At 39.3% G+C, this 144,179-nt stretch overlaps 2 long non-coding RNA genes across 4 annotated transcripts; both read left to right on the forward strand.

Annotated features, from left to right (window-relative positions):
* Positions 1-14,225: 14,225 nt before the first annotated feature.
* On the forward strand, positions 14,226-35,571 carry LOC128084278 (uncharacterized). The gene is made up of 4 exons (XR_008208426.1): positions 14,226-14,334; positions 21,380-21,469; positions 31,116-31,193; positions 35,515-35,571. It is a non-coding gene; the product is annotated as an uncharacterized LOC128084278 (long non-coding RNA).
* Positions 35,572-39,312: 3,741 nt separating this feature from the next.
* Positions 39,313-118,602, forward strand: LOC128084266 (uncharacterized). 3 transcript variants are annotated; one of them, XR_008208411.1, is made up of 12 exons: positions 39,313-39,374; positions 40,253-40,336; positions 40,656-40,730; positions 50,181-50,312; positions 51,339-51,462; positions 52,708-52,786; positions 53,869-54,015; positions 55,353-55,543; positions 58,791-58,849; positions 115,351-115,521; positions 118,113-118,258; positions 118,499-118,602. It is a non-coding gene; the product is annotated as an uncharacterized LOC128084266 (long non-coding RNA). The 3 variants fall into 3 exon arrangements; XR_008208413.1 differs by lacking the exon at positions 53,869-54,015; XR_008208412.1 differs by lacking the exons at positions 39,313-39,374; positions 40,253-40,336; positions 40,656-40,730; positions 50,181-50,312 and adding an exon at positions 50,853-51,029.
* Positions 118,603-144,179: the final 25,577 nt, after the last annotated feature.

Here is a 144,179-nt window from a genome sequence, read left to right on the forward strand (position 1 = left end):
CCTTTCTTCGTTCAGGCCAGCCATAATACACTGCAGGTCTGTTATTTCCAGAGTAGACTGCAGGAAAGTCCTTCAAGACTGATATTAATTGATTCAGATTGCAGGCTTCAAAATGAGTTCGGAGCAGGCTCTTTGATTTTGCTTCATGTTTTGCTTCATGTTCACAAAACTAGTGACTTTGTATTCATAATACCCTTCTGGAACACTGTTTTACCTTACAAGGCTGAAGAGAGTAGCAATGTTTTGGAGTTAGTGCTATTGATCCTAGGAGTTTCAGAGGGAATGCACAAACTTCCTGTGTAACTTGGGACAGCAGGTGCTTTGCATAGTAAACATTATCTGGTCCTGTGATTTTCTTGAAAGCAATCAGTGCAAAAAGTTGCAGCTGGAATCAAGGCCTTAAGTGCTGAAGTGTCCCCGTTTTTGGTAGGTAACAGATACTTACAGACTTTTACTTAGTCCTTTATGATAACTCTGCATGGTTTAGACCTGGAGGGACCCATGGGGTTGACTAGTATAAAGCCTGGCAACTTCACTATGGAGTAAAGACATGGAGTCAAAAATGTGATAGATGAAATATTGATTGCTTTGAAGTGTTTTGATAACAGATAATACAAATCTAGTAAATAGTGTGACTGCTACATTAAGGATAATTAAATTTCGTACTTACTTTCAACTTCCAGTGCTCTCTGATAAAAAAGAAGTTAGGGATGTGAAATAGTAACTTCTGGGTTTGTGCTGGGTCTGTATGTTTTCCCTGTATTCCAAAGCAGGATATTTGCAGGTTGTATGAACAGCTTCGACTTTCCCTTCTCTCTGGTTAGAGGTGTCCTTTCTTGTGTCAGTGATGATCTTAATGAGAAAAAACCCACTCATGTATATATTTTTTTTTCTCAAATGTGAAGCTTACAGAGTAACTTATGTTGAATATCCCCATGTTTTTTCTGTTCAACAAATTTAAAGCTTGCTGATGAAAAACGCTTATAAAATTGAGCTAAATTAGCGTACTATGAATTTGGGATGCTCAATTTAGCATTACTGTGGAAAATCCATTTGGGATAATAGACTTTGCCCAGGGGCTTTAGAACAGTCACAAGAAGAAAGAGAAAAAGGAAAAAAAAAAAGTGTTACTGAATTGCTTGTTAGAAAGTGGTGGCTTTGGGAAATGATTAATACTTCTTTCTACTTCTTGGCAAATATGGTGGTTCTTCTGGATGTTCTCAAGGATAACATGGAGAGATGCCTAGGAAGTCTGTGGAGGTCTGTATTCTGTCACGTTGTCCTTGTTTGTTTGGTTTTGATCTTGCATATCTTTACAAATGAGCAGGCCCACAAAATGGAGTAGTGTGAGAGCGTTTATTGCTAAGAGCTATTGTTTTCCAGTTCAGTTCTTGTTTTTACAGAGCACCGGAGTGTAGAAGAAGGGCAATATTAGCACTACCAGGTGAAGTTTAACAGTACGGAGCGTGAGGCTCTTCCCTAAGGAGTAATGTGGAGTTTTTTTGCTGTGACGTTTGTCTTATCACCATGTTACGTTGGAAACTCGTAGTAAAAGCATATTCTACTGATATCATAGTCACAGTAGCATGTATTAATGTTTGGCAGTAGAGGGTAAAATGCAGACACAAAAGGAAGTCTTTGCAATTACACATACTGTTGAAATGGCAAGGTAAAAGCTGAGGACCCAGAGATTTCAGCTTTTGCTTATCCTAGTGAAATTGAGCATGTGCAGGCATGTGACTGCTCTTCATTTCTACACAGCAGACTGGATAAAAGGGAAAGAGAAAGTGGTCAGTCAGGACAAATTTGTATGAGCAAACCTTGTGCTCATTTAGGCTACGAATTAGGAGACAGGTCCAATACTTGAAAGAGGAAAGAGATTATTAAATGAACTTTAGTTTGGCAAGGAAAATGTCTTAACTGGTTTCTAGATGAAAGCCTTCATAAATCTGTTGCATCTTGCTAGCTAGCTCTTTGCAGGAGAAAATGTCTTAGATTTTTGTATATCCATTAATTTCTCTATGAGGTTACACCTTCTACTCTGTGAATTTCTCTATGAGGTTACACCTTCTACTCTGTGGGGAACAGTACTCATTCTGAGTAGAGGAAAGGATGACATCAGTTTAATTGCCCAGAAAGTCTTGCTGTCACCAGGTTGAATGCTAGTTAAGCTGTTGCTTCCATTTTTTTTCCGTGCTGCTAGAGACTCTGCATCCTACTGAGGAAACAGGAACACTCTAGAGTCTACGTGAATCAGTATAGAAAATTGAAGATTGCTCATGGGATGGAGAAAAGTAGTAGTGTTGAACTCGGGGCAGTCTTCTCTCTGGACTGGGTTCTGGAGGTTTTTGTGTTGGAGGTGCTGTGTAAGAACTGGTTGGGGAATTCAAACTACTTTGCAAAGAACCTTTCTTTACTGGAATAAGCTGAAAAGAACTGGTTTGTCTTTGTTGAGTGGAAGGAGTTCAAAGATGTAAGCATTCCTAACTTAGTATAAAGTAATGTATGGAGAGAAATATGTTTAAAAAGTCACCTTTTAGTAATTACGCTGTCGTTCCTTAACGTTGTATGAATCTCTAAGGCCTATATGTGTGTTTCCTGCAAATGTGAGAGGTGTGATAGGATCTGAGAAGAGGTGTACATTCAGGCCGATGTCAGGCTAAACGTCTTGGTGATGGAATATTGATTTTCATGGGAGTGCTGCGTTTGCTACATTTCCATTTAGATTATGTGAAAAATGGACTTCTGTTTGGATGCAGGTGCCCTGAGAACAGAATCTGTTTTCTGAAGAAGTATAGAGAGCTATAAAATCAGTGAGAATGCATCGCTTTGGAGAATGTTTGAGGTATTGTTGTGTTTTGTGGTTTCAGGATCTTCAGGGTGAACAAGTTTCAAAAATTGACTGTCACTACGCTGTCTTGTTTTCAGGCTTACCTTGTTTCGAGAAACAATCTACAATCATAGAATGACCCGGGTTGAAAAGGACCACAGTGCTTATCTAGTTTCAACCCCCTGCTGTGTGCAGGGTCACCAACCAGCAGGCCAGGCTGCCCAGAGCCACATCCAGCCTGGCCTTGAATGCCTCCAGGGATGGGGCATCCACAGCCTCCTTGGGCAACCTGTTCCTGTGCCTCACCACTCTCTGAGTGAAAATCATCTTCCTACTATCTAATCTTTTCTATTACATTGTTATCTATTATCTATCATGTATCTAGCATAATGTTATAAACACCACTCTGGTGAATAATCAAGAGTAATGACCCAAATAATAGTGATATAGCCACTGTGAAATGGAATATTTGTTTTGGTTGGAGTTGTAGCCCTGTTACCGAGCTGCAGTGATGAGGGGCTGATGTCCAACCGATGCAGGTTTCTAGTACTCCAAGGAATGCTGCTTGTGTGGTGTGTATGTTTAAGTAGGCAGAAAGGAAGAGCTGTTCTTGAATGCAACCAGACTACCATACTGTGCAAATGATACTTGAATGTTCAGTGGTGTTTGGTGTCAGTCACTTAAGTGAATGTTCAGAAGACTGAGCAAGAGAAGGGCTGCTGGAGTCTAAGCAGTACCTGCTGTATTGGCAGGAAATGCAGTGAGCCTTGTTGCCTCTTGATGTAATGCTGGCTTTATGAAAAGCAAACAAGTAAGATTCTGTCCTCCCTCTCAAGCTCTGCCAAATGATGTTTCTTGTCATAATGTGAATGTCATGATATGGTGAGAAGTAGATCTCTGGAGCCAGTGTAGTTATAGAGCTGTTTTTATTGGTAATGTTAGCATTCAAAATCTTTGCGTAAAGCGGTCATTAAAGCTCATTTGAAAAATCTCAGAGGATTGCTTATGGCTTGAATACAGTGCAAAGAATTTAATTCTTAATTATATGCAGAGGGATATATGAAATAGAATTTGTAGTCACAATGCATTTCTTGATTGTGAATCCATAATATATTATTGTTTCTTCAGAGAGTTGAAATGATGCCATTTAGCTTAAGAGATGAAAGCACTCATTAAATCAGTGGTGCGGCACTGTGCTCTTAATTTGATGAGAAGAAGCTCTTGGAACAAGATTGTTGCTGTGCTGCTGCTTTGCTCTAAGCCTCCACTGCTGTCTACAGTGGTGATGCTTCAGAGGCAAGTTCCATAGTCTGACAAAGTGCAAAACATAACTCTGTAAGTCATATAGGACTCCAGTATTAATCCCTGGGTAATGTCTAATTTTGGCTGTCCTAAATGGTTACAGTTTTTTGTTTTCTTCATGTTCAAGATAAATACTAGATGGGCAACTTTTAGAGACCAGATTGTTGTATTCTTCTACGATGTTTGTTTGGATTTCTAAAATTACTGATTTGATTCTGTTTGCTCAAGGATGTGTATTTACACGTAAGCCATGTGCTTTTTGGCATGACTCTCCTTTAGATCTAGAGTAAAATTTCACTGTAGATATTTCAAAGAAAAAGTACATTTTCAGTAACGTGAAAGTCTGCGAGTTGTTTTTCTTTACCAGTATCACCTTCTTTTCAGAAATAATTTGTTTTTTACAATGCACCAATCACTTAGTGTAGATTTTTTTCAATTTTATTATTATTTAAAGCATTTATTTTTAAGAACTTACAACCTAACAGAGCATTTAGAGTAAATTGAGCAAAAGAATACTACTGAAAGAATTATAGGAAACAGCAAAAACCTATTCTCAGTCCTACTCTGATCTGCACAAGTTCTTTCTGTTGCTTTGCTTGGAGAGCTTCTCTTCAGTGCAGTTACCTGGTCTTTCTCAGGTGAGCCTGATAATTAAAATATAAGCCACTATTTCCCTTTGTCTAACCTAGAATAACTTGTTTAGTTACCTGGATTTCTGGGTAAGTTAGAAAAACACACAGCTGAATGATGTATCTGCTAGCCTTTAGCCAGGGGAAAACCATTCTGTGTGTTTTGGGGGTTATTTTAATGGAGAGGAGTTAGAGTTGAAATACTTAGTAAAGAGATACAGCTAACCTAAACCTTAAATTATCTGGAAAACTTGAGGCTGAACGTTCAGCTCTGTAATTATACCTCAAAATGACTAGCTGAGGCTGGACAAAGTGGTTTTCTTTGGCACTTTGCTTTATTCCTGGAGCTCCAAAGAGGAAATTAAACCTGCAGAAGCTGGAGGGTACTGTCAAAACAAGACAACTGAAACAAGAAACAAGCTGCTTTTTAATTTCCACGGATTTTTCCCAAATGCTTTCAGCTTACCATTGGTAAAATAACTGCAGCATTCTATATCATTTATTGCTGGTCTTAATTGAACTCCAAGGTGTTGCAAAGGGAAATAAAAGCGGAAGATGAAACTGAACATGAGTAAAATAACTAGCATCTGTGAGTGGATGTTGTTTAAGTACAAACACCAGGGGCAGGATAGTCTGAGAGTGGAGTGAAAAAGCCTTGCCATCAGCTGACTGGAAGTCCCATGTGGTTTTCCTTAGCAGTATCTAGACGCAGACACAGAAAATGAGGCAGTCGCATTGTCGTGGGTTATTATATCAAGCAGGCATGCACTGAAGGGAATACTTATCTGGCAGTGGTCCTAACTTGAAGTCGTAAATGCAGATTGACCCAGTGCTAGAGAGCGATTTGTTGGCTGTGAGTGGATCCCAACAGGGAGCCCAAGTGTTTGCAGGTCAACTGGATGTCAGAATAGTTCAGAGTTTGTTTCTAGTTTTTGGTTTATGGTGGGCGCTGCTGGCTGTCTAACAGCTGTTTAGATAAGATTGATGAGCAGGTAACAGATGCAGGTCCTGAAACAGGGTTTCTGTACTGTTCAAGCTCTTGAAGTCATTTGTATTGACTGCTGTACATGAAGACAAAAAACAAGGCCATCCAGAACTCCTGCTACCCTCTTTGCTGACACTATGGCAGATACACAATTCATAGCTTCCCAATTAAGGACAGCCTGAAGTAGTATGGATTTCTAAGTATTTGTTACCAAGTAGATTATTTGTACCATTTCCACTGTTCTTGTTCTTCTCAAAAGCCTCTTTCTCAAGTCAGTCTCAATATGGAAGTCACTTGAACTGGAGTGTGGACACCTTCCCTGCAATGTGTTTTGTAAGAGGTTTCAAGCACCCTTTCTCTTTTTTTTCCCTGAATGGATGAGTACCTGGAATGTGGTTTAGAGTATCACCCTTACTCATCTATAAGTCTGTGCTCAGACAGCACACGAAGGTGTTTAAAATGGAAACATGCTTTGCTTTGTAATACATTCATTGATGGGGTAGAACACTTTCCCTGCCGTTAGACTGGCCTGAATGACATCTTGAAGGAACACAAAAGTGAGGAACCGCAAATCCAGTTTTCTCAAGGGAAGATTGATAATCAAACTTCAATCTAGCTCACTGTTAGGGCAATCGTTGTGTGATGGTGGTGGCTGTGCTGATCTTGCTTGTGATCTATTAAGCCTGCCTGGGTATAAAGATCTGTAGTTTCATTTTTCAATGCAGAAACTGAACTATGGATAAGAGATGAAAGCGTAGTGTAGAGGTTTTCTGGTGTGACTTACCTACTGAATTTTTTTTAATTTCTTTTTTTTTTTTTAGTGTATTTTTCAGAACTGACATTTTAGTGTTTCAGTAAGTATTTGCACAGCCTGATTGAAGTTTGTTTGGTGCTGCTCCAGAAATATTTAAGAGTGAATAAGCAGGTTATGATTTGGAAGCCTGTGCAAGTATGGCTGAGAGATCCAGCCCTAGTATTTTCTCTCGAAAATGGAGAGAGAATGCATAATAAAAAGACTGGAGAGGGAGGGGACAAAAAAAAGTTTCTGCTTGGCTAAGTCCTTTGGACTTGTAATAAGATATTAATTATGCTTCTATAATTTGTTGTTTAAACATGTTTTGTCTCCCAGTTTAGTAAGGTTAGGAATCTCTTACAACTTAAACCCCTCTCTGAATAAACTGATTTATATTTATGAAAGTATTAAAACATAAAATAATGGCACATCGAGAACTATTATCTTGTTTACAAATACATAGTATTTTCCAAAACACTCGGGACCTTTAAGTAGGCAGTACATGAAGGGTGATGTGTCTTGTAAAATTTTAGGTAGAGACTTATAGGTAAGCCTCCATGACCATAACAATGTAATTTTTTATTATGGAACATAAACAGCATATAAACAAGTCAAAATGTAGAAATGCATCCTTCTGTTAACGGATAGGTGAAGTTCTAGGGGAAAAAAAAAGAGTAACTGATCATATATATATAAATAGAATGTTTTGTTTTCTAAGGAGACAAACTAGAAATAGTATTAAAAAATGGTTACAATTTTGCCTACAGAGAACTTCTAATAGTTGTACCTACAATACTTACAACATAGTTATGACTAAACTAAAAACGTAGCTTATAGGTTTGAACAAGAAAGGTCAGGAAGGATGAATGTGACTTCAGTGTTGCTTAGGTGTATGGAAGGAGGCATCTTGTTGGAGTGGGGTACTCCAGCGACTCATTAAACTTGGCAACTTGACTCCAGTGCACTGAATATTATCAGACTGCTGCTGTAATTCTCCTCATAGATGCTCTGCATGCATCTCTGTGTCTGAATGGCTATTGTGTCTAAGTTCTGAGGGAACACATAGAGAAAATTACTTAAGAGCTTCGTTTGCCCCACCATCATGAATCAAGTCATCTTCTGTGTATGCCAAACTAACAGAAGGTAAGTTGCATAGGATGTGAGCTTGGATTCTAAAACGCCTTCAAAATAGTTGAAAGGAGATGGTTTCTTACTGTAAGGAGAACAATAAATAATTTCTGAATGCAATTTTAAAGGTCAGTGATAAAAAGCTACTTACCCAAGGCAAAATATCACAGAAAGCAGTTTCAGTTCAGCATGAGAACATTCTCAGCAGAAGATAATTACATAATTTTTAACTTGCTCTGAACTCTAGCATGTCACGTTGGTGTGTTACTAGAATGTTTTGTTCTCTTTTAAGAAGCTGATCCTCCACAGCAGTTCTTTTCCTGTAGCATCCTATCTTTTTAAAGACGCTCTCTCGTCTAATTGTTTTTCAAACAGTCTCATAGGCAGCATGGCTCTGTGCCTTTGACCTTCCTGCTTTTGAAAGGAAGAGGAGAAAATAAAGACAGGGTAATGAAATCCAGAATTTGCCTTCTGAACAGCTTTCTTTAGGAGATAAGAAACTCAGGTCTAAAAATGAGGCTGCACAGGTACTTTCTCTGATACAGGCCGATATGGGATGCAGTGCCAGAATAACCATGATTTTTTTCCTGCTTTCATCTCTGTCATCCTAGTGTGAAACAAAGGAGATGACATATCCAGCTACAGCTGTTTTTATTTATCACTGTACCCTCAGCTGCACTCTAAAAATTCCCGTGTGGCAACAAAAAGGTACTAAAATGCATGGATGGGCCAAGGTAAACTGTATAAGTTTCATTTGGGCCAAGTGTCAGGTCCTGCATTTTGGTCACAACAACCCCAGGCAATCCTGCAGGCCTGGGGAGGAGTGGCTGGATGGCTGCCTGATGGAAAGGGACCTTGGTGTGCTGATGGACAGTGGGCTGAATGTGAGCCAGCAGTGTGCCCAGGTGGCCAAGAAGGCCAATGGCATCCCGGCTTGGATCAGGAATGGAGTGGTGAGCAGGACCAGGGAAGTCATCCTGCCCTGTACTCAGCACTGGTGAGGCCTCACCTCGAGTGCTGTGTTCAGTTTTGGGCACCTCAGTACAGAAAGGACATGGAGGTGCTGGAGCAGGTCCAGAGAAGAGCAACAGGGCTGGGGAAGGGCTTGGAGAATATGGCCTGTGAGGAGAGACTGAAGGAACCGGGGCTGTTTAGACTGGGGAAGAGGAGGCTGAGGGGAGACTTCATTACGCTCTTCCAGTACCTGAAAGGTGATTGCAGAGAGAGCAGAATTGGTCTCTTCTCACTGGTAACAAGAGGAGGGGAAATGGCCTCAAGTTGTGCCAGGGGAAGTTTAAGTTGGATATCAGGAAACATTTCATTACAGAAAAGGCTGTTAAGGCCTGGAATAGGCTCCCCAGGGAGGTGGTTAAAAACCATTTGGATGTGGTGCTCAGGGACATGATTTAGCAGAGGGTTGTTAGAGTTAGGATAGGATGGTTAGGTTGTAGTTGGATTCGATGATCTTTAAGGTATTTTCTATCCTGAACAGTTCTGTTATTCCTCTCTAATCTGCCTCAATGTGTATTATTTACTGGATGTGATTTTTTTTTTTTTTTTTGTATGAGTCCATATTTACTTCTGTGTGATTATCTGTCTGGGGAGTAAGTGTGTAGGGCAAGGCTTTTCCTCCTACTTTGCCTGTAAGGTGTTTGCATTACTTTGCTTATGCTGTTTATTCACCTTTAGATGCTGCCAAGGGAACAGGAAAAACATGTGTAGAGAAATACCTTCAGGCTATAATTAGATTTCAACTATACCAAATGTAAAAGGTGTAGCATAACTCAGCCAATATGGAAAATAGTTTAGAAAAACTTCAGCATGTGAAACCTGCACTACAAACCTGTCCAAATTCAGAAAAAGTGAAACCAGAGCATTAAAAATACTTCTCAGGTAATGAATTAACAAGGGCAAAACCAGGTAGTGCTGAAGGCTTGTTGAAAATAGATGTTTTTCTGCAAATGTTCAGCTTGCTTCAGTTGAAGAAGTGGTAATTGAGGGAGAAGATACCATTGTTCCTCATTTGGAGAGAATGAGACAGAGGGATAGCAATATTGTTATCTAAAGCTTTAAATGAGGCTTAGAGAGGGGTGGGACCGGGTTAAACCCTTTCTGTTGGCACAGGCCAGTTCTTTTCACCTGTGCTCCCAGGGCTGGCTGTGTCCCTTTACCAGGTGCTCAGTCATTGGTTCAGGCTGTAACTCAACAATTCCCATACAGAAATCAAGAAAAATTAAATCTTAATAGCCTCGAAACAAATGGAGAAAGGCAGTGGAGGGTAAAAGGAGATAATTTAAGAATTAACAAGTCAGAGTTATGGTAATGGCATGAATCTATTCAAGAGAAAAGTGAAACAGAAGTGTAGAAATTGCACTTACAGAGCTTCTGTAGCACAGAATGAAGGGCATAAGGAGAAAACGGAAGGCAGGATGGAAAACAGAACATGAGTGTTATCTGAGAATATACAGATATTCGTAGGGCTGAACATTTTGCGCATTGAACTGCCCTGTACAGAGTTCACAGGTGAGCTTCCACCCTTGACTCTGCCTCCTTGTTAAACAAGGAAAGCTCTCTCCAAGTGGCTGAGTCAGGGGGTTATGAAGATAACGTGACCATGTTATCTTTCAATTGCTGGATGATACTCGATTGGGCTTTTTTGTTCTTAATGGAGCAGTCTTCAGCTGGTTTTCATTTTCATTTTATTTTTAGTGTTTGTTTTTTTTTTTTCCCCTCAATGGTTTGTTAACCCTTGTTAGGCAACACAGCAATCATGGTAATTAAGTGACAACAGTGAGTATTACAGAATCTTAGAATGGCTTGGGTTGGAAGGCACCCCAAGGATCATCAGTTTCCAACCCTCCTGCCACAGGTAGGGCTGCCAACCTCCAGGTATGGTACTAGAGCAGGCTGCCCAGGGCCCCATCCAACCTGGTCTTGAACACACGTGTGGGCAGCCTGTTCTGGCACCTCACCACTCTCTCTGTAACGAACTTTCCTCTGACACCCAAGCTAAACCTGCTGTCCTTGCGCTTCAAACCATTCCCCTTTGTCCTGTCACTGTTTACCTACCAAAGTAAAAAGTTCAGCGTGTTTTAGTGTGCGGAGAGGATCTGTGCCCATTTCCAGTTTGGATGCTAGCAACTAGAAGTGCAGGGAAGAAGGCAGTAATTGTTCCATCTATTCTGTTTACTGAACAGTAAAGTGCCAGCATCTCTCTTTACCTCTGTTCCAGTCACGGGGCTCCTGCTGCCTTATTTCTGCTTGGATTTCCCTTTGATCTGCTTTCTTAGTAAAAGCATTGGTGAAGGTCCTTGTTCACGAGAGCAGCCTATAGACCTTGTGCTCCACTGACTTGCTTTGCTTGTTGCTGTAACACACAGGTGGCTCCAAAAGTGTTGGGTCCTGATTACTTTCATGAATGCTACACTAAAAGAATACAGTAACATTATTTGATGGGTTCTCAGCTTTGAAACACTGTTTTTCACCGTAGTCACAATGTTGCAAGTGAAAGCAGCTTGTGGTTCACTGTATTGATCTTTATTCCTTTGAATTAAGAGTTGGAAAGGAGTAAAAGTGTTAACTGAGTGGGAGTGTGCCTTTATTTGTTAAGAGAGGAGCACAGTAGGAAAAAGGAAAAAATAAAGGTGAGCAGGTCACCGCTGTGGATCCTGTGATCCTGAGGGTTTGTTCTTATGGGGTAGCTGAGGATGAGGTGGAAGTGTGCTGCCAGCTGTGGGGTTGGCAGTATCTTCTGTGCCGCACAGTGGTCCCTGGATGGTCCCTGCCACTTGGGCCAGGAGCTGTTGCCAGCTGAGAGTGTCCAGTGTGGTGTGTTGTGTACGTGCCATACTTTGCGTTGTGGTAGTGGAGGGTTGTGATTACTGGGAAGAGGAAATCAAGAGCACCACCATAGCTAGGCATTTTTGCCAGTGTTTGATAAGAGCCTGCATGCCATGCTCCTGAAAATCTGCATGGCTCTCTGGAATGCCATTTGACTTTCACATTGCTGTCACCACTGCTGAAACACAGCACCACCTCACTGCTGTGTTCACATCTGCTGTTTAGTCCCCAGAAATGTTCAGCAAATGTTGATGAATGTTAATGGATGCATTTTTTTCTGCGTGGAGGAATTCAGTTCCACACCTTTGCTTCGTGCACACTTCTGTGTCAGGTGCCATCCAGTCAGATTGCCTCTCTGCTGCCAGCTGTCACAGGGCAATGAAGTTCAATGGCATATTGTGGGGGGAGGTTCAATCTCTGCAGCTGTACCACCAATATTTGCTCCTGAAATCGTGGGCCAACTTAATGAAATTGGAACATTACTTTTGGAGCAACCCTCATATTTGAACCAAAAAACTTTCTGGGTACTTCAAGAAGCCTGTAAGGATACACAAGAAACCTCTGTGTTTGGCACATGCATAGCTGATGATGTTCAGCACAGTACCTTCAGTTAGAGATGCATGTATTTCTGTCACAGTGATGTATACAAATTCCTTAATGACTGAGCATGTCTTCTCTGCTTCATTATTTTCCTTCCATCTTTCCCTTGAATGCTTTCTTACGCATGGACACATCTATGTTTAGGCTAGTACTTATTCCCATTTTGGTAGCATCTTTAGAAAGGAATAAGTTTGGAAAGAAAGGGGGTAGAACAGTTGGGATGATGGTTTTTTAATGGTTGTCATCTGTGTATTTAAGAAGTAGCTAATGAGAAACTAAAAACATACCAGCATGAGACACTAAAAGCACAAAAACCAAAATTGATGTTGATAGCCTGAGCAGTAAAGATAGGAAAGGAGGAAAATACATTGTGTTTTTTTCTTTTTTCTAATATCTATTAACACAGTGGGTCTTTAAATGATTGTCTTTGTAGAGGGAGTGGGCTGAGCATCTGTGAATCACTTTCTACCAAGCACGGCAGGATTAAAATAATGGAGAATTTTGTAAGGACAGCATAGATACTATAGGGAGAACATCCTTAATTTAGGGTTCATTTTCATTGCACAGAAATGCAGCTTGTTACTGGGGAGGAAAAAGAGAATGCTACTAGCTAAATAAAAGGAATGAAGTGTGAAAAGTTTTGACATTGTGAGGCTGATCATTTCACATGGTAAACAGCATGTTTCTTTCTCATTTATATCAAATGAAGATAGCTGTCATCTGGAAACTGTAACAGTTTTGCGAGAGAGTAGAAGGATTAATTCTGTAGATCATACTCCTGTGCAAGTGGGAAGTGCCTTGAAGAAGGCTGAGTTGCTGAGAGTGTTGCAATTTAAAATAATTAAAAGATCACTGATGCAGTTACAGTTCTGCATCAAATTAACACCGTAAACTTTCTGTGCTGTTGGGTCAATTAGGATGAAGCAGACCTTCCTGCTAATCATCTTCAGAGATGTGTTTTTCTTAAGCTGGAAAATTATTTGGTAGTCTTGATTATTCACGTTATCACTGCCCTATGGGCTGCAGCGCGAGTGAGCTTTTGAATTCTTCTGTCCCTATCAGCACAAATCCAGCTTTTCTTGTCTTTCATCAAAATGCTCTTGATGTAAATTGTGATTTAAGATGAAAAGGCTGGAAGCCCTTGAAGTTTATTTATTTCATAAGATAAAGCTTATTACCCAGCTGCCATTCCACACAACTGGCATTTTAGTACCTATCACCTGTGCAAATTAAATCATATAATAGTTGAAAAATAGTGCAGGGAAGGCTGTAGCAGGTAGCTTGTTCTCCGCAGGCAGTGCTTATGGAGAGAAGGGTTGTTAAGTCTCTCAGGCTGGGTGTTACGGGATAGCTCAAGTCTAGCTGGTCAGTTTTATTTGGATGAGTTATCTTGAGTGCTTTTCACTGTCTTGCAATATATACTACCAATTATGTGCTACTTATGGATGGGAAACACTAGTTTGCCTTTCCGTAGTTGGAGAAGTAGGAGAGGACTCACACCATGGCACTTTAGGAGCTGATGGAAGGGAAGGGACCCTCAAAAAATAAAGCTGCTCCTCTTCCCTGCCGTAGCAGGAATAGATGAGAAGAATGAAATGAGAAATACATGGCTTCTGTGGAGGAAAGGTGGCCTGGGCCTTCAGTAGGTAGCTTCTTTGGAGCAGTGCCTAGATCGAGCCACATTGTGCATGTGTAAAAAGCTGTCAGGTGTCTTTGTGGTCAGCCTTGACAGTGTAAAGAGTTGAGGAGAACTACTGGATGTATCAGACTGAAACTTTTAAACAATAAGCATTTAAAAAACAACCAAACAACAAAACACCAACAAACTAGTAGTCCTATAGGAACTGAAGTAATTGCTTCTGTATTTCGCCTTTGTCATTCTTCAAAGCTGCAAAGTGGTACGAAATTGCAGCATTAGTGTTCCTAGTAAAGCTGAATGGAAACTGACTCAGTTTCTAAGGAGGGAAATCTACTGCAGTAATAGTGCTATAATGTAAGCACTTGGAATTACATCTGTGGAGTTTATACCTGAACCCAAACAAGCAGAATCCACTCTGTTCCCTTCAGTGTCCATATTGTAATATTTTTTTATGTTGATACTACTCTTATTTTTTTATAGGCTTGAGAGAATGCATGAACAAATTGAAGTGCTGTTGCAAGAGCTCCCTTGTGGGTGTGACAAAAGAGGTGTGGAATCCTTCCCTGGTGCAGAGTAAAGACTTTTATGGTAGGTGCTTAAAGCCCTTTTTTCCCCGTGCAGCTAGGACTGGTTACATGTGAGGACCAGGTGCCATATGGGGGTTTACGTCCGGCTCAAGTTATTGTTGAGCTTTATCACTCATCAGCAATATAACGACCATTTTTATCCCACAGAGTGCTTTTGCAAAATAAAGTTTTACTTTTAGGTCAAATTAATCACATCCAGAAACAAATGTAGACCTGAACTTGGTAATTACGTAGTATCAAGCAATGAATACCAGCTGTGAGAAGGGAAATGGGTTGGAATTCTTACTTTCTGTTAGTGGATATGAAGTATATTTTGCTTGAACCGATGACGTCAATATGTGAAAAATTGTTATGCAGAAAGAAAATATGCAGAATATCAGTTATTGTACATAACAAGAACATAATGAACTGCACATGCTTATTAGCAACTTGCAGTAAAATGTTAGCAGAGAGAAAGAAAGTGGAGATTGAAAGAAAGTGAAGAACATGTTCTTTATGGGAAGGAGAATGCCTCTTTAATCTTCATTCTGTTCAGCATCTAGCACTAACCTTTGAATGTGCCTTGAAGGCATGTCTGTTAAAGAGTGTCATTGCCTTATACTAGTAATCTTGATTTTTATTTTTATTTTTTCAGTAGACTGCAGTCGATAGTAGCAAGATGATCAAAAGATCTTTGAAATTCTCAGTCATTCTTGTATTTGAATTACTTTAAAACGTAGGTCAAGTAAAAGGGACTCCTTAGGCAGAGGATGTGGCAAGTGAGATCTTCTGGGAGAGAGCTGTAATCTGTACTTTGGTACGTGTCACTGTGGGAATGAGTGATCATGAGTTGAAATGAGCCAGGTGCACAAATGATTTGTTGAAATGTTTCTGGCCTTGTGATGGAGGGGGGTGGGTTGAATTCTGCCCACGGCTTAAGACTCACAGAAGCGCTTTCGCAAATGGCAGCGAGGAAAAATAAGCTCTAATCTCCATAGTTAGCAGAAAGAGGAACAAACATGAGGAAGAGTTGGCACATCCTCAGAAAGAATTGGTTTTCTTGTGCAAACTGGGCCAGAGGTGAAGATCCAGAGCGAGGAAGACAAGTAACTTCATCCCCAAAGGCCACCAGTGGGGACCCTCACTGCATATGACTCATGAGCCAAGGAGAGGGACTTTATGTAAATGAATTCCTGGAAAAATAATGAATATGTAGATGGATTCCAGGAAATCTATTGAATATTTATGAGCTTGGCTTACAAATATGTAATGCCTCTATTTCCTGGTATGCAGGGTAGGCAGAAGGATCCCCCCTTGCACCCGGTGTGTGCACTGCTGAAATAAAGGTACCTGCTCTTATAACTACTTTGTGGTTATGGATTCTGAATCTGTGAGTCTCTTCTTCTACTGTTTTTAGGTGTTACAACAGAGAATGATCACGATTGGGTAATGCTATTGGTTTATTTGCCTGGTGTTCCTAAGCAAAACACAAGCACAGTAAATAACTTCCTGCTGCTGGAATATTTTCAAGTAACAGTGAGTTGTTATCCTATTAGTTTCCTTAGTTTAAAAAGGAATAGTCATTCTTCATGAATTTATGAGCAGATTATTGCTCTTATGCACGTACGTTTCTTTGTCTGCAAGACAGAGCAATCAACAACACAACACACTAATAAACAATATTCCTTACAGAACTTCTCTAAACCTCACTGTGTGTGGTGGGCAGGGAAAATAAAAACAAAAACAAAGCAAAATTTATCTAAAGCCTCTAAGTCATCAGATCCTCATGTCTCGAAGAGGAGATGGTGTTATTTAGAAGTTTATCTGAGTATCTTTTTAAATAGGTTTTGTATCTGCTGATGCTTGTTGGACAGCTTTCTTTGTGTGAAGATTGTAATTGACGTGACCTTGTCTTTTGGGCACAGTTGTTTCTTGTAATATTATACTATGCTGAAGATGTGTATTATCTCCTGTGCAGATACTCAGACTGAAGGCAACATTAATACCTTCATTTTTAGCCACTGTAAATCAGAACATAATTTTCCAGCTGTTGAAAATGATCTTGAAGGAATTTGTTAGGAGAGCTCCAACGAGATAATGCTAACCTCTACAGCATAGCATAATGCTTCCAGAGGAGAAAACGTTGCAGTTCACCCCAAGGGTGACTGTGTTTCAGTGCAGTCCATTGTTTTTCGTTGTAGCATCTCATCTGTTATGCTTTGAATCTATACTGGAGACCTTTCAAATAATCAATCTCCACAGGCATGGCTTATTGCCATTTATAGCAATATGCCAAATGACAGGTGCTCTTTAGACATGGTCAAAAAAGAACACTTCCCATGTTTAGCAGAAAAATCAAAAGCTTTTATTAATTGTTTTGACTAATTTATTTGACTAATGTGACTAATGAGTAATTGTCTTAATGGGACTATTCTGAAACAGCAAAACAGCATTTCTGCAGCAATGGCAATGCTTGATCTTTTCCAGCACAAAGTGCTTGAACCACCTTGTGTTATCATCAGTGTAAGCTGGTAAACTCACAGTGTCCTGAAATGGTTTTAACTGCTTTGCCCTTGGAGTTTTGCTGTGTTGAAGATTTGATATTCATGCAAATTGAACCTTACTGAGTGTTTTGCAGATACCTGGTGTTGGCAGACTTTAGAGTTAACAGCAGCTTTAGTGAGTAGAATTCTTACGTCCTTAGAGAATGCATGAGGATGAGACATGGATGATCTTTAACCTTGAAAGGGGTAAACTGTTCTTTGAATGCAAAAAACACCTCAACACTTGTCTCAATTTATTCAGTCTTTTCTAAATCTCCCTGTGCAAAAATGTGTATGTGAAAGTAAACTTCATTTATTTTTATCTATTGTTCTGCATTGACACAAAGGGAATTAGTTCTAGAAGTTATGTAAGAGGAGTATACTTGTATCCTTGCACTGAAGTGAACATCTGTAAGAAACAAGGTGCTGTGTCAGTTGCTTTACTGAATGTGTTGGTTGAGCTAAACTAACTTCAACAAGAGACTTTAGACCAGAAGTTATACAAGCAAGACATATCCAACTTTTTGTGACCAAATGACTGCTGCAGTTTTTCAAAATACTCATTTTCTACTGTAACCTCTATTGTTGGATTTCATGTTTACACCTTGGGCAGAAGCTGCGAAGCTTGGACCACTGCTAAGTACGTGTTGTTAATCAACTTGTTGCATCAGTTGCTGATTCAGTTTTGAGCTGTCCTAAAAGTAGTTCAAGGTATGGCACGTTTTTTGGAGAATGTTAAAAGTAAACTGTAATATTCAGTTCTATTTAAACAGGAAAAGCACTCATAGTATCTCAAGAGAGACTGTTAATAGGGTTGGTAAGGCTGTTTCCTTACATTTTCAGGACAGATAAAGGGAATTGTATTTGTCTCACTCTGTCTCTTAAAACCATTCTTCTTCCACTCTAAGCATTTGTGGGAAAGCTTGTCTGAGCTGTTAAACTGCTCTTTAAAAGTACCAATGTATAAATTCAATATAAATGCTATGTATAATAGCTGATACAAACGTATAAGAACTGGCAGATATGAGTGAAGTTTTGAAACGTCTGCTTCCCAGATTTCTGAAGGAGTTCTTGCCAGTTGTCTTAGGTAGGGTTGACAAACTATGGACAGGGACCATGTTTCCTATTTCAGAAGGTTTTCCTTCTTTTTCTGAGTTTGACAGTGACTTTCATTTTGTATTTGGCTATGACAGTATCGACCCCTTAGAAACAGTACTAAAAGATTTACTTATGTATGTAGAATTTGGCGTGTAGTGAGAGGTATCTGGAATCAAAACTTTTCCAATGGCTTCCTGGCATGACAGTGTGCAAATACTGGAGATGAAGGCCTTTCCTTCAGAAGGGTTTTGTTTTCCTACGGTCTTTTTGTCTGTTGTGTTTGTATTTTCACACTGATTAAGGCAACATTGTAAACACAAAAGTAGCAGCAGTCACATTTGCGTAGCTTTACAGAACAAAAAATGAAAGCAAGCAACAGAAATGGGGAGTAAGCAGTAGGATGTAAACAGATAATAGAGGTCTGCAAGAAGAACATAGAAGCTACTGTGCTGTTGGCTGGCACTTGTAGGTGGAGCTGAGCTGACTTGTTGGAAATGGCTGCAATGGAGTTAAAGGGAGCAGAGTGCTTGCAGTATAGCCTTTGCTGCTCTCAGCAACCAGCAGTGCCAGGGAATGCAAAGCTGTTCTGACAAGCCTCATTGAAACACAGGTGCATCTTTTTATCTCTTGGGATGCATATGTTATCCCAGAGTCCTTTATTCTGCCTTGGATCAGCTGAGGACATTCTGATGAACTTTTGTTTGAAACTTGCATAAAACTCCATATTGTGGATGAGTTTAGTTCAATGAGATAATCTTTCAGTGTTTGTGTTGTTGTGGAAATCAGATTATTCTTAGGCTTATGCTGTATCTTGCAAGTTAACCTCTTCTATTACTTCACCTTTGTGACTAGAGTTAAAGAAGAACATTGGCTTCAATGTTAATAAGATTCCAATAGGATTGCAGGCTGAATTCAGCAGGTGGGGTGCCCTCATTTGTTGATGCAGAGCAGGGTTGAACCTTCTGCTCATTTCTGAGGTTTTACTTTTTCAATTCAAGCATACGTTTTTTTATAGAATGACTTAAAAGCGGTGCCACTAAATCTTTTACATATTTAGCTGACCAGCTTCCACTGTCATAAATCTAGATCTGCCCCTTGGGTTTATTGTGAGATGATTCCCTGCAGTTTTGCCATACCTGTTGTTAGAGGGTGAGTGAAGGGAAATTGTACCAAGGTTGTCCTGATGCCCTTAAGTTTTGAAACCCTGCACTAATCTGAAGCAGCCTGATGTATTCCTGATAGGTTGGATTTGAGGATTTAGATTTCAGTTTCAAACTGGGAATGAAAGATAGATAGTATCTCACAGTTTAAACTAGGAGAGAAAGATAAATTGTATCTCTCATCAAGTTAGTGTAGAGATGACAGTATCACAACCCTGTTTTCTCCGTGTATTTTCCTGCAAATAGCCTGCAGTTGCGATTTCCATATTGGTTGTTTCTTTTCTATTTGTTACTTGTTTGTTTCCTCTTTTAGTTTAGTTTCATTTTTAAAAGTTAATTCCAAAACACGTTCTGGCATTGGTTTCAACATGAGATTCGAAAGGAGTAATAATTCTGACTCCTGGCTACTTTGGCTACTTCCACTGACTTCATAGGATAAGCACAACTAGTATGATGGAATGTTTCCTGATCTGTAAAGTTATTTGTAGCCACATATGAGGCAAGGGTGAAAAAAGCCAACGAATACCAACCTTACTTCTACCTACTGATTTTGTGGGAACTGCCTCTAAATGAAATAGGAATTAGTAGGATTGTTGGAGTTAATATTTAGAAAGAAACACCAGATGTTTTGCTGTTCTAGGGCTAAATTTTGAAAGTGGGGAAATAGTTGTTTTTGTTTTGGAAATTATAAGAACTGTTTTTTGACTGGCGACAAAACTAACTTTTCTGTTGCTGAGGACAGTAGCTGAACTGAGAACTCAACATGTTCATAATAATCCTCTGGAGAAGACGATGTTGGAGGCCCAGAGTTTGCATGAAGTATAGAGAATATACTCATGTGCATAAGGAGAACAATTCTGTTTCCTGTAAGTGCAGACAGCTGGAAGTGTGGGTTTAATTCCCCTCATTTCCCCTTCGTTCAAATGCTGCTGTGCTCAAAGCTTCCTTGAACAAACCTGTAAATGATACCCTGAATAGTCATGCTCGTTCAACGTTAATTCCTATTAGCTAATCAAGGTGATGTGGGCAAATAGCCTGCTGAGAAAATATTCTGGATATCATGGGTGAATCTCAGTGGGACATTTGGCACTGTTCCTGTGCAACTGCAGCACAGGATTCAGAGGCTTATTTGAAGAGCTGACATTGATTCAGTGTGTGCTTATGTACATGAGGTTTGCTGTGTTGCTTTATATGATCTATTACTCTGTGTAATGACACTCGGTGTAGTGAGTGGAGTGCTGTATTATACATATGAGGCTTGCAAAAATGTGCTTGTAAAGAAACAGCTGATGTTTGATTCATAAGGCTGTGCATTTTAAAACAAATCTGGTGTTTAAATAGACCGTTTAATCACTGTCACGTATCACTAAAACAATCCTCTGTTTTGTGTGTTTGAACAGATGACCTCTAAAATAAGAATATTCCTAAGTGCAGAAAAAACAGGTATTGAGACCTCCATTAGCTGAAGTGAAATTTCTTACAAATATTCATACTGCTGCTCCAGCTGAAGCATGGCTGTAATTTTGAGCATCCTAGTCATGTTATTTTGAGGCAACTCCTTTTTTGTTGTCTAGAAAGAGATTTGTGTCTTTAAGATGGTAGAGTTGTTGAGCTCTAGCTATTACCAGGCAGTGCAAAATGGAGACAATCTGTTGCACATAATAAACATCCCTCCTTATTGTCTTACTATCTTATGCCACAGCATCTAACCCAGCCTCTGGATTGCACAAAAAAAACCAGTGGATACAGGAAAATGAGCAATCCATTAAGAGATATATTAGCATATACAGCGTTCATTCCCAGCCTTCTGAAATATTTTGTAGGGTATGGAAGAAACAGCTTTGGAAAAAAAAGGCATCCAAGTTACAGTAAGAAAGCATAAGAGATAACCATCTAGAAAATTGCCTCTTTTTCTACCGTGACGACTCTGTCAACACGATATCTCTAACCACAGAGAGATTAAAATACAAACTTCCCTGCATGGGAAAAAATACAAGTTTATAAAGTCTGTGTCTTAAGTAGTACATTTTTAGGAAGAGTCAAAAGTCAGATCTCTAAGTCGTGTTCACGTAATTCTCTGTAGAGATTTTTGAGTTCCTTTATATTCATGACAGGATTTTCAAGGACAGGTGTTACTTTATTCTTAACCTGGGTCTGTGTGGGATTACATATCGCGTCCACAGTGCTCCATGTCCCGTACAGAAAGCTGAGGTAAGGAGTGATATTCTTATTTCATTGCTATGATGTTATTCTTATCTTTTCACAGGGTCTTTAAGTACGATGGATCTTGAAAGCAATGTCAAGACTACTTGTGAGAAGGTTGCTGAGGCTTCGGGCTTTCATTCTCTGCCTTAGAGTGAGTAGCTTAACATCTTTATATTTGCCACAGAGTATGAATTAAGATGGAAAGAAATGTCATCTCTGAATACATTCATAGGTGTTCAATATTAGTGGCATTTGATTTGTTATTACCTAGAGATTTATTTGCAGATTCTAGTTACCTGGACAACAGGAATGGTCTTTGCAGAATGCGAAACTTGGAAGGCTGGCTGCCCTTCAGCACTCTGGTTTCATGCAGTAGAAAATGAAATACATACCCACTTGGAATATGCATTATTCCAGCCTTATAGGAGCGTTATATTGCACATTAAATCACCAAAGCTCTTTGCCTGTGTGATTCTTACAAGCTTAATCTTAAATTATGTGCATTCTGGTTACTGCTTCATAGCGGGATCAATTTCTAGGAGATCAATATTTTGCCTGTCTCAGAAGGCAGTTTAAAACCTTGCTTGTCCCATATTGTTTTTATTCTTTAATACAACATTTGTTGAAATGGCTTTTAATTCCTTTGACTTCAGTGGCAAGCAATCATAACAAGAGATTTGAATGGAAATGGCAGAATGAGAAGCTGCATTTCAGTGGCTTTTAGTAGTACTCTACAAAGGCGTCCAGCCACTGCTTCCTGTTTTGTAGTAAGATTGGTTCAGTATAAACTGATGTGGAGAAGTTTTGAAGGTGTGAATTGTATTTTTTCTTCTGATAAATGTGTACATTATTCATTTTGAATTTCAATCCAGCTGCCATTGAAGTCATTGATAATGCTGCCATCGATTCGTATAGTGCAGAAGTGGACTTATAGTGAGCTACTTAACGTGTCATTTATCTAAGCTGTCACAGCTTGAAAGGTGTAGGAAAAGACTGGTAGAGTGTCTGAAGGGTCTGTAAATGTAATCAAAGAGACCACATTTTGTGTGAGAAGCTGTTTCAGCTCGGTCTCTTTCATCTGTAGAAACCTGAGAGAATTTGTTTAGTAGATTCTGGCAACAAAAACACTTAGTCAACTGCAGTGTTTAGAATGACCCTGCAGAAAAAAAACAGACAGCTGAGTGATTTCACAGGTATGCAGATACATTTCAGGACTTCTAAGCTCTTCAAGTTCTGTCACAGAACTTCTGATGTAAAGTCTTGTTTGTAAACCATTTCTAACTTGGTATTTTTATCTGTGCACTAATGGACTCGTACCTTGGAAAAGATCTGAAAATATATGTTCCAGTATTTCAGATGTATTTTGGACGAGTGATGATGATGTAAAACAGTAGCTATGTTTTGTTACGCTGTGTTTTAATATGAAGATTAATATGAAGGTTCTTTTTACAGTGGTTCTGTTAAGGTTCTGTTCACAGTGTTCAGAATTGCAGAATTATATAACCTGATCTTGAATGAAAGAGCATAGTTTCAAGAGTTTCTCTCAGCTTCTAAAATGAAATATGGTTAAATGGTGTGCACAGAGAGATACCACTTCAACAAAGAAGGTTTTATGGAAAAGTTTCCCTATAAACTAACATTTCTTGAATATGGGGATTCTGAAAACTGGTTCTGGAGCAAGTACAACAGCAATAATCAAAACTTGGCCAGGGCCCATCATAACTCTTCGGTTCTGGTGAACATTAGTTGTGGAGGACTTAGCAGCATAGGCTGGCTCTGCTGCACATTTTCATGTCCTATGTGTAATAAATGAGTTGTCAGTGAATGCATCATCTGGGCTATTAGTCAGTGTCTTCAAGCTCTGCCATATCTTTTCTGTTACTGAGTGTATACGTTGAGCACAACTGCCTGTGCTGAGTCAAAACGCCTGTCATGTATTTGTAAAATAATGGATGAAATGTCCCTCTCTCCATTTTCTTTATTTATGTCTTGTCCTGAAATTTTAGCTGATGTTTCTTTTGGTTTCTTTCCGTTTATTCAGACATGGTGTTTCACTACCTTTGCTCTAGCTCCAGTTGTCAGATGGAGTACCTTTCTTATCGCTGCGTCGTCCACTGTGAATTTAAGAATCACATCAATTAAAATTCTAAGTTTTCCTTGGGTAAAAAGCATTTCTTAGGAAGACAGGTGCATGGAACATCTAAAATTCCAGAACATCTTCAGGTTCATTTGCAAAATGTGCAATCCAGTGTGGTTAGGACTTGATATAAGTACCTCTTTATGTCTGTAGTAGTAAGTACAGAACAGGACTTGCTTATTCTTTAGATCAGCATGGGGCGTCAGTGCTACAAGCTAAATTCCTGTATCCAAGTGAGCTGAAAAGGAGGGAGGGAAGATACTTTTCTCAAAAAACCAAATTTTCCATTTTCCACTTTCCCTGATGAAGGATAATTACAGTTTCAATGGGAAGACTGTTCTGAAAAATCCTGAGAATGTGTCTTACTGTGTTTGTGCTTTTTTCTTACGTGGAAGAATAGCCTGCGCTTCTGGAGACTGTTCTGAGTAAACCATGCTGGTGGGAAATTGGCTGATGTTAGAAATCGTTTTGAAAAGCAATGACTTAAAATCTAAAGTGCTTGTGAGACTACGTAGGGAAGTAATTCCCAGAAATTATCTTTTAGGAATAGTGGCTAAAAAATCATAAAAACGCAGGAGGATGTAAACCTAAATCTGACTAAAATGTAAGTGAGAATTGTAATATATAAAAAAATAATCCTTTTCAAGTTGAAAAGTTTCCATGCCTTGTACTGATTTATTTATGAATGTGGTAGTGGGTGAACAAGAGAGAACAGGGATCTCAAATTTAGACAGTGAGCTCAAAGAAAATTGACATTGATTCCTTAAAGCTTGGTATTCTGAAGGTTGTCTTTAAGGCGATGCTTTATCCAATTTCTCATCAGTGGGCAAAATAAATAACACACAGAAAAAATCCAACAGCACTTCCCCTACTGCTAAATCCCAAGAGGACACTGTTGTCATCTGTGTATTCTGGCCTTGTGTTCCTAATCCAGGTGCCTATGGGCAGAGAAGGTTATTTAATAAATTAAAAGGTTTTTTTTGTTTCATTTTTGTGTGTGTGATGTGGGCTTTTTTTTCTGTACAGATTTACTTCTGTGCTTACGTTCTTGCATAATGAGTAAGCCTATAAGAGATTCCTGACAAGTACAAATATTTAAAAAGTCAAGAAAAGAAAAGCTCTATTGCAGAGGTAAAGAGGAAGGATAATTATGGGAAGGTAGGGACCAACTCCTTCAGGATGATTTTCTCTCTAATATTGAACTGGGGAAATGCAACAGGAATGTAAGTAAATCATACTTTTTAGTTCATTGTTCATACTTTCTTACATCAATGTGTGTGTATATATGTGTATATTTGCACCTAGATGTGTGTCTATGTATGTATTTCCCTGACCCTGGTTATGTGATAATGCTGTGCAAAGTATTTTCTAACATACCAGAAAATGTACAGATGTAATATCTTAGTGGCTCTCATGGGCTGTTATTTAATCTGTTTTACCAAAATAATTATCAGTTATGTGACAGAAAAAATGCATCCTAAAACTAACATTTCCAGTTGCTAATCAGAATTGTAGCCTGTTTCAAAGCCTTTTGGTGTGATAACACCCAGTCTCTGCATCTGACCGTTAAGGATTCGGTTGTGTGCAAACAGGGAGGGGGAAGGTGCATGCCTCTGACTTAATGGGGTTTTGACCTTCAGAAAGAATAGGTAACGTTAGTCACTTGGTGCAGGAGAAAAAATATTAAAGAATGGAAGTGATTTATTGTTATGCAAAATATACGTTCATCACTACTTTATACACCTTGTTGTATTTTGTGCTGCTATCACAGCTTGATAAAAACAAGTACTATCAGCGTGTCTGTACAAACAAACACATTCCTCATGGCATTTTCCAGTGTAAGATGCTCTTCCACTTGTTGAGGCTTGCGTTATCTTCAGACTTTCTGACTTTAAGCCACCCCACTGTCGAGTGATTCAGAAGGAATCACTCAGCAGCTCCCACATGCAGGCAAATTCCCTTCAGTCTCTATAAAACCTCGTTTTTATTGCTGAGCCTGAAATATCCTGCTGGCCAGTTTGGATCAGCTGACCTGGCTGTGCCCCTCAGCTTCTTGCCCACCCCCCAACCTCTTTGCTGGTAAAGAGCTGTGAAACCCGGAAGCCCTGTTCGTAATCAGGCAGACAGTGATATTAGCAACTTAATCACACGTTCAAAATGCATATGAGTCACACAGACTCCTACTAGTACAAACTCCATTCCATCCAGAGCTAATGAACTATTAAAAGCTCTTATTCTTTTTCTTTCTGAAAGATTTCTTTTCTTGCAAAATTCATCCTCAAATAGGCTGAACAAAATAATACTCCAATAACAAATCCACCATAGGTTTTTTCATTAATTGTGCATGCTACTTCTTTGCCTTCTTTGCTAACTTTAAACGCTTGATATTGTTCTCAGCTGTCTACACCAAAACATGAAATTTGACTTAGATGTAATACAACTTAAGCAGTGTGATTGAGTGGCTCATATTATAGCATTTATTGTGCATCGCCTCACATCTGACAATTCTACATTTCATCTCCAGCCCTTTAATTCTTGCCTGTATTTTCATACAAACTCACACTATTCATAGAAAATGATGCATAAATGATGAAGACAGATGAAGTAACTTTATATTAAAATGTGAAAATATTTGCCCTGTTTAGGGCATCATTATTAAATTAACTAGGATATCGAAGTCTGCTTAAGTCTGCTGTGGCAGATTAATAGTGCACTGACTTCCTCTGAATTTTCATGCTAACTTCTTTTTTTGTCTATCTACCTGTACTTGTGCCCTTATGAGCCTGTATCAAAATAAATAAATTTTTGTATTGAGAATCATGCTTCAAAAAAAGTACTTGCATTTTGTAAATGCAGTGGTCCTATGCTGAACTGATGGAATGAAACGAAGATATGGAAATTTGGTTGAAGATGTGGCTGATTTTGTTTTGTTTGTTTTTTTTTTTGAGGAGGCCTTCTTTGGTAGGTGTCTGACACTGGAGAAACAGTGGCCCAATTTTTGCTATATCAGGCCAAGTCATGGGCTGGAACTGAAGGAGGACAGGACTCCTCCCAGCCTCCCTAGATGGCTGGGAACTGGTATAAGGTGTGGACTTTGTACTGGAATGTGGGACACATACACAGGATGTAGGGAAGTCCTCAGTGCATTTATTCAGATTGATTCTAGGTATGGATCTTTTATAAACAGTTCTTATTTTACAGTTTCTAGAGTGTTGCAATTCCAGGTTTGGTAAAGCTGAAGCTGGGAAAACAATTGAAGTATCAAGAATTTGCATTTCCCCATCTTTAAATGCCTTTATTCAGGATGATGTGTTACTATAGCCTTGCAGAACAACAGAGTAAAGGATTTCAGCTTTATCTTTGAAAGTTCTTCCTTCTGAAAACTGTTTTATACTTACAAGCTGTGCTCTACCTGTATAATAGCCTATTAATATTATTGAAAATTGGCTTTCTCCTGCAATTCTTCTTGGACTAAACCCAATTCCGTAGAAGTTTTGGTGGTATATTTTTATCATTGTATCTAATTTCTACTTGTGTTTAAAGTCTTAAGCCTGATTTTCCATACGTTGTTCATTTGCCTGAAAAGAAAAAACTCCATTTTGCTAACAATATTGATACTGTATTCCCTGAAAATTCAACTTATCATCTTCCTTTCCACCCCCCTCCCCTCCCCAGTGTTTGCTTGCTGTTGATAAATCATACAATCTCCTTCAGAAAAGACCTGTACATACAAGCTTACACTTCAGGATGAAACAAAAGCTAAAAGGTATTGAAGCATATGTTTAAAGCAAACTGAATTTCCTGACTCAGCAGGTTCCTAGACAGCAGTGTTCTTGTGTTGCTGGTCAGAGGTCACATCATTTATATACTGGTCCCCTGCCACGTTGAGTTACAAGGTTTGCTGATACAAACAGATGACTGTTAATGTTCACAGACTAAATTGGAGCTTTTGGTGTTTTTCATGCTCTAACCTTTTTGCTGCTGTATGTTTGATGCTCCATGGTAGCACGATTGCTTTACTTATTCTCCAGAGATTTATAGCATACTAACCTTAGGCACACATCAGAGAAGTTAATGACAGAGACTGATTTGTGTCTCAAGACTGTTTAGCAGATTAGAACTGCTTTTTTTTACCCTTCAGTTGCCTAGAAAAGGTGATGTGCAGCTGTGACATTTTGTATGAAGTGGGAGCATAAGCTTTCAGGACCAGAGATAATAAGTGGTCAGAGTCCCTTAAATCTTCTTTCTCATGCACTATTCTGATTTCTGTCTTGCTGGGTAAATTCACATCTGTGATACTGCAGGGTGTGTATCAAGCATTTTATGTAGTGTAGCAGGTACCTTTCACTTCCAGCCTTCCACAGGTAAAAGGCATCCCTCTTGAAAATTCAGTTGCAGGTATTATGGTGGGATGCATTTTTCTTTTATCGTGCCAAGAAAAATCATTTTTGTTATAAACTGTTTGAGCACCTAGAAACCTCTACGGAGGGCTTGTTAGCTTGTGTGCTTGGAGTGTGTGCTCCAAACAGACATAGAAGGAGAAATACTCTGTGTTCTTTATGCTTTATTTCGGGTGCAATTGCACTGAAATGTGCAAATCAGAATCAGAGAATCTTTTGTTAGAAGGGACATGTGGACTGCTCCAGCTCCCTTGTTGAAAGTGGGCTCTCTACAGTAGTTTACAGAGGAAAGCTTCCAGGCAGATTTTGACTGTCTCAAATGAGCTGTCTCTATGAGGTTTTTCCTCATGTTTAGGTGAAGCTTTCCTGTGTCTCAGTTTGTGCTCACTGTTCATTGTTCTGTCATTGGATACTGTTGAAAAGACCTTGGCCCCATTCACTTCATTCCTGCCCATTAGTTATTTGTAAGCATTTTTAAGATTCCCCACCCCCCACCAAATCTTCCCTTCTCCAATATTTGTCATTGGCTTTTCCAAAAAAAAATACAGAATCACAGAAAGGTTGGAATGGACCTCAAGGATGATGAATCTCCAACCCCCTGCCACGTGCAGGGCCACCAACCTCCACATTTCATAGCAGCCCAGGCTGCCCAGGGCCCCATCCAACCTGGCCTTGAACACCTCCAGGGATGGACGGGGCATCACAGCCTCTCTGGGCAGCTGTTCCAGCACCTCACCACTCTCTCTGTAAATGGCTTAAAGTTCTCACTTTGAATCAAGTTAAGGTGCAGGGAAAGTTAACTGCAAGCTAACTGCATAGTTATGCGACCATGTCTGTTGTTACTGTTTATTTTACTAAAGTTGGAAATTGATTAAGTTGGCATTCTCAGAAGCCATAGCAGCTCGAGCTCCTCATGAGTGGTCATTCAATGACATCTGAACATTGCTGCAACTTCTGGAGGGGGGAAAAAAAAAAGCAGAACTTTTTGAGGTCACAAGATGTTTTAAGAAAGAAAAGATTTGGAGCATGTGTTGTATTGGGCTTTTTTCAGACTGCCTGTAAACAAAAGTGGAGTGCAAGTCTGTTTAATTCATAGGACTGAAATTGCCTGTTAGCATTATTCAGAAGCAGCGCAGTCTGTTAGCAGGGAGCGTTCAGAGCACACATTTTTGTGTGTACATAAATATAAGTGGTTTCCTTCATATACTAGAAAATGGAACAGCAATTCTGACTATTATTTTGCAAATAAATTTGCTGGGAAGATGAATACAAACCAATTACAAGTATGCCATTCTTAAGTTGTTTCTTATTTGAAGGCTTTGCCATATCCCGGAATTGCTCGGAAAGTAATCAGTCGTAGAAATTGTCTTGTACAAATTTAGCTGCTAAGCTGATTTTCTGATTATTGTCCTTTCATGTTTTCATAAAGCTTTTGGATTAACTAATTCACAGATGAACATAGTTTTACCAACACTGTGGATGCGTTCTCGTAAACAGTTGTTAATCATTATAACGATTGTATATCATCATAATGTATGACCTCAGTCACGTCTGTTTTCTTGAAATACGTTATTACATTAATAATTAATGCTACTTTGCACTGTGTTTTAAGGAATTCCTTTTTGTTTGTGTAAGGCAAATAAAATATTTAAGGACTTACCGCAGTACCTTCCACCTGATGTTTTTGACTCTTGGAAGCAGATGGTGGAAAGTTGAAGATATTGTCTGTCATTCATTAGACACGTGGGAAATGGCATTTGAAGCAAAATGCTCTCCCTGTATCAGTGTCAGTACCTATGGAGCATGCTATGTGGTACATTGAAATGCCAGGTTTTGGGATAGAACAGCTCTGCAGGGCTGTTTGTGCATTTGTCTCATGTCTCGAATGAGTTCCGCATTCAACTCCAGTTTGATCAGCAGGCTGCAAACTCATTATCTTTGGCATCATATGGATGTGTATGCAAGTTTGCATATTGCCTTTAGGTTTTGGTCTTGCTTGGCAGGCTATTGGCAGGCTGTTTCTGATTGTATGATCTTGAGAAATCCTCTTATCTCCCCTCAACTTGTTAAATTTTTAATAGATACTGATACCTGTGTGCCTTACATAATGCATAAGTTGTATTTCCATTGGCAGGTATATTAAGGCTTCTGCATGAATGAGTTTAATTGGAAAGCAAAACAGCTATTTACTGTCCTGATCGAAATCCTCTGGTCTTCTGATAAAGCTGAAATACAATAGAATAATACAGAAATGAAAGCACAGAGCAGATTCATGCTTGAAACTAGAGTGCAAGATTCATGCTGTGTTGCCACATTTGTGTAAGCTTACAAGTCAGAAATGTATCTTGCATGTGAGCCTTTGCTTGAATCAGTGAGAATCAGTGGAGGTTTTTTCTGGGAATTTTCTCAGACCTACAAAGGAATTCCAGTTTTTTAGCCTGTTGAACGGAAATACTCGATTCCAAAAAACTCCTAAGTGTTTTGGAACAAAAATCTAAGATTTCTGTGAAATTTCTGCTAACGATATGTCTTGATTTGAGTTGGAGATGAATTCGTGGAGTTTGAGTCCCTTCGTTCTACAGAGCTTATGCTATTTAAATGGTTGTAACTAGAGTGAAAATTTTTGCTTCTCAAAACTGCATTCCTGATCACTATGTGAAGGTATTCCCTACAGATAAATGCAACTCTAGATTAGGTAGAATAGGAGCAGCTTGTTTCTGAAGATTTGTAGAAAGCATTTGCTGTTTGCTGATATATTCAGTTTTTAAGGCATGTTTTGTATGTTGATGATTCATAAGTTTCCAGAAAAATAAAAACCTGCTAACTGAGATGGATCTTATTTTGATATAACATCCAGATGTCTTATTGGAAGCAGTATATAACTGTTAATATTCTCAGTCTGTTCAGTAAAGCAAGTGCCCTAAACAGAGCACTAACGTTCAGTGCATGAGTGCTGGTGTGGGGTACAAACCAAGATTTGCTGTTTTTTGTTCCTGTCGTAGCGTCTGCTGCGCTTCTGAAAGCAGACTTTGTTTTACAGTGTTTGAAAAATCTCCTAGGAAACTGATTTAGGTCTATTCTTTCAGTAAACATTTATTTTTTTTTTTAGAATAGAGAATTTCCTGAGTTTAATCCAGGGGGCTTTTGCTGAGCTAACAGCAATGTGTGCTGCAGTGGCACATGCTGAGTAATATTTGGGTTCACTGAACAGTTTCACAACTCGTGAATCGTTATTCTGAACTGCACTTTATTCTTTACAGCTTTGTAAAATTACACTTGAGAGTTGTGGATGTGCTTCATGCCACAGTGGATGTGAATCATGGATTGAAACAACAAAGGTTTGTTCTTACTACTTGACCCACGTTGTTTAGCACGCTCATCATAATGAAATAATTCCCATCATATTTCGTGCATTGTCTTATAACAGTGAGGGAGAGCAAATGTAGTGAGGAAACCTCTCCAGAAAGCTGCAAGTGGTTTTGGTTGTAGTACTCTTGTTCATCTTTGCAGCTGAAGATACTGGCAAAGGGTTTGGGGAGTGAAAATAAAGTAAGTAATTACAGAAACCGTGGAACTCATAAGCAACCTGTTTTTTCCTTTTCTGTCACCTTTTTTTTCCTGTAGCATATGTTGTTTCAGAAGGTTTGAGTGGAAACGTGAGGCACGCATTCTTTCTCCCTGTCAGTTGTGTTTCATAGTTCTTTTCCTTAATATGGTTCCTTTGGCATTTTGGCAATGTGCATACTGATTTCACCATGGGTTGCTATTGCATCTCAGACACAGCTGTACTTCTGCAATGTAAATTCACATTAGAATTAGTTATTGGTCACGGGGATTCGTGGCAAGATGTTGTTGTACCTAGGTCTCTGGACTGTACGTAGTCACTGTTGTTTTATGTAATGTAACTTTCACCTGCGTAATTTCATTGCTGAGGATGGGACTTTCATTATCTGTTCTGCCATAGATTAGCCACGGATGAAACTTTATTGAAGCACTTAAGAGACTCATTCTTCAGTCCATTTAGGAAGTGAAAAGTTTCGGTGTTACGTTCATAAATGGAAACTGAATCTGTAAGAAAGCTGAGATAGAGGATGTGTGTGCAGCGCTAGTGGTAATGAGTGACTGGAATTGATGATGGCACACAGTCTACCAGGGCAGCGTCCCCTTAGACTTTCTCAGAATCCAGGTCTTGGGGGCAAATTTTTTGGCATGTCTTGAGTTAAGCTCCTGGCTATTCAGGGTTACTCAGGAGGTACCCTCTGTACGTCTGTGCTGTGCCTTCCTCATGCTTTACTAAGCATCCGCCACTAGTTGTTGTGAAGAGCTGGTTGCAGAGCTAGATGGACCTTCACCTGGCTTTTAGTAAGCTATTCTTAGGAGGTCATTGGAAACTTAGTGACACTGTGCATTTTTGAAAAACCTAAGCTAGTTTTTAGGCTGTTTGTCTGGAGACATCAGAGCCTAAACCCACAAGCCTGGTGTTAAAAATTCTCAAAGTTTTGTATGAGTAATGGTTTTCAAATAACTTGGTAAGCCTTAGCATGAAATGGTTACAGAAATCGCATTAAGAACATAGAAAGGAAAGCTTTGTAATTAATTAAAGTGCTTTGTAAATTGACAGATAATTTTTCCCTGGCGACCTCTAAAATATGCATAAAATGCTAGGGTATACGGAATAAAATCTCACAACAAATCAGCAAGTTTTCCCTGTGCACTTAGTGCAGCACAAAATAGAGGTCTGGAAGGAGTCAGCTTGCTTCCACGATAATTTTCCAACACTTTCTTCTTCTCTTCTAATTTTGTTGGCTCACTAGCTTATGAATATAATGTGTTCCATGTTTTTGTGCTATGAAAAAGAACAAAAGATTGGAAGCATTGTGATAAGGGCTCTCAGAGTTCAAGAACAATTCTTAGCATTTTGGTGTAGGTCAGAAATTTTGCTCTCTGCCTGAAAACACATGTGCCTCCCTTGACTACTGTGATAAAAGCTTTCCACTGATGTGTTACTCTCAGGAGTAACTAGGAAATCAGCTTGGGACCTGCATTTCTTGTTGAAGTCCCAGCTGTGCAGCTTACAGATTTATCATGTGCTCTACGTGAGAAATGCCTCAAAACTGCTCTTCACATAAGGCAAGCTGAGCTGAATCGGGCCTCTAATCAAACATAGCAGAGGCTTATCCACCACATCTGCTGTAGATAACCTATGAAGAGATAAGGCATAAAGAAATACAGGTGAAGAACTGAAACAGTGAAAATGAAGTCTTTATCTCTCTTGCCCTTATGACTGTTCTCTGGCGGAGCTTCAGGTCTGGCTTCTTTCTGTTGCGTATGTTGTATAACATCTGTGAAATAGAATTTGTATAGCCCCATGACGTTCTGTACTCTGAAAAGATGAGTGTCTCAGTAGTTTCAAGGGAAATTGTGATGCCAGGGGAAGAACTCAGGAAGTGAGTGAGCAAATGGTACTCCATAGCATATGGCTTTCCTAGTCATCCCTCAACCAGTCACTCAAAAATGCAGTGGTGTGAACCAGCCACCTAGTTGCTTCTGTTTTAGGAGTACATTGGTAAATTTCTAAATCTGGGTTAATGGGATATAATAGAAATCAGTAATTTAAGTGATAGTATACTGTAACAGCATTTGTCCTGGGCTACCAGAATAGTTGAGGAACCCAGGCAGAATGCCAGAGGGCAGACTGGTTCCACCTGCAGGATTGTACTTGGTGCTGCGTAGACATTTCCTCACAGGTTAAGCTATCGTGTGGCCAGTGTAACATAGGAGGAGCACAGAAGATTCAGACTACCACAAGAAAAAAGCAGGGCTAACACACTGGCAGAGAAGCTAATGCATACTGCATATATGTCGTGCTCTGTTATTACTGTCCTTTTACAAAAATGACTGGTTGCAAGCAAACTCCTATTCCTTTAATAGTTTATGCAACAATCCATGGTGTGCGAGTATCCGTGCTGCTCAAGCATTATTAAACCTCTAAAAGCTGTATACGTGTTAAGTTTCTCTGTTCTGTCCACTTTCATCCTACAGGACAGATAACTTCGAAACAAATGAGTACATAATCAGGCATTCCTTGCTGTTCTCACTCGAATGGCTTTTGTCGGTGTGTTTTTTTTGTCATATGTACGGAGTTCATATGTGTAAGGCCATGTAATCAAGGTGCTGATAGATGATTACTTTGCTGCTTAATTTTTTTTGAAGAGTTTTAGTTATGTAAAGTTAAGAAAATATGTTGTTCATGAGTAATTTTTCAGGAGTAGATCTCCAACCAAATGTTTTGCATTTGTCTGTAAACAGCATTTATTGCATGCAAGAAATTTTTATGAGAGCTTTATTAAATATTTTTAGAAGGTATTTATCGTTGTTATAAACTGGTTTGTGTTCATTAGCAGAGCTCTTCTTCTTATCTCTAACACCTAGGTGTGAATACATTATATGCAAACTGTGGCCTTGATGGGTGGGAAGTACTGGAATTTGTTAAAAATGATATTTATTTTGGAACTTTATGATAAGGTTGCATCCATGGGATTGTTGGAAGAAAGTTTTTGTGTGATCAGAGTGGAGATAGAAAGCTGTGGGAAGTTCAGCAAATATTTGCTGAATGCTTTAAGCTGAGCACAGAATCAAATGACGGTTCTGAAAAATGCTTGGCAGGAGTGAGGATGCTTTCATGTGGTCGGCAGCCTTAGAGATAATGATCAGTATTACACAGAAAGGTGTACAGCCTTTGAAAACAACAGGAAAAATAATTTATTTCCCTTAGTCTGCCCCATAGACTTGTGAAGAGGAAAATGCAACATTTTTTCTGTTTTCTTATCATTCAAGTTATGACATTTTGAAACTAAATGAAAGTGAAATGAGTATCAGCATTTTTTCTGTGCGAATTTTTGTTTGTTTAGCTAATCTGTGCATCTTCTGGAAGTGCCTATCTTTTCTGTTTTGAAGAGTTATTTTTCTGCTGTGATTTACTCTAGAAGGTGCATATGCAAGCAACAGGTCCTTTCAAAACATTTTGCTGAAGAAATAATTGGAAAAATATATAGAACCAAAGCAGTGTGTCTTGCCATTAACAGACCATTCTATTTCCTTTAGAAAATCTAAAGATAACGTACCTAAATGTAAGTTCTCCTAGTCTGCAGTCCATTTATGTTCATTTAATATGAGTTTTTTGAAAGCTGGTATAAAAGCAACAATTTATAACCATTTTTACCTTTTTGTTTTTTTAACATAACTTTCTGACAATCATTTTGTAGGATTAATGTTAAGTTTGGCACTTCTGTTTCTCTCGAGGGATATTCTCTGTCTGGACATTGTTACATTTGCCTGCCTTCATCAAAGGCACACAACTGTGTGTGTGTCGTCATACTTAATGTTCTGAATTGGAAACATACCTCCTTACTAGTAATGCACCTGCTATGAATTGCATCCTTAATGATGAGATGTTTCCTTTTCAGAAAAATGACTAGGAAACAAGAGGAAATTTGCAAGAGGAAGTTTGTGGGCTGGATTGCCTTCACTGTTGACTGATTGAAGATGGTGATCTTTACTCATGAAATAATCTGTGAGACCCTCCACAAAATTAACATCCCTTTAATTGAACATTTACATTTATGTCAGTCAGAACACTATGAACTTTTTTTGTTGCAGGTCTCGAGCACGCCATCAAAAATTACTTTCTTGCTGTTCTTATTTCTGCTGCAGGTAAGTGTGAGCAACAATTCCGATTCAGTAGATCCAATCTTATGAGTTCCAACAATTTATTAAAATTAAGAGCAAGCTATTCAAGTGTGCCTTGGTTGTTTAAAAAAAAACAAAACAAAACAAGGTAGAATCAGAAGTATAGTTGCATACAGCATACTGCAACTTACATTTTTTCCATCTTTGCCACTTGTAAGTACACTGACAGGACACTGTCATTAAAGAAATGCACAATGTATCCATTGTATTGGGCTGTCAAGTAAGTTTGATGGACTGGAACAGTCAAAGAGAAAAGTGTTTTACCATATATTTGTATCATAAAATGTCCTATAATCACTGTGTTACGAAGGGCAGAAATCTATTTTCATTACAGTCACTCAACACGAGTGATACCTTAAAGCAGGGTGAATCTATGATTGTTATTACAACATTCTTCACATTCAAATCCTGTTTCTTTGCTTTTCTAGATATTCATCTGGGAGAACAATTCTAGCTTAAGAAATTCTAGCCTGAGAGAACAGAGCAGCCAGGCAGCTCTCGGCTGGGCAGCTCTCGTGAGAGCGGCTGATGCGGTAGGGGCATTGCAAGGGCAGCTGCTCTGCACCCACCCCCCTTGCCCAGAAATAGCCTCGGGGGGAGGCAGTGATGGGTAGCTGCCCAGTAAAGAAGGGGTGAGCAAAGACAAGTATGGAGACTCAGACTGAGGCCCCAACACGAGATGCTAGTACGCAGGTCACTGGCTGTCACGAGTGCCAGAGCCTGGCCTTTGAAGTGCCAAATGATGGTGATGGTAGTTGTAAAAGATGTGACCAACTACAGGACTTAATTGGCCTGGTGGTTGACCTAAAGGAGGCGGTAGAGAGGCTGAGGACCATAAAGGAGTGTGAGAAGGAGATTGACTGGTGGTGCCAGTCCCTATGGGCTCCAAGATCTGAGAGCGTAGCTGAGGCACTGCGTGGAGCATCTCACCTCCCCCCCCCCCTCCCCACAGCCTTGTAGACAAGTGAGAGAGGGGAAAAGGCAGGCTGGCGGTGTTGCAGTGAGCCTCCTGTCCTCTCCTCCACCTTTGAGCAATTTGAGAAAGGGGGAGGAGTGGGAACAGGTAACGGCTCGACAAAGCAGGCGTTCCCCATCCCAACTGTCCTCAGCTCCACAGGTGCCTTTGCGTAATAGGTTTGAGGCCCTGGAACATGAAGGAGAGGAGCGTGGGGATGTGGAGGGAGGTCAACCCGTGAGGTTGCCTCGGGTACAGCGGTCGACCCCGTGCCTCAAGACTGCTTCCACCTGGAAGGACAGAAAGGTGGAGGTTGTAAGGGACTCCCTGCTGAGAGGAAGCAAAGGCCCTGTATGTCGCCCTGACCCTGTCCGTAAGGAGGTGTGCTGCCTTCCTGGGGCACGGATCAGCGACGTTTTTAGAAGACTTCTTGGTCTGATTCGCCCTTCCGATTATTAGTTGCTGTTGATAGTCCAGGCTGGCAGTGATGAAGTTGCTGGGAAAAGTCTCAGGGCTATCAAGAAAGACTTCAGGGGACTGGGGCGGGTAGTCGAGAGAGCAGGTGTGCAGGTGGTGCTTTCCTCCATACCTTCAGTGGCAGGGCAGGATGCTGAGTGCTGCCAAGAAACCCATCTCATAAATAAATGGCTTAAAAGTTGGTGCAAATGCAGGAATTTATTTATTTGTTTTTTACCATGGTGCAACTTACTTGGCTCCTGGAATGATGGCAGCAGAGGGATGTAGCCTGTCTCTGAGAGGGAGGAGGATCTTAGCTGAGGAGCTAGCAGGACTCATTGACAGGTCTTTAAACCAGGTATGAAGGGGGAAGGGGACAAAACGAGAGATGCTGGGGTTGAGCAGGTCGTTTGAGGGCTCGTACCGAACTTCATAGGCCATGATGGTGAGGTAAAAAGTGATGGACTGGAGCAAGGGGGTGTTGGGGATGCTACTGTTCTAGGGAAGCCTGGATGTTCTTTAAAGGTGATAAGACAGAAAGCCCAGCTCAAGTGCTTTTAGACCAATGCATGCAGCCTGGGAAACAAGTAGGGTGAGTTGGAAACTTTGATGTGCTTGGAAAGGTATGACCTTGTTGCCATCACGGAAACATGGTGGGATGAATCCCTAACTGGACCACCGCCATTGCGGTCTATTGGCTCTTTAGAAGAGGTAGGCTAGATAGGAAGGGTGAGGGAGTTGCCCTCTATGTCAGAGAGTGGATAGACTGTGAGGAGCTTCCTCAGAGAAACAGTCAGGAACAGGTTGAGAGCCTGTGGGTTAGAATTAGGGATGGGTCTAACAAAGGTCAACTGGTGATAGGAGTATACTACAGGCCACCTGATCAAGGGGAAACTGTTGACGAGGCTTTCTTGCTTCAGATATGGGAGACTTCGTGCTCACGGGCTCTTGTGCTGATGGCGGACTTCAACCATCTGGATATCTCTTGGAAAGACCTCATGGCAAGTTGCAAGAGGTCTCGGAGGCTTCTGGAATGTGTTGATGATAACTTTCTGGTCCAGCTGTTGGACAGACCGACCAGAGGTGAAGCATTGCTGGACCTGCTGCTTACCAATGCGGAGGAAATCATTAATGGTGTTAAGGTTGGAGGCAACCTGGGTTGTAGCTGGTCGAGTTTGTGGTCTCGAGGGATGCGGGCCTGGCAAAAAGTGGTGTCAGGACCCCGAACTTTACAAGTGCGAACTTTAAGCTGTTCAATGGACTGCTGGCTGAGATCCCCTGGGATGCTGTCTTAAAAAAACAAAGACGTTGAGGAGAGCTGGCTATTCTTCAAGGGTGCCTTGCTGAGTGCTCAAGAACTCTCTGTCTCTCTGAAGAAGAAAGTGGTCAGAGGAGGTAGGAAGCCAGTGTGGCTCAGTAAGGACCTGCTGGGCGTGCTGAGGGTGAAAAAAGGTGTATACAGGCTCTGGAAACAAGGCCGTGTCACCTGGGAAGAATACAGGGATGCTGTCTGCGCTTGCAGAAATGCTATCAGGAAAGCCAAGGCGCAGGTGGAACTGAACTTGGCGAGGGATGTGAAAAACAATAGGACAAAGTTCTACAGGTACATTGGCCACAAGAGATGTGCCAAAGCGAGTGTACCTGCTTTGGTAAATGTAAAAGGAGAAGTTGCTTCAACGGGCAATGAGAAGGCTGAGGTGCTGAACGAGTTCTTTGCGTTAGCCTTCACTGGTGGACAAGATTCCAGAACTTGTCACGTTCCCGAGCCCTGCATCCCTAAACCTCCATGTGGGGACCGGGGCAACAAATCCCTCCCCGCTGTGAGGACAGAGCAGGTCCAAGACCACCTCATGAGACTGAATGTGTGTAAGTCTATGGGGCCGCATGGCGTGCATCCCAGGGTTCTGAAGGAGCTGGCTGAGGTAGTTGCAAGAGCAGTCTTCAATCTGTTTGTTTTGCACCAGTAAAATACACACTGACCTACTGCTGAACTACTCTGCTTTGCTTGTGAGGTAATTCACTTGGAGGTAATCACTGCCTTTGAGATAATTCACATTCATGCGCTTTGTATGCCTAAAATGTTTTCAAAATAGAGTCTTTTTTACTGAAGTGAGAAAAAAAAACAGATTTAAGAAGCCAACTTTCAATTTTAAATGCCGTTATTACTAGAATTAAAGAGATCTTTACCATATCTAATTTTCTCTTTAACATTTATTTATGGCTGGATACTGCATACCTAATCCTACAGTATATCTAATCTTTTTCTTCTGTGTATTTTTTTTTCATTTCTTCTCTTTAGGTCCCTTATAAAAAGGGATGATCGAAGATTCTCTCTTGGAACGTATTTCAGCTTCTTTCAGTAAGTTATTTGCCTGTTTATTCTTGCATTTTTTAAATAAATTATTTTATCACAAATGTAATTGATCATAATTTCCATTTTTAATAAAAGCATCATTTGGAGATGTTGGAGGGTGTCCATAGGAGGGCCATGAAGATGATTGGAGAGCTAGAGCACGCCTATTATGAACAAGGGCTGTTCAGCCTATTGAAGAGAAAACTCTAGGGAGACCTCATCGTGGTTTTCCATTACTTAAAGGGATCTTATAAACCAGAGGGAGACTGATATTTTACTCAGGCAGATAATGATAGAGCAAGGGAAAATGATTTTAAGCTATAAGAAGGGAGATTTACGTTAAGTATTAGGAAGAAATTTTTCATTCAGAGGATAGTGAGGCACTGGAACAGACTGGCCAAAGATACTGTGGATGCCTGTCCATGGAGGGGTTCGAGGCCAGGTTGAACAGGGCTGTGGTCTGCTGGATCTAGTGGGTGGTAACCCTGCCCACATCACAGGGTTAGAACTAGGTCGTCTTTAAGGTCTCTTCCTACCTAATCCATTCTGTAGCAGTGTATGAGCTTACTCCTTTTCCCTCCTAAGGAAAATATTCACATTCAAAGACTATTGTTATTACAACCTTTCACTTTCTGCTGTCAAATAGTTTTCAATTTCTGCGTATCTGATTTCTAGCTTACTATTCCTAATTTCATCCCATGTTTTATTCCAGTCATACCTTCATTGATGCTTTCTGAACTGCTCCTGTTCAGATTTTTCATTAATACTGATTGATGAGATTTAAGAAATATGCTTCTACCCACTATGGAAGAAAGAGGGAATATGTTGAGGTGAGAGAAGCACCTTTTAAATAGGGCATCACATCCATCTTGTGTCCCATACAGGTTCCTATGGAAGGAGCAGACTTGACTGATGTGGAGCTGAAGAGACAGGAAGTGTGAAAGCCTCACTGCGTTCATCCGTTAATGGTAAATAAGTATGTATTATGAATAATTTTTTATTTAGCAGTAATAGTATTGTACGTGTTTTCCAAGCTGAAGAGAATGTAGTCTGTAAGATCTGTATGGAGGTCATGGGATATAGTGGGAAGACAAAAAAGTGGGAAATGGAACAATACAGAAATAAAATCAGCCATTTTGTTCTTGTTCTCACAAGAAAATCAAACACGCTTTAGTAGAGAAGAACGAATTCAGACACGTTACATAAGAAAGTTCTTATTTTTGAGTATACACCTAATCCAGGTGATTTCAGTACTGCGGTATAGAAATGCTGTTGATGTATTGCTAGGATCTACCTGAATCACACAGAATGTTCTGTGAGACCAGTTCCAAGGGGAACTTGTCTACATATCCTAGGGTACAGGTTATCTTGATTTAGGATTTTCCGTATATCCTTCATGTATTTTCCATATGATGTCTTTATTTTTTGTTAACATTAACGAAGTATGTAAAAATTGGGTAACATCAGTGAGAAGGTTTTCATTTCTAAAATCAGAAAACAATATTACATCTTTGAGTAGAATATTAACTCACTGCTTCAAGAATTACAGAGAGGGTGTTGATTAATCTTCAGTGGTGTTGTTTGTTGGTTGTTTTTTTGTTTCTTTTTCCTGTCAATGGTTGTTTGAGCTTAAAAATATGTATACCATTTTCTGCCAAATTTATTTTTCTTTCTTCCTGTTTATTGCTTCTATCTCTTATCTCTTGTTGAATGACTACTTAAAGCTAGTAGTATATGTACAACAGCAAATCTCAAACCATCAGGGTAACCCAGTCACTTAAAAAATGCCTTCAAGTTATTCTGTTTCCCAAGATACATCACCTGTACTTTTTTTTTCCCCAGAAATAAGTGAATCTTTATCATTCCTTTAACAATCTGAGCATTAGCTGATTAACTAATAAAAATATTGTTTATTATGGTGGCTGAGAACGTTAGGAGGATTGGAGTCCCAGTGTTCAATTGCTATGTGAGCACAAGTTGGAACCATTCCCCCCTTACACTAGAAGCCTTAGTCCTTTGCTGTTTTATGCATATGCTAAATCCTGGGTTAATCTTATCCTTTGCCCAGATTTGGTTTTCACCAGGACCTTAGAAATGCTTGTGTGTGCAGTCTTAGATACTCGTATGGGATGAGAGCTCACGGCTCCTTTGCAGATGCAGAGCAGTCTGACAGCTCATGCTTCTACATCCATACTGAGCCATATCCTCTGGCCTCTCCATTGTTCTGTTCCTCAGAGCAAAAATACAGAAAGCATAGCATGTCCCCTGCAGCGTGACAGTTCACTTCTGCTGAATGCTGATAAGAGGAAATATTCTTTACCCTTTTAAGGACCTACAGCTATAACGAGCCTTCATGAAGGCAATACTAGAAACCATTGTCTCGGTCTGACTTAAAGCAAAATAGTTTATTTTAGTGTTGCATACTGAATATGTGTGATTGCAGTGAGAAATTCTGTTTATCTAAAGATGTGTGTATGAGTATTCAGTTTTCCTACCACATTTTTGAGTGTCTGAATTTAGAAATGATGATAACAATTTCTTTGTTTCTATTTACTTGCTGCTAATAGATAAAATAGCAAATAGAGGATGCTAAGATTGCATGAATTAGAGCACATACGTTCACAAGTCAGTAGATGGAAGTTACTATGGAAACTTCCACCAAAGTATTTGTTACCGTTATTATTACATGCTTATTCTTGCATTAACCCATGAGCAGTAAAACAATTGTTTGAAACATTAGGTAACAAATCTAGAAATGTCTTCAAAACTGGAAAGTTACTAAATACCAATAATAGCAATATGCAATTACAATAAATAGAACATCAGCATCACTTCTGTTACAGACCATTGGCCAAAAAATTGACTCTAGATCTGTGGTCATTCGTTTATTGTTTTGGTTGCAAAGATGGGACAACACAAGCTTAGCACAGATGAAAATATCAACAAAGATGAATACTGAATGTCAAGAGAGTATTGATAGCAAATTTCCTTTTGTGTGGTTAAAATTATACGGAAATGCTTCCTGAAAGACAAGTGTTATTGTTTTTAAAAAAAATCACAGAATCGTACAATGGCTTGGGTAGGAATGGACCTCAAAGACCCCCTTGTATTGGGCAGGTTTTCCAGCCACTCACTCAGACTGCCAAGGAACTCATCCAGCCTGGCCTTGAACGTCTCCAGGGATGGGGGCATCCACAGCCTCTCTGGCAGCTTATTCCAGTGCCTCACCACTTTCTGAATGAAATCCCTGGGTATAGTACTTCCAATGGGGGGAGAGTAGAGGGAGACAGTCTCCTTGCTCACTCTGCTGGTCACTCCTCTTGATGCCAACTGGCATACTGTTGGCTTTCCAGGTTGCAAGGGCACACTGTTGGCTCATATCCAGCTGTTCATCCAGCAGAACCTCCAAGTCGTTTTCAACAGGGCTACCCTAAAGGAGATCATCTCCCAGTCCGCACTCATATTTAGGATTGCACCGGCCCACGTGCAGCAACTTGCTCTTGGCCTTATTGAACCTCAACAGGCTTTCATGGATCCACTTTTCAAGCCTGCCCAGGTCCCTTTGAATGGCATCCCTTCTTTCTGTAATATTGACTGCAACACTCAGCTTAGTGTCATCTGCAAACTCACTGAGGGTGCGCTCAGTCTCACAGTCTTTGTTGACAAAGAGGTCGTAGAGCCCCAGTCCCAAAACGTGTCTGGGGGACACCATTCGTGATTGGCCTCTGTCTGGATATAGAGCCATTGACAACAACTCTTTGGCTATGAGGTAGGGTACCTAAGAACAAAATCCTAGGTTAGAAAGGTGGGTTACCTACTGCAGCCCTCCTCCTATTGTGCCAAGTGTGAAGGCCAGTGCATTAAGCTCAGTGCTGTGATTTTAACAGGCACGGGGAGTTACTGAGTCAGCAAAAGGCCTGGTGTGTTGCTGGAAGAGCATGCCAAACAATTTCATTGTTTCCCAGAGAATGAAAATTACAATTGTTGAGGTCATACTCCTCCTTACAAAGAATAACTTCTGTGTCTGTCCTCTGTCTGTGTCTGATTTTCTATTAGTTCAGCTAAACAGGAACGTTTACTGTTGGGAGTCACTTTATGGGATTCTATGAGTGGTACCTCTTCTTGTAGAGTAGTCCCATGCTGAGGGGAAAGTGTTGGGTGACTGAAAGCTGACTTGGATCCTTCGGCTTCTCTGCATTGAGAATAGTAAGGTTTTAAACCATAGATGAGAAGTGAGATACTTCTCTTCAGCAGCTATTTGCTTTGGGAGCTCTTGAGTGTGGATTGTTTTTGTGTAACTTAAATCAGTTACTGAAGGCCATCACAGTCTCCTTTGAGTGAGGCACAGGTGCTGGAAATAGGTGCAAGTTGCCATCTTTTATCAGAAGACAAGGTATGTGAGCAGCAGCTGAGGTCCCTTGGTTTGTTCATCCCAGAGCAGAGGAAACTGAGGCAGGCATCAGCTCCTCACGGGGAGTGGAGGGCAGTGTTGATCTCTGCTCTCTGGTGATGGTGACAGGACCCAAGGGAATGGAATGGCATAGAGCTGCAATAGGGTGAGGTCGGGCTGAGTGTTAGGAAGAGGCTCTGCACCTGAGTGTAGTCGGTCACTGCCCAGGGTAGCGAGTTGCTGGAGTTCAAGGAGCGTTTGGACATTGCTCACAAACATAGGGTTCAGTACTGGGTAGTTCTGTGAGGAGCCAGGAGTTGGACTCAGTGGTTCCTGTGTGTCCCTTCCAACTCTAGGCATCCTATTACTTTATTTAGGTCATACAGCCAGCATGATGTGAATACGGAGGTGCTAAAATAAAGGAATTTAGGTTCAAAATTTGCTTCTTATCCCCAGTTTTGATTTTGTTGTCTTTTATCATGTTTTTGATAGAAGTTTCATTAACATCTGCATTGTGAAAGTCTGCTTCTGTCTGACCACGTTTGCCAGTTGAGCTGTTCAGTGGGTGCCTTGGTGCGTAGGAGATGTTCTCCCTTTGCTTTGCCAGGTTGTGCAGTAAGTACAGAGGGAGAGCTTCTGGATCAGGGAGTGAGCCAGACGTCTCAATCAGCTTCTGCTCACCACTCTGTAAAGCAAATTATCCAAAGCACAGGTGAGGGCACTGGTTAAAAATTCAGATTCCGGTGTGTGTTTTAGGTGGTGCTTGGTGGGAAGGTGTAACAGGCTATGGAGAGAAACTCTCTGACCACAGATGGTTGGGTTTTTGCCCGTAAGAGGAAGTGGAGAATAGCTGTTAGGTACATACTAATGTTTGATTTTAAAGAAGTAATGAAAAATGAGTGGAACAAGATGCACTTGGTAAAGAATCTCTGATAGGAAAACTAATATGAAGCCATCAACAGAAACAAAAGAGGTTGCAAATAGCCTTAGTGACCAGATTAAGTGATGTACAGTTTGTCAAGTTTTTCCTAGCACTGCTAGGAATGGTGTGTTATGCATTCATCTCTCCCCTGGGAAGCAGAGCAGAAATGAATGTGCACGCTCATATGATGGTAAACATTTTTAAATGTACAGAATGCATACAGAGTTTTGAGCTATCTTTCCCTTCCGTCCCTTCTTCTCCCCTCCTTCCCCCCCACCCCCCCAGGAAATTTGAAAACAAAAATGGAGCAACAAGTAGTTCATATTGTTTAATTAATTAATTTATTTATATAATCAGATATGTTGTAATTGATTGCAATTACTGCCTCTTTTTGCTATTAAGCAGATTCGGAATCTCTTACCCGCTGAAAGCATTTTATGTTATGTTACTCTCTTTAATTAGCTACATTTCAACAAAGTTTAAGAAACTTGATGCAATTGTAAAGCTTACAGAAGTATGGCTGTGAGAAAATGATGCTTTCTGTAGTGTGAGAATTGATGTTGTAGCCCCAAATCCTATAAGGGCAACCACACAAAGTATTTATGGCACCCCATAATGACTCTTAAAATCAAGATGCATACATGTATAAAAAACAAGCAAACAAAAAACTTGCAAACCAAATAAAGATTCTGAGATAAAAAATGAATTAGGTAATATTTTCTACGCAGGTGCATGAAATTTGTTTGAAGGACTCTTCTCTTGAGAACTTTTTCTTTTTTCAAGTTACTTTTGTGTTATTCTCTGTTGATTCATATTTGACCGTGATCTGTGGTCGTGGCTGTTGGATCACCTTGATTTTTTTCCTTAACAAGAAGAAATTGTCATTCTTGTTTTGCCATGAACTGGTAAAATGTTTCCAAACTGTTTTAAGGGAAGGGGAAAACTGAGTAACAATTGGGCAGAAACATTTATGCTGGCTGTATTGTTGCCAAGTGCAAAAAGTTGAAGAAGTAACGATTATGTAGCTTTGCCTGTATGTTTAGAAGAACAGTGCTTGAGTCATTCTTCCACTTGTACGATTTAGAAGTTAGCCTGTGTTTCATAGTGTCAGTTCATTAGCCAAGTAACTGTTTGGGATTGTTTAAAAAGTCATTGTAATGTTAATGCCAAATTTGGAGGAACACAAAACATGGTTGTCATCAATAATTACTGTGTATTTAAATAATCAAAACATAGAAATGATCCAAGGTGGAACAACTTGATCCAGTACTGTGGTAGCAATTGGATAATAATACTTTCTTCTGGACTACATCTTGGGTAGTTTTGCTTAAGCTGGTTTGTTGTGGCTTTTTTTTCTTGTTTTACATAAAATATGTTTTGATATTTAGTGTTTGTAAAACGATTATGACTGTATGAGGCTCTGTTCAGAGGAACAAAGAGGTCTCCAGTGGGATTGATTCTGCTGAACAGAAATGGCAGGTGTTACTTTGCATTACAATAGGATCAGTACAGCACCTCCTCCATTATGTCCCTTCATAATGCTACTGCAATTTCCATCAGCATTGTTACTGGAGTTCTTCAAGGGATGTGATCAGTAGTTATTAGGCTATTAAAGTAACTGTCTGTTCTGTTGATAATTTTAAAAAGATTTAAACCTGAATGCAGTGTTCATAATTGCAGCTATTTTTTTTTTATCTGGTGTCTCCTTTTCCTACCATTACTTAAGTGTATATTATTTTCCTTCTTATTTCTTCAGTTGTGAAGCTGTGCAAAAAAAAAAAAAAAAAAAGAAAAAAATCACTAAAGAGAAACACATTCTTTAAGATGGCTGGACTATTTTGTAAGAACCAACATGCTGATAGAGATCTCCCTCCTTCTCTTCAGAGCTTTGGTTCTTTCACTGCCAACGACAGCAAAATTGCTCACTTGGGTACCACAGTCCTTTGAGCTACAACCTCCTTTGCTTTACTTAAAGTTCTTCCCTTTTCTTTCTTCTTAATTTTATGCACTCCTCTGATTCATCCTCCAACCGTTTGTTAGAATGGTTTGTAAGCTTAATTTTCTGTAGAAAAACCAGCTCTACATCTATCTGTTGTTCTGCCTTCAGCATCAGCTCTGATGTGCACCAGCACAGAGACTTGTCCCTTTTCCATCTCAGTTAGGTCTTATGTGGTTTTTGATATAACACTGGGTTATACCCTCAGTCTAGTTGAAAATGTGGGCCTGTCCAATAGAGACTCATTGCTGCATGCTCACCTTCAGAAAGAACCTTTGAAAGAGGCTGTGCTTTGCAGCTCCTCTAAATAGCACCACGCAATGCTGAATCTAGAAAAGAATATCTAGTAAGTGGGTTCGCAGTGAACTTTAATTTTGTGCCTTCTTTTCATGCAGGAAGAGCTCAGACTATTCAATCTTCAGGTATAAGGACTGTTTCTGAAAGTTATCTTTTTTTTCTGCCACATTCTTATTGATTGTTTCTGTACTTCTCTCTGTTGCCATATTTATGCTATAACCAAACTGCTATCTGCTTATTGATGCTTGCTTTCTTTGATAGCATTTGAGATGTAATTCTAAATAAAGGAACACACACGCCTTAATGAGGAAGGCTTTTTGTCTTCAGCTTAGTGAGGAAAGATTTTTCCTCCTGTACACTGCAAAATGCAGTATCATCACTCTAATTGTCAGTTGTTTGTATGTAAAATCCCTCATCAGACCTATGGCAGTTCATAGGGCTAAATTTTATTTTCAGGTTTATAGCATGCACTCAACAGTGCTCTGCTTAAGACAGTGAAGTTCATATCCTTGAACTAACAACTGCCCAGCCTTTGCACATCAGTCCATCTTCCTTTCAACAGAAGCACTACTTTTCCCTGTTTGTTTCACTAAGTTCTTTGGAGCAACTGAATTTTCTGGATTTGGGATCTGTAATGCCAACATAAGGCATTTGCATGTCTGTACTATGCTAATTAGCCTTCTTGTATTACAAATAATATACAGATATTAAGTCCTGATGTTGAAGGATGTTTTTGTTCCCTGTTCTCACCCTGTCATTAAAAGAATTTACTCTCATATCAGTCTGAAATCCAGATTTCACATATCTAGTAGTGTTGCTAAGCAGAAGAGTGTGAACGTTTGGAATAGGTTATACATATGTAGAAAATAAATTGCATGAAACTTATCAACCTGAATAAAAATACAATTATGGAAGGATTTTATGAGTCGGTAAATTTATGACTTCTATGGAAAAGGAGAAAAAAGAGCACCACTCACTCTCCCAAGAAAGAAGGAACTAATTATGTGATAGAGTACTGGTTAGTTATTGAGTCATACGTTGACTGTTCATTTATCCTTTTGCAGTTGGGATTTTAGCTGATGTGTTTCTTGTTTTTTTTTGCATAGTACAACCTTTTTGTGTATCATCAAACATTCAGATATAATAGAATTGAAATGACTGAGTTTAGAATGAGACACAAGCATGTATGAACTGACCACATCACTTCAACTACATGCTCCTTTCCTAATACTTGCTGATTTTATGCTGTCAAGTCAGTTCCCAAATACCATCACATTTTCCTTAGCTGTGCATAACACTCAAGGTTATTACCCAGCTGCCAAAAGTGTAACTGACTGACAGTGGGAAGAAGTTAGGATAAACAATAATGTTTTATGGTTAGCACAGTGCAGAATAAAATGTCAGCTTCAATTTCTCGACTGTGAGCATTCACAAGCACTGTATCCACTGTATCCATCTTGCCATTCAAAGTACTTTTTCATCCTCAGCAAAGTAATGGAAAGAGACAAGGGAATCGTATATCTGACAGATGCAGCATTTGCCTATTTGAGGACTTCTCCTTTGACTTAATCATGCACAGGAATGCTATTGATATCCTCTGATTTCTGTGTAAAAGATGAGGTTTATTTTTATTGCATATTGCAGCTCATTATGTTGTATGGAAAGGTTATTGTGGTTACAGACCTGAACCACGCAGAGGTATAAGATGCACAAGAGCACAGCTCAGTTTTTGAGCTAAAAGAGTTCAGAAAAGCTTCACTTATTTGGGCAATCATTCTGTTTATAAATGAAAGCTATCCTTAAAAAAAACAGAACAAGTAGACTTGAATACAGAGCAGAACTGTGTTGGAATGGTGGTGCTATATGTTGGTGAGTGACAGTTGTGGGGCTCGTACAAGTGTGGGATTTGATTAAAAAATAAAGCTGCAACTCACTTTGCTTTGCTTGAAAAAGTTCTGTAAAGAATTGCTTTATTCTTTTAATGCCTCCAATATTCAGAAAACAGAGTTGATGCTGCGTTGACACTTAGATTAAAAATTAATTGTATTATAAATGTATAAATTATTTATAAATGTATAAATCATTATAGATTTTATATAAATTGTATAAACTTCTATGTAAATTAGTATCAACTTTGTTAATTTTTTTGAGAAAAGCATGAGTTTCTATGCCAAAATACTTGAAAGATAATTCATTTTATCTATAATTTAAGAAGTCTTTTCCTTTCTTGCTCATTCCTAAATTTGCTACTGGATAAAATGCATTAAATAATCTATTTCACAGACATTTGTTCTTGCGCAGTGTTAGAATTCTTATATCACCTGATGAATCAGATCGTGCTGCTCTTGCTGGCTTTGGACTGGTTCCTGGGTGAGAATGTCTTTGAAATGCATAGGAATAAATGCATCCTCAAGGAGAGAATTAACAGTTGAGGTTTAATTGTTGTAACACAAAATTTCTACTCTGAACAAATGGAGAAAACATCAAATGGGTACTGGATAGGATTGTTCTACTGAAAAGTTTCCTACAAAGAATAGGATTTATTTTTTTTTATCAGTGAGTTGACCTTTGTTGTGAAAACAGTAAATGTTTATTGTGAGCACGAAACACTTTTAATTGAATATCTATCCATAAACAGTGACTAAGAATTCCTACCATAGAATTGTCCAGAAATACTTAATCTTTTTTTCAGTTCATTCCTGCACTCCATGTTGGTGTTTTTTTTTAACAGCTTTCCTCTTGAAAACAACTCAGCAATCTGTGCAGTATCAGACATCAGAGCTCCATATACATATAATTTGTACATCTTTTGTAGTAGTCCTTTATTTTCAGCAGTGAAATATTCAAAAAACTGTATTGTAGATTCATAATATGACTGTTTCTCTCTCTTATTGCAGCCATGGGTAAGCAGCAGAGCTTTATGGTATATTGGTGTTTGAGTTATCACTAAAACTAATGAATTTTGACCTCAGAGGTATTGATTCATTGAAACTCATTGCTTCCCTTCTGTTGGCAAGGAGAAATGAAGGTGTTGGTTTCTTAGAGATTCATTTGAAATTCATTTACCAGTTCTCATACAAGTTGACCTTGAAGATATTTTGAGAAAAAATTGTCTTCTGTGGTAACAGCATAGGCTAGATTGGCCAGCTACATTGATTCTTTTGATAGCAGCAGGATAAAAAGGATGCTTCTTTGTAACTGTTGCAGCTCATCTGAAGAGGGAAGGGGCTGAAGAAAGGTGAGATCCAATGCGGAGGCAATCAGCAGAAGTAAAATTAAGCGCATCAAGTTTGTCAGTCAGTGATGGACCAAGAGGTCTCTCAGCCATATTCCAGATGGGTGAGCTTTGTGTGTTGTCTGGCCCTATGTAAGACTACTCACTGCTCTGGGTGTAACACAAACTGAGTGAACTAAAAGATTTTCATTTCACCCTTCCTTAGGTTTCTTATCCTCTGAAATGGCCTTAGATTAAATTTAAGCCTGGTATGATTATAGCTCTGTGCATCTGTGCTGAAGAATATAGGTTGCCATGCTGTCTGTCTAAGCAATTCTTGCCTGCTCTTTTGAGCAACTTGCACAATATCTGAGCTGGAAAATAAAAAGGAAACAAAAGATGTGAGACAGATGAGCTGAAAAGAAGTTTTGATTACTGAATAATCTGTTCTTTCTTTCATTCTCTTAATTTCCCATCCCATTTTTACAATTGTTCTTGCTCAAGTGCGACAAAACTTGGGTTTATTTATTCTTTATATACAAATTCCAGCAAAACTCTGGAGACAGCACACCATTTGTGTGTGGTTTTGTGCATCTGGACACAGTTCTCTCTCTTCAGGAACTCCTTTATTTACTATGTTGTTCATTGTTTTTGATAAGTACTTGGCTTCTGATATTGGCTGTTGTATTGTTTGTTGCCTCTAACCAGACAATGATAGAAACACATTTTTGGCTGTTTGGTCTTTGTTCTCTGAATGCATCTGTGAGATGAACCCTCCCAGAAAGGACAAAAACAGTTCTGTTGCCTGCAGGCACGAATAGCCTACATCTTGGGGTGTACAGGTGAGGTACTTAGCTTTTCCTTCTGTTGCCTATCCGTGATTTCCTTCTACTCTTTCACTTAGCTTAAAAAGAAAAAAAGCAAAACCAAAGAACAAAACCCAACAATGGTCAAGCACTATTCCAGCGAGATAAACATCATTCTTTTATCCTGCACTGTAGGCATGATAGAAAGAAGTCAGAGGGATCTTATAAAACTTTGCTGAAAAAACTAGGTGCAACAATGTAAAACTACAAAGATGGATAGTATAGAGTTCATCTTTCTGAAAATGCTTATTTTTATTCTTCTCTTTATCTTTGTGACTATTACAGAACGTTGCCATCTTGGTAAATTAATAGAAGTTTAAGCCAAAGCCTCAGTGACAGTATGCATTTCCATGGAAGGGAGCCGTGTTGCATAAAGCCAGAGCTCTCCTCGTTTCCATGTAGCTTCAAGGTAATGATGACTAACACATATCTGTAACAACCATGATTTTTTTTTTTGTTTTCTTGCTGGGGGAGCTGCTATCCTTGCAAAATTGTGCATGTTTGCAACACTGCCAGTAATTTTTACATTTAAGATGTACTGAAAAGCAAGTTGTTATTACTACTTAACTTCCTACATGAACACTGACGTAAGTCAGATGCTGGCCCTAAATAAGTAAATTAGGAGAAAATTGTATTATCTCACTTCAGAGTTATGGAAACTGAACCAAGAGTTCAAAGATGAAATGAAGGTCATGGCCATTTTGAGCTAATTCAAAGATTGTGTTTTTACTCAGCAAACAGTATCTTTGCTTATGTTCACTCTCAGTTTGTTCTTCACAAATTTTTTATGGGAATTCAAACCCTTCGAAGAGCTGATGAAAGTAAATACCTTCCTTTTTTTTTCTTTTTTTTTTCTTTTTTTAAATCAACTTGCAAGTTGACTTGAGAATTCCTCCTGTCTGTGATAACCATATAGCAGGATTCCTGCAGCCATGCTGCTCCCTGCGCTCAGGAGTGTTGTGCCAGAGGCAGGCAGCCGCAGAAACCAGGATGCCCCAGTTTCTCCTTCCTTGCATGACAAGAGGTGGCAGTGTAACCCTGTATAAATATGGGATAGGTGCTGGTTCACTCATCTAAACTCCTCAGTTATGTGTGTCCTTCAGAGCCAAGAGCTGGGGCAGTTGGTGACAAAAGGATTTGGACTGCTGAGTTCGTGAAGCAAGGTAAATGACAGTACCACTAGAAGGTTTCCTCATTTTAGAGGATTGGTTTGTGATGGGCCAGGTGAGATTCAGAAACTGGGCTGAGCATCTTTCTACATTTTTTACTTAGGTAAAGTGAAACGCGATCGTATTTCTGAGAGCTTTTTTGGTGGGGGAAAGGTGGTCATTAGATGCTGCTAGAAAACACACACCCTCAACATGGGCATTGTGACTCAAAGTGCTAGTACACCCTGCTTTAATGTAATTCTAATATGATGCATTAAAAAAGTAAAAACAACAACAAAAGTTTCACAGGTGGCTGAGAAGTAATTAACATTTGGCTACTGAAGAAACAAATGTTAATTGGAATTTGCTAGAGGCATGCTCAGAAGTAAGCAGGGCAGTCATTGATGCTGGATGCTCTTCTCTGGGCTGTCACAGTGTATAACGAGGCAATAAATGTTTTGTAATGTCTTACTTGTTATTTGATATTGATGTGATTTACCTTACAGCCTGCTATTTTGCAGTACTTCAATCACATATCAACATACAGCAGCAAACTCTGAAAACGACATAATGAAATACAAGCAGGTATGGAGTGCATTGTACACGTGACAGAAAATGAAGTGAGGCAAACAGTATTTTAGAATAGGATTATCCATTTTGCTAGAGACACTTACTAGAAATATTTTTGTGCATTGATTATTGATAATCCAGACATTTCATGATATAAACTATATGCTATCTACTATGTTTTCCAAACTATTAGGTTGTTTTTCAACCATTAGGCTGGAGTCCACCATTAAGTACTTCTGGACTGTTTCATGGCTGATTTTTATTTTAAACAAGAACAGAGAAAAAGCTTGTCATTTAACTGCTTGAAAGAATTACACTGTGGAATAGTTATGGTTCATTCAGATTTTTTCATTCAGATGGGGGAAATTTTACTAAAATTCTTCCATAATTCAGATTCAAAATATATCCACGCTCTCCCTAAGAAATGAAAGTGAAAAAAAGTCAGATTAGAGAAAGGATTTTTTTATCAGAGTAGAAGTCCAACAGTCTGACAACTGTATGTGTGAAAGGGCATTGAGTGAGGCTTTGACTAGAATATAGTAGTCTGTATGAAAAATGGTCCTTCAGTTAACCTGGAGTTTTTAAAGGACTGTCAGTCCTGACAGCACTTAGGAGTAGACCCTGTATGCTTGCATTTTTCACTAGTTATGCCCCTGTAAAACTTTCTTAATCATTGGAAATTTCACAATTGGCATTGCTGCCATAATTTTTTTAAATGGCCGGTTAAATTAAGACATTCTCTTGAAGCACGTTTAGTGTGTTTTAAATGCTTTTCAGTGAAGAGAAGAATTTATGAGATATCATAAAACATTCTCTAGAACTGGTGGCTGGTACAAAAGTCTAAATGAAAGTGTTTGAATTTCTGGGCAGAATTATATGAAGTTTCTGAATCATAAACCGCTTACTTTATATTCTCATTAAACCACCTGTTTTAAACTTTGTTTTGCAAGAAATCTGCAATTGCTTTGGCCCCCATTTACTAAAATACTTCTCAGCTGTTAAATTTTTAGGGGGCTTTGTGAACGGAAAAGGGATGTTAGTAAGATTTTCCAGATTAATGCTGGTCTTGTTGGTAGTTTTTTTTTTAATCACTGTAGCACTCACCAAGTTGCTTCTGTGGTGACTATTTCTATCTGAAGATGCATGGATGCATGTTTTTGTTCAGCTTGTTCTACCAGTATCAACCTTCATATCCAGTAGCTGTGAGAAACAAAGAGGTTAAACCTCATCAAGATGAAGTAGTGGTGAGTTTTCTTCATAATGTGGATACACTACACTAAAAACTAGGTTTCCTACTACTTTCTCCAACAGTGAAAATAGCATAGAATCATAGAATCACCAAGGTTGGAAAAGACCTAAAAGATCACCCAGTCCAACCGCTCACCTATTCCCAACAGCTCCTACTAAACCATGTCCCTCAACACAACATCCAGCCTTTAATGCATAACGCATGTACAAAGAGCAGAAGATAGTCAGCTGAAAACACAGTATCTTGTAATTTGCCTTTTGATTTCCTTCACAAGGAAAATAAGGAAAATAATAAAGAGAGATGTTAGATAGCAATCTAAATCTGAGATGATGGAAAACATGGCAAGTTTGTTTGCCTAAAGTCCATGTTCACACATATCTGAAGTATGTTAACGTGATTCTTCTTAGCCTTCTGGAGTTAAGTCTCACAAAACAGCACTGTGCTGTGACAGAGAAACACTTTCAAAGCATTATGTTATGAGAAATGTATAAAGTGCTTTCTATGACATGATTTCATACAGGAAATTTACCAGTTTTTCATTCCCAGTTCCTCAGGGTATGGAACTGTTATTTTATGCAGCTGATAAAACTTCATTTGTTCAATTTCCCGTAACGAAACTTTTTAAAAGAAAACTAAAGTTCTGATACAAGAAAATAAAGACGAATTGCTGAAAATTAGAGAAGCACTTTCTCCTACTTCAGGAATGACTGCCAAACTGGAGAGTTGTCCCATCCCCTCAATTAGATCGAGCTGTATTGGTGCCTGATTGTTGCTAATTAAGCATTTAAAAGGTTTCACATAGGCTGGAGCTTCAGGCTCTAAACAGAAGAAAACATCCATAGTTCATTATGCCTTGAAGATCATATGGTCAGATATTATTAACTCTTTAATTATAATTTCATATCAGTTATTTTTCTGAAGAGCTGGCAGACAGTTTTTGTATTTACCCCATTATATCCTTGCGAATTAAAGCACAGACAGACAGAGGTAGTGCTATATAAAGAAATAAAAGAACAATGTTGTTATTTATATGACTCTTTTTGAGTTATATTCCTACTTGTTCACAGCTAATAAATTAAAAGTTCACTAGATATTCCTTATTCTTTTAAATGAGGTGAAGGATGAATTTATTTGCAAGACCAACATTCTTCCATTCTCCCAACATTCAGTAGCAAACTACTGATTCAGAATAATTTGTGTAAGGAATAAAAATAAAGGAAAAAAAGCATGCAGTTTGCTTTAACACATCTTATGGGACAGAAGCACACTCTGCATTGCACTAAAGCTATTCTATAATTGCATGTGAACTCAGTTCATTATTCTCTATTGCAGCCTCATGTGAGGGTTAAGCAGAAAGAAAAAAACGTGCAATGAGTTCAGAAGAACATTGCACACCTCAAAAGAAGACAAGCCTGGAAAGTAAACCTCTGTTGTCTTACCTAAAATGAAGAAAACAAGCTAGCTTAAATGCCACCCTAAGAGAAACAGAAGATGATGGAGGCAGAGAAGACCACGGAGGTGAGGTAAGGCATTTGTGGACAAGCACAACTGTTTCTTCTGGTGGACAAAGGGAGGGTGACCAATGTCATTTACCTGGACTTGAGCAAGACCTTCGACGTGGTCCCACATCCTTATCTCCAAATTGGAGGGATGGGGATTTGATGGGTGGACCATCTGATGGATAAGGAATTGGTTGTAAGGCCTCAAACACAGCATGGTGATTAATGGCTCTATGTCCAGGTGGAGGCCAGTAACGGGCGGCATCCCCCAGGGGTCTGTCTTGGGACTGGTGCTCTTCAACATTTTTATCAGTGACATCAATGATGGAATTGAGTGCACCCTCAGCAAGTTTGCTGATAACACCAAGCTGGGCAGTGCAGTTGACACAGTGGAAAGAAGGGATGCCATTCAGAGGGACCTCAGCAGGCTTGAAAGGTGGGCCTGGGTAGACCTGATGAGGTTCAACACAGAAAAGCACAAGGTTTGGCACTTGGACCAGAGGAATCTCAAGCATCCATACAGACTGGGAGGAGTGGTCCTTGCGAGCAGCCCTGCAGGGAAGGACCTTGAGGGTCCTGATAGATGAAGAACTTAACACGAGCTAGCAGTGTATTCTTGCAGCTTGGGAAGCAAATGATATTCTGGGCTCTATCAAAAGAGGGGTGGCCAGAAGGGACAGGGAGGTGATCGTCCCCCTCTACTCTGCTCTTGTGAGGCCCCATCTGGAGTACTGTGGAGGTGTGGAGCCCCCAGTACAAAAAAGATATGGAGCTGTAGGAGAGGGTCCAGAGGAGAGCCACAAAGATGGTCAGGGGACTGGAGCACCTCCCATACGAAGACAGGCTGAGAGAGCTGGGCTTGTTCAGTGTGGAGAAGAGAAGGCTGTGACCTCATTGCAGCCTTTCAGTACCTAAAGGTAGCCTGTAAACAGGATGGGAGCCAACACTTGGAAAGAATAGATAGTAGCAGGACAAGAAGAAATGGTTTAAAGTTGAGGGAGGGCAGATTTAGGTTGGATGTCAGGGGGAAGTTCTTTACAGAGAGAGTGGTGAGGTGCTGGAACAGCTGCCCAGAGAGGCTGTGGATGCCCCGTCCATCCCTGAAGGTGTTCAAGGCCAGGTTGGATGGAGTGCTGGGCAGCCTGGTCTGGTACTAAATGGGGAGCTAGGCAGCCCAGATTTTGAGAGAGAGGTGGTGGAAGTGGAGCTGGTCCTCTAAGTCCCTTCCAACTCAAACCATTCTGTGATTCTTTGGCCCTGGCAGAGTTATCCTTACTGTGTCCAGCACAACTGGGAAGGGCAACCAGAACATTGATGAGCCTCTTCTACACACGTTCTTCTTAGGGACAGGGCAATCTCAACTTTGCTGAAGGTCTCTCGTTGTTATTCTGCGTTGCTATCTTTCATCTTTATGAAGGTGCAACAGGAAATTGTGAAGAAGATTTAGAGCACAGCTTGTAGTGAAGAATAGTTTGATGTGATAACTGTAATGATGTTAAGTATCTTGAAGTCAGGAGTAGCTTGAGATGCTTTTAAAGATATTATGAACATGTTGGTATACTGTCACAGCTTTAAATCATACTAGGTATGATTATGTCATGTTTGCACATATTTAAATAATTCTTCTGTTTAATGCAGGAAAAAAAAACGTTAGAGGAGCATTTCTGGCTATAAGCATACCAGTATTTTATCTGATCTGTAGTCTGTAACAGGTATGGAACAGCCCTTTAAAGTGATTAATGTATTGTTGATGTATTAATATTTGTACACAGTATTGTTTTCTATCAGCCTCCGAACTGGAGCATGGCATGCCTAGTATCTTTCATCTACAAATCTTGTTTGCTCACTTAATACAGAGCCTATATGGTTGCCTGTAGGTGCTTTGCTAAATTATGTTGCTGAAGTAACAGTGTGTAATCAGAGAGTTTTACTCTCTGGTTTCTCTTGATAAAGTGTGAGGATTACGTGGGAGATCGTGAGTGCATCTTATCTGAAAACTAGTGGCAGTCCATTGCCCCTGACCTAGCCTTTGCACTCTGAAACACTTCAGGTCTGGTGGCACCAGTCAGGGCTGTTCCCTACAGTGACTGGATATATTTATTGTATATTCACTGTGCTTTTCACCTCCTCTGGATGCCCAGCTGAAATAATCTCTGGGCAATTGTTAGGCAGTGTATAGTTTGTCTCCTACAGATCAATATCCTAGGCTAGAGGGACTGTACTGGTGGTTCAGCACAATTAATTACATAGGTGAGCCCAGTGTTTAGACATCCTTTCATCCTTGATCTGCCTAACAACCTCTCTGCTAGGGATTATCCTCTCCCTTCACTGACTTATGCAGCAGCATACTTTATCTGTGTCATTGGAGATAAAGATGAGATACAACAGCACTGTCTATTGGTGCTCTGAGTTCTGTAGCATTTTTAAAAAGTGCTTCTCTAATGTAAACTCCATTATGAAAGATACAAAGGAAGCCCTCGTTGCAAGTATTCTAATCAAAGGAGAGCTCCCCAGGTGCCACTGAGGACAGAAATTGTGATGAGCTCTTTTCTGCTCTAAATTACTAATTAACTTTTTCTAAAGAACATCTACTAGGAATCTTGAAGTTTTATGGCAAATGCTAAACAGCAGCTGTTTTTTAATTGTTGTTTGCATTCTGTATCTCTGGAATGATAAGCTGGAGACACTCCCAGTTAGAAGCAATGCAGATCAGAGAGAACATCATTAATATAAGAGGATAGGACTTAAGCATACAGAAGACATGACATTTCTGGACGAGTTTTAATAACCCTCTCTCTAGGGTTTTTTTGCATGTTAGCATTTCTATGGCTTGTTTTGTGGCATGGAAGTCTCTCATGCTGTTGTGAGAATCTCGTGATGAATATCTGCCTGTCATGCCACAGAGCATTAATTCCAATTTTAAATCTTTAAATTCTATACAACAATCACTGTTTAGATTTTTACCTTTAAAGTACTATTATCATTAGAGAATCATCGATGATCATCTTGATTATTCAAGAAAATCACTGCTTACAAGAAGAAGCCTTTTGTGTCGAGTTTTTGAACAGCTGCCACACTCTATGTGTGTACTCCTCTGCTCACATTTGTAGTATCCTTCGTTGTACTTAGCCCATTGATGGACTTGTGTGGGCCAATGTATAAAGGTATACACAACTCTTATTCGTGAGCACACATCTTATATATGATTGATAACCCATTTTTTGTACTAGTACAGAATAGGTGTATGATTTTGTCTTTTTTTTTTGCCTAGGTTTTCAGCAGTCACAAAGGAGGAAAAATGCTGGTGAGAGGAATACTTGGAAACAGAAGGTAGGAAAGAAGAAAGAGGTTAAAATTTTGAAAGTGCTTTCTTTGAATAATTTATTTAACACTTCATAATAGGTGACATAACTTTCAGCTCTGTCAAGCCAATTCAGATACATAGTATAGGTTTGGGAATGTAATTAAAACATTTTTGTACAGCTCAAAAATATTTTTGGAGAATATTGCAGGGGAAACTAACTACTCCTAATTACATTTTGATCACTATAGGAGTTAGAGACAGCTAGGATACATTGAATCAAGTTTAATCCACAAACATGCCTTATGAAAAGGCTGTTTTTAGGGCTTAACGTACAAAATCTAAAGATGTAACAAAATCCTAATGCTGCTCTTTATACATGTGATGGTTGGTTCCAGGAGGGACCAGCAGAGTATTACAGAGACCAGGTTGCATCCTCGTTGTGGGTAGCCTCAATTCACCATGCCAGTGGGTCCGAATCTGTACTTCGCTCAGACAGCAATGGGGCCTTTTGCTACAGAAACCTTTCTGTCTTGTTTTCTCAGTAGTCTGTCATGCAATTTGGCTGCAAGAGAGTGAGTGGACAGGCTGGACTTGCAGGGGGCAAATCCATGTCATATGGATATACACACCCCACTATGCAAGGCACTTCTTGTGATGGATCGGTTGTTACATCAGCCCAGATGTAGACACGGAGAGTATGCGTCAGTAGGTGTGCCTCACAGGCATCTGGCAAACTTAGCTTTGGGGCTGCTTTTGCACTGCTGTCTCATCTCAGCCGTGTCTGATTAGAGGTTCAGTGAGTGCGTGGGATAAATTGCTGCTGGGTTAGAGGTCTGGCATCTTTAACATTTATCCACCTTGGTGTGAATGACTATAAAAACCGCAAGGCATTGAGAGCTCTGATTTCAAAGAGGACTGCCTGCGTGAACAAGGCGTGCACACCTGCCTCGGTGTGAACTTTTGGGCACGGAGGCATTTTATATTAAACTGTCCTTTCCATCAGCTCATCTTACGCTTGCCATGGAAATTCAGTTGCCAACTGACCCCGGTCCATAATGCTATACATAAATTACTAACAGAACTTTGAAGTTATTTCCACATTTATGGAGGAAGTTCAAAAGTATGTCCCAAGGGGATTCTAGTCAGACATGTTTTGGAAATGAAAGAAAATGACAGGCAAGAGGTTCAGTATCTGAGAGAGCCTTGTAGCAAGGAGGACAATATTAATAATGATTCAGAGTATCAATCACGTCAGAATATTCTAATAGGCCAAGTGACCTCCCAGTATAGTTATTCATGTGTTTTTATATAGATACAAGTGTGCACTTGTATGTGTATGCAGACAGATATGTAAAGAAAACCAGAGGTATTTTTGGTTATGGGAATATTCATACTTGAACGTTTTCAAGATTGTGAGCATATGAAAGTTGTTAAATAGCTGTTTTCCCTGTGTAGGTAATAGCTGTCAGTTATGCCATCCTAACAATGACCCCCTACCAGGTTTCACACATACAAGTCATCATGCGTTTTGTAACGATTTCTGAAATGTAAATTATTTACATAGAGAATTTTTACTGCCTAGTTGGGTTGCTCCAGTGGTTTATGAATCTTTAATATTTGAAATAAATAATTCATGCCCATTTCCTTTTTCATCTGGTACTAAGAAATCCTTTAATATTCAGAGTAAGTATATTTTAGGGATTGTAGGCGTTTCTTGAATGTAGGTAGGATGATTCACAAAAATCAAGGCCTTGCTGCAGTGATGTTCTTCGGTCACATTCTTAATTCTGAGGATCGTTAAAAGGCCCAGCACAAGATTGTGCTGAATTCCATGGGAGTTGGTATGTGCTCAAGTGCCTTCCTGAAGAAAAGCCTTAACTCTTGCTGGGCTTCTACAGCCCTTCAGAATCCTCCCTGAAGGCAGGTTTTGTGCTGCAGACAGAACAGGCTGCAAGTGCAGTGACTTTCTTAGCTTGGCTTGAAGCTGCTTGCAGCTGATCCAACACTGCTCCTGCTTTCACAGAGTTTAGAGGAGGAGAGAGTGTGTGGAGTCACACTCAGGTTTCCCTCATCCTAGCTTTTCTCATATACAAATCCTCATTCTCATAGAGAGAGAATCCATCAGGTGTCAGCAGATCACACTGAGAAGACTGAGAAGCTGGGCACTTCATCTGTGCAGATCAGGACAAAGAGACTTTCACTTTTGCACTGTTCTGAGCGTGCTTAATCAGTTAGAAATGAGCTCAGGCTATGAATGACGTGTTTCTGTGTATCTGTTGGCTGTGTTTTTCAGGCGCTTATAACTCATTCCAAAGGAATCCAAGCTGAATTTGCATTACTAAGTGGGAATTCAACTTAATTTCGTATTGGAAACTCAGCCATTATCCTTTTATTAGTGAAATTAATTTTTTTCATCCTGACTCCTTTCTGCATGTTCGAAACATCTCTGTTCTGCTTCTTTTTTTCCTTACACTTCTTTTGTTGCCTTTGTGCCTTTTGTGTGGGTTCACCTCGAGGGAGATGGCCATCTCAGAAGTGCTGCCTGGATATTGCATATGACTCTTACCAAAGTGCCCAGAAAAGCCATGCTGGCAGAAGAAGGATAGAAAAAGGTACCTGGTTGGTAACAACATTTTAACTGTTGTTTCTTAATCTGAAGTCAGGTATACGTATATTTCAAGCTGCGGCAGGGGAGATTCATGCTGGACATCAGAAGTATTACTTTTCAGAAAGGGTGGTCAGGCACTGGAATGGATGCCCAGGGAGGTGGTGGAGTCACCGAGCCTGGGGGTGTTCAAGGAAAGGCTGGATGTTGTGTTGAGGGACATGGTTTAGTAGGAGCTATTGGGAATAGGTGATCGGTTGGACTGGATGAGCTTTTAGGTCTTTTCCAACCTTGGTGATTCTGTGATTAAAAGAACCTGCTCTCCTTCCCATAAATTGAAGTGAGACAAGTATTTAAAAGTTAATAATAATAGAACCAAGTCAATAAACTGCAGTCCCTAACAAACAACTCCCTCCACAACCCAGCAACCCGAGTTTCTCTGGTAGTATGCCTGTCCCACCTTGATTCTATTGGGCTCGTTTGTTCTCCTACACCATTGTATTCAAACAACACTGTGTCAACATAGTTCTTATTTTGAAGAGGAAAAAAAGGATGGATTTCTCTTTTAAAAAGCGATTGCACTAATATCCCTCGAAAATCAAAATTAAAAATCTAACGTACGCTGATCTGTACCCATCTCTTCAGTTTTACAATCTGGGGCATGTTGGCAAACAGTTTATTAGGACGTTATTTTTCCAAGGGAAGGTCCTTGTGCTTTATCCAGCCTAATTACGGCTGACATTTGGATTGCCAGCGATTTAGCTAACGACACCAAAGATCTGCTTGCTAAGAGGGTTCGTGATTCATAGGAATTCAATAATTTGATGAAAAGCTGGGACAGTTAGACCAGTGGTATGCTCCTTCACAGATGTACAAAAGAGTCACTATAAAAAGGGAAAATGGTGAAATAAGAAGGTGATTGTAAACAGATTCATACATCTAAGACAAATTTCCCGTGCAGAATTGCTGTATGGGTCTGTTACATTGCACATTACTCATAAGTGTTCAGTAGAATTTCTTTTTGATTATAAATGCAGTAACCCAGCCATTCTTATACATTAGTTAAGTATAGCCGATCATTTACTTGATCAGCTTTTTAACTCAGATTACTTCATGCGTATCTGAGGGAAACAACGTGAGGATTTGAAGGCAAAGCAGGCTTTTGTTAGTTTGAGAACTGTTTTATGGTCGCTACCTACCTGTCTGTTCTTTTAATGGCTATGTTGTAAAGCAGAATGAAAAACAAACCTGTGGAAGTTGTAGAGATAACTAAATGTCTCAGTTTTAAATTGGACCTTCCACAGATAATATATTTGTGGAACATTGGAAAATTTTTAAGGTTAATTTCTGTCTTGTTTTATGGTGACATTAAAATATTCCAGGACTGATTTTTTTCATCTGAAAAATTTACCAGTGTAATCCGTGGAGAATATTGCAACACTTTGAAAAGAAGAAAGTAAAATGTAATAAAACTATAACAGTATGCTTCCTTGTTAGTAGAAAAGTAAAACAACAGCTTACGAAAAGGTCAGTTGCAGTGATTTGTTACAGGCTTTCAGTATAGATTCCTAATGGAATAAGCCTTTTGGTTAGTCAGATTGCTTAAGGACATGCATGCTGAATATATTTGCTGATGTAAAGATTTTCTGAGTGAAATGAGAGAGTCAAAGGGTCTATGATCTGATGAATGTTTCAAGGTACAGTGATGGTGTATGGACTGTTTATGCACAGTGATGATTGGAGTGTTTGGATTGTTATATTTATTATCTATATTTCTGAAAGCTAAATTCTGTAATATGTCTAGTATTAAATCCTATTAGAGATTTTTCCCAAGAGGTGTTAAATAACTCTTGAGATGATGTGATAGTCTTTCTGCCATAAGAAACACCACTTGATATACAAATTACTTATCTGCCAGAAAGTACTGTCTTTTCAGTGAAGTTTGAAGAAGTTTTCTACAAAGAGGAAACTCAGGTAACAGAACACCATGTTTCTGTGGTGCAGGAAAAGTCGCCCTTCTGTAATTACCTCAGACATGTCAGGAAATGTCTCCTGACTGTCATGTTTGGAGCCAAGGCAGTGCAAAGTACTGCCCTAGCCTATGACACTGAGCACTACGTTGTAGAACAGGAGGCGATCAATATGAATTGAATGAGGGCTCGAAACATAGCCTACGCATTTGAAAACTTTTGTCAAAAACATCTGCCTTGGTCTATTCATGCCCACCTTTGAGACCCAGGCTATCTTTCAAATGCTACAGAATATTACCATTAAACTTAAGGACAAGAACAATTACTGTAATAGTAACTTCTCCTAAGCTTCTTGAACCATATCTACAGCTTTATTTTTCACATCTACCTGTATTTTGTTTCATGTTGCGCTTAGGAACAGTACTTGCTTAAAGGTTCTTATCAAGGATGATGCTATATAGAGATACTGTGAAGAAAGCTAAGAAACTTAGCTTAGTTTCCTGTAGTCTTCCTTAAATGAGCTGTGCAAGGATATTGTTCCATTCTATACTGTAGTTTGCACTGCTGGTCTATTTATGCAGTCATAACCTTGCAGTATATTTCCTTTTCACTATGAAGACAGATTGATTGCAGTTCCTTCTTTTAGGGCTTATTGGAGAGGTTTTTTGTGCATTTTGGTTAATGCATTTTTGAGGCAGTTGTGCCTCAGCTTCTGAGCCAGAACAGTAGTAACTGTGATACACTTGCTCTGTTTTCTGTATTATTCTATATTTTTGTAAAGTTTAATTTCAATTGCATATTCGTATTTGCTCCAGCTTTTCTGGACCAGCAGTGTTGTATGGAATACAGTGAGAATGTTACTTCTGATATTTTGATTTATAGGCAGGGCAGAGCAGACATGAGAATGCACTCATCTTTCTGTGAAGTTTCAAAAGACTGTTCTTGAATTTCAGCTTCTATATATGTGATCAGTCAGTTCCCTTTAACAGTGCTATCGTTAGACATATCTTGTACTGCTCACGTGCACTAAGTTTCTTACTGATCTTTAGAGTGCTGTACACATAGATTGTTTTCTTTTTGATTCTCCCAGACTCTTCAGCATAGCATTTCATTATTTATGCAGTGCTGTTCTGAAAAAAGTTTTAAATTGGAATATTAAACTTACTTAAACTGCCGTAGTAAATCTAAAATGTAACCTTTGCATCATCTTCCATTTTCTGGGGAATGTCAAGTAAAAGATTTTTCCAAGGCATAGAATTTACCTCCGCATTCTTGATGTTAGCCTGTGGCCTCTGTGAAAAATCAGGTTCCAAAATGGAGAGATATCAATCTGCTAACAGGTATTAATCTCCCTCCTCCCACCACAAAAGAGACCAACCAGAGCCCAGAAATTCAGTCTGTGTCTTACGTGTTTATTGGGGTCATCATGGTGACCAAACTTCTTAGGGACTTGTCTGGTTGACCTGCCAGACAAGAATATTATTGGAAACTGAATTTCTAAGGTTATCTAACTCTGTGTCATCACTGCCAGCAATTCATAGGTTTGTTGGAGCTTGTGTCTAGTACAGGTGGTCTTGTGCCCTTGATGTCCCTCAGTTTTAACTTCTATTTCAAAAGGGTAAAGTGTGCTTTTGTATTACAGCTCCCAATGGTTCTGTTGTTGCTGAACAATTGAGAAGGATTTTGTAAGAAGTAAAGAATAAACAAATAAATTATATAAAAATTGTAAATAAGAGAGTTTTCAGCACATGGGAAGGAATGAGGATGTGAAAAATACTGTGTTGTTCTCTGCTTCTTTATGCAACTCTGAGCAGCCTGATCTGAGGGACCTCAGCAGACTTGGAAGGTGAGCCCAGGTGAATCTAATGGGGTTTGTATGGGAACTGCTAAATCAGGGCCTGAAGCTCTGATGGATCACCTGAGGTGAACCGTGAGTCAGCCAGAGGAGCACAGGTGAAGGCAATTCAGCTGTGCTGCAGGAAGGGGTGGAGCCTGGCTGCACCCCCTCCTAGACCTGTTGAAGAGCTGACTGTCAGTGGGGAAGGATCTCTTTTGGAGATCCCTTCTCTGGAGTTTTGCAGTGAGCCCAGAATGCAGATAAGCTTTCTGTTTAATCACTTTTTGTTATTATAATCTGCTCTGCTAAACTCTCTTGTTTATTTCATAATTACAGCGTCTTTATATTTGTTGACTGTACAAGGATTAGCACAGCAAAGTGCAAGGTTTGGCACTTGGGCATCTATACAGACTGAGAGGAGCAGTCCTTGAGAGCTTCCTTGCAGGGAAGGACCTTCAGGGTCCTGACAGATGAAAAGCTTAACATGAGCTAGCAGTGTATTCTTGCAGCTCAGGAAGCAAATGGTATCCTGGGCTTTATTAAAAGAGGGGTGGCCAGAAGGGATAGGGAGGTGATTGTTTCTCTGCAGTCTGTCCTTGTGAGGCCCCATCTGCAGTACAGTATCCAAGTCTGGAGCCCCCAGTACAAGAGAGACAGCTGTAGGAGAGGGTCCAGAGGAGAGCCACAAAGGTGATCAGGGGACTGGAGCACCTCCCCTATGAAGACAGGCTGAGAGAGCTGGGCTTGTTCAGCATGGAGAAGAGAAGGCTGTGTGATGACCTCATTGCAGCCTTTCAGTACCTAAAGGGAGCCTGCAAACAGGAGGGGAAGCAACTCTTTACGAAGGTTGATAACAGCAGGACAAGGGGAAATGGTTTAAAGTTGAGGGAGGGCAGATTTAGGTTTGGATGTCAGGGGGAAGTTCTTTACAGAGAGAGTGGTGAGGTGCTGGAACAGCTGCCCAGAGAGGCTGTGGATGCCCCGTCCATCCCTGGAGGTGTTCAAGGCCAGGTTGGATGGGGCCCTGGGCAGCCTGGGCTGGTACTAAATGGGGAGGTTGGCAGCCCAGGTTTTGTGGTGGGGGGGAATTGGAGCTTGATGATCCTCGAGGTCCCTTCCAACCCCAGCCATTCTATGGTCTAGCTGTGGATGTTCCTGTTCATTGCAGGGGAGTTGGACTAGACTTTTAAAGGTCCCTTCCAACTGTAAGGATTCTATGAATCTGTGGTTCTGAGTTGAATTAGTGTGAAGTGCCAACAGAACTATTTTAATTTTTAAAATTATGTGTTTCTACTGATGTATATGGCTTACCTAGTTTATCTGGTTTAGCCAGACAAGAAAAAAATCTCCCAAAACTTAAAGCCAAACTGTTCTAATCAGCCATTTGTATGTGCTAAATTTGCAGTAGTTGAAATTACAAATGCTACTAAATGATTGAGATCACATTTCAGGCTGTATTTATGCTGCCTCATAAATCATGTGTGTACACGTATTTACTCTTAGTGCATATTTAAACAGATCTCAGCTTCATAAAAGAGGTTCTGCATAAGCAAGAGGATCTTGCTTATAATAAGGTCCTAACCCTTTCTGACATACTCCTTGCTGGCAGGGGGATAGACTGTGTATAGGGGTGAAGCTTACAGCTCATCTTCTTATACTGTAGCACCAACAAGATGTGGGCTGAAAACGTTTTGAATAACGTGCTTGTTCTTAGCAAGACACTGTATCAGATTGTCTTTTTTCTTCTCTTTTTCTTCTATTGTTTTTATGCTGATGTTTAATGGAAGATGAGTTGTGAACGGAAACAAAAAGAAAAGTTTATATTTTGTGTGATTTTTAAGTAGGTGTCACAGAAGTACAAATCTGAATCATGAACACTGAAAACCAAATAAAATCTCTTTCAGAATTGCAGGCAGTATGGAAAATGAGCTACATTGTACAGCTATTAAAATGAAGTACAGTGCTCAGTAAGGAAGTCTGTATTTTCAACAACTCACCAGATACATGCAGGACAGATTGTGCCGTGGTTTGTACAGCAGTACATAATATGGTCATTGTTCCTCTTGCTATTGTTGTCTACACTCCACTCAAGCACTACAAGCCTATTTTGTGATTACTTGAACATTTGCTTTATACACAATAGAATTTGTGGGGTTTCTGTTATAGCATGTTAATGATTTCTCATTCTAATCTAGATTTCCAAGAGTTTTGTGAAGGTGATATTGCTTCCATTTCATAAAGATACTTGGAAGGGAAGTGTGTTTTTGACAGCTGGAAGTATAAATCAAAGTGAATAGTTAGGTATTATAGTAAAACAACAAAAAAAAACAACAAAGAACTAAACAAAAAAAATGCTTATGTTGGTACAATAGGATGCTGAAAAAGCGTGGTGTAAACTTGAGCTGAGGAATGTATGTCGTCATCTGACATTTAGCAGCGATTATTTAATTTCAAAGCATTTGCAGCGCAATTTGTCACAATTACATTAAATTATAACACATCTGCAATTCATTTTTGAATTATAAAGTATTTTGAAGTACATGAAATTAGCATTCTTTTCGTTTTCATATGTGCTGTGGAAAAGTAAACAAAAAAAGGCCATAGTAAATGACTTGATACAATTAATTCTTTTGATATCAGAAGCATTTGTCTTTTTATGAAGAAGTTTTATGTGATCTAGTAGATATTCTTCTGTAAAACAGCACAGGGCCATCAGTTGTGCCTGGCAGATCCATTCAGCATCTTTAGACCATTTGAAACCTCGCTGTCCTAGGAGCTGGGACCAAAACCATGGCTTGCATTAAGGAAGTCACCAACAAGAGGGTAACAAGAAAGCACTCCTGTGAAGCAGTGGAAGGGATTTTTGAGGCACAGTTGCCTTCTCACTTCTGTAACCTCAGAATGCAAGCGGTCTTAAGTACTCTCTTTCTCTTCTGTTGCTTTGTGCTGTTTGAGTGGTATTTGGTACCCTGGGTTCAGAATTCTGTGTGTCCTGTGAGCTTGTTCTTTGCATGCAAGCCTCCACTTCCGCAAGAAAAATCTGCCTCAATGGAAGGGGCTGTGGGGCCTGTTCCTTGAGTAGGACAGAATAATTTCTGCCCTCTCAGATCACACAGGATCTGTGTTGCTTTACTGTGCAGACACTACATGTCCATATCACAGAATGGTTGAGGTTGCAAGGAACATCTACGAGTCATGAAATGACTTTATCTGTGCCTCAGAAAACAGTTCGTTTTTGACAAGTTCTTTGCCTGTTCCACTTCCTGGGACACAGAACGGGATTCCACCAATATTGGGAATATTGCAGGGCTGCAGAAAGACGCAGGATAATCAATAAGCAAGAGTGCAGAGGTCCTAGATAGCATCCAACTGAGTCGCCCTTCCCATCTGAGCCTGCCGTTGCCATTGGATCCCCTTCCATTCATACAGCCTCCAGGGAATAGAGGTCTATCCTGCTCAGGTTGTTGTGCATTCTCTTGTTTGGCAAGCTGGTCTCCTCCATCCCTATGTGCCTTTCCTCAGGAGAGAGTTGACAGTGAGTTGCTGGGATTTGGCATGCCCTGCAGACTTCAGGCTGAGCTTTGAGAGCGTGAGAGAGCAAAAGCAGGCCTTCAGAGCAAACATGGTGCTCTCCTAGCAAATGCCTGCTCTAAACTTCCACATGAATGGTATTCAGCCTCTTCAGCAAGCTCTTCTCTGAGCGTAGCTGCTTTTTACATCTACACCTCTGTCAATTAGTCCTTTATTATGTAGATTTCACTTCAGTTCACTTGGAAAATAATACTGAATAGTGTATTTACTGGTACTAATGAGTAATGACTTGAGATATTTCTTCTCCATTCATGCTAATGACTTTAATAATTTCACATTTTCTAAGCTGCAGCTGGCATCTTTGCTTCTGATGCTTTTTGTTGTTTTTTTTTTTTTTTGGTTGTTGGTTGTTTTCTCATCTCCTTTTGCTGGAAGACAAGTGAGGCTGAAAGTCATTATTAGTGTTCAGGTACACAACGGGCTTCAGAATGACAAATAATACATTTTAAAAGCTTGTAGGTGGCTAAAGTAGTGCACACTTGAAAGATGAACCCTTCTTGGAAGGCTGGCTGTTCCACTTTACATACCCTTCGATCTGCTCCTAATTGCTGCTTTAGGAGGTAACATTTTTGCTGTTTCTACGTTCTGTCTTTAGGGAGTAAGAAGTGGAATAACTGAGGTGGTTCTCTTTCTTTCTCTTTTCTTCCAGTCTTTCTGTCCGCCTTTTGAGATGGAGAGCAACTCTTCTGCTTATTTCCTCTCTCCTTTTACAAGGTCAGCTGAAAAGAAGGTGAATGTGTGAGAAGCTCATGACAGCTTCTCCCCTAGCCCTGGAAGGAGAAAGGAAATGAAGTGTCTGGTGACAACAGAGACTGAAAATTTAAAGTTGCTTAATGGGAAGGAACTGATATGGAAACTGTACTGATATGGGAGTTATATATTGCAGGGAATTGCTTTATTAGGTTTAGTATTGGAGTTCTACCTTTTTAAACCCTATTAAGCGCTCAATTTTGACTGTAATCACTGCAGGTTTAAGGAATATGGTAGGGAAGTAGTGCTTAAGAGAGCAAAAACAAGGTGAAAATGAGGAGAATGTGCTTTGTCCTTAAGCCAAATGTAATGCCAGAATCATTATATTGCTGATGAGGAAGAGTAACTTTTTTCTTTGATGACACTGACTGACACACGAATTGAGAATCTGTGCATTTATATGGCAGCTATTTTACCTTTGATTGATATCTTCAGTTTGTTTCGTGCCGTATCTAATGGCAAAGCAGTTTTGATCCCTTCTATTTCTGAAATTATTTATATTTAAAGAGTCAATTCTAACTGTTAAGCCCTGCTGAACAGTTCTCAGGTAAAGCCTTTGCTTAATAGTGAAACTATATAATGAAGATATTGCTGTGCAAAAGCACAGCTAAAGCTGAGATTTCTGACCTCTGCACATTACCTTCATGTTATACCTCTGGTGTCAATCTATAACAAAATACTTTCTGTAGATCATCCCGTATAATGCTGCAATGCAGGTATCAGAACATCAAGCATCTCTGTTTGCCAGAGTCACTCTGTGGAAGAGATTTTATGGGGTCATGTAGGCATCTACTGAAAGATCGTAGCAGCAAATTAAGGCACGCTTGTACACTAAATAACGTAACTAAAAGCAATTAACAGAGACAATCATAGGGGAAGAAAATTTATTTGAATAATGTGGAAAGAGAGGAGGTGTGAAAATTATTGCTGCTCACACTTCTGCATGAGTATTCTGCCTTTAACAGCCAGATCAGTTATCCTCTGGGCTTTTTATGCCCCAATCTGGAAGTCTGGGACACTGCACAGAATATGCGCCCAGCAATTCCAGTGGAGACAGTCAGAGCTCCTCCTCCGTCTGGACTGTCACAGGTCCATGGGACCGGACGGGCTGCACCCTCGTGTGCTGAGGGAGCTGGCAGGGATGATTGCTGAGCCGCTCTCGGCCGTCTATCAACGCTCCTGGTTAACTGGTGAGCGCCCAGAGGATTGGAGGCTTGCTGATATTACTCCCATCTTCAAGAAGGGCTGTGAAGAGGATCTGGGGAACTACAGGCCTGACAGCCTGACCTCAGTACCAGAGAAGGTTATGGAGCAAATCATCTTGGATGAAATTGTGCAGCATGTACGCAGTGTCCAGGGGATCAGGCCCAGCCAGCATGGGTTCATGAAAGGCAGGTCGTGCTTGACCAACCTCATCTCTTTCTACGACTGGGTGACTAGTCTGATAGATGAGGGAAGGGCTGTTGATGTAGTCTTCCTAGACTTCAGCGAAGCCTTTGATATGATCCCTCACAGGCTTCTTCTGGGGAAACCGGCTGCCCGTGGTCTGAACAGATATATACTTCTTTGGGTAAGGAACTGGCTAGAGGGCCGTGCCCAGCAGGTCGTGGTGAATGGAGTGAAGTCCAAGCTGTGACCCGTTTCAAGTGGTGTCCCCCAAGGGTAGGTACTGGGGCCGATCTTGTTTAATATCTTGATTGATGACCTTGATGAGGGGATCGAGTGCACCCTCAGCAAGTTTGCAGATTACACCAAGCTGAGAGGTGGTGTTGATGTGCCTGAGGGTAGGGCTGCCCTTCAGATTGATTTAGACAGGCTGAACTGCTGGGCTGAGGTGAATGGGATGAGGTTCAACAAGGCCAAGTGTCGGGTCCTGCACTTTGGTCGCTACAACCCCATGCAGCGTTATAGGCTTGGGAATGAGTGTCTGGGTGAGTGTGGAGAAGGACCTGGGGGTGTTGGTTGATGCTCGGCTGAACATGAGCTGACAGTGTGCGCAGGTGGCCAAGAGGGCCAACGGCATACTGGCCTGCATCAGAAATAGTGTGGCCAGCAGGAGCAGAGAGGTGATCATCCCCCGGTACTCAGCACTGGTGAGGCTGCACCTCAAGTACTGTGTTCAGTTTTGGGCCCCTCACTACAGGAAAGACATTGAGGTCCTGGAGTGTGTCCAGAGAAGGGCAACGAAACTGGTGAGGGGTCTGGAGCACAAGTCTTATGAGGAGCGGCTGAGGGAGCTGGGATTGTTCAGTATGGAGAAGAGGAGGCTCAGGGGAGACCTCACTGCACTCTACGACTTCCTGAAGGGAGGTTGTGGTGAAGAGGGATTTGGCCTCTTCTCCCAGGCAACGAGCAGGACATGGGGCAATGGCCACAAGTTGTATCAGAGGAGGTTCAGGTTGGACATAAGGAAGAACTTCTTCTCTCAGAGAGTGGTCAGGCACTGGAATGGCTGCCCAGGGAGGTGGTGGAGTCGCAGTCCCTGGCAGTGTTCAAGAGGCATCTGGATGACGTGCTGCGTGATATGGTTTAGTAATAGTGGTGGCAATGATGAGGAGGAGACGGTTGGACTAGATGATCTTATAGGGCTTTTCCAACCTTGTGATTCTATGATTAGAATCTTGTCAGGAAAAAAAGTAAGGATGAAGAAAACTGGTGAGGGCTTATATTATGTGCACCAAATTGACTATTCTAACTTTGGTGTTTGACTAATTGCACTGACAATTTCAAGTGTATATGTAGGGGCATTTTTAATAAATACTACAAAACAAAGACAGAAAAATCATCTCTCTTGCTTTGTCTTTGTTCAGATGAAAATTGCTGTCACAGCCTGAACCAATGATTGAGCACCTGGTGAAGGGACACAGGTGAAAGAATTCACCTGTGCAACCAAAAAGGGTGGAATCTGGTCCCACTCCTCCCTGAGCCTCATTTGAGGGCTGGCTGCCACAAGGATAGTGTCTCTACCTAGAGATCTGTTTTCCTGGAGTGTTTGGTGAGCCCTGGTCTTTGGAACTAGTAAGAATATCTTTCTGTAACTGGATTGTGACCATTGCCATTTTTGGGTAATTTAGAGCTGGTTCTCTGCCACTGCCTTTCCTTAAGGTCTTTTCTTAGTAATCCACGTTGTGTGATGTATTTTGTTTCGTTTTTTTGTTTCTTTGTTAGTTTTTTAATGTGCCAGAGATGAAGAGGTGCATGCAGAGTTTGTTCCAAGAGACCTGTAATTTGTTGTCTGAATTCTACATAAAGCATATTTGCATGTTAAATACATAAGAATGTTTATATGTATTCACTGAGGCTGAGTGTTTAAAACAACAAAAAAAATCAAATAATTTAATTAGGAATCAGAAAACATATTGCTTGACAGAATGCTTTGGAAATGCTGCTGTAAATGGGAAGTGGCCAAATTTCTATAAATTCAGTGTTGTCTGTATTTTTGTTCATTGAAAAATTCCTTTGGAATTACTGGGAATTCTGACAAACCAGAACTGTTGGGAGAAATTCTGGCTCTGTTTGCTAGTGGCAGCCACACTGAAGCATAGAATGCAAAATAAATATGATAAAACTGTTGTCACTCTCATGCATAGTTTCCATTCTGATCACCCGTGCGGTTTCTCAAAGTACTTAAGCTTGCAGGTGGTCCTTCAGCTTTCTATTAAGTGCTCTCAAAAATAATGTTTTGAAAGAATAGGCCGAGATTTTAAAGAACTACATTTTTGTATTTAATGAGCTGTGCTTATTACCTGCCCTTCCACTGGAAATAAATTTTCTGATGCTAGGAGTTTTGATTAAGTTCTGATTCGTTTTGCAGGTAGTAAGATCTTTCACGGCTTGATGTGAATTGTGGGGGACTACATGTATGTGAATATATATAAAATGTGAATGCATATTCTTTGTCAATCCCCTTCACAAAGGCTTGTGGGGACTGTGTGTATCTCTGTATAAAATCTGAATACACATTCTTTATCAGTCCCCCTTCACGAAGGCGTGATGCTTTCATAGCAAGGAAAGATTCTTTCAGTATTGATAAATATAACAGTAATAAGTGGAAAAAGCTACATACTTCAGTAGATGACAGCTATTTGTATAAAAGGAAGCCTCAACATAAAGTGAAGACAGTAATGTTTTTGAATAGAAACGTGTGATCAGGAGGTCACTTGCTACTTCCAGTTACCCAAAGGACTGGTCCTTTAATGCTGGGAAGTGTGGAAAAGTACTGTTTTTCAGTAGCAGTTTAAATTATTTCAGATTCAGAATCCTCTATTGTGGATCAGCTAGTTAGAATATTCTTGCTTATCCTGTATGTAACTTGGATCTTGGATTTGGCTGAGATACATACAAAAAAATGGATGGAGGAAAAAAAAATTGATCAGAGCGTTTCAGCAGGCAAAACAGAGATTCCCTTACACTGAATGCTTAAGCTGTCTGTTCCTCCCAACGTGTTCAGTCCCAGGATCTGTCCCTACTCAGACACTGTCTCTCACTGAACGATGCTCTTATACCTTGCCATCTGTGAAGTGCGGTCTGTTTCCATGATAAAATTGGCTCTGCTAGCATAGTCAAATTCGACAGTTATTTTGATTGAGATGGGTATTGGAGTAAGCATTGGAAATATGTTCATTTTCTCTCACCTTCCCTTGGGTTTACAGCATCTCATTTTCGTATCTAGCCCTTGTGACTTCTGAAGAATTCAGATTGATGCGCATAAAAGGTTATGCCTGAACCATGTCTTTAGGTAACAGTGTAGAACAACTTTCTTTAAGCTTTATTTTCTTTTGGACTTGTTAAGAGTTCCTCATCTGTACTAGAAAACCGTGGATGTTAATTGGACGCTGTTGTACCAGTTTTCAGAAATACAGAACATAGCAGTGATTATGAGTAAGAGCGAGTAAGGTGGCAAGAAATAAAGAACTCTGCAAAGACAGTGAACAGCAGAAGTGTACTGTATCTTATTCTTGAGGAACAAGGGATTAGAATATTGTGAAATGCGTTGTTCCAGTGGGATCAGTCAGCTATGATGTGAATACCAAGCTGACAGATCACATCCCTCTTCCCAATCAATACTAACTTGCAGATATTAATGCTATATTTTTTTCCAATCCAATAGCAGTATGTTAGCACATCGGCAGTTTTAGTGGCTTCTGAAATAATTTTGAAGTGTTCTGTTATCACTGTGATGCTATTTCTGTGCTCAGTCTTCCTCTCATTTCCCAGATTATCAGTGTTTGTGTCTGAGAGCTGGATTAGCTAAATCTCTCAGCAAGTAGCAGCGACGATCAGTTCGATCCCCAGTTTCACGTGTACCATCAGCAGCACATCTTCAGTGAACTGTATGGATAGAAAATCCTCAGATGTGTCAAAGATTATGCCAGGGCATAACATAGATCCTCGTGATCCCAATTAGTTCCTCTAGCACTATCTGCTGATGCCTTCACCACTCCTATCAGCCTGAAAAAATGCCTATCAGGCATTTTTTGTTGTTGTTGAAGGTTCCTCACAGTAAAATAAAAATAAAAATGTCCAGAATGAATGGGCAGATTAAAAAGATCTGCTCTGAGTTAGTGGGTGAGTAGCATAATAAGAAGTAGCCTACTGAAACAGATGTCTGAGTTGCTACAATCATACCTAGGGCATCTAAGTAAAAGCATTACAGTGCTTTCACCCAGCACCTGGGGAAGGAAGGAATTGTGCTTTGTTGGAGTTGAAACGTATCTGTTGTATGCTGGGCATGCTGCTCATATCTAGACTGCTGTCTGTATGTGACTTCAAACTCATAATTTGTGCTAAGGAACTGGCACGATGTGGAATAAAAACTAAATTCTCTGGTGATTTGAAGATGTGTGCCCAAGACTTCTTGGCTGGAGCCTCTAAGAAATATGTGGAAGTAAATATAGTCTGCAGGCTTTGTGCAGTAGTTATGGGAGAGTTTATACTTGCAGGAGCTTTACTGAAGGTTTTCATAGACTGTGTGTGCATATCTGCATATGGATAGGGTTGTCAGTAATGTGCCCAACCTTACTGCACAGTCACTTTTAGCATTTGTTAGTCAGATGAGCCCAGAGAAAATCTGCTTTGTAAGTCATCGTTCAGTCGGTGACTACGTTTGGTACTACTGCTATTCCTTGTGACTGTGCTGTTCTCTCAGCTGTGAGAGCTGAGCTGAATATTCAGGAAGAGACACTGGGGTTGAGCAGAGTAATACAGGCCATTAGGAGTGATAATACTTTTCCGCCTGGGAAAGATATTGCAGGTCATCTCTAGTACACCTAGGAATGTACATGTAGCTCTCTTTCTGAAGGTGCTCATCTGTTTTCTTGGCTCTGTGCCTGGCATGAAAACAAAGTAAGTGTGTGAATTACAGTTTTCCAATGTGGATATCGTAGGAAATGGAGAGAATGTTGTAATGCACATCTTTTCTGTATTAAATCAGCAAAGGTTCATATCTTCCTGTTAAAGTCTTCATATTGGCTTCCCTTAGCTTGCACATTTTATCACAGGCAAAATTTCTATCAGTGTTTGCTATCATAAATGCAGCAGAGAGCAAATTGTAACGTATAAGCCAGGTACTTCATCTGCTGTACGGTGATATAACCCTGCATGAACTCTGTCAAATCTTGCTGGTTTACAGCAGCTGATGATTTTATGGTGCTAGTCACTGCAGTGTGTAGTTACATGATTGTGTCATTTTACAGTCTTGTCAGGCAGACATTGCTAGTAGCATCACAAATTGTTCAGAGAAACCTGCCAGACTCTCAGTGCATCTGAAAGAATATCTAGAAATGTTCATCATCTTGTATTAATTCGGCATGCAATGCTTGACTTGTTTGCATGATTAACTGTTGTTAAGACATTGTACTGTCACAGAATCAAGTGCTTAGTGTACCTTTTTGAATCAAGGAATATTGCTTCTATTAGAAGGCAGTGTGAGTAAATAGTAGGGACAAGACTGATGCATCACCGTAATCTGCAGTTACTAATAAATGGAAAAAAGCTACAGAAAACTGAAGTATGACTGATGTTGAAAGCAAAGGCAGTAAAAATGTCAGGGTTTTTTTGGGGGGGTTGGTTAGCGTCATTTTCTTTGAAATTATGTTGTCCTTCATAATTATTTTTGTTTGTATTCCAGTTACATTGCTGCTATTTGGAAGAGCAGTCCACTGTTGTCTTGTCCTAGCACCCCTTTAGGTAGAGGAGAGAGACCTTTTCCTTCCATGTAACTTCTGGGCAGTCACACTGCACAAATTGTGGTGGGAGACTGGGTAGTGTTGTGGATGACTGTGTAGCTGGAGCACTTCACTTGAGTTCTGTGGGCTGCTGACACATTTGTGGCAGTGGTAAGTGAAGATACATCAATAAAACTCCAGATCTTTGTGACACAAAAGCGCTGTGCAGTAATCTTTCTGTTTTTCTCTATGGCTGTGCCTTTTCCTTGCCATCTATCTGATTTGTTAACTGTTAATTTCAGAAAAAAATCTGCATACAGATTTAATACTTCATTGCTTGGGAACCTTAACTAGTTAACTCACCAACTTTTCCAGACTCCTTCTGTGTTTTCAGTTAGCTTTTAAATAAGACTCTACTTAGGGATACATTTGGCTAGCCATGAGAAATGGCTTTGCCTCTGAGAAATTAATTGATCTGATAAGTTACACTATAATCTGCCCGCTAGTTTTACTGTGAAAATGAGAACTCCTTTTTTTCACTTTTTATTTCAAAGCCTTGTCATTTCTTTGAGATTTTCAGGTTAGTTTTTATGGTCTTTGTTGTTTTGCACAATCCAGGTTAGTGGGAATAATTCTACATTTCAGGGGCTATTTGTTTGTTTCCTTTCTTTCTGTATGGCATCATTCTTGGTTAGATCTTATGTCTTGGAACAGCATTTAAAAAATGCAAAATGCTATCATGTATTTAAGTGACATAAGTGGCAGTTTTGGCTGTCTGTCTTATTATCAGAAAGTCAGCATCTTCAGCAGAACAGATATATCTCATCCTGCCAAGGCCCGTTGAACATAATGTGTGAAAGAGACTCAAAATGAGGAGAGTTAATCTCAGTCTTGCTTGAGATGCTATGAATTTTAGACCTTTAGGGTGCATGGCTGTATTTTATAATTTCAGTTGTAGTGATAATCAATTTCAAGTGACTAAAGTGACAGGGAAGTACATTAGTATGAGCAGTGAGTCATTCAGGGAGTAAAAATGAATGAGATCGCTCAGAATGAGGTGCATGAGCGCACAGCCTGCGTTATCAGTTTGATAACACGATGGTAGAGCACAAGAGCTTCCCTTGTTCTTTGTTCTCTGTTCTACAGAGATGCTGGGAAATGTCTTTGCTTTGAAATTGTTCATTCTGACTCTGGAGTGGAGAAACTTGGGTACCCTCCTTTCACTTTCTGGAGCATCAGTAGCATCTTGTAGAGACCTAGAAGCTGTAGGATCTCCAGCTAGAAGCAGCTCTGAGATACGTGGCAGCCAGCCCACCCAGCCCCTGCTCAGACACACCACAGGAACAATCTGCAAATGCCCAGCAGTTACATTAGAGCCTGAAAGATGATCAGTAGGACTTGGAATCTCTTGTTAGGGCTAAGAACATCAATTTGATTGGAAAGAAACAGAGACTGGAGCTTGTAGACGTCCTATGTTTTCAGTATAAAAAGGCTTTAAAATACATATGAATAAAATTGGGTTAAAATTTGATAGTGAAATTTAAAGTTGAACCTTTCATTTTGTGCAGCTCTTTAGAGTGCTGTTTTTTACGATGACTCAAATTCTAATTTAAGAGAGTCTTATTATCTTCTACAATGTCTGGTGAAGTCACAGAACGAGCGTGGCTGCAGGTTATTGATTTCTGGATCTAAAAAAAATTCAGAGATCACAAAATTCCTACTGATTAATTTCCTTATCTGAAAGCCATTCCTATTCATACTGTAAATGATATCTAGTGTCCCCTGAAGGTGTCTGCAGTTCATAGGTTTTATAAGTGAATGAATCCATGAATGCATTATTTTTCTTGTGATACTGTTAAGTTATTCACAGAATGTCCCATTTTAGTATAATTAATGCTTTTACCAGCATTTTACCATTTCACCGTAGAAGAGAATAAGTGAGGCTCTTATCATTCATAATGAAAAAAGCTTAAGCCTTAATCCACTCAGAGTCAGTAACTGTTATTTGATCTTAAAGGATGGCACTCATAAACTATAGAAAGGCAAAGGCTAAAACATTCTTGATGGTGTAAATGTTACAGTGCACCTCATATTTATTGAAGGGACCATGATTATGCAGAGCCTTTGTAGTAGGTATTCATGGCACTGTATCAACTAGTTTCTCTGAATATAGATTAACTCTCTGAGCCTGAATGAAATACTTGTATCTTTTGATTATATTCCACTTTTCCTCCTGTTTAAATCAATTTCCTATGGAAAACTGTTGGTGCATAAATGCATACGGCTGCAGCAAAGGATTTAATGAAGACTGTAATCATGGAAAGAAGTCTTGGTAATTCTAGTCATGGAAAGAAGTGTTGGTTTTGGTTGGGTAATCAGTGCACATGGTTGTTGTTTTTTTTTGTATGGTATGCATTATGTAGTATCCTCAGTTCATAGGTTTCATTGAAATAACCTGATATTGTTGTAAACCCTCGAAAGTCTGGCGAAGGGATGTCCAGTTGAGCCTTCTTCACCTGAGTCTGCACTGGGCACACTTTATCAAGGTAAAACAGGATCTCGTTCTAAGTACTGAATTAACTAAAAACAGGCTTCTCACCTCATCACTTAATTCATTCAAAGTTCTTTCTGATACGTGTATTTTCTGCGTACAAGAAAAATAATACTGTATAAAATGGAAGATATAACAAAGCTGTAACTATTGATGGAAACTCACCTTTACACAATACATAATGTTTTGTGTACGTGGAGCTTCTTTTTTTTCTGAAAACAACAAGGCCAGTATCAAGCAGGTTTCAGGAGCGTTAAAGAAATGGGAAAACGTGCCTGGATACACGAAAATAAAGCATTCCATACTTCAGAACAAATCTAGTAAATAGAGGGATCTCTCCTTGGTATGTCTGTGAGAATTTTCAAATAACTGTATTCCCCCAGTTCTGCCCATAGATGAAAGCAAGCTAGCTGCCCATTCGTTGCATGAATCCATTGTGTGGCTTTGAGTTTTAGCAACATGCGAATATATTGAATTGTTGGGCTCTCAGTTGTCCTTGTAGATAGCAAATCAAAAAATCTAAGAAAATGGAAGCAAAAAATAGTATTTTTAATTTACTGTGCCCATTTATATGTCGCGTACACTTTTAATCGTACTACTAAAATACTGCATGTTGTGCTGTATCAAGTACTAATTCTTAGCTGGTGTTTTAAGAAATTTGAAGTTCTAAATTCTCAATTTCCTCATGCGTTATTTTACACTTTGTGATGTAGCAGCATTGCAGTGTAAGGGCTTAACCCAGTTAGAGCAAATTCAAGTATTTGAAACTCAGAAGAATGGACAGCAACAGTGGCTAAAACATGTATATCAGCCTTTAAAATCTTGTCACATTGGAATTGTCAGAGGTGTAAATAGTTCCTGCTATGGGACTGGAGCCATAGTTGGCTGTTCCAAGTGTCAATAGGTATCACTTGTAGTGTCTGCATATTAATTGGGGGGAAAAGTAGAGATGTAAGAAAACACCTGCTTGCTGTCAGGAGGAGCAGTCTTAATAATTGCAGAGAGTGATTAATTCACTCTCCAAAATACGGTTGCTTCATTTGTGAAGTTACTTATTCCTGTCTTTATTCCTCATTATTGGCGTTGTGTTAGAGATGGGAGGGTGACTGGGGAATGACTGCCTTGCTTGTCCTGCCCACCTTTTCCAACTGACCAATTGTTAATAACTCATAAGATTAAGCTTATGGTACACAAGACCAGAAAAGTAAATATTTGGTATAATTTTATGCAAAATGTCAGTGAGGAATTTGCGAGTGTTCATCTGAACATGGAACAATGCAGCCAGGTCTTGGTTTTACACATCTCAGAATTGCTTGTGCTTTGGAGAAGGTATTCCCACTCCTGGATCATATACTGAAAACATTGAATTAAACCATCATGTAGCTAAACTATCATGTTCTCTATTATCTGTTTTAAGATGCTGCTTAATTTTTCTGTCACCGTATGAATTATGAACATAATGAGAGATCATCTCCTCTGTTCCTGTGGGCAGTGTGGTGGCACGCAGGCTGTGGGGTGGTCTGTCTTACTGTCCTCAGAGATGCCTTTGGAGGCACAGCAAGGCACAACTGTTTTTCTCCAGTGCACTTGCCTAGGAGCGCTTCTCAAAGCACTGGAGGATTGCTTTGTAATGAGCTAAAAGCCAGCAGCCTCCCACAGCCCTGTTCTGTTCAGCACTGCAGAGGATGGCAGTGTTTGTATGCATCTCTGCACACATACAGACGCATGCTTGAGGTTTAGGACATGCTGAGGGAAGGAGAAAAATAGCCTGCTGCTGTTGTGCAAGGCGATGGGCTGAGCACTGCTGTCCACAGCACCAGGCTGCCCTGGGAGCTGTGTAATGAAGTGTGACAGGTAAGGGAGGAAGGAAGTCGCAGCACTCAGCAGACAGACCGTTTGAGATGGTAATGCAGTCAGTCGTCATCTCAGCACTGATGCTCCTCAGCACTTGCCTGTGCCAGTCATTCTATGCAGATTGTCAGCTGGCTATCAAAACAAACACAACTGACACATAAACATGAGAATCTGAGCAAATGTTAACCCTGCTGCAGGAGTCGGAGACATATGTGACTGACAGGGACTCACTGATGATCAGGATTTTATTGTGACTGCATTCTAGGTTATTCCATGTCATGCCTCCATTTCAGGTTACTTTGGCAGGTCTCTGGTAAACTTCTGAAGTCATATAGGTACTTAAAAATACAATTTTAACACACTGTGTTACATCAGATAACTGTCTTGATTTCTCTGAAGCAGTTTCAGGGATAAACTGTTGTGGCTTAATGGTGAAACTGCACTGACTAGGATTTAATAGATGAACTGTTCACAGTTAGCCTGAATGGCTGCTTTAACAATTTTCTGCTTAAAACTTCTGTAGGTAGAATTAGATGTTAAAACAATCGCATACAGAATCTCAAATCTTTGTATTCAGAACTAGGCAAAATCTGTTATGCCTTTGTGTAGCTGTTATTAATAGAAGTGATGTTTTGGGGCCTGGCCACACTCTGTCGTATATATATGTTGTATATATTTTCTCGGAAGTAAAGCCTGAAATATTTTTCCTTTGTTAGGAAAAAAATGTTAGTTCCATAATAGTTAGAAAGAAAACTTTTTTCCATAAATCTAGAGCCACAGACAAAGGGGTCAGTATATTCTGTATTTCTGTTGCAGAGCAAATTGCATAGGCAGCATTCAACCTTGACAGCTTAACCAATTCAGGCAGGCTTTGAATCAGACCAATTGCTATTCTATTTCTTATTTAGGCTTTGAGAATATTTAATAATAGTTGTCTGCAAAAGACAAGCTATGGAAGAAAAACTATTTTATTTTAGTAATGCACTTTAAGGTTATTGCCGTGAACCGTTACGTCCTACGCTTAACAAAATACTTTCCTGTGCTTGTGCAGTTACTTTTTGGCATGTGGGCCCATCTGTGTTTAGTATAGCTTGCTTTATTCTCATGAGCTATTTCCAGAGACAGAGTATATAATTTCAGAACCTCTTTTTACTTCTGGCCAGATCCGTCTTGCTGGTGTTGCAATAGAGAATTCTGATAGTTTCCCTTGTCACTTGATGCCACGTGACATTGGTCAGAAATTCCAGATGAGACACAGCTTTTCAGTTCTGTAATTGTCCATCTGACAACAGCTTTTATCTGAGTTTTACCCTAAGAACTTCTCTTCCATTCGCCTTGCTTTAAGGAGAAGTGTGCATTGGCTTTCATATCTAATGATGGGTCTGGAACCCATTCCCTTGGCTGCAGAGCCTGAGTGTTCCACCTTGCCTCCCAAAGCACATATGGGTGACAAGCTGACTCAAAGAAGTATTGTGCCAGCGTAAAGAAATGACGGTTTTGTCTTAGCTGCTTGCTGATGAGGATCTGAATTGTAGAAGTATGGACAGGATGTTATTGAAGAGACACAAGGGTAGTGGTTGGGCATTTACGCTGATTATGCATAACACATGGGAAGTGAAGGCACAGTGTTTATTGTTAAAAATAATCCTAATGTGGTACAGATTTTTTTCTTGAAATGTTGGTTTCTAACTCTTCCATCAGTTTGCTTTGCTTTGTGTGTTGAGATGCACACTGAAGAATTTAAATCCAAGCCTGAAGGACACGTACGGTGTATGTGTGTAGATGTGTATTTCCAGTGTAGTTCTTGAGAAGAGCTCTCTACGTGATAATTTCTGCTTTTTTTTCTTCTTTTCTTTCAAACATGGCCTGGAAGTACTTTGGAAACAAAATTTGCTGGTGTTTCTGTAGCTCTTTTCTTGGCTCAACTGGAAGTGAGCAGTAAAAACCACATTTGATATTTTCAAAAAGCAAGATCACTGAATTTGAATTCTGAGAAAGTGTGAGGATTCCTGTAGGCTTGTATTTTGCCCAAAGCAGTTTGTTCCTACGGTTCTTTCTTCTGGAGGTAGACCAAAGAAAAGTTGAGACTTAAATCTGGATTTTTGTATATGTGTTACGAAAGTATCATATTCAGAGATGGCCAAGTCAGTGTTGGTAAATTGTTTGTTGATGATCACTTAAACAGATCTGAGCAGTGTCCTTTTCTCTGCTTGAAGTTTGGTTTGGGGGATTCTTGTAGTTAATGCCACATGGGGATTATTTATATGTGAAATGTGGGAATAATGATTAGAAGCAGTACTTTTTCCAGTGCCTGTATATTTTATTCAAATGAAGCTATTAAAAAAAAACTAAACAAAAACATAGCCATGATGGAACACAGTACATATGGAAATTAGGAAATATTACTGGACATTTGGAAATGTTACTTTTCAGAAAGGGTGATCAGGCACTGGAATGGATGCCCAGGGAGGTGATGGAGTCACCGACCCTGGGGGTGTTCAAGGAAAGACTGGATGTTGTATTGAGGGACATGGTTTAGTGGGAGCTATTGGTAATGGGTGAACGGTTGGACTGGATGAGCTTTTAGGTCTTTTTCAACCTTGGTGATTCTATGATTCTATATATGCTTGATATTTTGGGAGTTAAGAGCCTACGTATTGTTACTGACACAGTCAGTGTTGCTGTTGGTATTTCCATTTGTCTATATTTGTAGTGTCATAAAATCACAGAATGGCTTCGTTTGGAAGTTGAATTTCTTCCAAACATCCAACCTAAATCTCCCCCTTTCAGTTAGCCATTCCTCCTTGTCCTCTGTCTCTGTTTGCTGACAGAAGAAGCAGGAAACTTGTGTTATTTCAGGCTGTTATGGCAAGATATGATTTAGCATGTGAACGGTTCTGTGTACATATTCAGTTTGTGCAAGTGTTACTCAGTCCATATTTTGGAGGAAGAAAATGTGTAAATGATGATACAGCAGTTTTTGTGCTTGAAGAAATGTGCCTCAGTTTGTGAGATAAAACTCTTCTTCCTTTTAGTGGAAGTGGCATTTGTGTAGGGGGGTGTCCTGCTGAATGGAAATGGATCTTCTTTTGAATACTGTGCTGTAAGACATTTTGCTCTTCCTCTACACAACCTGCATTTACCCTAGCTGCTGCCTGCTGATGCCAGAGAGCTGAGTTCTTAGTTGTTTTGTCAACTGCTATGTTAGTAGGGGCTTTTAGCTTTGCTTTTTCATGCTTCACGAGTTGTTGGATCTCGTTTGATTTCTTCTTGTTCACTCAAAGGGAAGAGCTTATACTCTCAGAGTTCATGAAAATACTAATTTTGTTTGATTTTTTTTTCACTGTAACTTTTTCAATTGTGTTGCTCTTTACCTCATTTAGCTAAAATATTCACATTCAGTTTGAATTTACATTCCCTTAATATAGAAGATAAGAATTAAGTAATTTCATTTGATAATTCCATCCAGTGAAACAAAACTTGTGATTGATTTGGGAAGTAAATAAAGTATCAGCTTTGCTCCGTCTGCTCTGGCTAGAAAAGAGCTCACTGTTTAAAAGATGCTGTAGTTCAAGACCAGACTTTTCTGAGTGTTGCGCCTTCTTTTGAATCTGTGGAGATTCTGTTAGGACTTTTTATAGTCCTGCTTTCCTTACTGCATGTGGAAGATAAGCCCTCCCAATATCAATCACTTCACCTGCGCTACAGACAGCATCAGATTAAAACAAAAAATCTACAGCGGTGCTCCACAAGCAGCAGGTTCCTCTCTGAAAACTTCCACCTGTCTGTGAGTGACAACCAAGAGGCAGAGGCTCCAACCCTGCACCAGCCAAATCAGACCAGTGGTTGAAGGAAAGGCGACAGTAGGTACGCAGTGTGATTCTGCTGATATGAGTTAAAGCAGCATTGGGCAAGTCTGAAGCTGCCAAGTGTTTTGTATGACAGCTTGGTGTGGCATTTAATTGAGTGATTGCTGTAGTGAAATTGTAGCAGAGAAGCTTTTCAAAGATGCAGAAGTATATTATGAGAGAAATTGATAATACCTGTATTGGTAAGCAGTATCTTCTGGTTCATTTACTTCCACACCTGTACAGGAGTTGGAAGGTAAAAACAGATTTAGGATGAGCTTAACAACCTCCAAATCTGTAAGCCACAGACATTCACCTGCAGGCAACCTGGAAGTGTCATTTGAATTATACCAGACTCTCTCATTTCACTAAGATGCCAAAACTTGTGGTTTTGCACACGGGGACATATTATATTCCCTTGTGGCTTTTTTATCTACTTCTATTACACGCGTTTCTGAGCACAAATCTGTAGTGCAGTGAGTGATGAATCTGACTTATTCTGCAGTTGTTCACAATGTCACATCTTCACCTGGATTGCATCTTTAGGGTAGGGCAGCTTTGTTTCTGTGTTAATTCACTGTTGGAATTTAAAGAAGATATGAAGGGAAGGTAGATAGAACAGAAAGCTCAGTAGGTTTTCCCTTCCTGTTTTGTTAGAAAACTCTTATTAAAATATATTTTTAGATCTCACTTGGCATACAAATTAACATTAAAATGTATCAGCCATACATTTATTTTCATATTTCTGTGAAGTTCTGGGTGATAATGAAATACATAAGGTCTTGCTGATGGGGTTAAGTTCTACCACTGATTAGTTACTTCATCCTAATTGAAGATAAGGTACAATTTGATATGCAGGAAGCATGGACTGTACTTCTATATTTGATTATTTATCTCTCTGCTTTTGAAATTAGCTCTCTGAAATTTCAAAATATATTCATAAATTCAGCATATGTTTATTGCTAAGATATACATATATATATATATATATATATATATATATATATATATTCCTTCATCCATTATGTATCTCAGCAGCTTAAGAGTGGCAGTAGAACCAGCTAGGTAACTTTTTTAATGACACATTTTTATTTTTTTTAATATAGTAAGCATGGAAATTCCTTTAGTTTCCAATAGCTCATCAGCATTAACTTGAGTTATATTTTATGTTTGATATGCACCAACAACAGAAGGACAAGATCAATCAAAGTTAGCGTGTCTTGTTCAGGTATTTTGTCGTCTTCTATCATTTTGTCATTTGCCTTCTGTATCTTAGTGTCTCTGAGTACCTGTTTCATTATATATGCATGAGTACATCAGGCAGTAGTAAGTAATTTTTAAGCAGAAGAGATTTTATTTTCAAAGCCTGCCACTACTTTGTCTTGTTCCACAAAATCAAGAATTCGTTGTGAACTGATAATGGTAAATTCAGTGAGAGTTCAAATACATGCATGACTTCAAAAATATCTTGAATTTTTATGACAGTGGCTGTTATCCAAGTATGAGGCATGATAAATCACGTGGAATGGAAAGGCTGACGTCGTTGTAATTTGGGCATGCAGAGCAGAAAGCGATGACTGATGGCATCTCAGAGCTGTCAGCTGTTATCTATTTGAGGATGTTTATCTTCCAGAATAAAGTGGAAGTACCAGAATACTGGTATAGGGAAAATATAAGGGTGAAAGAGGGAGCCACGATAAGAAACTTGAGACCAAACCACTCCACTTCAGTCTTACATATGATTAGTCTGCTTGCAAGCATATGAGGGCTGCAGGGAAATCAGCACCAGGAGACACAGATTTGTCAAAAAGAAACTTATTTCCTTTTGACAGATTAACAGGATTTGCTGTGAGTTACAAAGCCATAGAATTTATTCATCTTAAATATAGTAAGAGGCATGTGTCTCTTGTGACATCTTCATAAGTAGGCTGGGGAAACACAGTCCTAGTTAAACTAGTAGGAAGTGTAAAACCCATTGATTAAGTATACTCAAGGACCAATGATTTACTGTTAATATGTGTGTAAATATGTGTATATAGTGTGATCTGAGAGGACCATAAGAAATACAGAATGATGGGATATGTCTATTAAGGTTATAAACATTAGAGGACAATACTTGAATGTGGTATATTCTTGGAAAGCTGTAAAAAAAAAAATAGGAAAAACAACAGTGGTAATGGGTTAATGTAATACAGATCAATGCAGTCTTCTGTTAAAGCTGTGGTCAAAAAAAACCCAAAAAACAACTGCGCAAACTCTTTTGGAGAAGGACTAGTAAAGGTCTGTGGGAAAGGATGTAAGTTTACAACCCACAAGCCTGACTGTAAACCAGTAGCATCATGCTGTTGCAATAAGGAACAGGTATAGTCAAAGGGATGTCTGTGACATGAAAGAGCTTTTTCTAGCAGCTCCGTTTATCCAGATATCAGTAAGAATTTGCAATTAGAGAACTAAGAATAAGCAAGTTGTGTGCAGAGAGTGAAAGAACTGGAGTAGCTTAATTGAGGAGAAAAAAAAATAAATAAAAAAGAAATGAGGAAACACAAGGTGGGAGCTTTCAGCAAGCAAAAGACAGCTGCAGAACAGCAAGAGTAATAGAATGGACTAGATAGCCAACTGAGGTCCCTGCTAGCTCTGTCCTGATTCTGGACTAGCACCTCTGCAGGAGCTCTTTGCTATGGCCAGTTGTAGTGTACAAGTTGAATTGTATGGTGTAATAGTGTGCATGTGCTTGTCCATGTGCTTTCTGGGTTACTCTTTAAAATTTTGAGTTTAATTTTTAGATTAAGGACCAGTTGCAAAATGCAGTGGTCATCAAACTGTGCATGATGCTTCCAGAGCCCTCCTTTTAACTTGATAGCGTGGAGAAGCTTCACTTTGAAGCATTTGAAGAACAGTGAAATACATTGCTATTTATTGCAACAACCTATTGCAGAACTATTGTATCGTGCTTCTTTCCTCTAGTTACAAATTATTTTATACGTTAATATTATTAGTATGTTACAGTGGCTCTGTTTTACAAGATACCTTATTTCAAAGGATGCTTAACGTTGTCAGTCTCAATTCTTTTTTTTTCTTCCTTTCATTGTTCAATGGCTTGGTGAATCAAAGGCTTGCTGTCAGGCTGCTGCTGATATGTCATGGGGGAAACGCCTCCTAAAAATCTCCTATTTAAGTATATAAATATCTCTTCTTGTGTCAAGTCAGTTGAATTACTTGTTTTTTCTTGAGAATAACGTGTTTCTGGAGACTTGCCTACCCTTTTATCTGGATGCTGAGTTTTTGTGTTAGTGAGTTCATTGATACTTGATGTCAAGTAATTAAAAAAGACAAACATCTATACATACTAATAAGCAGTAGTAACCTTGATGTAATCCTTATTCTTGTGTGGTTTCTCCAGTTGCATGGCAACTCTACGACAACAACAGGGAAGTTATCAATTTATATCTGCCATCTAATATAATGCTGCTGCAACCAGATTGTTTTTTAAGGACTTTTGGAAAGCTCTCTGATCAAAACCAGCAACAAGTGGTGAAAACAGACTTGAGGTACTCTTAAGAGGATCTTCTGCATATAAAATTACAGCACTTGAGATTTTGCCAGTGGACGTTTTGTCCTCCATCATCTAAACCATTAACAGGATGGTAGGAAGGGCTGTCACTAAGGACCTCTAGTTCTGACAGCCTTGTGCCATTTCATGCCACTGCTGCTGTTACCTTTGCTGGTCTGAGCACTGAGTAGTAGGATCAGTTCTAACAGGGTGGTGTTGAAGGAGATGAATGGGGCATGGAAATTGAACAAGTTTCTTTCATCAGTTCTCTGTGCATTTGTATTTTGCTTGGATTGTTTTCTCAAGGAATAATACGGAAAAATCTTAAAACCATTGTAGTTTTTTTTTTTTTGCAGTATAAGACAGTAAGTTCAGCTGTTTGCACACAGCCCCACTGTTAGAGGTAGCTGGGGCTTAAGGGGTTAGCAGTGTACTCTTTTCTCCTTTGACAAGATCTGGTGTACCAGCAGAAGGTTCAAATCACCTACCCATTTCAGGAGGTTTGGTTTTTTTTTTATTGCTAGTAATCTGGAAAGTGCATTAACTGAGTGGTGACAGGGTTGTTAACAGATAGCTACGAATTGCTGGATTAGGGAAGTTCCTGAAGGGTTTCAGGGGGGAGTGTAAGTAGAAAAATGAACAGGAGGATGGAATGATGGATTTTTATGGTGAGGTGAAAAGTGATAGAAATTCTGCTGGGTCCAAGTTTGAATGTAGCAACTAGGAAAAATGATAAGAGTATGAGTAAAGGATTCTGATACTTTTGATTTACAGTAAGAAAGATAAATATCACACTGTTTAAAATAATGCAGTAATAGGATATTACTGCTTCATTATGTGAACTGCTGTTAGATTCTTCTCTATAGTTTTCCCTATTCTGAGAATGAGGAGATTGCTAATTTGAAGTGTGCAGCCAAAGGAGTTATAATGCTTCATCAGTTATGTGTTGATCTGATTGCCAGCTGTGGTGGTTGACATCCTGGTTGAGGAGCATCCTGACTGTGGAGACAGGGAGTCCCAAATGGGACTTACCCTGTAGATCTTCTTGATGCTAGCTTGCAGTCTTAGGCAGGTATCACTTTATTGCACTGCTGTGCGTGCATATCCTACCTTGATGGCTGGATATCTGAAGTGCCAGCTCAAACCTCAAATTGATTGTCCTTCCTTTCTTCCTGTATTTCCTGCTTCCTTTTCCCTTAAACTCGGTTCATCTATTAATTTCTTTCTCTATCACTGCAATTTGTTATTTATACTGTTTTCTTGTTTAGAAGAAGACTTTGCTCTCTTGATAGTCTATGATGTTTGTATAGGTCCCATTGTCTCCATAGACACAAGGAGAATCACCTAGCACCACAGCCCTGCTACTCACCGTTGCTCTTGGATCCTTGGATCCTTGCACATTGTATTTGCAGTACCTGTGTTTTCAACAGAATCTGGGATGCAAAAATGGTTTCTATATTATAGGCAAGTAAGTTTTCTCCTTTGTGTGTTGTCTGCCTAGATGCGTTGTTAAGGTTTTTACACTGAGAGAGACTCCATGGTTCAAAAATAAATGCTACATCATTTTCTTCAACTTCTGCTTTATTACTTTTATTGCATATTCGTGGAAAGACCTAGATCAGGCTCCAGGATGTCAGCACAAATCCAATGAAATCTAATCTATTAAGAATTATCTTCACAACATAAAACCAGCATAAATTAAGTCCTCTTCTTGCTTCTTAAAGCTTCATTTTCTGTCCAGCTTGTATATTGGCTCTTGAGTGCAACATCTCAGTTAAAAAAGAGTTCTGCTTGCACAATGACTTCAGTGCAGCAGTTTGTTCCTGCTTGTAGTTGACAGCCATACTGCACCACGCTTGGTTTATCAGTGCTGAGTGAGTCAGCTGGCAGTGGGGCTGCAGGGGCAGCCTGCCTCGTCTTCCTCCCATGTGTTACAGCGCAGTGGAAATGCAGGTTGCCATCAGCTCTGCCACAGCCTGGATCTGAGCTCATTGGTGCCTGTCAGGCAGATCTCTGCTGGAAAGTTGGCTTTTAGGCAAAGACAGTTAAGAGCACTGGATCGGACTGGGGAGGATGTGAGGAAGACTAAAACATATCATCTTCTTAGCTGTTACATATTGCCTTTAATGGTACGTGTCCTTTACTACAGAGATGTTTTTATGTTTTTGCTTGGAGCTGAAAGCTGAATCCAGTTCATTCTGTTACCTGCTTTAGATTGGAGTTTTAAACAGCAAATGCATGAGTATCCAGCATCTAAAATACTCTATTTTGTACATCTATTAAAAATCAGGTATTTAACTACATAAAAATGACTAGCAGATAATTTTCTTCTCTCTTTCTTCTTAGTCCTTATCCTAGTATGTACAAAAAGTTCAGTTTAGCCCACTTGTAATAGTTCAGCTGCTGTATTTCTACTAACTTCCTATTGTAGGAAGTATGAATTTTCTACCTTTTTTGTGTTACTGTTGTCGATTGTAGGCAGAGGAATTATTTAAAAACTTACTTTGCAGTCCATGCCTTTCTATTCATATGATGCCTATTTTATTCATCATTAATATTTCACTAAAAATGGTGATCGATTATATATTACACAAGCATAGACAAAACTCAAATGTCTAATCTGATGACCTGTGTCATTTTACTGGAACCTAAGGATTTGCAGTACCCTGTTTAAAGACTTGCAGTATGTGAGGAGCACTTTGATTGTGTACACAGAAAGTCACATTTCCCTGCAGCAATTGAGTAAATGTGTGCATTAGTAATTGCATTTGCAGTTCCTTAGTTTGTATGTACCTTTACTTATCAAAGGAGGGTTAACGTGCTGACAGCCTTGGCCTGTGTGATGGTCTTGTTCTGATGAGGCAGTCTAACACAAGCCCTCACAAGGCTCAGTGTGAGTTCTAAACCATGATGTATTTTTCTGGCTTGTTTTCCTTTTTTGCTGAAATATTGTCCAAGACTTGTAAATATTGTGTAAGATTTTTAAACTAGTAAAAATTTGAACTGAAAAAAAAAAACACTACTGTGCAGGGCTTAGTTTGAGTGTAGGACAAAAGTTTGTACTGGATCTTTTTTCATCTGAAACACTCTTACTATCTATAAAACATAACTTAGTTTTACCCAGTTTCCTTCTTTTGAGCTAACACTCACTAGTATAATACAATACATTCCAATACATTCTCTCTATCTGTAGCCAACATAATTATATATAAATCCTTGGCGTTGAATTCTGAATTGATTTTGTTTAAAAAAAAAAAAAAGTGCCAGAGTTATGAAGGAAGAAGTTTGTGGGAAATGCAATTTCTCTTCCCTTCAAAAAACTGATTTTAAAATAGAAGTTGCATTATTTTCCACTTTCTGCTATTCGTAGGTCTCCTGAGTATTGTTACCTTGGAAACACCGGATTTTAAAGGAGTAAGAATACATGGAATATTGTCTGGCACCCATTGACAGTTTCTAGAAAAACAATGCTTTAGGTAGCAGTAGAAAAACCTTCGGTTTAGCTGGAACGGAAGCCTAGCCTCTAAGCTGGAACTTGGGAAGAAGAGAGAAATCTGGATTGGGAGCGTTTGCACTTGATAAAGCCTCACCTTCCAGGCATTTCCTTTGTAAGACCAACCAGTGCCTTAGTGGAGAGGATTGTACTACCTGTGTCATCACTATCAATTGTAGAAAGATGCCCTAGATCAGTGGACATGTAATACAATACCTACATCAGGCTGCAACTTCTACCAGTAAGTTGCAAAGAAATACAATGCAATATTCATTTCTAAACTCAGTGCCTTATTATTTACAAATGTCATGTAAAAATATTCAGTTCTGTGCATCCTTGCATTATTAAGTGCATTGATCCTTTTGGTTTCTGATGTAGAATGTTGCTACTTGATATGGAAAGTATGATCCTGTTGAAGTCAAACTGTGAAAAGGCTTCCTAGGAGACTTCCTAGAATATTTAAATGGGATTTTTTTTTAAACTGTAAAAAGATGTTCAAGCCTACTCCAAATCTGCAGATAGTCCTCTGAAAGTCAGATGAGTTCCGTATTTCTGGTCTGTTGAAATCTGACTGTATGTGAATGAGAGCCATGCAGAGGTTTTTTCTGTTGAAATAAGGATTCCTCGCATGTCCTGAAGATGGCATGGAGCACAATTTCAGGAAGTAAACAGCATAACAGAGGCTGACTTCATTCACTGAGATGCTTGCCGTTATTTTACACTATGTGCTAGTCACACTTAAAGTACAAAATAGTTAAGCTGAGCTAATTATGATGCGACTCTGTGGCTTATTGTCTGTGTTTTTCTCTCACTACTGATTTTAATAGAACCAGTGGTGCAGAAGGTCCAGATTTCTCTCTTTGTGAATCTCAGCATACAAAACATTCAATAACTCTCCCGTACAGATGCGTGTAAAGATGTGGAATATCTAGACATGTATGATCTTTGAGGAAAAATCAATGGCTGAGCCTAGATCCTCAGGTGAAATTGTCTTCCACTTGTGCTGCTCTCTGACCAGTGACATAACAAATAAGCAGAGCAGGTAGATTCTGGTGGAATTTTATATAGATTTATGTATACTTCCTGTACTATTTCTTTTTTAGATCTGGTTTTTCAAAGTTTTGTTTTTCTCTCAGAAAATCACAGAAGTCTGAATGAGTCAGGGAAGGACATTTACAGAGCTTCCAGCTGTGTACCCACACATTTTTTTGGACCAGTTTTAGAATAGCTTTTCTTTGAATTGATAGCTGTTAAATTGTGGAATATTGAAAACACCTGGGAACTAATAGCTCCAACTGTGTCATGTGGGAAAGAGATGTTCAAGAGGTCTGGCCTGGCCAGAATTCTGCTCAGAACATAAAGAATCTGAGAAACCGACTGTGTAACATTGAAAAGAAGAGAAAGAAGCTAGCTTAAAATTGCTTTAGCAAAAATACTGTGGAGGCTGAACTGGGAATACTCAGAGATGATTAAGATTTTAATCTGTTATTAGGGAGGGCAAGAAAATGATTAGGCTGCACAGTATTGTTTATTCTTTTTTCCTCATAGATTCTTCTTGCTGATAACTTTCTCAAGGCGAAGATAGTGTCTTGCATACCAGTCAGCTAGATCTTATTTATTCCAGGGTGCAGATCTCACATTAGTCCTGTTAGTTCTAGGGAGGTGACGTGCTGCTAGGAATTAAAGATTGTGGTCACGGAAGTGACAGGCAGAACATCAAGAGCTTGCCAGAAGAGCACAAATCAAACAAACTTTTTATTGTCGCACCTTCAGTTGACCCACTGGAGGATGAAGCTCATACCCTTACCCTCCAGTGTTGTGGTGAGACCATGCGTGTAGTGAAAACAGGTCAGTATGATGCTGTGGATGTCAGTGTAGCTAGGCAGTTTAATGAATATCTGACTTAGTAAGTAAGCTAAGTGCCAGAAGTTTACACATCACACCGTGCTCAGAGGAAAGGCAGCCCATCTGCTTTCTGTTTAAAGAGACTTGAAAGAAACATTGGCCAGAAGGAATGGCCAATGTGTCAAGATAGCAGTGAGGAGAGGAATATTTGGCAGCCCAGTCAAAGATTTGGAGTCACTTTCAAGCTTCTTGCTAAAGGAAGAGAACAGAAGCAAAAACAAACGACATCCCAATTGGAAATAAAGAGAAACCATGCATACTCACTCAAAAACCACCAACAAATCAAACTCCCCACCCCTCCCCAACTTTTTCCTGCACAGCTTTCCTTTGAAAAGTGTTACGTAATTTCCTCTAGAAAATACTGTATTACTCTAAATAGATGTCATTCTTTATTTATATCTGGATATGGTGGAGACTGCAACTAGAGATAAAAATTCTACATGCATGCTTCTTTATTCAGAAAATAATAGTAAAGAAAAGCAGAACACCGCTTAACAGGGACACAAGAATATTTGGTAAAGTTCATCTTTGCAACAGCCCAGGATCAAAGGAGTGAAGCTGTGTGTTCTCTGTACACATCCATCCTTTTCCAGTGATGCCTTTTATATGTTGTGCTGTTTCTTTCCTAAAGATTATCTTTTGCTATGCAACTCTTCTGCTTTTATCCTTTTTAGTTAATTTAGCCAGAAGTTAAACAGATACTCAGGCTTCTGGTTGTAGTAGCACTCTGGCAATTCAATTCATGTGAAACATCCTCAAATGCCATATAAATAGATACGCATTCTCATTGCCTAATATAGTTGATATCTTTATGTGGATCTTCACTAATTCACAGCTGGGCGAGCACAGGTTGCTCATGAGTCAATTAGCCAGCACTTTATCAATCAGCTCCTTAGGCACCCACCACTTAAGCTGCAACAGTTATGCTTCCTGTTGTTCAGGCTAGTTTGTGACTGTATTAATATGCATTCAGAATTATTTTTTGTGCTTTGACTCCTTCCTCTGTGAAGCCTTGTTGCTGACAGCAGAAATGTTCAGCTGTGACTGTATGGGATTTGTGTATATGTGGTTGACTGAACCATGCTGGTGATGGGCAAGGTAAGAAGAACAAGAAACAGGCTGATTGAGTGCAGGGTGGGACTGGTAGCTGAAGGAGAAAGCCTGCCCCCTCCACACACAAACTTCTAAACACACAGCGTTCTTCCTGTGTAACTTCTGTCCTGATGCTGGGAAACAAGAAAGCATGAATTATTTGCACCCTTGGTGGTTTTGAAGGGCTGCCTGAGTGGCTTTGCCACAGGGAGGTCAGCAGATCACACCAGGCTTTTGTTTAAGGCTGTGTGCCTTCTGAACACCAAAGCTGACAGAGAAGCAATGAAGAGGATTCTGTAGGAGCAGTGAGGTCTTGTATGTGTTTCTCATTACACAGCCAGTGCTGAATAATGCAGAGTATCCTTAGCTGGTAGTTCATGGAAGGGAAAAAAAAAATAGAGGGATGCTGTAACGCATTGAATCACCTTTTCCTAGTGGGACCATGGTTTGAAAATGGCTGCAGACCATAGGCTAAAGCAAACTGTTGTATTTATTTCAGAAGGTGAGGAAAAGGGTAGCTTCCCATAGGCTTTTACATTCTGGAAACATAGTTTCCATTTCAGATGGTTTATTTGAATTTAATCATTGAGGTGTTGAAGTATGGAAACGTTTAGTTGTGATACTGTTGGAAAATTTCAACCTTTAATGATGCTACTTGTGCCTGCATTGAGAAGTATCCATGGAAACTGCAGTAATTCATAAACTGTAGAGCTGTGTAAAGTCTCTCTACCACAAATAAGTCTCAGCAAGAAAATCATAGATACAGTTTTCATGTCAGAATTGCATAGCTAATAAATGCGTGTCTCTCTTAAGTCAGCAATTGGGATACAGAGGATTGTTCAGAGTTTTGTGACTTAATGAAGTAAGTATACCAATCTTTGTCCTGAAATAGATAATGTGTCACAAAAAGCCTGAAGATTAATTTTCATGTGAACTAAGTATAAGGCTGTAGTAAAATTGCTTTTATATGTATTCTTTTCTTTTCTTTTGAATTATCAGATATCACTGAAATAAATGGTGCCTGCCAGACTCTGGTCTGGAAACTGAGAAACCAGGGTGTTATGCTTAGATGTGTCTGACTTTGGTCCTGTCAACAGAGACTGTGTGCTCAGAGATTGTTCCTACTTTTCATCCTCCTTTTCATTCAAAATGAGTAATCTCTGTTGTTGTGCTCTGGATCAGAAAGCATTGAGGAGCTGCTTGTCTCCATAACAGCCAACCCCAGCGAGTGCTGCCCTGTGCTGTGTGGTGCTGGACTGCACACACATACAGCAAGGCCCTTGGGCAGGTGCTGATCCTAGGCCCAGTTTGCAGGAAGGGACCTCGAGGATCATGAATCTCCAACCCCCCTGCTGCATATAGGGCCATCAACCTCCACACTGAATACCAGACCAGGCTGCCCAGGGCTCCATCCACCCTGGCCTTGAACACCTCCAGGGACAGGGCATCACTTTGCTCCCCTTTGCTAAAAAGCAGGTACAGGGTGTAATCTTATCATGACTATAAGAGTTTACATGAAGCTCCAAATTAACAACAGTAGTTTGTAGAAACATTTTCACTATGCTTATCCCTGGTTCTCTTAATAATTAACTGAAAACTTGTCCATACCTACTTTTCAGATCGTAGGTGTTGAGACTGTCTTTTGGATTTCTTCACAACTTTGCTGTTCATTAAGACCTTTGCACAAAAGGCATATTGTTCTTCTGCATGCTGTTCTTGTTTACTGTCCTAAAGTGAAGCAGTCATAGAATTACTGGGATTATCTTGAGTCTCTGATCCTATCTACTTGGTATTAACATCTACTACATGCGCGGATCCATTTCTAAGTACTTCAGATATCTTTGTTTGCATTTTTATTCCTCAGATATTCCATATGCTATGTCTTCCTCTCCTGTGTCACAGCTGGAGTCCATATGGGCAAATGCTATGGCATAGTACTAAGAATTTAAGTTTGGGAAAGGCCATTTTCAATTTTTCTACAAAATCTTTTTATTTCATTCTTTTTTCTCATAGTGAGCTGTGGTATCACTATGTGTTTGTTTTTCTTTTCTTCCCTATTCTTTGATGATAATCCATTAATAGATTTGATGCCAAAGCCTGATAGTTGAATATTTTTGCTGTTTAATGTCTGCCGTAGAATTATGGAGATATCTTAATTTGTGGAGACCCTTACACATAACTTCTTACAAATCTGTGGTGTTCTGTTATGGTGATCTCTCACACTGTTTTAAGTTTCTGGCCTGGTTAAGCTTTGTAGCATAATGACTGTATTTACAAAGTATAAGCATAAATATGTCACTCCAAAAGTAATGCCTCCTATTTACTCTGTTGGAAACTACAACACAAAACACAACAACACTGTTTGATAGAACAGCTTCACAGCTACAAAACTCTATTTTTTCAACAGTTACCTTCATTAGCTGAACATTTTTGCCAGCAACAAACAAGAGCCCAAATGCCACACCAGTAAACATCTGCAAGGGTGGAGTTGACTCGCTATCACTGTCACCACTGCTGTAATGCACCACCCACCACCCCACTGTGCTCACATCCACTGTTTGGTCTCTGTAAACTTTTGACCCGTGTAATAATGTTAATGGGCACCTTCCACGCAGATCAATTCACTGACGCACTTTTTCTTGATAAATATTTCCACATCAGATACCATTTTGTCTGACTGCACTTCTGTTGCCATCAGTCACATGGTGGTGAAGTATAGCAGATTAGTGGTGAAAAGGTTCAACCTCTTGCCATTAATAGCAGCAGCCTCCTTTGGTGTTGTGGGCCAACATAATGCAATGGGAGGCATTATTTTTGGAGCAACATTTATATTTTAAGTTGGTGTGGTTTTTTTTTTTTTTGTTTTTTTTTTTAAGCTTCCCACTCCCCCCCAGGCAGTGGGATTTGAGAATCTTTGGCATTTACACACCTTTTATTTTATTATGCTCTGTTCCCATTGACAGATCGTTCCTTTAGTCAATTCCTTTCCTTTTCCTTTCCTAGTGATGTTCTGAAATACTCTCTGAAATTAAGAATTTCAGCCTTTTATCGTGATAGTTTTGCACATTCTTTCTTGTTTTATCAGTGCAAATGAGAAGAAATTCAGTACTCGTTTTCCATTCGCTGTCATATTGATCCAGATCGCTTAATCTCTGATTTTATTCAGCCTGAACTACTGACTAGAAATAGTGATCTTGCTCTCCCACTGTCCCTATCTGTCTTGCTTTTGTTCGTTTGCTTTTTGAGCAAGGAACTCTCATAAAAATAGCCAGGCTAGAAACAAATGAGTAATTATTTCAAACAGATCTACAACCTGCTATGCACAGTGGATTAACTCTAGCAGGAATCTAAGTAAATGGTAATTCAAGTGATGTGAAAAACAAAGCTGCTCTGAACAAACAAGTATGAGTAATGCTCAGGCCATCAGTCTTAAAAATAAAAAAATTAGCGTCCTTTGTAGTCATGCAGAATCAATTCCTGAAAGTTAATCAGTCTAATTTATGAACTTTGTCACCAAGGAAAATATAAAGAAGAAATCAGAGTAATTTATAGATTGTAAACAGCTAAATTAGTATCTCTGACAGTGAAAAACCTGCAAGCTTTATTTTTCCATTCTCAGATGTAGCAATTTATTTGTTGATTCTTCTCCCACAGTCCCCAGCAATAACTGATAAACCAGCTCATCAATATCTAGTTAACAGCTTTAATTTGGTTTGTTGCTTTGCTTTATCTCGGTAGGCTTTTCTTTCCTTGACACAAACTCGCATGTCACATGGCTGCTGCTACAGCCATCTGTACTGACTGTCTTATACAACCCCTGCTACTCATAAGGGTACCTTTCATCTTCCATTTCTTCATATGCTGTTTAGTTTGTGTTGCAGTGAGCTGCATAAATCAAATTGTAAGCATCAAGTACAGACTTAAAATATGGCAAAAAGGTAGAAGCAGCAGCCTTTTATGGAGAAGCATTTGTTTTGAGTTTAGGTTCAGGGACAGGTGGCATTTGAGTCTTAGAAACTTGTGACTCCATGGGCACCAGCTCTGGTTTTCAGCAGAAGTGAGGAAATGAGATTTATATTATAGAAAATTGGTTTGCAGGCACCACACACTTCAGTTTTCAGCAGCATTTTTACTTTTGTGAATTATTACTGTTCGTTATTACTGTTGCAGCATTTCACATGTCCTTTTCAGCTTAGTTTCCTGATTCAGTAGCATTTGCTATGGATGTTGCAAGGATGAGAACTAACAGTCTTTTAGGAAAAGCCTGCGTTTGTCTTCTAAGGACTCTGTGCATATTGCCTTTTTCCTGAAGAAAGTAAAAACTGGATTACTCACTTTCCCAGTTGCAAATATTTACTAGGATAACATGGAGAAAAACAGATGTTGTACTCTAGCACTTTTGCAAAAGCAAAAGTTTTCAATATTTCTGTTACAAGAGATAAATAAACTTGCTTTTTAAGTATTCCTGGAATGGAAGAGAAAATGGGGAAAAGAGGCTTTTTTATGTAAGATCTATTGATCTGAGTCTCTAAGCCCTTTTGCAGCAGATGCATGGATGTGTACTTTGTCTGCAGCACAGTGCTGCTCACCAGCAGGCTGAGAAGGACTTTGAGGCCTCACAGCCAGGGCTTCTCAGAGAATATTGAATGGATGTGTAGTATTTCTAGTTCTGTTATGAGAAAAACTGAAGTTGACAGTCATGGTGTGATCTTAAAGTATGACATGTCAAATCTCTGATCTGTAATATTTTAATGTTGACAATATTAGGACTTCAGTATTGGTACCTTGTTCTTCAGGAAGCAGTAGAACTTCTTACTATGAAAGTACTGATCAGATCTCAACGAACTTAGTCTACTAGATGTGTAAGACCACAAGTTCTGCACCCTTTCTTCCTGAGGCCTTAAATGAGCTGCCAAAAGTGAACAGCATCCCCTCACCTTCCTATTCTGTCTCCTCAGGTTGGAGCACTCGTTGTAGTTTCTAAATTTTCCCTTCTGTCATTCCCAGTTCAAGGCTGATGAATAGAAATGCAGAATTTTATCTCACATAATGTTAAAAACATACAGAAATTCCAGCCATGTGCTGTTACGTAGCCACTTACAGTGTGTATCCAACTCAGGTCTGATACTTGCTGGATGCCACCCCAGTAGGACCATCTCCACTGAACTATTTAGCCCAAAGCTTTTGTATGTGTTGTCACATGTTTGAGATGATTAACAGCAATACTTTGTGCCCCATGTGAAACGAGTTGAATAGCCATCACTAGAGCAATAGAGTCAGCTGAATCATTTGCCGTGTGAGGATGTCTGATGATCATGCAGTGAAGCTGCAGGCTGTACATGCTTATGTGACACTGCTTGGTGCTGTACTCTGCTGGTAGACTCCTCAGTCCTGATGTGCACAGGAGGAAGGAGGAATTGAGTTGATATCTTTATTATGCTTCTGCTGATGGTTATTGTAGAAGGCAGCATCCACATATGGCATTAACTTAAGCAGGTGTACTGGTGGAAAACCTGCAAACACTGTGTTATGTAACTGAGAGTCTGACATGATTTCTCTATAATTTGTTACCTACCTAAACTGTTTGACAAAGCTATAGTTAAGAAATGATGGCCGTAGGCTGTAACGCTATAGAAATCTGCATTTGCTCTAGCACTGTCTATGTAGGTATGTCTCCTCTTATTACAGAATCAGAGAATGGCCCGGGTTGTAAAGGATCTCAAGGATCATCAGGCTCCAAGCCCCTTGCCACATGCAGGGCCACCAACCTCCACATTTAATAGTAGACCTTACATAGCCATTCAACACAGTGTGTTCCATGACTAGCTCATGCTGGCTGTTCACAAGTGATCTGCAGAGGAATGGTGGTGTTCCAACCTCTTGGCCCCACTAATGTCACTGTGCTGTGCTGGTCTGTAGAGTAATTACCCTGATTTATTATGCCATTAGGATCATTCATGAATGTACTGATGGCTTTTAAACAGTTTTTAGCGCGGTTGAGTAAGCTGGATAAGTTGAAGTCAACAATAAACTTTGTTTGTCCCCCTCCCATACTCAAAAAATGCTTTAACATTTGATTTTCTCAAAGCTCTGGTGTTCGTGTTTGTTTTGGTATTCTGTTATTTGATTTCTAATGGAACGTTGTAAAGTTTATGTAATTTTGGACCTAGCAGTTAATGTGTCCTCTGCAGGCAGGCTCTGTATGAATTTGAAAGAAATTCAATTACTGAACTACTGATAACTTATCTCAACAGAATGCAAATGGATTAAGATGGCTAAATGCTCACTCGTTTATAAATGTACCGTTTAATTTGAAAACATGCTCTTTAAAAAACAACAACAAAAAGCTATCCCGATGTTTTGTACTTCTACATTTTTATGTGTTTTATATTATGCTATTTAAAAAGAGTGCTATGGTGGTCTTTGTTATAACAAATTAGAATGAAAAACACGAAGCCTACTTTGCAAACATGCCAAACAATTTGTTACCTTTCCTGAACAGATAAAGTAGAAATATTTCCCCTTTTAAAAAATAAAAATTAACCTTTTGATAAGAAGTTTTATACATTCTTGTCGTGTGCGTTTTTAAATAGGACATGATTTAGCACTTGAGCAAAATGCAGACATCCTTATATATAAAATGTTCATCTCCATTTATGACTGTTAGTTATTACATGTGGAACAATTGCATAATTAGATATTTAAAAAAAAAAATTCATTACAGTTTTTGAGATGACCTTAAGTTTTGTAGCCATTATCTGAAATTAATAAGGTTTCTGTCTTTCATTCCCCTGCTTATTTATCATATTAAGAAATGAGTCTATGAGTAGTATACATTTCTTGTTTTCACAACTGGTTGAGGCACCGTGTTTGTTAGTTGTGTTGCTCGTTAATTAGCCCTTGTACCACAATGGGCTTTGAAAACGTGAGCTCATTTACTCACAGTGCATGTAATGTATACAGCTGTAGGCTCTTCTCTGACACATTTCCCTGAGAGAGAAAAAAATAGAATTATTTTATTTGTTTTGTACTTAATATATAAGAGGCTGGCTGTCACGTAGCTTTGGCATTCTAATTTGACTGGAATCAGAACATGAAAGTTACATTTACTCTTGGTTTTTCAAGAGTATGTTTGTATGCACTTGTCTGAAGGGCTGCCCTTTTATAACAAGAAAAAAGCAGAGCCTTTAAAGAATGCTACGTTTGCCTGATGAATGATCACACTATGAAGTCGTCCTACCAGCACTGCCAGTTAAATGATGGCTCCTTATTAAAGTGATGTGTGGATAAAGACATCTGAAGACAGGTTGCGACTCTATTTTCTTTATACAGAATAGTTATAAATATACTTGTCGAAACCTTTGGCAGTGATCTGGATACTTGTATAGGTCTGATTCATCTCAGTGAGCTGTTGGAAGCAAAATCCTAAAGAAATATCCATGTGTATATTTATAATTATAAAACAGATATTTCTTCAGAGCATAAAATATATTTTTATTTCCATTTCACATCAGTGAAGGCATTCACTCTGACGTGCACTTGTGGGGTTAGAATGATGAGCTTTGTAAAAATGTTTTTATGAAATTAGATTGAAAGAAAAATAATGAATGGTGAATAATATCTGGTGTCACTAGGGTCATGTTGGTAATAGATTTTGCAGGATGCAGAGAATGTGGTAGGAAAACAATATTCTGGGACTGGACTTCAGTGCTTACGATGTGTAGTTCTTTATAACCCTGTTGAAAGGGCCATTCATGTATATATATATATATTTATATATATTTAAAAACAAGTCCATAAATGTTTCAGCTAGGGTTATGGTCTGGACCAATCCCACAGTCCATCTCTTGCTTCCAGGAGCGGCAGCCACCTGCAACTCAGTGGACCAGCTTTTTTGGGTGGAATGCCAGCGTGAGGCTCTGCCAGTGCAGCTGCACTGCTGGGCTCTGCTCTGGACCAAGCACTCAGCCTGGTGCAAGGTGTGCTTTCAGCACTTTGCCTGCTTATCCCTACAGCCACGTATATAGCTAGGAGTCTGCTTTTGCCAGCTGGTCAGTTGAGAAACAGCCTCCCATCTAGCTTCAGTAAGGTGTGCATCAGGTCATGGAAGAGACAAGAATGAGACTTGAAAGTGATAGTTTACACAGTCACATTATCTTTTTTTTTTTTCTTTTTCCGGCTTAAACTGAGAGTCTTGACCTGCTAGGGCTTTGAAGCAAGCAGAATCCTGCACTTCAGTAGGGGTGAAATGATGTTGAAACCAGCTGGAATTTTCAGAAGCAGCCGCTTTGGGGACTGTGACTTCAGCATCACACACATTATAAGACCACAAAACTTTTTGGCCCATGGATAAATTCAGTTGTATGCTATAATATCAACAGCATACATACGATTATTCTTGTTCTTGCTTCAGAAGCATTTTTTATGGATGACACAATGCAGATGTTATAGCCTACTATCTACTTATATCTCTGCCAGTGATGTGTTTGTGAGAAATGACACAGAGCACATAGCAACAGAATTAAATATTGAGATGTGCTGTGGTGCTCCTTGCTTAAGAAAGTCTGAAAGAGTAGAGACCTTCTTATAGAATCACAGAATTGCTCAGGTTGGAAAAGATCTTTAAGATCCTACCCTAACTCTAACAGCCCTCTGCTGAATCCTGTCCCTGAGCACCACATCCAAACGGTTCTTAAACACATCCAGGGATGGTGACTCAACCACCTCCCTGGGCAGCCCATTCCAGTGCTTAACAACCTGTTCTGCCAAGAGCTGTTTCCTGATATCCAACCTAAACCTCCCCTGGCACAACTTGAGGCCATTCCCCCTTGTCCTGTCAGAAGTGAGAAGTTTTTTTCTTGTACAGAAAAAAATAAGGAAAAAGAGTAGCAGATTTCTTAAATATTTAGGGCTTTATATTTTTTGGTACACTTGTTTACTTCTTTTTTTCTACTTTATTATTTCCTCTGCAGACTAATGTGATGTAGCCAGATAGGATTGATATACTTTCTCTTTTAATAATTCCAACTGTCATTTCACTTCATTGCGTCAGTAAAAGATATAAAAAAAACAAACAAAAAAAGCTGTCTAGGGAATTTTTTTTGAAACTGTCCCAAACAGAAGTCTATTCTGTGAGTATCAGTATTCCGTGTTACTGTGCATAAACAAAAAGTGGGCTTTTACATTACTGAGGTGCTGTGGTGGTGTGCTCATGTCTTCAAGCGTCAGTGTCAGTGCTGGAACTTGGAAGTAATGTTATCAAAGCTTACTTCAGGTGATCTATACGATTTAGTAGTGAAGATGCTCTTTAATACCTAAAGCACATACAATCTATAGTCTTGATGATTTATTGCTGAAGATGTTGGCTTCACTACAAGGCCTTGCCATGTAACACTGATAAGGAAGACAATTATTTTTCTAGGCAGCCCTTGGCAGATGAGTACAGTGTTGTCTTCTCATAAATTTTCATCATTTACCTAGTTTCAACAGAAGACACTTCTTAGCAAACTACTCTCACGCCCTTTCTCACCTCAAATGTGACTTAGATGCATGTGATAAGGAAAAGAAAGTTGAAAAAGGATGTTATGTGTGCTGAAAGATGTTGCATCTATAGTTCCACTCACAATCCAGTCAGAGCCAAATCGCTTCAGTTTTCCTCAACAGTGCCTTCGGTAGGACTGAGCAAGGCAATGCAACGACTTCTGCTGCCAACAATGATAAAATTGTAGCCAACGAAAAAATTGATACTGTGTCAAAACAAGGTGTGCTTCTAGTTACTGAAGTTGAATTATTGAAGTTCCAACTGAGAGCACACAGTTCTCATGAGATGTTCTTTACTAGAGTAAGACCACCCCATGTATACTTGTTAACCATAAAGCTCTTTCTTTTATGGAACATCACTTGCTACTGTAACAGCAAACAAATTTCAAACTTTTCTTAAAAACATTGCTGCTTTAAAGCAAACAAACAACAAAAGCATGCAGTGCCTGTGGAAGTTGTAAATTTCACTAAAAAAGAACCTACCACCCAAATAACAGTTACACGCCATTTCGTAGAGTGAAATGGAAGAGTAAATGTTTTTTTTTCCTTTCTTTCTTTTAATCTTTTGATATGAGTAGTAAACAGCTTTGAGGCTAGAAAGCAAAAAAAACCCTTTGGTAGTCAGGCCTCTTTAAATGATGTGGATTTCAGTCTTCACGCATCCTGCAACGCAATTTGAAGTTTTGTTGAAACAGCATTGTGATATTTATAATGTGGGAAGAAAACTCAAACAACTTATGAAACCAAACAGCATACCAATGTAAAAAAGAATACAAACAACACTTCCACCTTTCTGGAGGCTCTTTCAAGCAAGCTTTCCCATGTGTCTATTGGTGTCTCCTTTAGGATGCAATATTAAGACCAAAGTTAACAGTTAACAATGAAATAAACTGTTCAATTACGTACTGTAAAAATTTCTTTTTCAGTAGAAATTGACAGCATAAATAATAGCATCTTTGCAGGGAAGAAAGAATAAGGACAATAAAACTTATTAATAATTCTGGAAATTATGCAGGATCTTCAGGGAAAAAGTGCTAAGGGAGAACAGAAAGCAGCTCAGGAATGCAGGGATGTTATGAAAAGAACAAACATAAAAAAATATTAACAATGTCAAGTTGATAATGATAAACTCAGTGTAGATAAAGAAGGAAGTGATTATTTAGTGTTTCTCGGTATAGAGCCTTTCCCAGCAGGGTATTAAAGCACAAGGTTGTAAGATAGGAGGCAGAGAGATTTGAAGTTTTTCCTTAGCTTATCAAGGAATTAATCTTTCTGACAAAGTGAGAGCAATATCTAAATACGTCCTGTGATATCTACTGCTGGATCAGTAGTTCATGTGTTAAACAGCAAAACTTCTGAAGAAAAAAATATGCAAAAATAAGAGGTAAATGTGGAGAGAGATCCTATAGAAGTAGAGTTAGTAAAGACACAAAATATTGCAGGTACTATGAAATATGAAAGTCAAGAAGGAACTCTTAAAAGCAGAAGAGGAATGCCTCGGTAGTTCATAAGGAAAGAGTGAGAAACAAAGTGCAGAAGAAACGCTGTAGTATTCAATACTTTTTTTTCCTTTTCTTTTTTTCCATGTCTCCATACATAAATAAAAAAGCCCAGCTGGGACTTACAGGTTATGATCATTTGAACAAGGAGGTGACAGTAAGATTCAACAGGGTAAAAACATTTAGGTGGTACATCTTTAAGTTAGTAAAGCCTGGTGAAATCTACTCTGGAGTAGTTAAGGAGTTTCCAAAGCCTCTAGGGGTTATTTTGCAGAGGTAGTGGAGATTAGGTTAGGTGCAAGAAAACTTAAGAAATTCTAGTATGAAAGTTCTCTATAATTTCGAGGTTCAGGTGGCATGAACATTAGAGGTCAGGAAATAGTGAACCATATTACTTTGTTTTGTTAAACTAGAAATACCTGAACAAGTTATTAAACAACCTATAAATATCTGGAATTTAAGTAAAAGCACTGATTGGTTCTTGAAAAATCCATCACGTTTTGTTTTTGCAATAATTGGTCAAATAAAAGAGGGAGAAATAATAGATGTTATAGATTTTGGCATCTTCACAAGCAAAGGAGATTAATAAAGTCTCCAGTAAAATGACTGTGTTTTGGAGCAATTGGTCTGTAAGCCCTGTATAGCAGGAAAATAATTAACTCCAGCAGCAATTAGGAGTAAGCTCTGAAGGGACCAATGTGCAGAACGGAGTACTGGCAGGAGATGAGGAAGGGAAGAAAACTGTCAAGAAAACCCATTTTGTGTTTAGATTGGGTTCTTAGGGAGGTCACATACAGAATCACTAAGGGAAGAATTTCTCCACCTGGTGACTGCAAAAAAAAAAAAAAAAGAAAGAAAAAAAAAAAAGAGCCTCATAAGCCAAATAAGATTTGTATGTGCTAATGACAGCAGGTGGTAACAGGTCTGTGCTGTCTGAAATGGCATTGAAAACTGACCCCCGAGGGCCTGTGGGCTTTTCCACATAACCACATAGTGGGTATAACGTGAGGCAGCCTTGCTTGCTGCTTTTCCTGAATGCGTTACCCTGATGTAGGATTGCAGCATTACTGCTCAGAAGGGTTATGTCAACATCTCACACTTCCAGCCTGATGTTGCCTTGTGATGAAAGAAGAGCCAGCTCGTAGTACTCTTCTGGATGATAATGGTTTTAGCAGAGAGTTCCTTAGTTAATTTTTTTGTCCATAAGTGGACAGTGAAACAGTTTACAGATCCAAGGAGATAGACAGAGCAGTGATCCCAGATCCCATTTGTTCATCCACAAGAAACCACCTCTGGGTGTAAGCAAAACGTTAATATACCAGGTATTCAAGAGCAAATGCAAGGCATCACCAACATGAGTAAGTGGTCAAGTTTTACAAGGGAGTATTTCTGAGTAACCCTGGAGGACATCATATTTCTAAGGCTGTAAATCTGAATTTAACTTCTCCTTTGACACTTGCAATCTCTTGCAAATGCCAATGGATGTTCTGTTGGTAAGAACAGTGTGGTGGAACAAGTGCTGTCTTTCTCAGCCTCTTGCTCTTACTCATCCTCATTAGCTGAGTAGGAGTAGGTAGATACATCCATTTTGATGTTTTGTCTACCAATTTAATAGTAGACACCAGCAAGCTGAATTGTTCTCATCTGATGTCTTCATTTTAAAATGCCTGATACATAAATCCAGAAATCAGCCTATGTGATAAATATTCCAAGCTGAATGCTGCTGAAGACTTTTCTGCTAGCCATGCCAAGTTTATGCATTGAGAAACACCAGAGGAAAGGAAAATAATAGTTAAGAAATTGAATGAAGTATTGCCAGCACAAGAAGGAAGAAATACCAAAATGGGAGCATACATCAGAAGAGAGAAAACAGGTGGTAATACCTAAATTATCACATACTGAGTCTGGGAAAAAAATTAGACTTAGTAAAAGAGTTACTACAGAGATATTATGGATGTTAATAGGTTGCATTAAAAATTGCTATGAATACAGCATGAGAAAATGTCAGTACTCTGAATTATTACTGCTGGCCTGCTGGTATCTGAGCTGTGTAACATCTAATAAACATCTGTTAACCCTTTACAGACAATTGAATTTCTACAGTGAAGTGTGATCTCATGGCACGTAAGATGTGTAGATTGCAAGATATTTATGAAATGGAGCATTTGAGAGGAAACATTTGCACCTAAGAAATAGCAGAGAGGTTGAGACATAAGCAACAGATTCAGAGTACTGATTTCCAACTGATACATTTTAAATATCTTTTAGTACCATCACATAATGAGAGTTTGCATATTTAAGTAATCTTTCTTCTCTTACTCTACGTTTGCTTTACTGTATTTGTCTCTGAGCAGAGAACCAGAAGGCAGTTACTGTTTTTCAAATCCAGGTAGAGTTTGATCTGTAATGTAGTCTCATTGCTTTGTAGTCAGTCATTGTACGATAGAAATACGATAAAATTATGTTCAGTAAAGAACGAAGATTTTGATCCTATAATGGAGTTCATCAGAACTTAATCAGAGTTACGGAGTGATACCTTCATGAGGGGAGCCCAAAACAAAAAAAGCATGAGTTGTTTTTAGTGAGAAAATTCGTTGGTGATTGCGCTGAAATGCCAAGAAAGAATCAGAAGTGTTAAACAAAAAGGTTAAGATGCGAATGTAGATGTAATTATTACAATTTGCTTGAACTTTTCAGCTACTTAGAAGTATTTCATGACCTCGGTGAAAGTAATTAAAAATATTAATTGAATAATTTTTCAGAAAAGTATTTTAAATATTGTATAAGGAAAGCAATAGATCTTTCTGTTCTTCTGAGAACTGAGAAACTTTTTAATTAGCTCAGAGATTTGCTTGGGACGTGAAAGCCATTTTCTTTGTCTTGCCTTATTAATGTTCACAATTGTGAGTGTAGACTGGATGAAATAATGTACATTCACTGGGACCTGGGCAGTATTCTAGATTAAAATGTTTCAAACCTGATGGAACAGTTTGTAGCAGAATGCATTCAGAAGGTAATTAGTATTGAGGTTGAATTCAATCGTTATATTCTTATGCACCTCTGAAGATGCTGTGACTTCAGTCACTTCAAAAAAAAATAAAAAAATAAAAAAATTTAGAAAAATGTATCATTGGTTTACAAGAAATTATGTGTGTTCGACTTGTGTTGTGCTGTCAAATGATGTTTTTCAAGTCTAGGTTTATGTAGGGCAGATTTTTGAGATCGAAGCTATATTTAAGTCTCAGAGTTTATTTCTGTGTAATGTATGCAGTATTTTGTAGAAAGCTGTGTTTTCAGTTTTGTCTGAATTAAAGGCAGTGATGACTCAGAAAATGAGTGGGCTGCAGCATGTATCTCTTTTTTCTTCCCAGCTGCAAGACTTTGTATTTTGCCTTGTTGAGATTCATGAGATTCCTGTCAGCCCACATCTCTAGCCTGTCCAGGTCCCAGTGAATGGCAGCACATCCCTCTGGTTTATCAGCCACTCCACACTATTTTGTGTCACCAAGCAAACTTGCAGAGGCTGCATTCTGCCCTGTCATCATTAACAAAGATACTCAACAGTACTGATCTCTAGGGTACACTGTGAGCTAGTGTCCTCCAAATGGACTTGTTCAGCTGATAACATTTCTTGGAGTCCTGTTGTTCATCCCATTTTCAGTCTGTCTCATTCTCCTCATCCAGCCCATCCTTCATCTTCTCTGTGATGATGTTACGGAAGACAGTGTCAAAATTCTCACTGAAATCCTGGTGGACAATATCCACTGCTCTCCACTCTCATCTACCAGGTCAGTCATTGCCTTGTAGAAGCTTATCAGGTTGCTCAAGAGTGCCCCGTGCCATGTCCATATTTACTTCTCCTGATGATTTTCTTCGTGTGTCTTGAAATGGTTTCCAAGATTGCTCCATCATGTTCGTAGGGATCAAGATGAGGCCTGTAGTTCCCTGGCTTCTCCTTCTCACCTTTTTTGAAGATAGAATTCCTCCAGTCTTTTGGCAACACTCCGAAATCTGAGTTGTTTCTGTAATTTTTTAGTTTATTCAGAGCTTATGCTAAACACAGCTCAGCATTTAAAGTTTTTGAGATGCTCCTTGAATACATCAATACATTCTGGCTTTCAGATTTATTTTTTTTTTTACATCAGATAGCAAAAAAAGGATGGACTCCTGTAAGTCCTTTATGGTACTATTCCTAAAAGCATAAATGCATACTGGCAATCTCTATTTGAGTGTGGCACTTATTTGGCTTACCATGCTTCAGGTCGTATTTAAATGTTAAAGAGCAGCAGGAGAGTCCTGTGAGAATAGGAATACTGACAAGGTGGGATGCTCAGATTTTGCAGCAGTGAGGGTCTGGATACAACTATGCCCTTTTTGTGTTCTCAGAAAATCCACCTCTGTTCCCGTATGTAAGTAGAAAGAATGGCAAAAGCAGGCTTTGTCTACTAATGAAAAGAGTCTGTGAGAGCCCTAGGTTTGCTGAAATAAGATGCAGTTACACCAACAAATGAATCAGTATAGCTCTTATGATGCACAGAGTGTACATAAAATGCTACTTGCCAAACACTTTATTGGTACTAAACTAAGCCCTATTGTAAATGTTGTCAATGTGCATTTGTATATTTTCCTTTACTTGGTGACATTTTTTGCATTTTATAGATTGAAATTTCACATTTATAAATAAAACACTTTCAGAAGTGTATCATAACTATAAAAATATGTACTCGCTTCATAATTATGTAAAAACTTTGAGAAACCATTTGAGTTTGCTATGAACACGAGCACGATAATGCACGCGGTTTAATCAATATACCTTTCAAGGGAGCCTCATTTGAGGTAATGCAAAAGCCCTATCTTGCAGTCAGTAATAAATATTTCATTAAATTATCTCAAATTTAACTCTCACTCCCACTGGCAAACCTCTAGTGGTACATAGTTCTTTCCTCTAGATTTTATTGCCCTGGTAACATGCAATCATCTCACAACCCTTTGCTTTCTCATCTGCAGTATATTGCCTTGCTTTAGATTAATCTCACAGTCATTATCTCACTTAAGTAGGTAATATTTGACCATCTAATCAGCTTAAAGAAATTTGAGTAGAATAATACGGGCTTATTTTTAGCATTCAGAAATATTTTTGAAACAATGAGAAAGAGATTTGTAAAAAAATACATGGTCTAAATTATTCTTTTTGTGCATGGAAACGCACACTGCATTTACTGACATAATTAAATTGCCTGTGTATCTGACTTTTTAATAATGAAAAGGGAAACCCTAGAGTGCTTGGATAATTTGCTGTTTTCATTTAAAGCATGGAATTCAGTGGTACCTATTGAGGCATTTAGTCTTCCTATGCACTGCAAACGCAATTGAAACAGTGCCATAGCTTTCTAGAGTGGCAGTTTTTCTAATTTCACCGATTCAAGTGCTCTTTTTCAATGCTTGCATTTGTATCTGCTAATTAAAATGAAAAGTTATGTTTACCTTGTCCTCCCCCGATAAGAAGAATAGTATATTTGAATGCCAACTTGCAATTTTTGATAGTCAAATAACACTTTTTTTTTTTTTTTTCAAGTCTATATTATTTTTTGTTGGCAGATAGCAAAGGCTTCTGAGTGTGCTTGGAAATAAGATTTAGATCTTGAAAATTATGAGCTAATTATCTTGAGGCCAAGATAGCAGTGCTGTATCGTCTGTGATCTAAAATGAATTGATACTGAGGTTAATCTGCAAGGGTTTAGCTACCTGCTAGTGTTTGCAAAAAGACCTTTGCCTTGCTTAGGCTGTTGTTTAGGTAATATGCATTACTTAAGATATCTTTTCAATTCTCTATGTAAAATCCGTCCTCTAGGAACCTTAACTTCTCATTCCTTTCACATTACCCAGTCTCAGCTTCTTCGATTTTTACCTCATTCACTAGATGCTATCCATCTTCTCCAAAAATATGTCAGTATCATTTCATGCTATGTTTTTGTGCTTATGAGTGGCTAAGCTTGTTGTAGCTGTTAGCTTGTGTTAAAATTAATAAGAATCCAGGAATTAAAAAAATGTACATCTAGATATTTATTTGAATATAAAGTTCAAATTGGCCTGGAAGTTTACTCCTGTCAAAATCCTGGGTGAAAAAGATAATCCTCTAAAACCAAAAGCCTTATCTCCTTTAGCTGCAATTTCCAGCACTCGCATAAAGCCCTCAGGAAACGTGCATGGCAGCAGTGCAGTAAGCCATGAATCCCACTGGCAGTCCTCCAGCTATCCAAAGAAAAGTATGACTGACTTTTATCTATTATTCAATATTGTGGTATGGTGAGTTGCTAAGTCTGTGGTCTCTTCCTGTCTTTATTCCTTTTTTTTGGGGTGGGAGGTGAGGATGGAGGTGGTGGTACTGTAGCACACATTCTGGCGTTAGCACTTACTACATACATAATCTCTAGATTCAGAAATAGATGGGGAAGTATTGCAAGATTTTCTATTCCTATCTGGGTCTGTACAAACACTGTTACCCTTCTTTCTTCACCAAGATTCCTTCATAACCCTCTTATTATACATTAACTTTGCGTTAAACCCAGGGAGAACACTCCAAATCCATTATTAGTTACTGCTCTGAAGGACAGCTGTTTTAATTTCCAGTTCATTGGTTATCCCAAGTACATAGCACTGTATTTGAACCCTTTGGTTATAAACAGACTCTAACTATTCCAAGCATGAAAAACTCATGAGTAAAACATAGATATAATTTGAATGCAAAGTTAATGCTTGGCACTTGTTTTCACAATTCAAGCATGGAAGACAGGTCACAGAAAAAGCATATGAAATCTCTCTTCATAAGGGATAGATGGATAGAAAGATCAGTATTGCTTTTTATGACTGAGTTTTTGAAAAAAGGCAAAGGACAAATCCATGCAGTAAAAAACTAAAATACGTCATGGACTTAATTTGGATGCCATAACTTTTAGAATGTTACTGTAGGAAATACACTACGGCTCATACATATTGTTCTGTAACGTGATTTCAGAGCCCGGTACCTGTTGGTAGAAAGGCAGTTTACTGTTACAGCTCCTTCAGTTTCCCAAATAAGGTGGCATGTGCAATTCAAACATACAAACATTCCCAAAGTTGTAACCCTAGTGGAGGAATGTTTGACTCTTTGGATTTAGGTCTGTTGTGTCTGTTGTAAAGGAGATGGTTTAAACGTGACATCTTCAAAGATGATGCAACCGATGCTAATTGATAGGAAAAAAACTGATCTAGCCTCGTGACTTGTCTGCAAGGTACACTGAAAGAAGAAACTGCAAAAACATCTCGGTGCTACAGAATAAATAAACAGTTGTATGTTGAGGAAATAGCAATGCAAACCACAGGAAAGAGTGTGTGAAGAAGAACATGAAAACTTTTCTCATGTACAAATACAATAGAAGTAGAGAATTCAGAGAATAAATCTGTCTTCGTAATAACAAATCACTGGTGTGTTTTGGGTTCCTTGTGATATTTATGTTGTCACAGTATGCTGCCATTAAAGTTATGAATCTGTGTTTTGTTTGTGATGTGCTTAAGCTGAAGTGTTGGCAGTTTCTCTTGGGAGTTTTACCACTCTTACATATTCTCTGAAGAAAACGTGGTCTGAAATGCAATAGCTCCCATATGTATCTGGTGATGGTGATGTGGAGGCACTGTTTGTTCCACTAGATGAAACGCGTATATTCTGTGTCAGTTTAGTTTTCAGACACTGTGGGAAAAAAAGGAAGAATGGGTTTTTGATTTCTTCTTTGTAACGTGGCATCGCTCATCCTCTGGTGATGTTATTAAAGAACAATGTTTGTACTTCTCCTGGACCTGAAATTAAATATGTCAGACCATTAGAAGTTGCTTGAGGCATTTTCATATTCATTTATTCCTGAAAGGGAAGTCATTTTGCCAACACATAGGCGTTTAAAAGATTACTCTCACTTCTTGCTTAGTCTCTGTATTTTCAAGCTTGTGTTTCTTGACCCTGTCCTGATGCTGTTATTTGGAATGAAACATTCTACCTGTGTGCTAAAAATAATTTTTATTTGATAGCTTGGATTCCGTTAATGAAGCATAATGAGGAAGATAATTTGATGTCTCCTGATTTCTAACGTCTTCTTCCATTCATTATCCTTTTTTGATATCCACTGCATAGGAAGATGCCTCCACTTCCAGGTGTTTCTATATTAAATTCTTCCAGGCCAGAGAAAAAGCACAAGTTATCCCAAATGCTGAAAGTTCTCAACTCATTATCACATTTTACATATCGTATGGACGTACTGACAATGTTAATTAGTGAGAAAGAGTTGATTGTTCTTTAATTACTTTGCCGAGAGCTGGTACAAACTATAAAACCACAAATTATGTGACGTATTATAAGTGGATTGACTTTAATGGTATCTTCATGTACCGGCATGCATATTTCATTACTAAGCTTTTAGCTTAGTTATTAGCATTTTAACATGACCATTAATAATACAAGTGCTGGGTTATGTACATGAAGGAATTGTTACTGCAGAATTTTAAAAAGCACCTGACAGGGTGCTGCACTTTTTTAGCGTGTTGCAAAATTCCAAATATCAGCATCAGCGCAGGACATGCAGGTTGCAGAGCTCTTCCAAACTCCGAACCCTAATTGCTGTGTCCTCATATATTTCATAAGACTCCTTAGTACAAAAAATGAAAGTAGCCCGTGGAAAAGAGTAAAGTGCCCTCTTGAGAAATTGGTCAAATTTGTCTCATGGCTGCGGCCTCTGAAGATCTGACTTTCTGAAAGTTAGTATTCATTTCTGGGGAGAATTCTTCTTGGAGTGAGGAGATATTTCTGCTGGAGCTGTAGGTTTAAGGCTAAGCAGGGTGTTGCATGCTGGTCCCTGGCTTTTTGCATGTTCTTGATAGCAAGCTATTATGCATAAAATGGAAACATTAAGCCCCCCAAGCTATCTTTCTAAGAAAATTACCTGCTTACTGAAACAAATCTCGTTTCCTTTTACATGGAGCTTGTTTTCACAGCAGTGCCATACTGGCTTGAGTAAAATGACTGTTCTCACTGATTGATAACAAGACAAAGCTAGTTTAATTTATTATATCTGCTTGTTTATTGCCATCATATTCTAAAGATGACATTTATGTATCAGCTTTGATTTGAGCAAATAACTTTGACATTCAGCAACAAAAGGTCAATTCCTCAATTTTGCTTTGAAGTTTAGTGTTCTATTAGTCAAATACAAACTTTTTCTCACTTTACCTGTGCTCTGTTGTGTTCCACAGGATAGGAGTAACAGCGTGAAAGCAAAAAGAACTACACACATCTGATGAAGATGCACTCTTTGTTTTTTTCTGTTTTCTATCATCTACCCACTCTCCAAAGACCAAAAAGGAGACAAGGGATATTTCTATCTGATTTAATGAAGTGGAAAACTATCAATCCCCATTGTGTAGGTAAGAAAGCTGGGATGGTCTTTTTTTCTCTCTCTCTTTTCAGCTGTTTAATATTTTCTTTCACAGAAGATTCTTAGTTTGAATACCTCTTTCTTTATGCCTGCGTTCAAGAGTGCTTTGTATCTTGACTAATTAGAATGCTGTTGTAATTGCGTATTCATTTAATGCATTGCAAATATCATATTTCACTTTACTAAACACAGTAAAAAAAAAATCTAGGAAGAGCAGATGGTTTGGCATTCTGAGGGAGACAGACTGCAGAAGGATGCCGAGTTCATTCACAGTGTTGCCATGTTCAGTTCAAAAGATGCCTTGTTCATCCTAGTGAGGAGCGAGGGTGGACTGACAGTTTCACTCTTGACAATTCATTATGCACACATAATCACTTTGAGAGTCTTGCAATAGCTGAGATTCTTGATGGAAAGCTGAAGATTTCTGTAATGCCACTTAATGTGAGAATAGGTCACGAGCAGAGAGAGGTTAAGATAATAGATGGGAATCAACAAACATTCTTTGGACCAGAATGCTGTTTTAATTTTTGTGAGATAAAATTCTGGTCTGCTGTTGAAAAATCCTGATTTAAAGAATCTGGAATACTCGTTTCTAGACCAAAGGAGAACAGCTGAAAGGCTTGAGACAGAGAAGTGCCTTGCTATATGGTTGTATTTTGAGCATATTCCTAGGGATTCTGGGCCATCTGTAAGCTGACTTTGACTTTTTGCTCACTTGTATACAGTTCTAGAAAAAGAGATGTGGCTCTTCAGAGGAATGGATACTGTGCAAAGGAGACTTTTCGTGGAAGTTGTCATCTATATTTAATTAACTGACAGCTTATTCGTGATCTATTTTTGCAGTAGGAATTTAGGGATAGAAAGCTGCTGTTCACCTTTTGCTCTGATCAAGGTTTTCACTCTCAATATGACTCACCTCTTCTTTATAAAGGGAAAGAGTTCACTGGCTGGAGCGCCTACTGGTAAGTATGAGAGCATTGAAAATGCTGAGGATGGATGCAAGTGTTAATGGTTTCCCTTTGTTTCTCTTTGATGGCTCAGGCTATTTGTTGCCTGCCAGCTTTGCTTGCCTGTTTTCAGGTATTGCCAGCCTTCACTGAAAGGTGTAGAAAATGTTTCCTTTAGGAGGAGCAAAAAAAACCCAGACTCCGTGCTAACATAGTTCTATCCTGAATTAAACGTTCATATATTATCTTCCAAAGCCTCCTTGACTTACAAGGTTACAAACAGGGAGAATTAATTAAATGAACAGTTTCTCCTTTCTGCGAATGGCCCTTTTCCTAATTTATTAGACATTGTACAAACTACACTTTTAAGATAAAACCAGTGATTTCTTACTTTTCTGGTTACTCCTCTTTTTCACACACACAAAAAAATATTTGTACAATTTATGTCAAGTAAGGTATATGCTATTTTTCTATTTCACAGAAGTGAAACTTCAGTGAAAAGATACATTAAAATTATGGCTGAAATATTTAACAAAAGTACAGCTTATTTTGTTTTGCATTGTATGAAAGGAATTAGGCCCAAAGCCCAGCTCCTATGTCATCAGCTAGAGCTGTGCATGTGCATCCTTGAAGCAGAGGCAATTTCAGTTTCAAGAAAATGTTGTGGTATTTTGATAAAACTGAAGCCTCTGGTAACAAATGGCAGCAGAAGCATTGCCACGCATGGAAGGCACACAAAATCCAACTGTGGATGCTGCTTAGTGGTAGCCAGCTGGCTAATTAGCACAGATGTATTGGCTACTCCATCAGCAGATTTACAGCTTTCAATCACAAAACTGCGGTTGCTCAGAGTGAAGTGAAGAGGTGGAGGGGGAAAAGGAAGCTGTAGGTAAGAAATAGAGGCTGAAAAGACCCAATTTTATGGGAATCTGAGCTGTTATTAGAGCTTATTCTAATAATTTTGGATCAAGTCCTCAGTCATCCAGGACTTCATAGATCCAGGAGATGCTTGGCTATGGTTTGGATTCAGAGGTTACCAGATGATGGAATTCTGAGGGTAGGATGCTGATGTCAGAACACTGATCCCAATGCTTTCTCTCTTCTTCACGTAGTCTTCTACTTAGGTAGTTTTCTGACTTGAGGTTTTGATGTTGGATTTTTCAGTAATCTCCTATGTGCAGTATGCCAGTGACCTGAAAAAGATCTTTGTAATAGAAGCTTGAACTGCTCTTTCTGGTTTGTGAGTGTACTGTACTCTTGGATTATGATAAAGTGAGGAAATATATACATGCCATACTTTAAGTTCTTCATGAAGTGACTAGTTTCCTTAAGGTTTTGCTCAGCTTCATGCTGTGAAGCTTCTCCTTTTGTTAAGGAGGAACAAAGCTTTTTGTATGTTTACTGAAACATAAATAATCTCATACTTGGCTAGGAACAAAATGATTTAGATTACAGAGATTTCTAAGGAGATTTCATCCCAGGTCATCATGATGTGAAATTTAGGAGGTGCTTAAAGTATATCTGAAGGTGACCCAGAAAGCATCTCTGTTTGATTTGGAGGCCTAGCTTGTCTATTTATTACTTCTGATTTGTATGTTTATTGATCTCTTGACACACACGCTTCCCTTGACAGCAATATTGGAAATGAATGGGCATTAATACACGTGTATTTTTTGGAGGACACCGCTGGCACGATTAGTTGTGGTGAAGGTGGTGAAAATGAAGTAAAAGAAAAGGAAAAAGGAAAAAGGAAAAAAAAAAATCTCATCCCCAGCAGAGGTAGGTGATATTTGGCCATTTGAGACTTTTGGGAGGAGGCTGTATAGTAGATACTGAAGGGTAATACATTTGTAATGTGTAGCCATTGTGGCTGGAGGCATAAATATTCAGTACCTGTTACTACCTGATAAAGTCATACATATGTATAGGTATATTTCATGTGATAATTGGAGAATCTATTTTTGCATCTGCTTTTACCTGATAAACTAATGTGTTTTGTTTTTTTTTAATTTAAATAAGAGAAAAGCAATAATTCTGAAGCCGTGGGCACCAGGAGTATGTAAGACAAAGCTGTCCAAGAGGAGGGAGGACAGGAGGACAACATTTTAGATACACTTGCACTGGTATGCAGGAGGCTGAGCAAACAAGAATTACATGTGTTTGTTTTTTTTTATATGGCTTGTTAGAAATATTTCTGACTGCTTTCAGAAAGTGTTTGTGAACGCTTAAACTAAGTTTACTTTCAAGTAAAATGAACTTACAAACAAATCTGGATATACTGTGTATGTCTGTTTTTGGGACTGATTCTAAATAGGAGTGTTCAGCAGGATGGATGATTTCTATTATTATTACTATTTTATTGTTTTTAGCGCACATACAGCAAAGGATTTGACTAATGTGTTTTGAAAGCTGGTTATTGCAGTGGTCAGATAACAGCTAATAAGTGAATTATAAGAAAAGTGAACTTAGTGTTGAACATGTGGTGAGGACATGGCAAATATACTTGATGGCTGTAGGTTAAGATCAGAATTTTAAGTTGAACAGAACCAAATATGGACTGTATATTTAAGGACAGGAAACTCAGCATTCACCTTCAGGTTTAAGAATTCCATCCAGCAGTGATCTTGAAACTGTTAAGGATTTACTGGATACCTGTGCTTGTACCTTAGTTTGTATGAAGAGTGTGTTTTTTGCAACCATTTTCCCATTAATTTGTTTTCTGGAGTGGTCCTGCAGCACATGCAGTGCGTTCAGTGGAGCTGGTCTTGTTTCCAAGGAGTACAAAAAGGAATTGATGTGCTCCTTTGGATACATAAACACAGTCTGCAGGATGAGAGATCATTCTGAAAATAAGTATGGATTTATTTGCTGTTATGTGTCCAAGGTAGCACATACAGTTCAGTTATCCACATTTTCAAAAGGTGACAGACAATGTAAACATAAACTACAAAGCTAATTCTAAAATACATCTTAGGGCAAGATATAGAGCCATCTCTTTCTTTAGGGATGTGGTTAAGGCTTTATTATTGTCAGTAAGAATCTTAAAGAAAACTATTATGTGAACCACAGGGCTGGAAGATATTTTTATGTGTACAAACTGGTAATATGCACTACTTTTTTTTTTTTTTTAGTCGTGAAAATTACTGGAATAAACTTTCTTGGGAAGAAATGAATTTTCCATATATTGATGTTCTCAGTTCAAGACAGAATGCCTTCCTGGAGGATGGACTCCTGCTGATCACAAATTGTATGTCCTGCTGCAGGGAGGTATGTGATATGCAATAGGTCAAACTAAGCAATATCACACTGATAGGGCTTTTGGACCCTGAAATCTATGAATCTGGGTTATCACATTTATGTATGCCAATCTCTTACATACTTGGAACCTCATTTTGAGCCACTTGACGACTGTGAGTTACCTGACACCTACAGCATTCAGTTTCTAGTATGCTCTTATTTCTGGAAACGGTATCACTCTATCCCTCACGCTCTCAAGCACTTCTTCTAGTCATTACATTCAAAAAGATAAGGTATTCTCTAAACAAAAGAGAACAGTGCTCTTTTGATGGGTGCTGGTATAATATAACCTTATTCATCAGACATACTGCTTGCAGCTTCTTCCAGAGAGCCTGGCAAAGGCGTGAGCTGTGGAGAAAAAAACGTGGTTGCAAGGAGAGATGATGATTCCCACAGCTGAATTTGTCATTCTGTTTTGTCTCTGACTGTTTTCAGAACCATGTAAAATTTTAATCTTCTCTGCTGGAATCTGTCATAGGAGTTTTATTTTATTTCTTTTGAGGGAATGAGAGTAGGTACAGTAGCCAGTATTTCCAATAACAGTAATAAGTAAGGTTTAGTGACTTGGGGATGCAAACCTGTAGCTGTTGGTAATCTACAGAGGAAAACGGGGAGTACAGAGAAACCCGAACAGTCCAGATTTTCAAAACAATAAATAAGAAATGATTTTACTCAAAAACAGTCCATTAAATGCGTAACTGGAAAAACTCAGTTCAAATGTGACTCAGAAATAGACATGGTATGTGAATATATGCTGTAGGTGAATGTTCAGATAAAATTAAAAAAAAAACCACCAAATTTTAAACGCAGGAGTTATGATTATTTTGAAGACTGTTAACAAGAAATTAACTCATTAGGGCTAAAAGGATATATGCTTAAAGGACGTTTTAGAAAGTTTGTTGATAGAGACCCACACATGGGGACATCCTCGGTGCTGGAGTGACATGACGTGATTTTGAGTTGAATCCTGATTTCACTGCTTTTTATCATGAAAAAAGAGTCTTAATCTATGTGATGTCATCAGATATACTGTGACTTTATTTTAATCCAAATGATCTACAAGGCTGCTGTCCAGGCTTGTAGAGAGAGGACTAGGAAAGCCGAGGGGAAGATGGAAGTGAACTTGGCTAGGGATGTTGAAAACAACAAGAAAGAACTTTATGGGTACATTGGCCAGAAGAGGCAGGCCAAAGAGAGCATGCCTCCTTTGGTAAATGAGAAAGGAGAAGTGGCTACGGCAGATATGGAGAAGGTGGAGGTACTAAATGAGTTTTTTGCCTTGGTCTTCACTAGCAGCCAGGATTCTCATATATGTCTCATGTCCCTGAAGCTCACATCCCTGAGCCTCTAGGTTGGAACCGAGGGAGCAAATCCCCCTTGCTGTAAGGGCAGAGCAAGTCTGAGACTGCCTCATGAGACTGAATGTGTACAAGTTTATGGGTGTGGATGACACGCATCATCCCAGAGTCCTAAAGCAGCTGGCTGATGTTGTGGCTGAGCTGCTCTCCATTGTATTTGAAAAGTCGCAGCTGTTGGGTGAAGTTCCCTGGGACAAAAAAAAAAAAAAAAAAAAAAAAAAAAAAAGGTAACATTGGTCCCATTTTCAAGAAAGGAAAGAAGGAGGATCCAGATAACTACAGGCTGGTGAGCCTCACCTCTGTGCTTGGGAAGATCATGGAACAGATACTCCTACAAAACATGTTAAGGCACATGAGTGATGAGTGGGTGATAAGAGACAGGCAGCATGGCTTTACCAAGGGGAGGTCATGCCTGACCGATCTGGTGGCCTTCTGTGGTGGAGTGATAACATCGGTGGGCAAAGGGAAGGCAACTGATGTCATTTACCTGGGCTTGTGCGAGGCCTTTGACAGGATCATCCACCATATCCTTATCTCCAAATTGGAGAGAGAGAGATCTGAGGGGTGGACTATTCAGTGGATGAGGAATTGGTTGGAAGGCCGTAGACAGAGGGTTGTGGTGAATGGCACTGTGTCCAGATGGAGGCCAGTGATTAGCGGTGTCTCCCAGAGGTCTGTCTTGGGAGCAGTGCTCTTCAACATCTTCATCAGTAACACTGATGATGGACTCAGGCATCTCAGCAAGTTTACTGATGGCACCAAGCTGAGTGGTGCAGCTGACATGTTAGAAGGAAGGGATGCCATCCAGAGGGACCTCAGCAAAGTCAAGTGGTGGGCCTGTGTGAATCTAATGACATTCAACATAGCAAAGTGCAAGGTTTTGCACTTGGGTCAGAGTAATCCCAGATACATATACAGGCTAGGAGAAGGAACTCTTTGAGAGCAGCCCTGGGGAGATGGACCCGGGGGTCCTGGTGGATGAAAAACTGAACATGAGCCAGCAGTGTGCTCTTGCAGCTTGGAAGGTCAGTAGTATCCCGGGCTCCATCAGAAGAGGGGTGGCCAGCAGAGGCAGGGAGGCAACTGTCCCTCTCTGCTCTGCCCTCGTGAGGCCCCTTCTGGTCTATTACTGGATCTAGAGGTTGGTGGCCCTGCCTGTGGCAGGGGGATTGGAACTTGATGATCCTTGGGGTCCCTTCCATCCCAAGACATTCTACGATTCTATGATCTTGTAAGCATAGCCTACATTATGAGCAATCTCATTTGCCTGATCTTTGCCTGTGGGAAGGTTTCTCTGTTCCCCACCTTCACTTGTATTGAGGATCACCCATGTTTACCTCATCTGACTTCCTGGACATCTAACTGAAAGTAGTCTGAATTAAGCTGCTTGTGCCGCAAACTGAGCCTTGTGTTATGCTAAATTGGTATCTATCTTTTTATATCTCTGGTATCTATCAAGTATTGTATGCCAAATTACCTTATACTAACTAAATACTTACCTTATACTATCTAAATACAATACTTACTGCTGTGTAAAGCACTTATGAGTAAATTAGAAGTTTACACCTTTCCTGAAAACTGCAAGCATTCTTGTAATGGATGTTAAACCCAACAGTAGAAAAATCTTTCAGGGACATTAGCTTCAAGTCAGTATCGTTCCCAGAAGATTTAGGCTTGCTTTCCTCCACAGATTTATGTAAATTAAGATATGATATCTGTGTCAAGGAAGTTATATAGGATAAAATGGGAGTTTTTGCACGTGTTGATGGAAGGTTGAAAATTAAAATTCAGTGCTGAAGTGCTTTCTTAACATCTGTACCAGTGACACGGTTTGTTGTTTGTGTCCTGCAAATTAATAGCATCAAGGCCAGTTGCCTGGAGACAGCATAAGTATTTCTGTGTTTAGAAATTAAAGCAACTCTGGGAATTATATGAAAAATATGTTTGTTTGAGTAGGGACATAGGGAATTAAATGCACTTAATTTAAGGACATTTTAATAGGCAAACCCATTTTATGTGTTTGTATCTGTTACAGAAGCCATCTCATAAAGCTGCTCATTCTTATTTTCTCAACTAAATACATTTTCAACATAAAACCTATACAATGAGTGGGAATAAATTTGGCCAGGAGACTGTGGCTTATGTGATATGTACATATACATGTTTTAATTCCAGTTGGCTCTCTCCAGATTTACTCACTAAGCAAATATGCTTCTCTCCTGACTCAGTTATTGTAACTCAGAGAAATGGGATCCTGGGCTCCATCAGGAGAGGGGTGGTCAGCAGGGACAGGGAGGTGATTGTCCCTCTCTACTCGGCTCTTGTGAGGCCCCACCTGGAGTGCTGTGTCCAGGTGTGGAGCCCTCAGTACAAGAAAGACATTGAGATTTTGGAAAGGGTCCAGAGGAGGGCGACTAAGATGATCAGGGGGCTGGAGCACCTCCCCTATGAGGACAGGCTGAGGGAGCTGGGCTTGTTCAGCCTGGAGAAGAGAAGGCTGCGGGGTGACCTCATGGCAGCCTATCAATACTTGAAGGGAACCTACACCCAGGAGGGGAGTAAACTCTTCAGAAGGGCTGACAACAGCAGGACTAGGGGAAATGGATCCAAGTTGAAGGAGGAAAGATTTAGGTTGGATGTTAGGGGGAAGTTCTTCACAAGGAGAGTGGTTCGGCCCTGGAATGGGCTGCCCAGGGAGGTTGTGGATGCCCCGTCCTTGGACGTGTTCAAGGCCAGGTTGGACGGGGTCCTGGGCAACCTGATCTGAATGTGGATGTTTGGTGGCCCTGCTAGGCAGGGGGGTTGGAACTACACGATCCTTGAGGTCCCTTCCAACCCGGGTGATTCTGTGATTCTGTGATTCTGTGAAATGTCTGGAGTTTGGTTGGCTAAATTGAGCTGTTCCTCACCCTTCCCAGCTCCATGTGCCAGGTCTCTCTCAGGTAGTTTCTTTCCTCACCTCTCAAGTGAGTTAGAAGGAAAAGTACTGTACAAAGTAGTGTTTTGAGTGGAACACTGATAGGAGTCTCTCCAAGCATTCTCCTGGATCAGGCTGTACACTTGAACCTGTTCTGCACAGTGATACCACCTCTTTCAGCTAAACGATGCTCATCCTCACCTGGCTTGTGGACAGCTGGGAGTAGTTCCTCAGGAGACATCAAGTCAAGGATGTGTGATCTTCTGAAGATCAGCAACAGCAAAACTTATTTGCTATTCTATTCTTGGATGTTAGAATTTACCACTGGAAAATACAGCCCTCATCTCCCAGTGTAAATCAAAAAGCCCTCACTAATCCTTATGGCAGAAACTGAGCAGAGAAGTTCGAAGCCATGAACTTGTTTTTACTCTCAGATGCAGCTTCAGGAGTAGAAAGCTCAGCAAAGTGTCCCTCTACTCAAAAAGTATGAAAGAGTACTGAATGTTAAGCATTGGCTTAATTGCTTTATTGTTTCTGGAGACTGATCTTTTGAAAGGTGTGGATGGAACGTGAACTTCTTAAAATGGCTCAGTGTTTGGAGAGAAGCATCACATCAGTGCCTGTGTGTGCCAGATGTGGGTTTTACCAGCTGCAGATAATTGAATTATCTACCCACAGGAAGGGAAGAACAGTGAAAAAATCAAAACTTCCTGAAAGAGAAATGGGGAAGGAAAAACAATAGTAATCTGATATTCAGATACATGTCATGTCCTATCCATTGGCATTATATATATGTAATTTGATGAAGTATTTGAGTGTGCATGGAGCTTTGAGAGTATTTATTTCTTTAACTGCAGTTTTCTTTACACTTTTGTCTGGATGATTCAATTTCCTGTGATTCTGAAGAGGCTGAATGAATTTTCTTTACTCACCTTAGCTCGCATGCAACTCAAAAATGACAGCAAACACAGGGTCTGCAAAAAACAAAATAGTAATAAAAAATCTCCAGATGTTATCTACAACATTTTAATTGTTCAGTGCTCATCTGGTGATCTGTATTTGGTAAGGCTGGATACAGAGATCTCTGCAGGAATGTTCTTATGGTCATGATAGACATAGAAGAACCAGCATAACTGGAAAAAGAATTAGCAAAAAGCTCTTGGGCACATGTGCCTTCCTTTGAGTAAGAAAGGGAAGCAAGAGACCTTAATGCTGTATGCAGTCTGGAAAGATAGAAATCATCACATACATATCAACTAGCCTGACTGAGAGAAAAGGTCTGGTATCCAGCGAATTAGGTGGAACACTACGTGGAGAGACATATTAAGGTGATGATCTTTCCATTGCGAGGGAGGCAATTTCATTTACAGGCTGTGAAACATTGGGAGGTTAATGCTGAGAGAGATGATGATTTGCCATAAAACCCACACCTGTGTCAGATCCCTGATATTTGAAATCCAAGAGTTATAAATGGCGTTGCAAACAGTTACCTTTTGAAGTTGTGCTGTATGTCTCCCTTAAGGATTAGGACAGAGAGATCAGAGGTAAAATAACTGTTTTCTGTGTTCCCTTCTGAAAGTAAGGTGTGTGTGGAGCTGAATTGCTGCAGCTCTGATTCCAGCTGGGTTGTCTTATACGTGATTCCCTGGAAGACTGAATGCAACGGTGCTTACATGATAGCAGACCTGTACTGGAAACATTGAAGAAATGACATTATTTCACCCCTGGTCTGCCTCCAGGTTTTCACACAGTGGCCTCCTCCTTGGCTTCTTAGCTCAGAAATGCAGTTTCATCTCTTCCTCTGTAGTTTTTAGAGGGGAGGACATAACAGAAAAAGCAGTGTTGCACCGGATAGCCCAACCTAGCTGTTTTCAAATGTCAAAACTATCTCTGCAGTATTACTATGAGACAGAAGGTGCCTTTTGTCTGGGAGAAGTTTTGGACTCTGGATACTACAGGACCTACGTGTAGTGAATGTTCTCAATGCTTCAATCTAGTTAATCAACTGAAAATGTAAAATGATGACTTACCATTTTGTGCATCCCACCTGGAAAACCTGTCTTTTCCATGCACTGTGTAGGAAACCCAGAGGCTGGCATACTTTTATTCTGTAATCTTTCTCTGATGCAAGTCCACATTTACCAAATCACTGTAATGCTTCCTAATCTCACGGGGGGTTGTGTGGTTGGATAGCCTAAATCACTGTGAGAGTCGGTATGGCAAAAGTGTTAAATGTGCCATTGGGAATAACAGAGAACGACCTCCAGTTGCTGGCAGAAGTGGATTGCAGAGGAGGAAGGCAACCTTTTCTTGACAATACAAAATATGGAAAAGCTGATTTGGAAAAGAAAGGCTTTCAACTGCAGAAGGAGTTGTAAGGTGATGAGTCACCTGTGAACCAGTGGTGGGTGAAGCTCTCACACACACATTTAAACTTGACAGCTTGCCTAGTGCCACTAGATTTCCTGCTATGTGGGTATGTTCACGGACTGCAAACCTCCAAGAAGAGTTGTACCAAGAGCCACACAACTGAATCAGCTCTGCACTGAGCGTTAAATCTGGCCAAAGCTGGAGCTGAGGCTAACAGACCCTTTGGCCACCATAGATAAGAGTGACAAAGCCCCAAGTCTCTGCTCTTCAGGACAGGTTCTTTTTTTTTTCCAGTAGTATACAATAAAGTCAGCATCTTGCATTCCTACTCATCTTAAGTTTAATATACTTACCACCAGTCTCATGAGCCCTTCTCTTTGCTGCCAGTTTTCATGTGTAAGTTCTGACCTAACTAAATTGCCATAAAAATATGATTTAAAAGTTATGGTGGCAAATGAGGAATATAGAAAATTACCAAATTTTCACAACACTTGCAGTTAGTAATAGGAATTATGTTGTGTTTGATTCTCGTTTTTTTTAGGAAATTTAGGAAAATTAGGAAATTTAGGAAATTAGGAATTAGGAAAAAAAAAAACAAAAACCAACAGCAATAAAATATTTTTTAAAAAAATCCTTTATGCCAGAACTTCTGAAAACGAAAATTGGCTGATCCATTCTGCAAATATGGCAGCATAGAATCCAGTCTGAACTGTCCTCTGTGTACTACTGTATGCAATCCTTTTATGGATAGAGTAAGGTATTGTTATCCTGTTTTTTAATTTGTCAAAAGGTGGTTTTTAAAAACTACTTATTTATTTATTAAATGCTGAAGACTGCTGTGAGAAATGCTATCTCAGAGGAACCATCCTGGTTTAAAATGTTTCATCTGTTCTTTTTCTAGATTTACAGCACTCTGCAAGCTATCTGGTATAATAACAAAGCATGAGCCTTTTTCTCTCTCCTTTTTTATGTATTGCTTTTATTTCAGTGTTTGCATGGACGGCAGAAAAAAATCCACACCTCGGAGCACCTTGCTGTGCTCACGGCACAGATAATAAACACTGTGGAATTTTTTCACTGAGCATCACATTTACCATCCTTACTGTGAATCTTATGAATCTTAAATAAGCCAGCTGACATCACCGAGGCAGTGCATAATGACCAAAAAAAGAAAATAAAAGAGAGAAAAATGAGACATCTCCTTGGAGTTCTGTAGAGTCCATAGGACAATGATAATAATGCAGAGTATCATGTGCACAGTGTTATTTCCAAATGAAAACGCCTAATTGTATCACTGATGTATTCAGATGGAGATGTATGTTTTTCCATCTATTAATTTTTCATTCACTGAGATTATGACACTGAATTGCATTGCAGCTGCTCTCACCCTGTGGCATCCTGGTCTAGGAAATGCTGCAATTGCAGTGTAATTTTCGGGAAGCTCGTTGCAGTTCCAGTTTCTCCTGTAGCTTCTCCTTTTCCTCTTAGCTTCCTCCCCTTATCAGAGCTGTGCAGGAGCTGCTGAAACGCATGTGACCGAGGGGTCTGTGAGCCTGAGCTCCCCTTGAGCTGCTGGGTTGGTGAGGCTGGGTGTGTTGGTTAGGGCAGGGTGGGCTGTCATGCTTCATGTGTTAGGGCACTGTTAAGAAGTTAGTGTTTAAGTTAAATGATTGGTGCCATTCAGTATGGTTCATTTTATTTGTTTAGTTAATTTCAGCAACTTTTTTTTTTAAAACTCAGCTTCTGATTAGCTGCATTATTCATTAGGTTCGTGATTAGCAGAGAGTTTCTTTCACCTAAACCCGAAAATGGAGCGCATTCACAACTGCCAAAAGAAAGCCTGTCAGATTTTTTGTTTTGTTTTTGTTGTTGAGATTCTCAAAGCAGAGATTCAGAGTGTATGTTCTGGTGTCAAGCTGTAATTTATCAATACTTGCATAGTGCTGCATTTATTTCTTCCCTGACTTTAGCATGTGTACCTTATTTCTGAGTAACTTTAAGGCAGGGATTTGTTAGATGAGCATCTCTCTCAGTCAGGCTGTGTGAACAAGGTACTAAAATCACTCGCATACTTTCTGCAGTCTGCATTTCTCCTGACTCCTGTTTCTCCATTTTTAAAGAGGCCTGGTTCTGTCCAATTCGGTGTTCTTTTTATTTCTTTTTCTCCATTTTCTGTGTATTAGCAATTTTATAGCTAGGTGATCATAATTGGTATTACAGTGTAGTGTTGGTGTAGGAATGCCAGGCATCACATTTGTGGCAGTTTCTCTCTGAAAAATCTCTAGCAGTTTGTCTGAAAATCCTGTTTGCCACCAGAATGATCATGATGGAACTACCTAAAATGTATACTCATTCTCGTATTGGTGCTTGTCTCAAGGCACTTATTTTTTTTTTAATCCTCTAATTCTGCATTTCAGAATCATCACCATTTAAGCGTAAGAAATTGGGTGAAATTTAATTGCATGAAATTTCAAAGATGCAAATTTTGCAAATTCGTCAGGGAAGGGGAGACCATATTAAGTCTATGAAGTTTTCAAAAGCATTGGACACTGATTATAAAAAGGCTCCAGAGGCAATGGCATTCAGTGCAGGATGAAGTTCCTCACAATCAATTTTGTTCGGTCTCCTCATAAGCTGAAAAAAGCATCTATATATCTGTATTTGCAAGCAGGACAGAGAAAGGCACTCTATGGCAATGGCATTAAGCCTCTAATTCCTATACTCTCTAAGAAACACGTGAAACATTGTGTTTATCTGCAGCTTCAATTTAAAAGCAGGAATAAGTTTAAACTGCTCAAAAAATGTGCCGGCGTGCGGTTTGCTCACTGATAGCTTGTAAGTAACTGTAAAGGCCTCTCATTTTGGGGAAGCTGATTTGTCTGCATCCTGAATTTAATAGGGCAAAGCAGTGATTTTCCAGTACTGTGGCTGTTTTGTCTGACAGTGATGGCTTGGATGGAGGGACACGCCAGTTTCAGTGAGACCATCACTGGACAAGATGCTGGCAACAGGAGCCTGGCAGGGCTCCTCTGGGATGGGGCACAAGCCAACCTCACACCAGTCCTGGCCAATTCAGCAGGCGGTGTGGGAAGGGAAGGTGCTGCTTCTCCCCAACACAGAACAAATAATGTGATAATTCAGTCTGGGAAAGAACCTCTTTGGCCTGTGACTATAGTTACTACTATTACTACTCTTTAAAGTTTGATGTGTGGTGTGTAATAAGATGATGAATGAAAGCAGGAAGCTCTGTGTGAACAGAAATTGCTCTCACACGTGCAGTGCGTGCTCATTTAATAACGTGTTGTAATGGGTCTAAGATTTTTTTTTTAAGAAGATAATTTAAAAATTGCAAGACCTAGCGATACTCTTCTCCTTTAAAGGGTCTGCACTTATCTGACTCGTCATATGGATTTCAGTGAAAGCTTTCAGTGAGTAGATGCTGCAGGAATATGTTGTGTTTGCATGAGCTCATCCCCTTTGTACAAAAAATCCATCAAAGCAGTAAGAACACGGCCATGTTTAAGCTTGTGTTTCGTTGTAAGAATGGGAGTTGCTATCAGGCCAGTCCACATGTTTTTGTTCTAATCAACAAGACCTGCAGAAACCAAGCAAGAGTTGCTCAATAGACATTGAGGAGGTAATGAATGTAAGGACAAAGGAAGCTACTTGTCATTCATTCCAAGTAACTTTTTACTTATTTCTCAAATGTGATAGAAACTATTTCCCTGTCTTGAAGACCATTGAATTAGAATTTCAGTTCAGGAATATCCAGTGAATTTTATCTTAAACATTTTCTTCCCATCATACTCTGTATATCTCATAATCATTTAAATCCAATGGAGAACAATGATCCACCACTGCACCGAGATTTCTTCTTAGAAGTTCTTCCATGTACCACTTCTACACTGTGAGTACTTAGATAAGCAGTAAGAGACAAGACAAACTCCTTTACTCCATCTTGCTTTCTTTGTTTATCTTGATGTTGTTTTTGGTTTTTTTTTTGGTTTGTTTTCTTTTTTGTGTAGGATAAGGCTATTTTTTGAAGGCTTTTAAGTAATCAAGCACAAAAGCAGTCCAGGGCAATACCAATGTCTGTAATGCTGAAATAAGTATTGTTGAGGTGATTGTAATGCTTTCTCCTTCCCAGGATTTTTAGGAATAAAAATGCAAATGTCTTTGTCAGGGGTGACACCCACAACAGCTATGAGATATTTCTCTTTTTTTTTTTTTTTCTTTTCATTTGTATTGTGATGTGCTGCCAGCCTTGCTTAGAGATCTGGCTGAATGTAATATCAGTAGACGACAAGTCTGGTTACCAAAGTTCCTGGATAGATTAGAGGTCATGGGATTCACCCTACTTCAGTTCATACTTCAGCCTATGCAGTAATGACTTACAGTAATTAGCTACCTGCTTGAATAAGGCAACTCAGAATATGCTTCTTCTATTAATCCAAGCATTCTGCCAAGGAATATTCAATCTTATTAAAAAATCGACAGTGGTAGTAGACAGTGTTGTCACAATGCTTACTTAAAATTAGGAAAATTAGTATAACAATTAATGATGCATTAATTACAGATTATTAATTATTAATCATTAATACGTTACAGGGAATTTGTCAGAGCAGAATGGAGTTGGACAGGACCTATCCTATGCACGTTATTTTTGTTTCCCTCTGTGTATTTATGTTGAAAAAATCATGGTTTTACTTCAGCAAGAGCTTGAACATGAGCTAGTGTTCCTTTACTGTGAAAATCAGAGGATGAGGTGTTGCCACAGCCAGAATTGCCCTTCCTACCAAGATGTCCCACTTACCTCTGCCTGACCGTGCTCCACAAGGACAGCGTTAGCCTCTCCTCCATGGATATAAAGGCATTCACCCTCTTGCAAAGTGGCCAGTAGTGCAGGATGTGCACATCTCTCTTTCCATTCCTCTTTCACATAAGCCTACTCCTCATCCCTACTGCCCGTCATGGCTGCTGCTCCTCATTTCTCTCCTACCTGTTTTCCTGGGCTGGAGCTGCTGTGCTATCCTGCTCTCTGTTTTACTGCCTTCAGCTTTGGCCACCAGGTAGCTCAGGGCCGTGGAGCAGGAGGATCTGACAAGTAGCACTTCAGGTTACCAACGTGCAAGGCTGCACCTCTTAACATTCCTTCAAGTCCTTGGAGTGAATATAATAATGCAAAGACCAAATAGCAATTAAACAGCATATTTTTAAAGAAAAAAACAAAAAGACGTTGCTCATTCCCTTTTACTTTATTCCATTTAGCTGAGTGCCTTAACACATGGGAGATCCACCTGTATTGTATGTACAGTAAAAATACCAGCGCCCCTTACTTTTAATTCAAGTCACTTTTCAACAGTTTTTTGACTTTCCCCCTGCATGTATTTCTGCAGAGCTAATTATGTTCCCCTGCAGGATCAATGCTTTATTAATTTAAATATGTTGTAACAATATTGTCACCAATGAATTTTACTGCTTCAAAAGGCAAATTGTTCTGTGCCAACAACTAGGAAAAAAAAAGTGCTTTGTTTTTCTTTTATGTAAATTCTTTGACATTAGCATTCACCTTTTCAAGGAGGCATCTGATAAGGGACAAGTAGCATATTACATAAAAGGATATAAAGCAGAGAAATAATCACATCTCTCCAAAGAGAGAAATTAAAGTAATCTCTGTGACAAGCAGGGAATTCTTGGAAATCAGATACTGAAGCTGTATCTGCTCTTTAAAAACCTGATCAGCACAGGCAGTACACAGCAGGTAAGGTATGTATGTTCTCCTTCCACTTGCTGGAATTACAGTAATAATCCTCCCGCCTGTAGGATTCTTTATACCTGATTTATTTTTAAAACCTGTGATTTGATGTTCTTTAAATGTCAGGAAGCACAATGTGCTTGTGGAATGGAATTCTTTTTTTCTACCAACCAGCTCTTCTGGGGCAAGAACTGCTGCCTTACATGAACTATGTCACCTCGACAGTGATAGTTTAAGAAAAGCACCTTTGCTACCTCTCCTTGTCTGTTCTTTTAATTTCATATTGACTTCAGAAGGGAAGAAGAAAGATGAGAAATATCTCTTGCATGGAAATATTCGTGTTGTTTGATAGAAATCTGGATTGATTGGCATGTCAACTGGAACTGGGAGAGTACCATTTCCCTTTTTAGTTTTTTGCTTTAGTCCCTCTTCCTTTTTTTCTTTTGCTGCTTGGGATTGTGAAGGAGCACCAACACCACACAGACAGTGGAAGTGTTCGTCAGTTCAGCCTGAGTGCTGGAATGTACCTTGTGATGCCATTGGTGGTGGTTAGTGCATTTGCAGGAGCTGTTTTATTCAGTCTGTGTTAGACTTTTCATAATGTAGTTTATGATTAGCCTGGAGATGTCTGGGAGCTGTCTTTACTTTGGATGCTGGCTCATGCATACGTTACGCTGCCTGCTCTTAGCAGGAAGCCATGCAGACATACCAACCCAGTCTTGTGGCAGGGTCTAGGTGAGGCAGAGGCTTTGCCCTCTCTGTTTCTGCTCTTTCAGGATGTGCAGGTGGCACAGTGGCCCTGAGCTCTTGCCTTTGACTTCCTCTGAACAGGTTGGATAAGCAAAGCTTTTCCCAACTCACGATGCCTAGCTTGTCATACTCAGCAGGCAGTACCTGAGGCTGTTGACTAGCAGTGACCTGGGAATTGTCTCTGCTACTTGTAGCTCAGCACATATCACTGGTTGTATACTGCGTGTGCCTGACAACGCCTACGAATCGGTGACACTTTGCTGCCCTGTTAAGGACATGTGGGATTTCACAGCTTGGTTTGGGAGTGCCCTTGTTCCCTACGGAGTACAGCCATTTTTTCTGCAGCTCTGCTTATTCCTTTGCCTTAACGCTGTGCTGGATTGCCTTTAGAAGCTCTCTAGAGACTGATGCAAATTCACTTTAAACCCTCTACAACTGATACTTAAATAACATTGAAATGAACTCTCTTCAGTGTGTAGGCTACTGTTGTACTAGGTCTGCCTCACAAAGCAGAGCAAATGTTCATGTCTTTCTCTGGAGAAATAGATTTGAGGCTTCCTTCACATGAAAAAAACATCAGTATGATTTATTTACAGGTTATTTACAGGATGTGCCCGAGCACATCCCTATAAATAATGCCTTGGCCTTATTTTTTCTTTTGTGAATTTTTATGTGAACTTCACAATTTTTTGGTGCTTCTTGAGGCCTTAAGGTTATTATCACTGTGAATACTGCTACTCTTTACATGTCGTGTTGGAAGAGGCAGGTTGTTCCCCTCCATCCCATCTGTTGATATCTAAATCTAGTCTGTATAGTACTGATATTTAACATCCTGTTTTCTGTTAATTTCTCTCTTGATTGTACTTCTTTTCAAAGTAGGTATCTAACTATTAGTGGTTTGTGAAATTTATTGCGTATTTCAGGATGCTGCAATTAGCAGCATCAATATGATTATTCAGGTATTATCACAGGTGTATAACAGAGAGGTATACAGGAGAGTCTAGAAGAAAAAAAAAGGGTATTTATTTTACTAAATTTCTTCAAAACTAAGTTCTGCTTTTTAAATTGCAACCATTAATATAATTTACTAGGAGCTTTTGACACCTTGTGCTGCTGCAAAATATTTTTGGTTGCCACAAGTAGATTATGCATTCAAGTCTTAATTATCTATTAGCTATAACAGAAGTCAATTATTTTAACTTACGGAATAGCTACAAGCCTGAAAAGCATTTTATGAAAGAACGTTAACAGAATTACTGGTTTGCAACAGACGAGAGGAATGCCATACAAGCATGCCACTTTCTGAAGGTGTGTATCCATATAGCAATTGTCCTTTGACATTGATTTTACTGTGGTAGTCTGCTTAAATATGTCTTTAAAAGCCATTTTCCATTATTTTACTATCTGACTGTTTTTGTTGTGTGTGTGAAATAAAATGCTGTTATGCTTTTCTCATGGGGCTGCCAGCTGATCTGTTGGTAGAGTGACCCCCAGGTCAAAGATCTAACAGGCTACTTGCAGCTTTTTATGCTGTTCTTACTGGGACTATTTTTATTAGACTTAAAATGGATGCTGTTATGCCTCTGGTGAGTCAGGGCCTTGGAACGTTTCTACCACCTGTCATCCCCTCTTAACAGCTTTGATCTTGCATGCACTGGTTGGAAAAATTATTGTGCCATTTTTCAGTTTCAGCCTGCAGTGGTTTAACACAGCTACTGACACTTTTTCACAATATGAGTTGATACAGACAAGCATTTTTGAAGAGAGCCCCAAGGCTAACAATAATATTTATATCATCTGCCATTCATGGAAAAGCAGAGCCAATAAAGCAGGCAAAGGCTCTGGTATGTATTCCCTTTAGCTCATTAATATTTCAGCTTATTCTGTGGGTGTTCTGTGGAAGAGTGGTTGCTTTCATTTTCCCATGAAAAGAAAATACTATATTTCTTATTCAGATCTATTACCTATGAGATTCTGCTTTAAGCTTTTGCTTGAAGGATGTTGTTCGTCTCTTTTACTTAGAGACATATATAAAACAGAAATATGTGTGAGCTGAACAATGCTGGATTGCCTTGAAAAACACATTCACTGCAAAAATAGTACCTGACAAATGCAGATGGAGAAACAAAGCCTGGTCCAATAGGAAACACCTACAACCTTCCAGATTGTGTATCTTTTTGGAAGAGGAGAGGACTAGTTCTCAGAAATGTGTGCAGCCACAGAAAGAAGAGGTTTGCATGCATGTCCCTGTGTTGTCTTTCTCACCCGGAAGGCTCTGCCAGTCAGTCTCTGATTCCCTTGATGTGAAAAATACCCAACTCCCACTCACCTTTTCCCCAGTTATCTTGCAGCACATGCTTCTGATTTCCAGCCATAGCAAGGTGCTGCTTGACTGTCTTGCACCCCTACAAGCTGTAAAGAGTGCATTTTCTTCCTTAGCATCTCCTTAATTTCCTTGAATTTATTCAATCTTTGCTCCAGGACCTGCTGGAGCAACAGGGAGGCTTGTGGTCCTTATGGTCCTTAGATGGAATGATCCTTGCGACCACTGAAGAGTTTAGAGCAGTTAATGATTTCTGTCCAGGTGTGCAAGTCCTCAAAACTGAAGGGAATCTGATTAATGTTATTGGGCAGCAATATTCCTAGTCAATACTTTTGTAGTTCTGGGAAAAACAAAGATTCATAGCATGAAGTCTGGGGATCCCCTGGTCCCATCTAGGTGGAATTCGAGTGTTTAAAATGTAAATAAGCGCCTACTTATAAGAGTCTCTCAAGAGGGCTGAAAGAGATATTTGTCCCGAAAAATGACAGATGAAGTAAATTACTGCTTTTCTGGAAGTACCTTAAGTAATTATGTTGAAATAGCTGATATTTGGTTCTGTTCTTAATAGGATCACTTCTTGTTGAGCTTTTTTTCCTTGAATCTATGCAGTAAAGTCACATCAAGTGACACTTTGGAAGAGCAGTATTCAAAGTTTAGGTGTTTGGTTTCAAATGAAAAGAAGGAAATCCGCTAGATAGAGAACATTACGAAGTGGAATATATCAAAACTGCTTCATTTTTATGTTTTAAAATGCCAATCTGTAGAGCAAAGTTTGTAAGAATTTACTTGTATTATTTAGAAAGAAGTCATGAAAATTCAGAATAATTCAATTTAAGTTTGCTTACCTGGTTGTCGTAGTTAAATTATGTATATATATATCCGAAATTGTGAGGACTGCTCTGAAAATAGTGCCTCCTATTTTGTTACGTTGGCCCATAATGTCAAAGGCAGATGGTGGTGGTGTGGCAGCAGAGGTCTCATGTGGACTCAGTCGCATTAAGTTGCTTCATTTGATAATCACAGTCATACAAGAAGCAATAGAAGATTACATTTAAAGACGGAAAATGAAGTGATGGGAAATCTGAGCCCATCTGAAATGGGCTTTTTAGGAACAGTGGCAAGTTCCAGCTTTTTCTCTATGTTTGTACTAGGGAGAACTGTTTATTTTATTCTTTTTTTCCACCAGGTTCACATATTGCATCTACATTTTTTTCCCACTGTTTCCCAGTAGTCCACATTATCCTAAACAGTGTGAAATCATGAAGATGTTACGGGCCACAAAAACAAACTGTAGTCATGATTCAAATATGAGATATGATGACAGTACATAAGATGAGGAGAATAATGTACTGGAAGTTCAGGATGACCTTAAAACAGCGTTAATAGAAATGGAATGAAATGTTCTAGTACAATGTCAGGTACTTAAGAACTGCTAATAAGAAATCTACTGTAAATTGAAAATGGGTGATAAAGGCAGAGAGACAGTTAATCATAGAATAATTATATGATGTAGCTCTGAAAAAGAATAAAGTCTTCCTAGGATGTGAACATTCAGAGACTGGGAAAGTATTTGTGCCATTGTAAAAAGTCTTGGAGAAATACTGGCTAACCATATTCCAAAAATACCAGCAAGCTTTCATGCGTATAACTCATCTGGTTAAAAACAAAACAAAAAGACAACAAACAAAACCAATACAACCAAACAAGAACAAATGCCCTTGTCATTATCGTTACAGATTACATGTTTGTTTCTGAAAGACAGCACTAAATCACAGCCTGGTGACTTCAGAATCTTCTTTCTGTACTGCAGGTGCTTTTCTCCCTTAACCTTTATACACCTCGAGCTTTTTATAACTTCAGGCTACTGCTCCTGCTCCAGCTTGATCTCTGTTTTTATGTCATTTACTATTTTAAACGTGCTGATACTTGGAAATAAGTGGAGGTTGTAGGTGAAAAACAGTGACCTTTTAAAATAAAGGTTTTACAAAAGAGTATGTGCGATGATCGGGGTGACAGAGAGCATATCTTTTGGTAGGAGGCTGAAAGAACTCTGCTCAGCTTAAAAGTCCTGAGTCCACAGGAAGATAGGGTTTCTGTCTATGGAAGTCCTGATGATGACATCAGGAGCATAAGTAGCTTAACACCAAAGTGTTCCTTAAGGGAAAAGGTAAAGCAAACAAAATGTAAGAGTAGGGCCCAGTAACCTTAGCTGGAAATTCTTTTAAAAGAAGAAATACCATAGGATTTATATTTCAGTATGGTCTTGAGACTGGTGCAGTAGGGAAGCAAGCACCAAAAATTAATTGCTCTTATTTGATTTCCTTACAGAAGAGAAGTTACTTACCTTGCTTGATGTCAGGAGACTAGACTTGCTGATGTGGGAGGGTCTTTTCAGTTTTCAGTGTTTTAGTTTCCTCTTTTCCACTGGCTTTTCTTTCCTTCTCTTTTGGTTTTTTCCATTTTCAGTTTCTGTGAGCAGCATTACTCAAGTCTAAAAACTGACTTGAATTTAAAGGTGTCGTGTATTTCTATTACAGCAGAAGTCTGGTTGGCCATCTTGATTAATTTGGGGATTATGTGCTATTTGTATACCAACCCCAGGGTGAATTAATCTCGAGCACTTAGAATGGGATATAATCTCTTCTGTTCAGAAACTGCAAAATATTTTACCAGCAGTAATTAACCTCACAGCAACTAAGTGAGTTATTGAACTCTTGCAAAAATACCCATCAATCAATGACAGAATGGCAAAGAAGAATCCTTCGATGTTTCTGCTAGTTAACAATTCTGTTTTCACTGGTTACACATCGTGCTGCATGTTTTGTTATTGTAAGGTTCTGTGAAAATGATCATTAATACAGTTTTGCTTCAGAATATTGGAGTTACATTGATTTTACAAGAATGAGATCTTTCCACAAGCTTGATTTGTAAAACGTTCAATCTGTATCTCAGTTTTAGAGTTATTTATGGTCCCTAGAACAAGGCTTGAAAAAATTAGGAAAGTAAATCAGAGAATTTTAAAAGACCAACAGTAACAGAAGAGTGATGTCATGTCTGTTTCCTCTGTGCATCGTTGGGTGAGCAGTGTTTATGTATCCTAGGCTGACAATTTCCAGAATTAAGCATTTGGTCACTGCAGGTACTTAATTCCAGTTCTGCCTTCCAGAAACATCAGTAGTGAAGATGCCTCATATAGAGCCTCCTATCTAGATAAAGAGATATAAAAATGTGGCAAGTGAGAACTGCAGAGAGAAGTGATTTATTCAGCAGCGGTGAGTTGCCCTGAGAAGTATTTGGTGTCTGCTTTCATTGTAGATCCCCCGAACAGTTAAGTGTTAAATAATTTGTATGAGAAGTATGCAAACCTGAGTGGTACTGAAGCTCTGGAGATTTGTGAATGATAAATAAAAGATTGTTGTCTGTTTTAGCAGCATGTGTCCTTACTATTCACTGTCATGCTGAGCAGCTGAAAATGAGATAGTGGAGATGTGATGTTGTATTTCTGTAAGAAAAAAGAAGACAAATTTGAGGTCAAATACAAGACCTGCAAGAGCTGATATTTTTTTCTTCTCTGGTAGTAAATATGCTGGTTTTATGATTCCAATGCAAAAGAAGGCATAATTAAACCATAGAAATAGGTGCTCTTGGTAGCATAAGTAAGGATGAAGAGTTCCATTATGGACTCATACTAAAAATGTGTAAGCCACACAAGACATCTGCTACCTGGAACCACCATTCAGTTTGCAGAAATCAGATTCCTGCTGGTTTAATCATGAGTTAGGCACCAATCCTGATACCATGTGCGAGTGAGAAAACATTTCAAATGTGAAAGCAAATGCAGCCTTACTTGCAGTTGTGTTTCAGGTTGTGTCAGGTATGGCGAGAATTAGTGCGAGATGGGGGAAGGTGACACAAAGTAAGAAAAGAGCTGGATTCTTTATACTGGGAAATAGGGAGCCTGGTGTCACGAGTGACTGATCCTTGTTTTTTCTGCCTTGTCCTCCCCTGCATTGCCTGAGAGTTGTTGCAAAAAAATATCTGGCAGATACGTAGTGAGGTGCTGAGGTCCGATGTCCTTCAATCAAGGCAACTGGAGCAAGTCAGATGATGTTATCATTAGCCATTCAGGTACACCATCTATCTTAGAGTTCAGTCCCTAGAAGTGCATTTAGTGCCTACCAGTATGCTCCACACTCTGGCCCCAGATCTCACACGTGGTTATTGCAGTCTATTACTCACGCAGTTGCCAGGCACTTTTGTAGAACAAAAGAGCTTGATTATTGTCAATCACTTGAAACCTCTTAGCTCACTTACAGGAAGCAATCTAGACACTATGTACAGAGCGAGCTGCAAAATTCAACTGGAAAGCAGAGTAATTTAGTTTTCACTGTGCTCCACACTGGAGCTCTGTGGTTGGGTGCTACTAGTTCCAGCTTTCAACTGCTGACATCCAATTTTGGACGACACGTCATTGGCATTGCATCTTCAACTCACATTTCATTCAGGATAAGGTCATGACTACTGTGGTGATGTAGTCCTTGTCTTGAGAAATTTGTATTCTAATTTTGAACACGATGAGGAATAAGAGTAGGTAATGATAGATATGCATCAGTGTGAAACGGCAGAGATGACTGTCATTCCATTATGGGCTGCATACATCTTGATGGCTCTCTGGGAAAATTGAAGACTATAACAGTAATTTCCCATGAAAGTTGCATCTGTTAGAAAGTAGCAGATTATTTATTGTGATAAAGTGATACTACGATAAAAAGCCTTTTCTCCCAGAAAAATGCTCATTCAAGGGCCTGGAGCTGTGGGTTCTGTCAAGCTCAAGTTGGCTGCCCTGTAGCTACCTATAATGTTTGCAGTAGGGACTGAATTTCAAGTTACATTTCAAGTGGCATTTAAATTCTCTTGCGCCTGTGTGTTAAACTCTCTCATCTTGTTTTTATTTATTTATTTTTTTTCTGTGTGGGCTCTCTTGCCAAGAAAACTGTAGCTCAGTTTTTAATTGACTGCCTTTCCAAAATGCTGTCAGGCTAAGGCACATTTTCTTTTATATTATCCACCAACAGTTCAAGATTAATTTGTATTTCACCCATATTAAAGGTATCATCTGTATCCTGAAGGCAAAGTATGGTGTTTGGCAGCATCTTCAATCATTTCAAATTCTTCTCTGTGTACTGTATAAATAATCTGTGGAAAAAAGTGCTCTGTTCTCTGAGTAGCTGCAGATACAAATCGCATATTGTCTACAACTCCACAGTCTTCAGTCCTCACAGATTACCCCATTTGCACATTATGTGAAGGATAATAAATATTTTTTACCTGTCCTATAATCTTACAACAAAACTGACGTCAGATTAGCATTCATTCTGTGATGTCAGTGCTTTATGTATTTTTTTGTTTGCCTGGCTTGCAGAGTGATCACTCTGGATACAGGAAGATTTGTTTGTACTGCTGGAAGTAAATATTTTTAAGTATACATATTAAAAATGGGAGGACAAATTATAAGCAGTTGCAGTGATGCTGTTTGGATGCATTATGTATAGGGTGATTAGGTCTTTAGATCATTAAGTGTTGTAAGCAGATGTAATAACTGCATTGTTTACCTCCTTAAGTTCCTGCTAATTAGTTCTATTACGAATTAAAATAGCTGCCCAATATCTGTACTAAAGTATGATGTCTGCTGTTAGTGACTGCGTATGCATTCTGAAAATGCACAGAATACTGTATTGAATGACTGATTTGTTGAAGTTTTGTATAAGATACTGAGCATTTAGCTCGCTGCCTTGTGAATAGGCAGCAGGACGAAGGTAATGGGGACAGACTGTTCTCTGCAATACTCTGTGAACTGGCATCCTGCTATTGCAGTGTGCTTGGGTAGGTCCTGTTAGTGGGCTTGGCTGTTTACATTAAAGATTGGTCACCATTGCCCGAGGGTGAAATCCTCAGTAAAAGCCTTAGACATTAGAAAAGCGTAGAGCAAAATGCTATGTTTACTCTCCTCCATCCTTGTACTGCCAAAGGGAAGATAACCGTATCTGTGTTTTTTTTAGCTCAGTGATTCTAGAGGAAACATTTCCCAAAAAGCTATAAGCTGACCTGACATGGTAAGGTTTGGATTCAGCCTGATTTCTGGCTTGGTGGAGGTTGTGTGGGCAGGATTTTGCTGCCAGGAAATGCTCTGGTCCTGGTGCCTCTGAGTCAGCTGGTTATCACTGCCTGACAGCTCTTTATTTGGTAGACTCTAAGCTGTCATTTATAAATAAATAAACAGGCTTCCTGCATTGCAAAAATAGTATTCATAGCATGAACTGATGCACTTCTTCCTCAGTAAACTTCCTTTACAAAAATTCTTCAGCTGAACAGTAGAAGAGAGGTATGAAATGTATTGCCTTGTGCTTCAATACTTTTGCTTCAAAACTATTTAAGCAAGCTAAAACTGTAACCATGAAAATTGTTTTTTTTTTTTCCAAATGGCTTACATGTCAGTCAGAATATCTTGGCCTGGTAAGGAGGTGGAATGCATGACCTAGTGCATGTTTTCTATTTTTTATTTTTAATATCTCTGAAATACTTTGGTAAGACTAGGAAGAACAAAAAATCCTGCTTTGTTATTCCCCTTCCATTGTTCTGCATAAAGCATACCTACCTTCTCCTCTCAGGTCAGCGTAACAACAGCCAAACTACACGTGCACAATTTATTTCACTTGATTTCCACTATATTTGGACCATTCTTCCATTTCACTGTGTTTCAATTAATATTATTTTTGATGAAGTGAGAACATAAGACATTGACTTGGCACACTTACATGAAGTTTTGAGCCTCCCTTAATACTCATTGAGGCTCCTTTAATACTCATTTTAAACATGTGGTTGTGCACTTTCCTGGAGTTTTGCTTGGTAAGTTCAAAGCAGTGTTTTTCTTCACACTGATGGAACAGTTCTAAAACTGATTTAAAGTTGTGGATGAGGGAAATGGCTGAGGTCTTTTGAGAATACACACAAAGGAGACATTTATGCTATTAAGTTGCATGCATATTAGAACACATAACTCACCATGGACTTAAAACTCACCTTAAAACTCATGGCTGAAAATTCACTGGCTTCCAGCAGCTATTAGAAGAAGTTCTAAATGCTGTGTATTGGCCTTGCTTGTTCCTCTCCCAGTTGCAGACAGTGGTGTGCTATGAAATGGGCTGCAGAGTTTTCTAGAAAGTTATTTAGGAATAATTTATTTTGTTATTGTAAGTTGGTGGGTTGATCTTTTCAAAGTTATATAAGAAAGTATTGGAGAAAAAAAATGAAAGGAATATTTTTATTGTCTTTGGCGTGCCTTCTAGCCATGCCAAACCACCACAGCAATAGGCAGTGCCTCTGGTTTCCTCCAGGCACAAAATATTTGCCATAGATTATATATAACATTTAGGATTCCTTGGCTGCTGTGTAACAGCTGGCTCTTTTTATTATTTAACAGATTCAGTAGGTTACAATTTTTGGAAATAGAACTCTGAAAAATCGCAGCAGTCTTTGGCATTTCAATATTGGAAGTGATAAGCTAGGGAACTCATCCACACCTACTTTCTGTGAGTATCCAGTCTTTGTTCTGATGTTCGTTACTGCATTTATTATGCTGTGTGATGTTTTACAGGTTAGCTTTGCTCTGAGTTTGAGAAAGTCAAAATGTGAGGGTATGGCAGGGAAAGTAAGAGGAGGTCATCTCACTGCGCTGTGCACACCTCTCCTTTCAGGGAAATAGGAAAGTCAGACACTGAGTGGGTTTTGGACTTCTTCTACAGAACTATCAGAAGAAAGTCGTGGCCTTGAATGATCACCAGTATCTCTGTTCAATTGAGTGTGACTAGATGAAGCAAGAATTCAGACCGAGTCTCCTCAGCGATCTGGCTGCTGATTGAGATGTAGCACAATGAGAACAAAATGGTCCCTGGAGGACGAATTTCTCTTGGAAAGGCAATTGCAAAATCCCAATCTGAGGCTAGAAAGTACTTTCCAAATAGGTTGTGATGTCAGATTATGATAAAAAGGGAAGGGAGAAATACTTGGACATTTTTTCTTTGGAAATGAAACGTGCATCACGCATTCCTACAACAATAAATACTGTTAATTTCTTGCTGTTTCTTTAGGAATACATTCTATTTTATCTGAGCACAAACTGGTGGAAATTCCCATCAGTCAGATGTTGCCTGGAGTTTCATTTTTTCTTTCTGTGGGATATTTCAGATTAAAAACTGTCGCCTTGTGTTGTATTAAAGAGCAGCTTACAAGTCACCCCCTCTGCTAGCTTTTTCTGGTACCTTAATGGATTTAGAATTGGCAGGATTTTCCTTCATTTCTACCTTTCTGCTGTTCTTATCTTCCTACGTGGGATATTAAAATATTAGAAAATATAGCAGAGAATAAAAAAAACAAAAGGAGAGAGAGAAATACAAGGAACTCAGGAAAACTCCCAGAAGATGCAATCTCTTTGGATGTAGAGACCAAAATGCTGTCTGCCCAAAGCAGCATAGTACATTCAAGCCTTCTCCAACCATTCTGCCTCCTCACAACTCAGGAAAGTGGCACGAAAAATGGAGACGTTTAAGAGTGAGTGACCACGTATTCTGAAGTTCCTTCAACACAAGAGAAATAATATGAAGTTTCTCAGGCAATTAATAAGTGTCCCCGTGAGCATGTGGTTTGGATCCTTGTCTTATTAGTGCAGGATCCTGTTTTCATCCAAGCCAGCCACTGTCTGGCAAACTGCTGAAACCTTGATGTAGGAGAGCTCTCATCTGCCTTTTAGACATTGTGTTGATGAAGCTCTTCAAGTCTTGTCATCATCTTGCTTTATGGCGACTTTCTGCACAGAGCATTTCTTGTGTTTGTTTTTTTTTTAATTATTATTTTCACAGTACAATTGTCTGCAT

This window comes from Tympanuchus pallidicinctus, unplaced genomic scaffold (assembly GCF_026119805.1).
Source record: "Tympanuchus pallidicinctus isolate F22 unplaced genomic scaffold, pur_lepc_1.0 scaffold26, whole genome shotgun sequence".
Lineage (NCBI taxonomy): Eukaryota > Metazoa > Chordata > Aves > Galliformes > Phasianidae > Tympanuchus > Tympanuchus pallidicinctus.